Here is a 136,171-nt window from a genome sequence, read left to right as displayed (position 1 = left end):
CACCCCCCCCCCCCCCCCCCCCCCCCCCCAATAAGGCAGAGGGTACAGCCACAACTCTGGGCCCCTCTCACTCCCTCCACATGGGAGTGGGGACAGAAGGAGAAGGAGGAGGGGGGAGAGCTGGATGCGTTTGCTTTTCAGGAGCATCATGAGATCTCTCTCTCTCCCTCTCTCTCGCTCTGGGAGACCGATGATCCCACAGCCAAGAGCCGTCGTTGTTATCGACTACATTCTCCCAACCCGATCTGATGGTTTATTTTGGCTTAAACAGATGAGACAGTAACTCCCCCCCCCCCTCCCCCCCCCCCCCCCCCCACTCCCCCCCCAACCCACCCACATGCCTTTTACTTGCTATAAACGTATAACTGAGTATCTTACAACAAAGTGGTCACCTGTCTCAGATTGCTTCTCCTCAGGTGACGTGGCCAAGGTTACTGGGGAGGGGGGGGGGCTGAGATGGGGGAGCTTCAGGTGCAGTAGGTTCACATCTTCCTGCTCCCTTCGAGACCCCGGCCTCTTACTCAGCCTTCGGAGATAGATTCCAGCAAGATCCTGCCGACTACTCCAATGTTAACTCCAACCCTGTGTCTTCACACTAAACCCCGTGCCTCTAGACATAGAAACATCGAAACATAAAAAACAGGTGCAGGAGTAGGCCATTCAGCCCTTCGAGCCTGCAACGCCATTCAATAATGATCATGGCTGATCATCCAACTCAGTATCCTGTACCTGCCTTCTCTCCATACCCTCTGATCCCCTTAGCCACAAGGGCCACATCTAACTCCCTCTTAAATATAGCAAATGAACTGGCCTCAACTACCTTCTGTGGCAGAGAATTCCACAGATTCACCACTCTGTGTGAAAAATGTTTTTCTCATCTCGGTTTTAAAGGATTTCCCCTCTATCCTTAAGCTGTGACCCCTTGTCCTGGACTTCCCCAACATCGGGAATAATCATCCTGCATCTAGCCTGTCCAACCCTTTAAGAATTTTGAAAGTTTCTATAAGATCCCCCCTCAATCTCCTAAATTCTAGAGAGTATAAACCAAGTCTATCTCTCTATTCAAATATAGCCAATGAACTGGCCTCAACTACCCTCTATGGCAGAGAATTCCACAGATTCACAACTCTGGGTGAGAACGTTTTTCCTCATCTCCGTTCTAAATGGCCTCCCCCTTATTCTTAAACTGTGACCCCTGGTTCTGGTCTCCCCCCAACATCGGGAACTCTAGACTCGAGATTCTCTTTAGCGTCGTTCAGCTTGGTTAGTACGGGTGTCTGGGGTTATGGGGAGAAGTCAGGAGAATGGGGTTAGGAGGGAGAGATAGATCAGCCATCATTGAATGGTGGAGTAAACATGATGGGCCGAATGGCCTAATTCTACTCCGATTCCTTATGAAAAAAAATCGATCACCGCTCTTCACAAAAAAAATTCAACGTCAAACCTCGGGTAGAGAAGTGGACAGGTGAGAGGGAGGGGGGGGGGGAGGGGAGGGGGTGGTGGGTTGAGGGGGTTAGCTCCTACACCTGGGAAGCAGGTCCAATGGTGGTGGAACGACTCAAATACTAACGTTTCAATGAGTGCTGGAGTAACTCAGCGGGTCAGGCAGCATCTGTGGAGAACGTGGATAGGTGACGTTTCACAGAGTGCTGGAGTAACTCAGCGGGTCAGGCAGCATCTGTGGAGAACACGGATAGGTGACGTTTCACAGAGTGCTGGGGAAGTCCAGGACAAGGGGTCACAGTTTAAGGATAAGGGGAAAGTCTTTTAGGACCGAGATGAGAAAAACATTTTTCACACAGAGAGTGGTGAATCTGTGGAATTGTCTGCCACAGAAGGTAGTTGAGGCCAGTTCATTAACTATATTTAAGAGGGAGTTAGATGTGGCCCTTGTGGCTAAAGGGATCAGGGGGTATGGAGAGAAGGCAGGTACAGGATATTGAGTTGGATGATCAGCCATGATCATATTGAATGGCGGTGCAGGCTCGAAGGGCCGAATGGCCTACTCCTGCACCTATTTTCTATGTTTCTATGTTTCTATCATTGAAGAACATGAACTTGAGTTAGACTTGGGAGAGATAGATCAGCCATGATTGACCTGATCAGCAGAGTAGACTCGATGGGCCGAATGGCCTGATTCTGCTCCTATCATTGATGAAAATGAACGAGTTAGACTTGGGCGAGTTATCTGGTTTACATTCTCCTCACACTCTCTTCACACAAAGGGCGATGATGGACTTTATTCCTTGGAGCACAGGAGGCTGAGGGGTGACCATATAGCGGTGTATAAAATCACTTCCCAGACGGAAGTGAATTACAAACTGGAAGACATAGGTTTAAGGTGAGAGGGGAAAGATTTAATAGAAGGGTTTCGACCTGAAACGTTGCCTATTTCCTTCGCTCCATAGATGCTGCTGCACTTGCTGAGTTTCTCCAGCACTTTTGTCTACCTTAAATTTAATAGGAACCTAAGGGGTAACTTTTAGACAATAGACAATAGGTGCAGGAGTAGGCCATTCGGCCCTTCGAGCCAGCACTGCCATTCAATGTGATCATGGCTGATCATCCACAATCAGTACCCCGTTCCTGCCTTCTCCCCATATCCCCTGACTCTGCTATCTTCAAGAGCCCTATCTAACTCTCTCTTGAAAGCATCCAGAGAACCTGCCTCCACCGCCCTCTGAGGCAGAGAATTCCACAGACTCACAACTCTCTGGGTGGATAAATGTTTCCTCGTCTCCGTTCTAAATGGCTTACCTCTTATTCTTTTTTTTTTTAAAGGGTGGTGGGTGTATGGAACGAGCTGCCAGAGGAGGTAGTTGAGGCAGATACTATAAGAGCATTTAAAAGATACTTGGACAGGTACATGTTTAGGAAGGAACTGCAGATGCTGGTTAAAACCAAAGATAGACACAAAGTGCTGGAGTAACTCAGCGGGACAGGCAGCATCTGTGGAGAGAAGGAATGGGTGCCAGAGGGAGGGAGAGATAGATCAGCCACGATTGAATGGTGGAGTAGACTTGACGGGCCGAATGGCCTAATTCTTCCTATCACAATAGACAATAGGTGCTGGAGTAGGCCATTCGGCCCTTCGAGCCAGCACCGCCATTCAATGTGATCATGGCTGATCATCCCCAATCAGTACCCCGTTCCTGCCTTCTCCCCATATCCCCTGACTCCACTATTTTTAAGAGCCCTATCCAGCTCTCTCTCAGAGAACCTGCCTCCGCCGCCCTCTGAGGCAGAGAATTCCACACTTATCACTTATGACCTTAAGAACTCAGCGGGTCAGGCAGCATCTGTGGAGAGAAGGAATAGGTGTCGTTTCGGGTCGAGACCCTTCTTCAGACTGAGGGTCAGGGGAGAGGGGGACTAGAGGTGTGAAAAGGAACATGGGACAAATGAAAGGCAGCAATGATGATCAAGGAAAGATGGAGCCCACAATGGTCCGTTGTTGGTTGTGGAGAAGGATACAGACAGTGAAACTTAGCAGGACGACAGTGAAACTAGTGCCACGACTAGTGTGGGGGAGGGGACAGAGGGAGAGGGGATGCAAGGGTTACTTGGAGTTAGAGAAACCAATGTTCATCCCACAGGCTTGTAAACTGCAGTTCAGTTTATTGTCACGTGTACCAAGGTACAGTACAAAACATCTATGTTTCGTGCTACCCAGTCAGCGGGAAAGACTACATGATTACAATCGAGCGGCCCACAGTGTACATAGAGGCAGGATAAAGGGAATAATGTTCAAGAAGGAACTGCAGATGCTGGAGAATCGAAGGTAGACAAAAGTGCTGGAGAAACTCAGCGGGTGAGGCAGCATCTATGGAGCGAAGGAATAGGCGACGTTTCGGGTCGAGACCCTTCGTCAGACTGAACGTTTAGTGCAATATAAAATCCAGCAAAGTCCGATTAAAGATAGTCCGAGGGTCTCCAATGAGGTGGATGGGAGGTCAGGACCGCTCTCTAGTTGGTGAGAGGACGGTTCAGTTGCCTGATAACAGCCGGGAAGAAACTGTCCCTGAATCTGGAGGTGTGTGTGCGTTGGTTTTCACACTTCTGTACCTCTTGCCCGATGGGGGAGGGGAGAAGAGGGAGTGACCGGGGCGGGGATGAGACTGGTCCTTGGTGATGCTGCTGGCCTTGCCGAGGCAGCGTGAGGTGTAGATGGGAGTCGACGGGAGGGAGGTTGCGGTTCGTGTGACGGTCTAGGCTGTGTCCACAGCTGTCCGCAACTCCTCCAACCCTCGGACGTGGATCGAGTATCGTCACCAGTGAGCGGTCGCTGTTAGTCACGTGTTTACGTGTGGACGCGTCTCACAGGGCGTGAAACCGCGCACGCGGGCTCAATACCCCAACCCTGAATACCCTCTCCGCCGGATGCATTCAAGTATTTTTACAGTCCTTTCCCCAACCTCTGCTCATTCGATGAGTGCCGGGATATTGTGTATACGCGCGTACATTGATAAATTATTTTATTGAGAATAGATGTGAGAATTTAAAAAAAGAAGCTACACGTGGAAGGTTTGCGATAATTAATGACTGACTGACCTCCCGGCATTTGTCCCGTGAAAACCAAGATGTGTTTGTACAAACACTTGTATTTTTGTGCCAATGATTTTTCAGACTGTCTTTCCTTCGGTGTTGTCACCCATGCCCGAACAGAAACCTCTTTAATAAAACCTCGTGTGTTCTACTCACTGAGTCTCCTGTCGTATGTTCCCTGCGGATAAGGTCAGGGGATGTTTCGAGCAACATCTTCATTGTAAATAGAAAATGGGACGCCAAGTGCTGGAGTAATAAATATGCTCCGAACTACATAGACTTGGGGGGCATTAGTTTTATCTTTATACACTACTAGACTAAGTGGGACCCGTTGGGTCCCATGTTCACACGGGAGGGCTGGTCCCCCGATGCAATATTCCACCTCTCCGCCAATTCTAATATTGGTGGCCAGTTGGGGGGCTTTCTGGAGCGCTGGTATGGGTTCTTGGGGTGGCAGCTCAGTCCCTCAAGCATGATCTGCTGGCAGCTCACTCACTCACGGCTTGTGGGCTGGCAGTTGACATGGCTAATCCTTGAAATTCCATTTCAAGCAGGGTGCAAGGCCACCAAATTCAAATCCATTTTCCTACCATTTCAAGCAGGGTGCAAGGCCACCGAATTCAAATGCAGTTTCATTCCATTTCAAGCAGGGTGCAAGGCCACCGAATTCAAGTGCAGTTTCATTCCATTTCAAGCAGGGTGCAAGGCCACCAAATTCAAATGCAGTTTTGTACCATTTCACGCAGGGTGAAACCACCATAAAACCACACAAAACACCAAACTCACAGTTCATTAGACATTCAGTGTGTTCAGTTGATTCACAGCTCAGACAGAGTTGTGACCTCTGCCTCCCCCATCATGCAGAGACTGAGCCATATCCACACTTCCAGGTTTTATGACCCCTCCCCCTCCCACTGGAAAAGGTGTGGCCTTCATGGCGTGATTGACAGGAGAGAGATTCTCAACATTTTTTAGCACTAATAACACTTTTATTTTTCATTGATGGGAAGAATTCTCTGCACCTGCTGAGCGGAGTGGGACTGAGTAAGATGGCCAAAAATCACAGCTGTAAGTGGTAGCGTTTTATCTAAAATCAATATACAGTGCAAACAGGAAGTTACCCAAAGCACCCAAATCACCATTTGCAGTAATGCCTTTTAACTTCAAGCCAAAGCACCCAAACAACCATTTGCAAGCAGTGCCTTTTAATTTTAAACCAATCATATTTTCATTTTCAAACCACATTGTTGGGACTCACAGTTGAGTAGACATGTGTTCAGTGTTATTCAGAGCTCAGAGAGATGTGACCCTCTGGCTCCCTCCATCTTGCAGAGACTGAGTGAGGCACACCACCTCCGGGTTTTATAGTCCCTCCCCCTCCCACCAGCAGGGGCAGCAGAGAGAATGGCAAATTGTTTAAAAACATTAACATCTCTCTGATTTTGCATCGAGTTAGACTGTCCTCTCATGGAAGACGCCTGTGCGTGACTTTGTTTAACGTGGGGAGACTGGTGCACAGACAGCCTCCCCACGTGGGGTCCTTGACAGATCTGGGTCAGGATCCAGTGGCATGGAGTCCAAGACGACCGGAGACCCTTTTCTGCCGCAGCCTTCATCCGCCTTCCCAGCCGTTGTGACGTTAGCTCCACTAAGGTCAGCCATCGTCCTCCGCCTGTTCCACCGTTGAGGTCTTGGTTGGATCGCTCTTTGTCAGAGACCTCCCCCTCGACCTTACCGCCATGGGTGGCCCTACCAGGAGCACAGCTCCAGACGGCATCGCTCTCAGGATCTCAGGGGGGGGGGGGGGGGGGGGGGGTGTGTGTGTGTGTGTGTGTGTGTGTGTGTGTGTGTGTGTGTGTGTGTGTGTGTGTGTGTGTGTGTGTGTGTGTGTGTGTCAGCAGCATCTCTGGAGAGAAGGAATGGGTGACGTTTTGGGTTGAGTCTGAAGAAGGCTCACGACTTGAAACGTGACCCATTCCTTCTCTCCAGAGATGCTGCCTGTCCCGCTGAGTTACCCCAGCATGTTGTCTCTATCTTTTTTTATATATTATGGAAACAAGGAACTGCAGATGCTGGTTAACATAAAAACGAATCAATGTGCTGGAGTTCGTAAGCCATGGAGGGAGAATTAGGCCATTCGTCCCATCGAATCTACCCCGACATTCAGTCATGGCTGATCTCTATTTCCCTCTCAACCCCATTCTCCTGCCTTCTCCCCAAAACTCAGTGAGTCGGGTGCTGAGTGTGCTGTGTGCTGAGCCCCCTCCCTCCTCTACTCCCTCTACACCTGTGACTGTGACACCTACACCGACCCACAGCACGAACACCATCAATAAATTTGCAGACGACACAAGAGTGGCGGGGCTGATCACTGAGGGCGATGAGTCAGCTTACAGGGAGGAGGTACAGAGAACTGATGCTCAGAGAACAACTTAGCACTCAATACCAAGAAAACAAAAGAGCTTTCCAGGTGCGGCAGAGGTTCACATCTGTGCAAAGAAACAGTATACATACATTTCTCAAGTTTCCCAAGTTTCATTTTTCTTTTTTTTGGTCCGCAATAAACCAACCTGATCTCCCGGTGGCTCAGCACTTCAACTCCCCCTCCCATTCCCAATCCGACCCTATCTGTCCTGGGCCTCCTCCGTGGCCAGAGTGAGCAACACCGGAAATTGGAGGAACCTCGTGCTGTTATTGCCTCATATTGTGTTTTGTATTGAATTCTGTCTTTACTTTGTGTACTAGTCATGTCTCCTGGCTCCTGCCATAAATCCTGGCATCACATCACTCCAGTCCTCAAACAACTTCACTGGTTTCCCATCTCCCACAGGATCACCTACAAAATCCTGGTCCTCACCTACAAAGCCCTCCACCATCTGGCCCCCCCCATATCTCACTGACCTCCTCTCCCCTACCAACCCTCACGGTCCCTCAGATCCACATCAGCCGGTCTCCTCTCCATCCACAAGTCCAACCTCTGCAGTTTTGGGGACAGAGCCTTCTCCAGGGCAGCTCCCAGGCTCTGGAACTCCCTCCCCAACTGATCCGCAATTCCGTGTCCCTCACCATCTTCCAGTCCCGCCTCAAGACCCATCTCTTCACCTCTGCCTATCCTTAGCCCCACGTCCCCCTCCCTTTTCATCTGTGCTTGAATTGCCTCATATTGTGTTTTGGATTGAATTCTGTCTTTAATTTGTGTACTAGTCATGTCTCTACTATTTATTTCATTCCGCTTACATGTTTTTCCTCTACCTGCTAAATTTTTGTAAGGTGTCCTTGAGACTCTTGAAAGGCGCCCATAAATAAAATGTATTATTATTATTATTATTATTATTATTATTATTATTTGTCGTTATTATTTAACTGTTACGTTGGAGCCCCACTCGGGCAGCGCGCCTGGAATGTTGTATGTATTTACAATGATGAGAAAGTTCAAGTTCGAGTTCAGGTTCACATTTATTGCCACACGCACCACTTAAGGTACAGTGGAATTTGATTTACCATACAAACAAAATGGCACAATACACAATACCATTCGCCATGAACATCCACCACAGTGGAATCAACATTCTTCCCTGTGGTGGAAGGCAACAAGGTTCAGCCAGTCCTCCTCCTTTGTTCATCCGTGGTCGGGGCCATGAACCCTCCGTAGTGGCTGCTACAGACGGCCCGATGTACAGGCCCTCTCGTTGGGATGCTCGGACAGATGGACACTCCGCGGCTTCGAGGTCCCGAATCGGCCGCTTCCTACCGGTGACCGGGGCTTTTCGATGTTATAGGCCGCAGTAATGAAGTGTATTATTATTATTATTATTAATATTATTATATACAATAAACAATTGGTGCAGGAGTAGGCCATTCGGCCCTTCGAGCCAGCACCGCCATTCAATATGATCATGGCTGATCATCCCCAATCAGTACCCCGTTCCTGCCTTCTCCCCATATCCCCTGACTCCGCTATCTTTAAGAGCCCTATCTAGCTCTCTCTTGAAAGCATCCAGAGAACCGGCCTCCACCGCCCTCTGAGGCAGAGAATTCCACAGACTCACAACTCTCTGTGAGAAAAAGTGTTTCCTCGTCTCCGTTCTAAATGGCTTACCCCTTATTCCTAAACTGTGTGGCCCCTGGTTCTGGACTCCCCCAACATCAGGAACATGTTTCCTGCCTATAGTGTGTCCAAGCCCTTAACAATCTTATATGTTTCAAAGCAAACAGAGATAAAAATGTATAGGTAGGAACTGCAGATGCTGGTTTAAACCCATCATTTAAGACTGATGAAGTCTGAAGAAGGGTCTCGACCCGAAACGTCGCCCACTCCTTCTCTCCAGAGATGCTGCCTGTCCCGCTGAGTTACTCCAGCATTTTGTGTCTACCTTCAAGAGTCAAGTTTTATTGTCCTATTTAGAAACATAGAAACATAGAAATTAGGTGCAGGAGTAGGCCATTCGGCCCTTCGAGCCAGCACCGCCATTCAATGTGATCATGGCTGATCATCCACAATCAGTACCCCGTTCCTGCCTTCTCCCCATATCCCCTGACTCCGCTATCTTTAAGAGCCCTATCTAGCTCTCTCTTGAAAGCATCCAGAGAACCTGCCTCCACCGCCCTCTGAGGCAGAGAATTACACAGACTCACCACTCTCTGTGAGAAAAATTGTTTCCTCGTCTCCATTCTAAATGGCTTACCGCTTATTCTTAAACTGTGGCCCCTGGTTCTGGACTCCCCCAACATCGGAAACATGTTTCCTGCCTCTAGCGTGTCCAAACCCTTAATAATCTTATATGTTTCAATAAGATACCCTCTCATCCTTCTAAACTCCAGAGTGTACAAGCCCAGCCGCTCCATTCTCTCAGCATATGACAGTCCCGCCATCCCGGGAATTAACCTTGTAAACCTACGCTGCACTCCCTCAATAGCAAGAATGTCCTTCCTCAAATTTGGAGACCAAAACTGCACACAATACTCCAGGTGTGGTCTCACTAGGGCTATGTACAACTGCAGAAGGACCTCTTTGCTCCTATATTCGACTCCTCTTGTTATAAAGGCCAGCATTTCCTGGGAGCTGCGGCCTCGGGCCCGGGAGTTACCGGAGATGACGGAAGTCTACAGGCCGGATGATTTCGGGTTATGGGCCGCATTCGGCCCTGGGACCGTAGGTTGCCAACCACTGGTTTACAGAGCACTATGTTTGCATACTGTATTCTGTTGCAAGGAAGTTTAGTTTAGGTTGCAGCACAGAAACGGGCCCCTCAGCACACCGAGTCCATGCTGACCAGCGATCCCCGCACACTAACACTATCCCACACACACTTGGGACAATTTTTACATTTACACCAAGCCAATTAGCCTACAGAACATGGACGTCTTTATAGTGTGGGAGGAAACCGAAGATAGAAACATAGAAACATAGACAATAGGTGCAGGAGTAGGCCATTCGGCCCTTCGAGCCTGCACCGCCATTCAATATGATCATGGCTGATCATCCAACTCAGTATCCTGTACCTGCCTTCTCTCCATACCCCCTGATCCCTTTAGCCACAAGGGCCACATCTAATTCCCTCTTAAATATAGGCAATGAACTGTGGCCTCAACTACCTTCTGTGGCAGAGAATTCCACAGATTCACCACTCTCTGTGTGAAAAATGTTTTCCTTATCTCGGTCCTAAAAGATTTCCCCCTTATCCTTAAACTGTGATGCATTTCGTTGTCTCTGTACTGTACACTGACAATGACAATTAAAATTGAATCTGAATCTGAATCTGAATCTGACCCCTTGTCCTGGACTTCCCCAACATCGGGAACAATCTTCCTGCATCTAGCCTGTCCAACCCCTTAAGAATTTTGTAAGTTTCTATAAGATCCCCCCTCAATCTTCTAAATTCTAGAGAGTATAAACCAAGTATAAACTTGACTTGACTTAGAATGTAGAATATTAAAAGTACAGCACTGAAACAGGCCCTTCGGCCCACAATGTCTGTGCTGTACATGATGCCAAGTTAAACTTATCTCTTCTGCCCGCATGTGATCCATATCCCTCCATTTCCTGAATATCTGTCGGATCTGCTGAATCCCCCGACAGGAAGCAAAGAACAAGCGACACTTAGCGGAGCCAGACGCCACGTGTCTCGTTTATTCCAGAAGCCTCTTTCACCTACATTCTCACCAATCTTAATCTGTGTGTAGATAAGGCCAATGAGTGCGTCTGACCTTGGAGTTGTTATTGTTCAAGAAGGAACTGCAGATGCGGGAAAAATCGACGGTAGACAAAAAATGCTGGAGGAACTCAGCGGGTGAGGTGGCATTTATCGAGCGAAGGAATAGGCGACGTTTCGGTTCGAGACCCTTCTTCAGACTGATGTGGGGGGGCGGGGGTTGGGGGGGGACGGGAAGAAGAAAGGAAGAGGCGGAGACAGTGGGCTGTGGGAGAGCTGGGGAAGGGAGGGGAAGGAGGGAGACAGCAGGGACTACCTGAAAGGCAGCACCTCATATTCCGCTTGGGCAGTTTACACCCCAGCGGTGTGAACATTGACTTCTCCAAGTTCAGGTAGTCCCTGCTTTCTCCCTTTTGGGGCCACTTGAGAGATTGAATCTTCATTTAGACCAGGGGTCAGCAACTACCGCCCACGGGCCGAATCCGGCCCGTAACCCAAGATCATCCGGCCCGCAGACCCATTTTGTTCAATTAATCCCGGGGTTCGCAGGCTACCTGGGTAATGCAGAAAACTAATTGAAAAACAGGTGGAAAATAATGTGAAAAACATCACCGTGTCACACTGGTTAGTATGTATTATTACTAATGTATGTATTATTACCAATGTATGTATTATTACTAATGTATGTATTATTACTAATGTATGTATTATTACCAATGTATGTATTATTACCAATGTATGTATTATTACTAATGTATGTATTATTACCAATGTATGTATTAATAATAATAATAATGGATGGGATTTATGTAGCGCCTTTCTAATACTCAAGGCGCTTTACATCGCATTATTCATTCACTCCTCAGTCACACTCGGTGGTGGTAAGCTACTTCTGTAGCCACAGCTGCCCTGGGGCAGACTGACGGAAGCGTGGCTGCCAATCTGCGCCTACGGCCCCTCCGACCACCACCAATCACTCACACACATTCACACACAGGCAAAGGTGGGTGAAGTGTCTTGCCCAAGGACACAACGACAGTATGCACTCCAAGCGGGATTCGAACCGGCTACCTTCCGGTTGCCAGCCGAACACTTAGCCCATTGTGCCATCTGTCGTCCCAATTATTATTACCAATGTATGTATTATTACTAATGTATGTATTATTACCAATGTATGTATTATTAGTATGTATTATTACCAATGTATGTATTATTACTAATTACTAATTTAGTTATTATGTATTATTATTATTATTACCTACATTTATTAACTATGGCGATAGATGTGGTCCGCCATCTGCTCACAGGTCACGGGTCACGGGTCACGGGTCACGGGTCACGGGTCACGGGTCACGGGTCACGGGTCACGGGTCACGGGTCACGGGTCACGGGTCATATGCAGATCAAGGTTGCCGACCCCTGATTTAGACCCAGTTCCTCTGCATTTGGTTTGAGGAAAACCAATTAGAGGTTAAATAGGGACAATTAATTGTCACGTGTATTGTGTGATCAACACACATTTTTCTGATTGTCTTAATTGCTGTTTGTTGATTAGTGTGGGGCTTAAAACCAGCCTCCAGTGTGTGTAGGGGCTATTGGAGTGAGAGCTGCCTGCAGTTGGTTCTAGTTTGGAGCAAGGTGTGAAGTCTGGTCAACCATGAAGTCAGGTGTTCAACGCCAGCGGTCTTGCGTACTGATCTCGAAGAGGACAACCATCCTCAAGCCCAAGGGCTGCTACTCCTCGTACATCTACAAGAAGCTGAAGCAGGTGGGGACCTCCTGTTGACGTAGTCTGGGGTGTGCAGTCTGTATTCAGCTTGTGGCCCAGTGGTATTTTACTTGATTGTTGTCTCGTTCAGTCTCATTGTCTATCTTGTAAGCCATTTAGAACGGAGACGAGGAAACACTTTTTCACACAGAGTGGTGAGTCTGGAATTCTCTGCCTCTGAGGGCGGTGGAGGCAGGTTCTCTGGATACTTTCAAGAATATGCCAGATAGAGCTCTTAAAGATAGCGGAGTCGGGGGATATGGGGAGCAGGCAGGAACGGGGTACTGATTGGGGATGACCAGCCATGATCACATTGAATGATGGTGCTGGCTCGAAGGGCTGAATGGCCTCCTCCTGCACCTATTGTTTATACTTGGACTGCAGCTAACAATGGCCTGTCTCCTTTATCATAACTTTTTTGCATATTCCCCCCCGACTGTCTGCAGAAGGGTCTCGACCTGAAACTTTGCCTATTTCCTTCGCTCCATAGATGCTGCCTCACCCGCTGAGTTCCTCCAGCATTTTTATCTACCTTCGATTGTCCAGCATCTGCAGTTCTTTCTTGAACTTGACTCCAAACATCACCCCTTTTCTCCAGAGAAGCTGTCTGACCCGCTGAATTACTCCAGCTCTTTGTCTCTATCTTTGGCATAAATATTGATTTCTCTAACTTTGTAACCCTTGCTTTCCCTCCCCCACCCCCTTCCCCCCCCCCCCCCACCCTAGTTTGAGTTTCACTGTCCTGCTAATGAATATTTCTGGTTGTATGCCTCCCTGTCCCCTCCCCCATACTTAACAACAAACCGCCCTACATTTCTTTATTGTCTGATCTGTTCCACATCTTGTCCTTCCATATCTCTAGACCCCCTCTCCCCTGACTCTCAGTCTGAGGAAGGGTCTTGACCTGAAACGTCACTCATTCCTTCTTTCCAGTGATGCTGCCCGTCCTTCTGAATTACTCCAGCTTTTTGTGTCTATCTTTAGTAACTATGTTCAACTCCTCTTGTTCTGAAGGCCAACATGCCATTGGCTTTCTTCACTGCCTGCTGTACCTGCATGCTTACTTTCAGTGCACCTGTCTTATCCATGTACCTGTCTAACTGTTTCTCAAATGTTGCGATAGTCCCGGCCTCGACTGCCTCCTCCGGCAGCTCGTTCCATACACGTGTGTGCATGCGTGCGTGTGTGTAGGTTGCTCCTCTGGTTGCTCTAAAGTGTTTTTCTCTGGTTCTGCAGGTGAACCCAGACCGTGGGTGTGTTGAGGTTGTGCGGAGGAGCTCGTCCCTTGAGCTGATAGCGACGGAGGCTGCCAGGTTGTCCCTCTACAACAAGAGACGCACCATCACCAGTGACGAAGTCTGCAATGCTCTCCGCCGTTCTGCCCCAGCGCAGTGACACTACTGCCATTGTTCCCCTTCAAACTCCAGCCTGACGCGTCTCATTGCATTTATTTTTCTTCAATAAAGTTTGCTTTTAATACACACTGAGTGACTTGTGTGTCTGTCCATCGCTGAATGTCCTCTAACGTGGACAGTCTCGACTACTCTTGCTGCATTGAAAGATGGAGACCCTGATTGGGAGCATTGTGTCCCCGGTCAGTCGCAAGAGGCTTGTCCTTGAGAAACAAAGCCTTGGAGATAAGTTCAGAAGTGATGGGAGCAGAATTAGGCCATTCGGCCCATCGAGTCTACTCCGCCATTCAATCGCGGCTGATCTAACTCTCCCTCTCAACCCATTCTCCTGCCTTCTCCCCATAGAAACATAGAAAATAGGTGCAGGAGTAGGCCATTCGGCCCATCGAGCCTGCACCGCCATTCAATATGATCATGGCTGATCATCCAACTCAGTATCCTGTACCTGCCTTCTCTCCATACCCCGATCCCTTTAGCCACAAGGGCCACATCTAACTCCCTCTTAAATATAGCCAATGAACTGGCCTTAACTACCTTCTGTGGCAGAGAATTCCACAGATTCACCACTCTCTGTGTGAAAAATGATTTTCTCATCTCGGTCCTAAAAGATTTCCCCCTTATCCTTAAACTGTGACCCCTTGTTCTGGACTTCCCCAACATCGGGAACAATCTTCCTGCATCTAGCCTGTCCAACCCCTTAAGAATTTTGTAAGTTTCTATAAGAACTTAAAACTCATCTCTACTCCCAAACCTGCCTCAACCACTTCTTCTGGCAGCTCGTTCTGTAGACATCCCACCCTCAATGTGAACATTTTATCCCTGAGGGTTTTGTTAAATATTTTCCCTCTCGTCTTAAACCAATGCCCTCTAGTTCTGGATTTCTCTTCCCCGAGAAAAAGCTGTATTCACCCTATGTTCCTCATATTTTTTCCACCTCCAAGATCACCTCTCAGTGTCCGAGGCTACAAGAAATAAAGACATAGCCTGCCCAACCTCTCTAGAATGCACTTCCTCGAGTCCGTTCTGCATTCTTTCTAGTTTAATGGCACACTTCCTGCAGCAGTCTGACTAAAACTGAACACGATACTCCAAATGTAGAAACATAGAAAATAGGTGCAGGAGTAGGCCATGCGGCCCTTCGAGCCTGCACCGCCATTCAATATGATCATGGCTGATCATCCAACTCAGTATCCTGTACCTGCCTTCTCTCCATACCCCCTGATCCCTTTAGCCACAAGGGCCACATCTAACTCCCTCTTAAATATAGCCAATGAACTGGCCTCAACTACCTTCTGTGGCAGAGAATTCCAGAGATTCACCACTCTCTGTGTGAAAAATGTTTTTCTCATCTCGGTCCTAAAAGATTTCCCCCTTATCCTTAAACTGTGACCCCTTGTTCTGGACTTCCCCAACATCGGGAACAATCTTCCTGCATCTAGCCTGTCCAACCCCTTAAGAATTTTGTAAGTTTCTATAACATCCCCCCCCCCCTCCCTCAATCTTCTAAATTCTAGCGAGTACAAGCCGAGTCTTAATACTTGACACGCTGGTGTCATAGCGAGAAGGCAGGAGAATGAGATAGATCAGCCGTGATTGAATGGCGGAGTAGACTCGATGGGCCGAATGGCCTAATTCTTCTCCTATCACTTATGATTCCTAAAGCGGTGATAGCAGCATAGGTATAAAACTGGGTGCCAGCATCAAAAGACTGTAGAGATGAAATGTAGGTGTAAAGTTGTCCCTTGTTTAAAAAGGACTGCACAGTGGCACAGCAGTAGTGTTGCTGCCTCACAGCACCAGAGACCCAGGTTCGATCCTCACCTCTGCTGTGTGTGTGGAGTTTGCATGTTCTCCCTGTGACCACATTGGTCTCATCCAGGTGCTCTGGTTTCCTCCCGCATCCCAAAGATGAGCAGCCATGATCACATTGAATGGCGGTGCTGTCTCGAAGGGCCCAATGGCCTACTCCTGCATCTATTGTCTAAGATGTCCCCATGTGGGTTTGTAAGTTTAGTTGGCCCTCTGCAAATTGCTCCGTAAAATGTTTAGGAACTGCAGATGCTGGTTTGAACCAAAGAGACACAAAATGCTGGAGTACCTCAGTGGGACAGGCAGCATCTCTGGAGAGAAGGAATGGGTGACGCTTTGGGTTTAGAGTCTAGAATGGTATTGACCAGAAACGTCACCCACTCCTTTTAGACAATAGACGCAGGAGTAGGCCATTCGGCCCTTCGAGCCAGCACCGCCATTCAATGTGATCATGGCTGATCATCCCCAATCAGTACCCCGTTCCTGCCTTCTCCCCATATCCCCTGCCTCCGCTATCTTTAAGAGCTCTATCTAACTCTCTTGAAAGTATCCAGAAAACTGCACTCTGAGGCAAAAATTCCACAGACTCACCACTCTCTGTGTGAAGAAGTGTTTCCTCATCTCTGTTCTAAATGGCTTGCTCCTTATTCTTAAACTGTGTGGCCCCTGGTTCTGGATTCCCGCAACATCGGGAACATGTTTCCTGCCTCTAGCGTGACCAAACCCATAATCTTGTGTGTTTCAATAAGATCCCCTCATCCTTCTGAACACCAGAGTGTACAAGCCCAGCCGCTCCATACTCTCAGCATACGACAGTCCCGCCATCCCGGGAATTAACCTTGTAAACCTACGCTGCCCTCCCTCAATAGCAAGAATGTCCTTCCTCAAATTAGGGGCCCAAAACTGCACACAATTCTCTCCAGAGAAGCTGCCTGTCCCACTGAGTTATTCTGTAGAATGTAATGGGATAACCAGTGTCAACGAATGATCGATGGTTAGTGTGGACCCGATGGGCCGAAGGGCTTGTTTCCATGCTGTATCTCTGAACTCCCACACCATTCCCTTTGTTCATCCAGCTTCAGCTGTGCCCAGGAAGATTGTGGGTTGGGTTTTGGCCTCTGGTTTTACACGACAATGCAGTCGTTGTCCCAGAGTATAGAAATCACAAACCTGGGGACATGGGTTTAAGGTGAGAGGGGGACGATTTAAGAGGAACTCCAAGGGGCATCTTTTGTAAACTGTCCCAAGTGTGTGTACGATAGTGTTAGTTTTATTTTAGTTTAGAGATACAGCGCTGAAACAGGCCCTTCGGCCCACCGAGTCCATGCTGATCAGCGATCCCCTGCACACTAACACTATCCAACAAACTAGGGACAATTGAACCCAAAATCATTTGGCTCATAGGCGGGTTTCTTTTCCCGTAACCATCCGTCCCGCCGAGCTCTGCCCGTACCACATCCTGCGCAAAGCTGGAAAAATCGAAGGTGGACAAAAAATGCTGGAGAAACTCAGCGGGTGAGACATGCGAGGATTGCACGAGGCTGCCTCACCCGCTGAGTTTCTCCAGCATTTTTATCTACTTTCTGTGAGCACGTGATTTGATGCCTGTCATCCGGGGCGGGATCCACGTGTACACGTGATAGATGTGGCCCGCCATCCACTCACAGACATGTGTCCAGGCCCCTATGCAGAACAAGGTTGCCCACCCCTGGTTTACACTTATACCAAGCCAATGAACCTACCAACAATAGGTGCAGGAGTAGGCCATTCAGCCCCTCGAGCCAGCACCGCCATTCAATGTGACCGTGGCTGATCATTCCCAATCAGTACCCCGTTCCTGCCTTCTCCCCATATCCCCGGACTCCGCTATCCCGCTAACACGTACGTCTTTGGAGAGTGGGAGGAAACGGATCTCCGAAAACCCACGCAGGTCATGCGGAGAACGTGCAAACTCCGCACAGACAGCACCGGTGGTCAGGATGGAACCAGAGTCTCAAGTGCTGTCAGGCAGCAACTCTACCACCATTCCACCTTAAGCTAGTGTAACGGGATGATTGCTGGATGGCATAGACTCAGTGCTTCCGCGCTGTACCTCTTTTTATTAAATGTTTTCTAAAATCCCAGAGTGGTTACAGAAGCAAGGTTGACAATAGTTGCTTGTTACACATTTAAACGTTTATTGAATTCAGACTTAAGTTTCTCTGAAGGGGCTTTTCCTGTTGGAGGAGAGGAAGGGCGATTGTTCGGCCTGGAAGGCGGAGAAGGAGGAGAAGTATTCGGCAGCGAAGGTGACGACATCTTGCGGTTTGCGGAGGAGTAGGAACTCCAGGAAGTCGGCCATGATACACTTCAGTTCTGGGTGGTGCCTGACGTAGCTGTTGTACTCCGCCTTCAGTTCTTCCTACAAGACCACACACCCCATAATATCACAGTCACATAGTGTTAATCAATCATTTTTTAAAACAAGGATGCAGAAAAGATTCAAATGTTCACAACATGAGGATTTCAGTATAGGAGTAAAGAGGTTCTACTGCAGATGTATAGGGCTCTGGTGAGACCACATCTGAAGTATTGTGTACAGTTTTGGTCTCCTAATTTGAGGAAGGACATCACGAGATTGATCCCTGGGATGGCGGGACTGTCATGTGAGGAAAGATTGAAAAGACTAGGCTTGTATTCACTGGAGTTTAGAAGGATGAGGGGGATCTTATAGAAACATATAAAATTATAAAAGGACTGGACAAGCTAGATGCAGGAAAAATGTTCCCGATGTTGGGCGAGTCCAGAGCCAGGGGCCACAGTCTTAGAATAAAGGGGAGGCCATTTAAGACTGAGGTGAGAAAAAACTTTTTCACCCAGAGAGTTGTGAATTTGTGGAATTCCCTGCCACAGAGGGCAGTGGAGGCCAAGTCACTGGATGGATTTAACAGAGAGTTAGATAGAGCTCTAGGGGTAAATGGAGTCAAGGGATATGGGGGGAAAGGCAGGCACGGGTTATTGCTAGGGGATGATCAGCCATAATCACAATGAATGGCGGTGCTGGCTCAAAGGGCCGAATGGCCTCCTCCTGCACCTATTGTCTATAGGTATACAAAAATGCTGGAGAAACTCAGCGGGTGAAGCAGCATCTATGGAGCGAAGGAATAGGTGATTATTTTGGGTGGAAAGTGGAGACAATAGACAATTGTTCCTGCCTTCTCCCCATATCCCCTGACTCCACTATCTTTAAGAGCCCTATCTAGCTCTCTCTTGAAAGCATCCAGAGAACCTGCCTCCACCGCCCTCTGAGGCAGAGATGGAGAAAAGTAATGGATTTTGGGAATCTTAAATCCGGTGCGAATGTCGGCCTGGTTATAAAAATAGGAACTGGTACCGTTTTGTCGATGAATTTGAAGTAGAGTTGCATATCATCCTCCCAGTCCAGGGGCTTCTTCTCAAAGACTGGTTTGGGGTCGATGACATCTGTGGGAGTTGAGAAACACAACACTTTGTCCGCGGGTGATCACGAGAGCCTCGTACAATGACGCGATGTAGGATGGATGGATCGGCCCAAAATGCACCAGATGTTGAGCTAATCAACTGTATACTTGACTTCTGATGGGTAAACCCATAAAAGGGACCACATCACCCCGATTCTGTCCTCTCCCCACTGACTCCCAGTACGGTACACAATCAACTTCAAGCTCCTCTAATTCGTATACAAAGCATTCAAGAGAGAGCTAGATGGGGCTCTTAAAAATAGCGGAGTCCAGGGGATATGGGGAGAAGGCAGGAACGGGGTACTGATTGGGGATGATCAGCCATGATCACATTGAATGGCGGTGCTGGCTCGAAGGGCCGAATGGCCCACTGTCTATTGTCAAAGTCCGATCTGGGAGGGTCACCAATGAGGTAGATAGTAGTCCAGGACTGCTCTGACCAGCTGTCCGCGCAGACCAGCAATCACCCCATACACTAGAAACATAGAAACATAGAAAATAGGTGCATTCGGCCCTTCGAGCCTGCACCGCCATTCATTGTGATCATGGCTGATCGTCCCCTATCAATAACCTATGCCTGCCTTCTCCCCATATCCCTTGACTCCACTAGCCCCTAGAGCTCTATCTAACTCTCTCTTAAATCCTAACTAGCACTATCCTACTTTACTTTACGTGCAACTTAACTTCAGTGCCCTTGACGTGGCCACTATTCGCATACCTTGCGTATACAAGCAAAGAATTTCACTGTGACTTGTCACATGTGACAATAAAGTCATTCATTCGGGGTCGATGGCTCTGCTACGGGTGCCGTCTCTCTCAGGAGGCACTAGCCTCTCCAATGGGTTGTTTCATCTCTCGGGGTCGGCACCTCTAACAAGGGCGGGGTCTCTCTCTCTCTCTCTCTGAAGGGTGAGTTCGTTCACTGGGACAATAAATGATTCAATTCACTTTGATTCAGTGACGGTACCTGTCTCTCTGATGTGAGGCAGTTGCTGCAGCTTCATTGTGATGGGGGACCCGACCTGCACCCTGCTTGTTAGATGCCTGGAAGAGGAAGAGATGGCACAGAGATGTCAGTGGAGAACGAGCACAAGCAACGTCAAACAAATGAGAAACACACGCTAAGAAACACAAAGACACAAAGCACTGGAGGCAACTGGATTATCCATTTTGGTGGCAAAAACAGGAAAGCAGACTATTATCTAAATGGTGGCCGACTAGGAAAAGGGGAGATGCAGCGAGATCTGGGTGTCATGGTACACCAGTCATTGAAAGTAGGCATGCAGGTGCAGCAGGCAGTGAAGAAAGCGAATGGTATGTTAGCTTTCATAGCAAAAGGATTTGAGTATAGGAGCAGGGAGGTTCTACTGCAGTTGTACAGGGTCTTGGTGAGACCACACCTGGAGTATTGCGTACAGTTTTGGTCTCCAAATCTGAGGAAGGACATTATTGCCATAGAGGGAGTACAGAGAAGGTTCACCAGACTGATTCCTGGGATGTCAGGACTGTCTTATGAAGAAAGACTGGATAGACTTGGTTTATACTCTCTAGAATTTAGGAGATTGAGAGGGGATCTTATAGAAACTTACAAAATTCTTAAGGGGTTGGACAGGCTAGATGTAGGAAGATTGCTCCCGATGTTGGGGAAGTCCAGGACAAGGGGTCACAGCTTAAGGATAAGGGGGAAATCCTTTAAAACCGAGATGAGAAGAACTTTTTTCACACAGAGAGTGGTGAATCTCTGGAACTCTCTGCCACAGAGGGTAGTCGAGGCCAGTTCATTGGCTATATTTAAGAGGGAGTTAGATGTGGCCCTTGTGGCTAAGGGGATCAGAGGGTATGGAGAGAAGGCAGGTACGGGATACTGAGTTGGATGATCAGCCATGATCATATTGAATGGCGGTGCAGGCTCGAAGGGCCGAATGGCCTACTCCTGCACCTAATTTCTATGTTTCTATGTTTCTATGTCTATACCACCAACTGCAGAGCAATCCTGAACTACTATCGACATCATTTCTTGATCAGCACGGGTGTCAGGGGTTACGGGGAGAAGGCAGGAGAATGGGGTTATGAGGGAGAGATAGATGAGGTGGGGAGATTGCAACCTTCACGTGGGTCCGCCCTGTTTCGACGAATGCAATCAACCCGGCGTTCACAATCAAATAAGATCAAATAGAACAAGTTGTCCTACAACTTTAGGCTGTGCACGCCATACGCAAAAAAAAGAAGAAGGGAGAGATAGATCAGCCATGATTGAATGGTGGAGTAAACTTGATGGAACGAATGGCCTAATTCTACTCCCATCACTTATGATCATTAGTAGGATCCTTGGACTATCCTCGATCAGACTTTGCTGCTTTGCTGCCTTGCACTAAACGTTATTCCCTTATCATGTATCTATACACTGCAATTGGCTCCATGGTAATCATGTATTGTCTTTCTGCTGACTGGATAGCGCGCAACAAAAGCTGCAACACTGTACCTCGGTACACGTGACAATGAACCAAACTGAAAGTGAAACTGAATAAACTTAACTGGAGTAACCTGGACAATAGGTGCAGGAGTAGGCCATTCGCCCCTTCGAGCCAGCACCGCCATTCAATGTGATCGTGGCTGATCATCCCCAATCTGTACCCCGTTCCTGCCTTCTCCCCATATCCCCTGACCCCGCTATTTTTAAGAGCCCTATCTCTGGCTCTCTCTTGAAAGCATCCAGAGAACCTGCCTCCACCGCCCTCTGAGGCAGAGAATTCCACAGACCTAGCAGGTCAGGCAGCATCTCTGGAGAATGTGGATAGGTAAAATTTCAGTTTCTTGACCCGAAACGTCGCCTTAGCTCCTTAGATGCTGCCTCACCCACTGAGTTTCTCCAGCTTTTTTGTCCACATAGACAATTATTGTTATTATTGCACTATTATTGTTTGTTTGAGTGCATGTGTATATCTATATATGTGTGTATGTACACACGCTGAACTTATGTTCTCGTTTATTATATTGTTTACGGTGTACTGTGTTTACATATTCTGTTGTGCTGCTTCAAGTGAGAATGTCATTGTTCTAACTGGGAAATAGGACAATAAAACTTGACTCTTGAAGGTAGACACAAAATGCTGGAGTAACTCAGCGGGACAGGCAGCATCTCTGGAGAGAAGGAGTGGGCGACGTTTCGGGTCGAGACCCTTCTTCAGACTTCATCAGTCTTAAATGTTGGGTTTAAACCAGCATCTGCAGTTCCTACCTATACATTTTTATCTCTGTTTGCTTTGAAACATATAAGACTGTTAAGGGCTTGGACACACTAGAGGCAGGAAACATGTTCCCGATGTTGGGGGAGTCCAGAACCAGGGGCCACACAGTTTAAGAGTAAGGAGTAAGCCATTTAGAAGGGAGACGAGGAAACACTTTTTCTCACAGAGAGTGGTGAGTCTGTGGAATTCTCTGCCTCGGAGGGCGGTGGAAGCCGGTTCTCTGGATGCTTTCAAGAGAGAGCTAGATAGGGCTTTTAAAAAATAGCGGAGTCAGGGGATATGGGGAGAAGGCAGGAATGGGGTACTGATTGGGGATGATCAGCCATGATCACATTGAATGGCGTTGCTGGCTCAAAGGGCCGAATGGCCTACTCCTGCACCTATTGTCTATTGCTTTGTTGTCAACTCCTCCTAGATAACAATGGCCCCGCAGCAGAATCGTCCACGCCTCGGGGGGGGGGGGGGGGGGGGGGGGCTGGAAACTGGAAGTGTCCTGAGCTAATTCTGCTACCACCATCATCTACTGCGACAAGTGATGGCTTCCCACTAATTGTCGCCGGAGGCTGGTGTCCTTTTCAGGACGGACGATGACAGCGAGGTCAACATTTGAAACATGGAAGATGGACACAAAAGAAGAAGAAGCTAACAATGATTTATTCTACATTTTCCTTGTCCTGTATCTCTTTTGATCTCCTTTTGACACCTTCCCCTTCCTTATCTCTGTGTCTCCCCTTCCCCTGACATCAGTCTGAAGAAGGGTCTCGACCTGAAATGTCACCCAGAGATGCTGCCTGACCCGCTGAGTTGCTCCAGCACTCTGTGAAACGTCACCTATCCACGTTCTCCACAGATGCTGCCTGACCCGCTGAGTTGCTCCAGCACTCTGTGAAACGTCACCTATCCACGTTCTCCACAGATGCTGCCTGACCCGCTGAGTTACTCCAGCACTCTGTGAAACGTCACCTATCCACGTTCTCCACAGATGCTGCCTGACCCGCTGAGTTACTCCAGCATTTTGTGTCTATCATCATAATGAACCAGCATCGTATCGGGCCAAAACTCTTTTGGAAATAGGCAACGTTTCGGGCTGAAACCCTTCCGGGTTTCGGCCCGAAACGTTGCCTATTTCCTTCACTCCACAGATGCTGCCTGACCCGCTGAGTTACTGCAGCACTCTGTGAAACGTCACCTATCCATGTTCTCCACAGATGCTGCCTGACCCGCTGTTACTCCAGCACTCTTTGAAACGTCACCTATCCATGTTCTCCACAGATGCTGCCTGACCCGCTGAGTTACTCCAGCACTCTGTGAGACGTCACCTGTCCATGTTCTCCACAGATGCTGCATGCCTGACCCGCTGAGTTACTCCAGCACTCTGTGTCACTCTTGACTCACCCGTCGGGGAGGAAGCTACACTGCCAGCTCATGGGGCTGTTGATGTCCGAGTGAATCGTTCTCTGGATGCTGCGAACCTCAACCTCACTTTTCCCAACAGTCAGCATTTTGGGTCCCAGGTTCAGCTGTTCAAAACAAAAAGGAGACAGCACAGAGACATTTAGAATGACATTACACTGAACATTATCCGCTTCACCCTGTATCCATACAGTGTGCATGCTTGATTGTAATCATGCACAGTCTTTCCTCTGCCTGGATAGCACACGGCAAACGTGGCGCAGCGGTAGAGTTGCTGCCTCACAGCGCCAGAGATCCTGACTACGGGTGCTCTCTGTACGGAGTTTTCACGTTCTCCCTGTGACTGCGTGGGTTTTCTCCAGGAGCTCCGGTTTCTTCCCACAATTCCAACAAAGTACAGGTTTGGAGGTTAATTGGCTTTGGTAAAAATGTAGGAAAGTGCGAATGCGCGGGGAGATCGCATCGCTGGTCAGCATGGACATGGTGGGCCGAAGGGCCTGTTTCTTCGCTGTATCTCTAAAGCTTAAAGTTAAGGAAAGGCTTAGAGGAATATGGGCTAAATGGGACTAGCTCAGATGGGGCACCCTGGATGGCATAGGCGAGTTGGGCCGAAGGGCCTGATTCCCTGGAGGATAGTTCTAATGTACGGGGTGATCTCTGGTCGGCGCGGACTTGGTGGGCCGAAGGGCCTGTTTCCATGCTGTGTCTCTAAACTAAAGACGTACATCTGGTAAATGTAGAGTCTTTCACCCAGAGTAACGGAATCAGGAACCGGAGGACATGGGTTTGCGAGGGGAATGTTGCAAATTGTTCCCAGCGTGGAGGATAATGCTATGGAACGAGGTGATCGCTGGTCGGCACAGACTCGGTGGGCCTGTTTCCGCATCTGCATCTCCACGTGTAGGAAGGAACTGCAGTTGCTGGTTTAAACCGAAGATAGACACAAAAATCTGAAGTAACTCACAGGGTTAGACAGCCTCTCTGGAGAGAAGGAATAGGTGAACCTTTTTCAGACTGAGTCAAAGGGAAAGGGGACAAAGAGATATAGATGGTGATCGCAACTTCTACTGAAGTGTGGATGGCCGTCGGCTCGATAGGAGCTCATCCGCCCTTTGACGGGTCTTGTTTTTGGTCCTGCTGGGGGTCCACAACCCCCCTCCTCACCTGGCAAACCAGGTGGGGGAGACAGACTATCCGGCCATGGAGCAGGTAGCACGGGATTACATGGTACCCGTGGCGGGGGGAACTCCCCCCACACCCCACACCTGACCCTGCATATAATGAAAGATATGCAAAATAGTAACAATGATAGAGGCGACAGGCCATTGTTAGCTAGTGTGGGCTAGGTGAAAACCAGTTACAGACAATGACATTCAACAAGTTGATCAAAGATGGTGACAGACTTGACACGAGATGCCCCACCCACCTCTCACCTGCAGTTCTGGTTGCAATCATTATCTCGGTACTTACGTATGTGGAGGTGGACAGTTGCATTTCCGTGTCGAAGGCCAGAAAGACCATGTTGTCGGGGACATGGTTCCGCTGTGCCATGATCCGCAGAAGCACCAGATTACTTGCTTCCGACACAAAACCTTTCATGTCTTCCAGGCTGAAGTTCATAGTCTCAGACTTCACACTCTGTTCCAACACAAGCAAAGTGAACAGGGTGACAATGGGACACAAACCAACTGGCTGACTTTACATTGAATCGGCAGCATCTGGAGAGGGGATCTTATTGAAACATATTAGATTATTAAGGGGTTTGGACACGCTAGAGGCAGGAAACATGTTCCCCATGTTGGGGGAGTCCAGAACCAGGGGACTATTTATGAATAAGGGGTAAACCATTTAGAACTGAGACAAGGAAACACTTTTTCTCACAGAGAGTTGTGAGTCTGTGGAATTCTCTGCCTCAGAGGGCGGTGGAGGCCGGTTCTCTGGATACTTTCAAGAGAGAGCTAGATAGGGCTCTTAAAGTCAGGGGATATGGGGAGAAGGCAAGAACGGGGTATTGATTGGGGATGATCAGCCATGATCACATTGAATGGCGGCGCTGGCTCGAAGGGCCGAATGGCCTACTCCTGCACCTATTGTCTATTGTAACAATCCTAATCAAGGACAAATCGCACATGGTCACTCCCTCTTCTCCCCTCTCCCATCGAGCAAGAAGTACAGAAGTGTGAAAACGAACGCACACACACCTCCGGATTCAGGGACAGTTTCTTCCCAGCTGTTATCAAGCAACTGAACCATCCTCTCACCAACTAGAGAGCGGTCCTGACTTCCCATCTACCTCATTGGAGACCCTCGGACTATCTTTGATCAGACTTTACTGGTTTTATCCTGGACTAAACATTATACATGTTATTCCCTTTATCCTGTATCTGTAAACTGTGGATGGCTCAATTACAATGGGGTATTGTCTTTCCGATGACTGGTTAGCACGCAACAAAAGCATTTCACTGTACCTCGGTACACGTGACAATGAGCTAAAGTAAACCCACATGCCTCCGCACTTTGGGACCTTGTATCCACAGAATCATGAGAGTCAAGACACAAGATACATTTATTTGATACAAGATACATTTCTCATTGAGTGGAGAAACTAGCCCTTCTGTACCTCTTGCCTGATGGGAGAGGGGAGAAGGGCGAGTGACCGAGGTGAGAATGGTCCTTGATTATAAACAATAGACAATAATTGCAGGAGCAGGCCATTCGGCCCTTCGAGCCAACACCGCCATTCAATGTAGTCATGGCTGATCATCCCCAATCAGTACCCCGTTCCTGCCTTCTCCTCGTGTGAGAGGAGGTTAAGAAGATCATAGTTATGATGATGCTGCTGGCCTTGCGAGGCAGCGTGACGTGTAGATGGGGTCAGTGGAAGGGGAGGTTGGTTTGTGTGATGGTCTGGGCTGCGTCCGCAATTCTCTGCAATTTATTGCGGTTTTGAATGAAGCTGATCCCAAACCAAGCGGTGATGCATAATATGGTAATATGTGATAACATGCTTTTTACGGCCTCATCTGGTGGGAGTTGTTGCGGGCATGCCAAATTTCATACCATGCGTGTGTGTGCGCGTGTGTGTGCGTACGCGTGTGTGTGTGTGCGCCGTGTGTGTGTGTGCGCGCGTGTGTGTGTGTGTGTGTGTGTGCGTGCATGTGTGAGCACGTGTGTATATATTCATGTTGTGTATATGTGTGTGAATATGTAGCAATGTTACAAAATTTTGAGATTTTAAAAATCAAGTCTGCAATTTATCCCATCAGATAAAGCATAAAAATAAGTTTAATTTAACACCTAATTCACTTTCATATCTCAAGTATTTAATAAGTTATGGCCATTTTCATACTCGGAAATGAGCATCTTGTTCCCTATTGATTTTCTATGGACATAACAAAAAAGCTGTGATCGTGAACAGTTAAAAGCCCATAACTTTCTTAAAAATTAAGAGAACTGAATGAAATTTTCAGTTATCATAGATTGAAGCATTCTGAAACAAATATAAAATAATCTTACTTGGATGACCTGAAATTAAAGCATATAATTAGTTAGTTACCTAATTGTAGCTAATTTCAGACTTCAATTACTAGATCTAAACATCTATCCATTTCTTAATAAATGATTAACATTTTTAAATAGCCTAAATGTCCAAATAATATTCACAAATAATTCACAATAAAACATGATTTTTAAATCTCATTTACATTAATTTATAGACCAAATGGAAGGAATTTAGTGTTCAATTGCTGTAAATAAATGCCCATTTAAATCAGCTTTCCAGTGGGTCCCTGTGGAACGCGCTGGTTTAGAACGTTCACATTGCGGTAGATTTGTGCCCCCAAATGCCCAGAAAAATACTGCGGGATATAATGGGCCCAAAATGAGCTACTCGCAATATTAAACTTTGTATAAAGGGATCTTAAGAAGCCTTTTTTAATGTAAAAATATACAGCCTAACTTCAGTTGTTTGCTTTATGAGACCCTGCGGTTGCTGGTGGTCGCGGGTTTAGAGATTGATTTTTAAACTACTATAACTATTATACGAGGCCTTTAAAACTAATAATAGCTTTTGCGACGGGGACTTCCATCGATTTTTCGTTAATAATTAACTAGGCTGAACATCTTCGATTTGAACAGCCTAGAGAAAATCGCGTTTTAAACCCGCCCCCCTCAAAACGGCGCCAAAATCGCGCACACCCGCAGCGACAGATTTTCAGCGACGCTTCAGGTAGGCTTTGCAACATACCTAGAATATGTGGTTGTGTTTACATCTTCGCAAAAACACTACGCGGTAACGAATACATTTTTACATATTCTGATTGACATTTTCCCCCTCGAGGTCGAGAACACCTTCACTGAACATTTTATGCTTTATTTCTCAACTTATTACTGATTAAAAATAAGTAAGACGTTTAAAAACATCAAAAGACTTTGAATTTAAAACAACCAGCTTTCACTGATGACGTCACAATGGCTCGACTAGCAGTGATCAGCTTCACTGAAGATTTCATCCTACATTTCACGTTATTTGTGAATAAAGCTTTAAAAATGCCAACTTTCACAAGATGTTTACATATTCTGATTCACATTTTTCCCCTCAAGGCCGAGAGCACCTTCACTGAACATTTTATGCTTTATTTCTCGAGCCGAGAAGGTGATATATTCTCAACTCAATACTGGTTACAAGTTTTAAAAAAACAGAAGACTTTAAATTTAAAGCGACCAGCTTCAACTGATGACGTCACAATGGCTCGGCTAGCAGTGATCAGCTTCACTGAAGATTTCATCCTATATTTGACGTTATTCGCTATTAAAGCTTTAAAAATGCCAACTTTCACAAGATTTTTACTGTTAAAATCATTCCTGCCAGCTTCCAACACACTTCGATACAATGTTGCGATACAGGAACACTCCGACCTTTTCACCTCACAAGAGGGGAGGGTGAATTGCTATTGCAATATGCAGGGGAAGTGCAAATGTAATTTTTTTAAAACCCACTGCTGAGGGAGGCAGGGCAGTGCTGGAATCATACACTCGGGAACGGCTTGATTTGGAGGACCACGCCTCCTATGGGGGCTACGGGTAGGGAACGGGTGCGTTGGGGGAGCAGCCCCAACAGGTCTGCACTCGGTCTAGTACGTATATAAAACTTCAAATAACGCCTGCTTTCCTTCCCTCTCCATCGACTCCCCCTTCCCAGTTCTCCCACCAGTCTTACTGTTCCGACTACATTCTATCTCTGTCCTGCCCACTGCCCTGACATCAGTCTGAAGAAGGATCTCAGCCCGAAACCTCGGCCATTCCTTCTCACCAGAGATGCTGCCTGTCCCGCTGAGTTACTCCAGCATTTTGTGTCTATTTTATATATACATGTGTGTGTATGTATATATTTATATACACAGTATATCTAGACGTGTGTATATATATATATAATAAATAAATACACACACACATCTATATATATATATATATATATACACGAGACCAACTGCAGACCTGTTGGGTCTTCTCCCCCAACGCAAGATTCCACCACTCACCCATTCCCCCAACGCAAGCCGTTTCCCCAACACAATATTGCACCACTCAAGCATAGCCCCAAACTGCGCAGGAACGGCTCATTTCTCCTCATCCCCCAGCACTCCCTCCTCTTCCTCTTCACCCTCCCTCTTCAATACCTAGAGAGGGAGGGGGGGTAGAGAGGGAGGGGTGGTAGAGAGGGAGGGGGGCAGAGAAGCAGGGGGGCAGAGAGGGAGGGGGGTAGAGAGGGAGAGGGATGGGGTAGAGAGGGAGAGGGATGGGGTAGAGAGGGAGGGGGTAGAGAGGGAGGGGTAGAGATGGTGGGAGTGAAGGTAGATAGGGAGGGGCCATCTCCCTCCTCCACCCCTCCCCATCTCCCTCCTCCACACACCACCGCGCCATCTCCCTCTACCACCCCACTCCCCACCCCATCTCCCTCCTCCTCATTTCCCTCATCCTCCTCCCCTCAGTCCCATTCCCTGACCCAGGTGGAACTCGGCCTCTATCTCGTGCTCGGCCCGGTCCTGGCTGTACAATCCAGCCGTCAGCTCGGCCGCCGCTTGGGTTCCACTGCAGGCCCCGATATCATCTCCGGGCTTGTCCCTGACTCCGGACCCGGGCTCGTCCTTGGTTCCAGCGGCAGCTTCTTTCTCGGCCCCGGTCACGGCACCATCCCAAGCCCCGGGCTCGGCCCTCACTCCAGCACCAGCACCAGGCTCAGCTCCAGCCAGTGCCCGCGGCACCACCCTCGCCACCGAGCGCCGGCAGCTGCCACACAAGCGCTGGAGTTCCCCCCCCCCTCCCTCCTGCCTTGCGAGGCCATTGTGACGTCACTCGGGGTTCTTGGGCTGTTTTTAAAACTAATAAACGATTACAAACTTCAGAAATGTAGGTGGGAATGCGACGGGAAGATATTTATCGCCTCGACGGGAAAAATGTGAGTAGAATGTGTGAAAATGGGAAGGCTGTGGCCTAGCGTTTGGAAGAAAATAGGAATTAAACACACACACACACACACACAAACACACACACACACACACACACACACACACACACACACACACAAACACACACACACACACACACCCACACACACACACACACACACACACACACACAAGATGAAGAGTTTTAGTATTATAGAGATATATAGTCTGTGGAAGACCAGCAACATCACCGATATATATATAATGTGTGTGTGTGTGTGTGTGTGTGTGTGTGTGTGTGTGTGTGTGTGTGTGTGTGTGTGTGTGTGTGTGTGTGTGTGTGTGTGTGTGGATGTGTGTATAGATCATGTCTCTAACCCTCGGTAGACAAAAGTGCTGGTGAAACTCAGTGGGTGCAGCAGCATCTATGGAGCGAAGGAAATAGGCAAGGTTTCGGGCCGAGACCCTTCTTCAGACTGTTGTAGGGTGGGGGGGGGGGGGGGGGGGGGGGTGGGCGGGAGGAAGAAAGGAAGAGGAGGAGCCCGAGGGCTGAGGGAGAGCTGAGAAGGGCAAGGGCTAGGAGACAGCAAGGGCTACCGGAAATTGGAGAAGTGAATGTTTATGCCGCTGGGGTGCAGACTGCCCAAGCGGAATATGAGGCGCTGCTCCTCCGGTGGTGCTCACTCTGGCCGTCACTAACCCTCTTATCAATGCATAGAAAGTGTTGGAGCTGCCCCTTACAATGTCTTACCTCACCCATGGTGACTTCCCTTGTCATGATGTATCCATCGCGTCCCTTTTTCATGACTGTTTTCTTGGCCAGAGAATGTTCCTTCAGCTGCGACCCAGACAACCAAAAAAAAACGGACGAGAGAATTGCTGTCAGCGTGTACAGTATATCCCATTGAAACATATAATCAAACAACACAGTAATGTGTCCTTTCCACCCACCCTGTCCTTGGTTATCCTATCAAGCAAGGAGGTACAGAAGTTTAACTCAGATCTAGTTTAATTCAGTTCAGAGATACAGCACGGAAACAGGCCCACCGAGTCCGCCCCGCACACTAACACTCCCCTACACACACTGGGGACAATTTACACTTATACCGAAGCCAATTAACCTCCAAACCTGTACGTCTTTGGAGTGTGGGAGGAAACCGAAGATCTCGAAGAACCGAAGATCTCAGAGCCCTAGTGAGACCACACCTGGAGTATTGTGTGTAGTTTTGGTCACCTAATTTGAGGAAGGACATTCTTGCTATTGAGGGAGTGCAGCGTAGGTTTACAAGGTTAATTCCCGGGATGGCGGGACTGTCATATGCTGAGAGAATGGAGCAGCTGGGCTTGTGCACTCTGGAGTTTAGAAGGATGAGAGGGCAGTGGAGGCAGGTTCTCTGGATGCTTTCAAGAGAGAGCTAGATAGGGCTCTTAAAAATAGCAGAGTCAGGGGGATATGGGGAGAAGGCAGGAACGGGGTACTGATTGGGGATGATCAGCCATGATCACATTGAATGGCGGTGCTGGCTCGAAGGGCCGAATGGCCTACTCCTGCACCTATTGTCTATCTCGGAGAAAACCCACGCAGGTCTCGGGGAGAATGTACAAACTCCGTACAGACAGAACCCGTGGTTGGGATGCGTGAAAAAGCTACCCCTCAGATTCCTATTAAATCTTTCCCCCCCCTCACCTTAAAACTATGTCCTCTGGATCATGATTCCTCTACTCTGGGCAAGAGACTCTGTGCGTCTACCCGATCTATTCCTCTCAATATGTTGTACACCTCTATAAGATCACCCCTTATCATCCTGCGCTCCAGGGAATAGAATCCTAGTCTGCTCAACCTCTCCCCATAGCTCAGGCCCTCGAATCCTGGCAACATCGACATCAAGGTGGCACAGCGGTAGAGTTTCTGCCTTACAGCGCCAGAGACCCGGGTTCGATCCTGACTACGGGTGCTATCTGTACGGAGTTTGTACATTCTCTCCCGGACATACGTGGGTTTTCTCCAAGATCAATAGACAATAGGTGCAGGAGTAGGCCATTTGGCCCTTCGAGCCAGCACCGCCATTCAATGTGATCATGGCTGATCATCCCCAATCAGTACCCCGTTCCTGCCTTCTCCCCATATCCCCTGACTACACTATTTTTAAGAGCCCTATCTAGCTCTCTCTTGAAAGCATCCAGAGAACCTGCCTCCACCGCCCTCTGAGGCAGAGAATTCCACAGACTCACCACTCTCTGTGAGAAAAAGGGTTTCCATTTCCCAGTTCTAAATGGCTTACTCCTTATTCTTAAACTGTGGCCCCTGCTTCTGGACTCCCCCAACATCGGGAACATGTTTCCTGCCTCTAGTGTGTCCAAGCCCTTAACAATCTTATATGTTTCAATGAGATTCCCTCTCATCCTTACAAACTCCAGAGTGTACAAGCCCAGCTGCTCCATTCTCTCAGCATATGACAGTCCCGCCATCCCGGGAATTAACCTTGCAAACATACGCATGCGGATCCGGATTCGCCCCCACTCCTACTCCCAGAGCGGGGCCAAGAAAATTGAAGATAGACACAAAATGCAGGAGTAACTCAGTGGGACCGGTAGCATCTCTGGAGAAAAGCAATAGGTGACGTTTCGGGACGAGACCCTTATTCAGACTGATGACGAGTCTCGACCCGAAATATCATGCATTCCTTCTCTCCAGAGATGCTGCCGGTCCCACTGAGTTACTCCTGCATTTTGTGTCTATCTTCAAATGACGTCACGTGCTCCAGGCGGCTGTGCGGGCGCATGATGACACACGTCAGTCACTACCAGCCTGTCACGTAAATGACGGCCAAGTGGGACAGGCCCTTTATTGTGCGGGGAGCGCTGGTCGGTGCGCACCCGGTGGGCCGAAGGGCCTGTTTCCGCGCTGCATCTCTAAACTAAACTAAAAAACATCAACGTTACATAGAAACATAGAAAATAGGTGTAGGAGTAGGCCATTCGGCCCTTCGAGCCTGCACCGCCATTCAATATGATCATGGCTGATCATCCAACTCAGTATCCTGTACCTGCCTTCTCTCCATACCCCCTGATCCCTTTAGCCACAAGGGCCACATCTAAATCCCTCTTAAATATAGCCAATGAACTGGCCTCAACTACCTTCTGTGGCAGAGAATTCCACAGATTCACCACTCTCTGTGTAAAAAATGGTTTTCTCATCTCGGTCCTAAAAGATTTCCCCCTTATTGGGTTACTGCCAACCATTTTAAATTTATAATCCTTATTTTGATCTCAGACATGGACAGAAACATTCAGTGATAAAGCAGTAAATGACCTTGATATATTCTTGGTGTTGAAGCTCCGCTGTTGCAAGAGTGCCTGAGATGCGAGCTGGAAAAGAAAGCTGCCATTTAGAAGTTCATTATTGATACTATATTATCACATATCTTTAGTCAGAGGATAGTTAGTCTGAGGATCTCATTGCCATAGAGGGCTGCGGAGGCCAGTTCAGTGGATATTTTTAAGGAAGAGATAGACAAATTCTTGATTAGAATGGGCGTCAGGGGTTGTGGGGCAGAAGGCTGGAAAATGGGATTAGGAGGCAGGGATCAGCCATGACTGAATGGCGGAGTGGACTCGATGGGCTGAAAGGTCTAATTCTACACACGCGCCAACCAGCGATCTCCGCACACTAACACTGTCCTACACACACTAGGGACAATTTATAATTTACAGAAGCCAATTAACCTACAAACCTGCACACCTTTGGCAGTGTGGGAGGAATCTGGAGCACCCGGAGAAAACCCACGCAGGTCACGGGGAGAACGTACAAACTCTGTGCCTGTGTGTGTGTGTGTGTGTGTGTGTGTGTGTGTGTGTGTGTGTGTGTGTGTGTGTGTGTGTGTGTGTGTGTGTGTGTGTGTGTGTGTGTGTGTGCCTCTGCGCGTGTGTGTGTATGTGTGTGCGTGTGTGCCTCTGCGCTTGTGTGTGCCTGTGTGTGTGTATGTGTGTATGTGTGTGTGAGTGCCTCTGTGCGTGTGTGTGTGTGTGTTTATGTGTGTGTATGTGTGTGTGTAGGATAGTGTGTGTGTGTGTGTGTGTGTGTGTGTAGGATAGTGTGTGTGTGTGTGTGTGTGTGTGTGTGTGTGTGTAGGATAGTGTGTGTGTGTGTAGGATAGTGTGTGTGTGTGTGTGTGTGTGTGTGTTTATGAGTGTGTGTGTGTGTGTGTGTGTGTGTGTGTGTGTGTGTGTGTTTCACGTGTATTATACTGTTTACAATGTACAAAGTTTACATATTCTGCTGCAAGTAATAGTGTCATTGTTCCATATGACAATAAAACACTCTTGACACTTGCGCCCGTATGTACCTGTGTGCGTGCGTGTAACAGCTGGGGATGGCAGAGATGGACAATTGCCGTTCCTCGGACGGGGGGGGGGGGGGGGGGAGGGGACAAAGGTGACCTACCTGAGATGGAGGTGCCGCAGGGGATGCTGTCGATGGAGCCATGGCTGTTGGCAGTCACTCCGACGCCGGGCAATCCCTCACAGATGATGGGATGGAAGGAGATGGTAAATTCACCCAGCTCTTTGCCCGTGTCCGAAATCGTCACCAGGGAATCGGTGAAGTGGATCAACGCCAGTTCGTCCGTAGCTGAAATGGACAATTTAAAAGGGTCATACAGCATGGAGACAGGCCCTTCAGTCCGACTTCAGTCCCGGATGGGAGAGGGGAGAAGAGGGAGTGACCGGGGGTGAGACTAGTCTAAAGGTCCCGTCCCACTTCTGCGATTTTTTCGGTGACTTGCCGGCACCAGTCACGGTCGTAGCAGGTCGCCGAAATTTTTCAACGTGTTGAAAATCCAGCGATGACCAGAAAAAGGTACGACTCTTTGGGCGACTACTCACTACCAAACAGGCGGAGAGATGGACAATTGTCGTTCCTCGGACGGGGGGGCGGGGGGGGGGGTGGGCAGGGACAGGACAAAGGTGACCTACCTGGAATGGACGCTGCGATTTCGGACTGTCAGATTTTCGGAGCCCCGCGCGATCTCGGGACCAGCCCCGCACAACTCCGCGCTTCTAAGTGGGACCGGCCCCGCGCGGCCTATACGGTGCCCGTACGCCTCAAGCGACCATATTTGGTCGCGCCAAACGCATGCAAGTGGGACAGGCCCTATACTTACTGATGGAAGCCAGGAAATCGATGGCCTCTGGACTGGCCTTGGGCAAGGATGGCGGAGGAGGTGGTGGTGGTGGTGGTGTCGTCTCTGCAGGATGACGCGGGGACTTCTGCTCTTGCTCCGTCGCCAGGCTGACTGGTTGCCCCTCAGACGTGTTCTGCTCCGAGACATCCATGGGCGATCTCCCTTTCGGGCCGGCTGCCTTCCCCGGGGGGGTGGTGGCTCGGAGGGACGATGGCATCGGGGTCGTGGTCCCCTCTGCCGCATCTCTAGGGGTTTCCAGCTAATAAGTCATGGGAGCACAATTAGGCCATTCATAGAAACATAGAAAATAGGTGCAGGAGTAGGCCATTCGGCCCTTCGAGCCAGCACCGCCATTCAATATGATCATGGCTGATCATCCAACTCAGTATCCCGTATCTGCCTTCTCTCCATACCCCCTGATCCCTTTAGCCACAAGGGCCACATCTAACTCCCTCTTAAACATAGCCAATGAACTGACCTCAACTACCTTCCGTGGCAGAGAGTTCCACAGATTCACCACTCTCTGTGTGAAAAATGTTTTCCTCATCTCGGTCCTAAAAGATTTCCCCCTTATCCTTAAACTGTGACCCCTTGTTCTGGACTTCCCCAACATCGGGAACAATCTTCCTGCATCTAGCCTGTCCAACCCCTTAAGAATTTTGTAAGTTTCTATAAGATCCCCCCTCAATCTTCAAAATTCTAGCGAGTACAAGCCGAGTCTATCCAGTATTTCTTCATATGAAAGTCCTGACATCCCAGGAATCAGTCTGGTGAACCTTCTCTGTACTACCTCTATGGCAAGAATGTCTTTCCTCAGATTAGGAAACCAAAACTGTACGCAATACTCCAGATGTGGTCTCACCAAGGCCCTGTACAACTGCAGTAGAACCTCCCTGCTCCTATACTCAAATCCTTTTGCTATGAATGCTAACATACCATTCGCTTTCTTCACTGCCTGCTGCACCTGCATGCATTCTTTCAATGACTGGCCTGTCGAGTCTACGGGGTACTGATTGGGGATGATCAGCCATGATCACATTGAATGGCGGTGCTGGCTCGAAGGGCCGAATGGCCTCCTCCTGCACCCATTTTCTATTGTCTATTATCTATCCTCACCCTCTCAGAGAAACATAGAAAATAGGCGCAGGAGTTGGCCATTCGGCCGTTCGAGCCAGCACCGCCATTCAATGTGATCATGGCTGATCATCCTCAATTAGTACCCCGTTCCTGCCTTCTCCCCAAATCCCCTGGACTCCGCTATCTTTAAGAGCCCTATCTAGCTCTCTCTTGAAAGTATCTAGAGAACCGGCCTCCACCGCCCTCTGAGGCAGAGAATTCCACAGACTTACAACTCTCTGTGTGAAAAAGTGTTTCCTCATCTTCGTTCTATTGGGCTTACCCCTTATTCTTAAGGGGTAATTAGGCCATTCGGCCCATTGAGTCGACTGCCATTCCATCCCGACTCATCTATCTTCTCACCCTCCCGGAGAAACATAGAAAATAGGTGCAAGAGTAGGCCATTCAGCCCTTCGAGCCAGCACCGCCATTCAATATGATCATGGCTGATCATCCAGAATCAGTGCCCCGTTCCTGCTTTTTCCCCCATATCCCATGATTCCGTTAGCCCGAAGAGCTAAAACGAATTCAACCCCATTATCCTGCCTTCTCCCCACAACAAAAGTTCCTAAGTTCGAGGAGCAGAACTAGGGCATTCGGTCTTTTTGGTCTACTCCGCCATTCAATCAGAGTTGATCTATCTTCCCCTCTCAACCCCCATTCTGTCTATCTCCGCTTTAAGGATATCCAATGACATGGGCTTCACGGACGTCTGTGGTGATGTCTGCTGTATGATTTGAGCGGGTTATACACACGAAACAAAGCATCGCGCTGCCCCTAAGTACACGTGACAATAATGTATCAATGAATCACTGGCCTCCTTTACCTCATCCGCGAACTTTGTCTCTCTGAAGGCCACCGGTTCTCTCGGAGATGCTGCCCGTCCTGTTGCGTCTGTCGGGGTTGTCACCTAATGTTCGTAAGTGATAGGATCAGAATTCGGCCACTCGCCCCCATCAAGTCTACTCCGCCATTCAATTACGGCTGAACTATCTCTCCCTCTCAACCGCATTCTCCTGCCTTCCCTCCATAACCCCTAACACCCGGACTAATCAAGAATCTGTCAATTTCCACATTAGGAATACCCACCAACTTGGACTCCACAGTGAATTGGAGGCTAATGAATTCCACAGATTCACCACCCTCTGGCTGAAGAAATTCCTCCTCATCTCCTTCCCAAAGGTACATCCTTTTATTCTGAGGCTGTGCCCTCTGGTCCTGGACTCTCCCACCTAGTGGAAACATCCTCTCCACATCCACTCTATCCAGGCCTTTCACTATTCGGTAAGTTTCAATGAGGTACCCCCTCATTCTTCTACACTACTCACCCAAAGTAGGGGAATTGAGAACCAGAGGACATACAGTGGCTTGCAAAAGTTTTCATACCCCTTGAACTTTTCCACATTTTGTCACGTTACAACCACAAACGTAAATGTATTTTATTGGGATTTTATGTGATAGACCAACACAAAGTGGTGCATAATTGTGAAGTGGAAGGAAAATTATACATGGTTTTCAAATATTTTTACAAATAAAAAACGGAAAAGTGTGGCGTGCAAAAGTATTCAGCCCCCCTGAGTCAATACTTTGTAGAACCACCTTTCGCTGCAATTACAGCTGCAAGTCTTTTGGGGTATGTCTCTACCAGCTTTGCACATCTAGAGACTGAAATTTTTGCCCATTCTTCTTTGCAAAATAGCTCAAGCTCAGTCAGATTGGATGAAGAGTGTCTGTGAACAGCAATTTTCAAGTCTTGCCAGAGATTCTCAATTGGATTTAGATCTGGACTTTGACTGGGTCATTCTAACACATGAATATGTTTTGATCTAAACCATTCCATTGTAGCTCTGGCTGTATGTTTAGGGTCGTTGTCCTGCTAGAAGGTGAACCTCCGCCCCAGTCTCAAGTCTTTTGCAGGCTCTAACAGGTTTTCTTCCAAGATTGCCCTGTATTTGGCTCCATCCATCTTCCCATCAACTCTGACCAGCTTCCCTGTCCCTGCTGAAGAAAAGCATCCCCACAGCATGATGCTGCCACCACCATGTTTCACAGTGGGGATGGTGTGTTCAGGGTGATGTGCAGTGTTAGTTTTCCGCCACACATAGCGTTTTACATTTAGGCCAAAAACTTCAATTTTGGTCTCATCTGACCAGAGCACCTTCCTCCACATGTTTGCTGTGTCCCCCACATGGCTTATGGCAAACTGCAAACGGGACTTCTTATGGCTTTTTTTCAACAATGGCTTTCTTCTTGCCACTCTTCCATAAAGGCCCGATTTGTGGAGTGCACGACTAATAGTTGTCCTGTGGACAGATTCTCCCACCTGAGCTGTGGATCTCTGCAGCTCCTCCAGAGTTACCATGGGCCTCTTGGCTGCTTCTCTGATCAATGCTCTCCTTGCCCGGCCTGTCAGTTTAGGTGGACGGCCATGTCTTGGTAGGTTTGCAGTTGTGCCATACTCTTTCCATTTTCGGATGATGGATTGAACAGTGCTCCGTTAGATGTTCAAAGCTTGGGATATTTTTTTATAACCTAACCCTGCTTTAAACTTCTCCACAACTTTATCCCTGACCTGTCTGGTGTGTTCCTTGGGCTTCATGATGCTGTTTGTTCACTAATGTTCTCTAACAAACCTCTGAGGCCTTCACAGAACAGCTGTATTTATACTGAGATTAGATTACACACAGGTGGACTCTATTTACTAATTAGGTGACTTCTGAAGGCAATTGGTTGCATTGGATTTTATTTAGGGGTATCAGAGTAAAGGGGGCTGAATACTTTTGCACGCCACACTTTTCAGTTTTTTATCTGTAAAAAAATTTGAAAACCATGTATCATTTTCCTTCCACTTCACAATTGTGCACCACTTTGTGTTGGTCTATCACATAAAATCCCAATAAAATACATTTACGTTTGTGGTTGTAACGTGACAAAATGTGGAAAAGTTCAAGGGGTATGAAAACTTTTGCAAGCCACTGTAGGTTTAAGGTGAGGGGGATTTAACAGGAACCTGATGGGTAACTTTCTCACCCAAAGGGTGGGTGGGTGCATGGAAGGAGCTGCCGGGGAAGGTAGTTGACAATAGACAATAGACAATAGGTGTAGGAGTAGGCCATTCGGCCCTTCGAGCCAGCACCGCCATTCAATGTGATCATGGCTGATCATCCACAATCAGTACCCTGTTCACGCCTTCTCCCCATATCCTCTGACTCCGCTATCTTTAAGAGCCCTATCTAGCTCTCTCTTGAAAGTATCTAGAGAACCGGCCTCCACCGCCCTCTGAGGCAGAGAATTCCACAGACTCACAACTCTCTGTGCGAAAAAGTGTTTCCTCATCTTCGTTCTATATGGCTTACCCCTTATTCTTAAGGGGTAATTAGGCCATTCAGCCCATCGAGTCGACTCTGTCATTCCATCCCGACTCATCTATCTTTTCACCCTCTCGGAGAAACACAGAAAATAGGTGCAAGAGTAGGCCATTCAGCCCTTCGAGCCATTCAATATGATCATGGCTGATCATCCAGAATCAGTGCCCCGTTCCTGCTTTTTCCCCCATATCCCATGATTCCGTTAGCCCGAAGAGCTAAATCTAATTCAACCCCATTCTCCTGCCTTCTCCCCACAACAAAAGTTCCTAAGTTCGAGGAGCATACTAGGGCATTCGGCCTTATAGGTATTCTCCGCCATTCAATCAGAGTTGATCTATCTACCCCTCTCAACCCCCATTCTGTCAATCTCCGCTTTAAGAATATCCAATGACATGGGCTTCACGGACGTCTGTGGTGATGTCTGCTGTATGATTTGAGCGGGTTGTACACACGAAACAAAGCATCGCACTGTCCCTAAGTACACGTGACAATAATGTATCATTGAGTCATTGGCCTCCTTTACCTCATCCGCGAACTTTGTCTCTCTGAAGGCCACCGGTTCTCTCGGAGATGCTGCCCGTCCTGTTGCGTCTGTCGGGGTTGTCACCTAATGTTCGTAAGTGATAGGATCAGAATTCGGCCACTCGCCCCATCAAGTCTACTCCGCCATTCAATTACGGCTGATCTATTTCTCCCTCTCAACCGCATTCTCCTGCCTTCCCTCCATAACCCCTGACACCCGGACTAATCAAGAATCTGTCAATTTCCACATTAGGAATACCCACCGACTTGGACTCCACAGTGAATTGGAGGCTAATGAATTCCACAGATTCACCACCCTCTGGCTGAAGAAATTCCTCCTCATCTCCTTCCCAAAGGTACATCCTTTTATTCTGAGGCTGTGCCCTCTGGTCCTTGACACCCCACCTAGTGGAAACATTCTCTCCACATCCACTCTATCCAGGCCTTTCACTAATCGGTAAGTTTCAATGAGGTGCCCCCTCATCCTTCTAAACTCCAGCGAGCACAGGCCCAGTGCCGTCAAACGCTCGTCATACATAGAAACATAGAAACATAGAAATTAGGTGCAGGAGTAGGCCATTCGGCCCTTCGAGCCTGCACCGCCATTCAATATGATCATGGCTGATCATCCAACTCAGTATCCCATACCTGCCTTCTCTCCATACCCTCTGATCCCCTTAGCCACAAGGGCCACATCTAACTCCCTCTTAAATATAGCCAATGAACTGGCCTCGACTACCCTCTGTGGCAGGGAGTTCCAGAGATTCACCACTCTCTGTGTGAAAAAAGTTCTTCTCATCTCGGTTTTAAAGGATTTCCCCCTTATCCTTAAGCTGTGACCCCTTGTCCTGGACTTCCCCAACATCGGGAGCAATCTTCCTGCATCTAGCCTGTCCAACCCAACCATTCTCTGGATAATTATCGTAAACATCGTCTGAGCCCAGGCCTCCACACAGGTAGACGCACAGAGTCTCTCACCCAAAGTAGGGGAATTGAGAACCAGAGGACATAGGTTTAAGGTGAGGGGGATTTAACAGGAACCTGAGGAGTAACTTTCTCACCCAAAGGGTGGGTGGGTGCATGGAAGGAGCTGCCGGGGGAGGTAGTTGAGGCAGGTACTATTGCAACGTTTAAGAAACATTTGGACAGGTACATGGATAGGACAGGTTTAGAGGGATATGGGCCAAACGCAGGCAGGTGGGACTAGTGTGGATGGGACAGATTGGTCGGTGTGGGCAATTTGGGCCGAAGGGCCTGGCTGTTTCCACTCTGTCGGAGAGCAAGGTGGGCCGGTGGTGAGTCGCTGAGCGGGCCGTGAGGTGGAGAGGGCCGGTGAGCTTTTGTTACATTGTTGGCGCTAAAACGTGGTGATACCTGCCCAGGTGAGGTCCGCTGTATGATTTGACCGGGTTGGACACCAAACAAAGCATTTCACTGTACCTAGGTACACGTGACAATAACATTTCATTGAATCACTGGCCTCCTTTACCTCATCCGCGAACTTTGTCTCTCTGATGGACACTGGTTCTCTCGGAGATGCTGCCCGTCCTGTCGCATCTGCCGGGGTTGTCACCTGTTAAGTTCATAAGTCACAGGAGCAGAATTAGGCCAATTGGTCCATCGAGTCTACTCCGCCATTCAATCACGGCTGATCTATCTTTCCCTCTCAACCCCGTAGGGCTGAACGGCCTGTTTCCACGCCATTGGTGAGAAAGGAGAGCCGTCGGATACAGGCCACGTGTAGGCAGGTGGGATTAGTGTTGATGAGACAAGTTGGTTGGTGTGGCCAAGTTGGGCAGAAGGGTCTATTTCCACGCTGTCGGATAGCGAGGGGGGCCGTTGGTGAGCGAAGGGGGGATAAGTGGCGGGGGGGGGGGGGGGCTGTTGCCACACGCGGCATCAGGCTGAAGATAGGACTGTTCGTCCTAAATTCATGTGATAGGGGAAGAATTAGGCCATTCGTCCCATTAGGTCTATTCCACCATTCAATCATGGCTGATCTATCTCTCCCTCCCAACCCCATTCTCCTGCCTTCTTCCCATAACCCCTGACACCCGTACTAATCAAGAATCTATCTATCTCTGCTTTAAAAATATCCATTGACTTGTGGCCTTTACAGCCTTCAGTGGCAAAGAATTCCACAGATTCACCACCTTCTGACTAAAGAAATTCCTTCTCATCTCCTTCCTAAAGGAACGTCCTTTAATTCTGAGGCTACGACCTCGAGTCCTTGACTCTCCACATCCCCTTCCACTATTCCACTTTCAATGAGGCCCCACCTCCATCTTCTAAACTCCGTGCAGACAGCACCCGTAGTCAGGATCGAACCCGGGTCTCTGGTGCTGCAAGCACTGTAAAGCAGAACCTCTACTGCTGCCCCACCATGGCCGCCCCAGGTCTGCTGTATGATTTAACCGGATTGTATATAACTCAAAGTATTTCACACACGACAATAACGTATCATTAAATCATTGGCCTCCTTTACCTCATCCGCGAACTTTGTCTCTCTGAAGGACACTGGTTCTTTCGGAGATGCTGCCCGTCCTGTTGCATCTGCCGGGGTTGTCACCTAATGAGTTCATAAGTCGTAGGAGCAGAATTAGGCCATTTGGCACATCGAGTCCATTCAATCACTGCTGATCTAACTTTCCCTCCCAACCCCGACATGTTTGTCGGTGTGGGCAAGTTGGGCTGAAGGGCCTGTTTCCATTCCGTCGGATAACAAGGAGGGTCACTGCATATGGGCCAAATACAGGCAGGTGGGACTAGTAAACTGAATGTAAGCATGCAGGTACAGCAGGCAGTGAAGAAAGCCAATGGCCTGTTGTCCTTCAAACCAAGAGGAGTTGAGTACGGGAGCAAAGAGGTCCTTCTGCAGTTGTACAGGGCCCTGGTGAGACCACACCTGGAGTATTGTGTGCAGTTTTGGTCTCCAAATTTGAGGAAGGATATTCTTGCTGTTGAGGGAGTGCAGCGTAGGTTCACCAGGTTAATTCCCGGGATGGCAGGACTGTCATATGTTGAAGGAATGGAGCGACTGGGCTTGTATACACTGGAATTTAGAAGGATGAGAGGGATTCTTATTGAAACAAATAAGAATATTAAGGGATTGGACACGCTAGATGCAGGAACATGTTCCCGATGTTGGGGGTGTCCACAACCAGGGGCCACAGTTTAAGAATAAGGGGTAGGCCATTAAAACAGAGATGTGGACCATATTTTTTCGCCCATAGAGCTGTGAATCTGTGGAATTCTCTGCCTCAGAGGGCAGTGGAGGCCGATTCTCTGGATGCTTTCAAGAGAGTTAGATCGAGCTCTTAAAGATAGGGATGTGGGGAGAAGGCAGGAACGGGAGACTGATTGGGGATGATCAGCCATGATCACAGTGAATGGCCTAGCTGGTTCGAAGGGCCCAATGGCCTACTCCTGCACCTATTGTCTATAGTGTAGATGAGACATGTGGTCGGTGTGGGCAAGTTGGGCTGAAGGGCCTGTTTCCACCGTGTCAGAGAGTGAGGAGGTCGTCAGAAAGCGAGGGGGGCCATCGGTTAGTGAAGGGGGCCATCGGTGGGCGTGGGGGGCCATCGGTGAAAGAGGGGGGCCGTCAGAGAGAGGAGGGCCATTGGTGAGAGAGAGGGGCCGTTGGTGAGAGAGGGGGGGGGGGCTGTCGGTGAGAGAGGGGGGGGGGGCTTTCGGAGGGAGAGGGGGGCCATCAGAGAGGGGTGGGGCATCGGTGAGAGAGGAGGGCTGACGGAGAGCGTGGATGGCCGTCGGTGAGCCGCCGAGAACAATGTGAGAACCGGTGGAGCATTTGGCCACTGAGAACTAAGGGGGGAACCCTGCGGGTGGTGAGGGTCTAGAACAAAGGGGGACCCGGCGTAGGGAGGAGGGGGGGGTGGTAAGGAGTGGTGGAGTTAGGGTGAGGACTGTTCGGTGAGCTTTTGCTACTGTCGGTACCAAAACGTGGTGACACCTGGTGAGGCTTGACCGGGTTGGATACAAAACAAAGCACCTCACTGCACCAAGGGACACGTGACAACAACCTTTTATTGAATCATCGGCCTCCTTTACCTCATCCGCAAACTTTGTCCCTCTGAAGGACACTGGTTCTCTCGGAGATGTTGCCCGTCCTGTTGCATCTGCCGGGGTTGCCTCCTGATAAATTCAAAAAGTCACAGGGGCAGAATTAGGCCAATTTGCCCATCGAGTCTATCTTTCCCTGTCAACCCCGACAGGTTGGTCGGTGTGGGCAACACGTCGTCGGAGAATGAGGAGGGCTGTGGGAGAGCGAGGTGGGCTGCCAAGAACGAAGGGGGTCCCGGCGGGGAGGGTTGGGGGAGTATGGAGGCGCGGGGGGGGGGGCTAATGCCACGTGCGTGGGCAGGCAGGATTGTTCGGTGAACCTTTGTAACTTTGCCAGAGCCAAAACGTGGCGACACTTGCGTATCCACCCAGGTAAAGCCTGCTGTGTGATTTTGACCGTATCGCATACAAAATAAAGCATTTTGATAAGGTTCACTACTTAATCAACAGACAACTCACAAGAACCAACTCAAGCTTTACTGATCATCTGCTGACGGAAGTGATGGGGATACACCAGTCAAGTAAGCAACACCGAGACTTGACTTCCCCCCTAGTATAGATGGGTCATGCTGATCGGTGTGGACAAGCTGGGCCGAAGGGCCTGTTTCCACATCATTGGAGAGGGAGGAGGACCGCATTTCACTGTACCTCGGTACACGTGACAAAAACGTATCATTAAATCACTGGCCTCCTTTACCTCATCCGCAAACTTTGTTGTTCTGAAGGTCACTGGTTCTCTCGGAGATGTTGCCCGTCCTGTCGCATCTGTCGGGGTTGTCTCCTAATACATAGAAACATAGAAAATAGGTGCAGGAGGAGGCAAGTCGGCCCTTCGAGCCAGCACCGCCATTCATTGTGATCATGGCGGATCGTCCCCTATCAATAACCCGTGCCTGCCTTCTCCCCATATCCCTTGATTCCATTAGCCCCTAGAGCTCTATCTAACTCTCTCTTAAATCCATCCAGTGACTTGGCCTCCACTGCCCTCTGTGGCAGGGAATTCCACAAATTCACAACTCTCTGGGTTATCTCCTGGTAAAATCATGTCAGAGGTGCAGAATTAGGCCAATTGGCCCATCAAGTCTCCTCCGCCATTCAATTAGGAGCAGACGAGGGCATTCGATCCAATTTGTGATCCCAGCTACAAAGACACATGTGTACAGCAATTCGTTCTTCCCCCGCACAATTAAAGCATGGAATAATCTCCACCCAACTATAGTTACCCAACCAGATGCAACAAAATTTAAAGTAGCTCTTTCTTCCCAATAACCCTTTCTGGCTTAAGCCCTCCCTTCACCACCAGTTTAAATTCCATTTGGAATATTTTGGAGGGCCAAGAAACCAAGAACCAATCACGGCTGATCGACCTTTCGCTCTCAACCCCGGCGTGTTGGTCGATGTGGGCAAGTTTGGGGCTGAAGGGCCTATTTACACGTCGTGGGAGAGCCGTCGGAGAACAAGGAGGGCCGTCGGATATGGGCCAAATACGGGCAGCCGGGGCTAGTGTAGATGAGACATGTTGGCCTGTGTGGGCAAGTTGGGCCGAAGGGCCTGTATCCACACCGTGAGGAAGGGCCATCGGAGAACGAGATCAACCGCGGCCAATCTATCGTTCCCTCTCAACCCCGACGTATGGTTGATCGGTGTGGGCAAGTTGGGCTGAAGGGCTTGTTTCCACGCCATCAGAGAGTGAGGGTGGGAGGGGTCGTGGGAGAGGGAGGAGGGCAGCCGAGAACGAAGGGGGAACCGGAGGGGGAGTTGGGGGGGGGGGGGGGGAGTATGGAGGGGGAGGGGGCTGCCGACACGTGCAGCGGCAGGCAGAAGATAGGACTGTCCGGTGAGCTTTTGTAACATAGGCGAAGTCTGCTGTATGAATTGACCGAGCTGTACAAAAAAAAAGCATCTCCCTGTACCCAGGTCCACGTGACAATAAACTATCAATGATTCATTGACCTACTTTACCTCATCCGCAAACTTTGTTGCTCTGAAGGACACTGGTTCTCTCGGAGATGTTGCCCGACCTGTCGCATCTCCTGGGGTTGGCACCTGATAAATGCGTAAGTCATAGGAGCAGAATTAGGCCATTTGGCCCATCGAGTATACCCAGCCATTCAAACATGGCTGATCTCTATTTCCCTCCTAACCCCATTCTCCTGCCTTCTCCCCATAACCCCTGACACCCGTACTAATCAAGCATCTGTCAATCTCGGCTTTAAGAATACCCATTGAATTGGCTTCCACCGCCAGCTGTGGAAATGAATTCCACAGATTCATCACAGAGGGTGAGATTTAAAGAGATTCCTCCTCATCTCCTTTCCAAATGTACGTCCTTTTATTCTGAGGCTGTGCCCTCTGGTCCTAGACTCTCCCACTAGTGGAAATATCCTCTCCACATCCACTCTATCCAGGCCTTTCACTATTCGGTAAGTTTCAATGAGGTCCCCCCCCCCTCCTCCCTCATCCTTCTAAACTCCAGTGAGCACAGGCCCAGTGCCGTCAGAAGCTCATCATACGTTAACCCACTCATTCCTGGGCTCATTCTCGTAAACCTCCTCTGAACCCTGGACTGGTCAGGTAGATGCACCGAGTCTCTCACCCAAAGTAGGGGATTCGAGAACCAGAGGACATAGGTCTAAGGGGTGGAAAGATTTAATAGGAACCCGAGGGGTGACTTTTTCACACAAAGGGTGGTGGGTGTATATGGTAGACAAAAATGCTGGAGAAACTCAGCGGGTGAGGCAGCATCTATGGAGCGAAGGAAATAGGCAACGAATAGGCTTCTTCAGGGTGTATAATATATTTTATTGTCATTTCACATGTGCAACGAGATTGGGTATGCAGCTTCCAACCGATGTCATAACATAAATAACCAATAACATTTGGATTTAGATACCCCGAGAACATGGTTTGTACAAAGAACAGTAAAACAGACTAAAGTGCAGATGTGTCTGGGCGACGTGACCATCCGAGGGAGACAGTCCAGGGGGGGGGGGGGGGGGGGGGCACAAAGCAGGGCCGTTTCAGAACCGCTATAGCTCTGGGAATGAAGCTGTTCCTGAGTCTGGAGGTTCGGGCGTGGAAGGAATGAGTTGTTAGAGGATGTAGTTGAGGCAGGTTGTATCGCATCGTTTAAGAAACAATTAGACAGGTACATGGATGGATAGGATAGGTTTAGAGGGATATTGGGCCTAATGTAGGCAGGTGGAACTAGGGTAGATGGGTCATGCTGGTTGGTGTGGACAAGTTGGGCCGAAGGGCCCGTTTCCACGCCATTGGAGACTGGGGAGGGCCGTCGGAGAGCGAGGAGGGCTGCATTTCACTGTACCTCGGTACATGTGACAATAACGTATCATTAAATCATTAACCTCCTTTACCTCATCCGCAAACCTTGTCGCTCCGAAGGACACTGGTTCTCTCGGAGATGCTGCCCGTCCTGTTGCATCTGGCGGGGTTGCCTCCTGGTAAATTCAAAAAGTCATAGGAGGAGAATCAGGCCCAGGTACAAATGGCCTATCGAGTCTACTCTGCCATTCAATCACGGCTGATCTGTCTTTCCCTCTCAATCCTGACATGTTGGTCGGTGTGGGGAGGTTGGGCTGAAGGGCCTGTCTCCACGCCGTTGGTGAATGAGGGGGGCCGTCGGAGAGCTGGCGAGAACGAGGGGGAGGGGGGGGGGGTGCCCCGTACATGGACAGGAAGAAGATAGGACTGTCCAGTGAGCTGTTGTAACATTGTTGGCGCTAAAATGTGGAGACACATGTACCACCTAGGTGAGGTCTGTGGTCTGATTCTACTGGGTTGTGTACAAATCAAAGCATTTCACTGTACATAGGTACACGAGGCGATAAAAGTATCATTGATTCATTGACCTCCTTTACTTCATCTGCGAACTTGGTCTCTGAAGGACACTGGTTCTCTCGGAGATGTGGCATCTGGGTGGCAGGGTGAACTGTCAGGAGGATGCTATGAGGATGCAGGGTGACTTGGACAGGTTGGGTGAGTGGGCAGATGCATGGCAGATGCAGTTTAATGTGGATAAATGTGAGGTTATCCACTTTGGTAGCAAAAACAGAAGGCAGATTATTATCTAAATGGTGTCAAGTTGGGAAAAGGGGAAGTACAACGGGATCTGGGGATCCTTGTTCATCAGTCAATGAAAGTAAGCATGCAGGTACAGCAGGCAGTGAAGAAAGCGAATGGCATGTTGGCCTTCATAACAAGTGGAGTTGAGTATAGGAGCAAAGAGGTCCTTCTGCAGTTGTACAGGGCTCTAGTGAGACTACACCTGGAATATTGTGTGCAGCTTTGGTCCCCTAATTTGAGGAAGGACATTCTTGCTATTGAGGGAGTGCAGTGTAGGTTTACAAGGTTAATTCCAAGGATGGCGGGACTATCATATGCTGAGAGAATGGAGTGGCTTGGTTTGTATACTCTGGAGTTTAGAAGGATGAGAGGATATCTTATTGAAACATATAAGATTATTAAGGATTTGGACACGCTAGAGGCAGGAAACATGTTCCCGATGTTGGGGGAGTCCAGAACCAGGGGCCACAGTTTAAGAATAAGTGGTAAGCCATTTAGAGGAAACACTTCTTCTCACAGAGAGTTGGGAGAAGGCAGGAACGGGGTACTGATTGGGGATGATCAGCCATGATCACATTGAATGGTGGTGCTGGCTCGAAGGGCTGAATGGCCTACTCCTGCATCTATTGGAGACCAAAGCTGCACACAATACTCCAGGTGTGGTCTCACTAGAGCTCTGTACAACTGCAGAAGGACCTCTTTGGGGTCGTTACCTCTTCCATGGGCGAGGTCTCCCTGGATGGAGTCTTCTCTATCGGGGTCTTTCCCCCCGCCGGGGTGGACTCTCCCGTGACTGCCTCATCACTCAGGGACGGCTGCAGCGAGAAGGTCGCCGCCTTGACGGGCTTCTCCTCAGGCGGGGTCGTCACCTCTTGGGATGAACCTTTACTGGGAGATAGCCCCCCGCTTTGGGATTTCCCCTCGCTCAGGGACAATTCCTCTCCCTCGTCCAACGGAGGGTCGTGTGGTCCTGGGGATGATGACATTCTTCTATCTGCTGCTCTGGAAAAGAGGTGAGACATTTCAGTAAAGCTTCTCGTTGGACCCCCCCCCACTCCATGATGCCCAGAACAACCTTGGATAGGTACATGGATAATAGACGCAAAATGCTGGAGTTTATGGATTTAAGAGAGTTAGATAGTGCTCTAGGGGCTAGTGGAGTCAAGGGATATGGGGAGAAGGCAGGCACGGGTTATTGATAGGGGATGATCAGCCATGATCACAATGAATGGCGGTGCTGGCTCGAAGGGCCGAATGGCCTCCTCCTGCACCTATTTTCTATGTTTCTGTGTTAACTCAGCGGGTCCAGCAGCATCTCTGGGGAATAGGCATAGGTGACGCTTTGGGTCTCGACCAACTCCTTTATATCAAGTGGAGTTGAGTATAGGAGCAAAGAGGTCCTTCTGCAGTTGTACAGGGCCCTAGTGAGACCACACCTGGAGTATGGTGTCCCCTAACTTGAGGAAGGACATTCTTGTTTTTGAGTTGGGGTGCAGCATAGGTTTACAAGGTTAATTCCCGGGCTGGCGGGACTGTCATATGCTGAGAGAATGGAGCGGCTGGGCTTGTATACTCTGGAGTTTAGAAAGATGAGAGGGTTTCTTATTGAAACATATAAGATTATTAAGGGTTTGGACATGCTAGAGGCAGGAAACATGTTCCCGATGTTGGGGGAGTCCAGATCCAGGGGCCACAGTTTAAGAATAAGGGGTATGCCATTTAGAACGGAGACGAGGAAACACTTTTTCACACAGAGAGTTGTGAGTCTGTGGAATTCTCTGCCTCAGAGGGCGGTGGAGGCCGGTTCTTTGGATACTTTCAAGAGAGAGCTAGATAGGGCTCTTAAAGATGGCGGAGTCAGGGGATATGGGGAGAAGGCAGGAACGGGGCACTGATTGGGGATGATCAGCCATGATCATATTTAATGGCAGTGCTGGCTCTTAGGGCCGAATGGCCTACTCTTGCACCTATTGTCTATTGTCTATAATATCCCAACTTCTATACTCAATAGGTCTGAAGAAAGGTCCAGGCCCAAAATGTCAATAGACAATAGACAACAGACAATAGGTGCAGGAGTAGGCCATTCGGCTCTTCGAGCCAGCACCGCCATTCAATGTGATCATAGCTGATCAGTCACCTATAGTCTATTGTCTCGACCCGAAAAGTAACCTATTTCTTGTCTCCAGAAATGCTGTCTGACCGTTGAGTTACTCCAGCACTTTGTGTCCATCTTCTCCAGAGATGCTGCATGACCCGCTGAGTTACTCCAGCACTTTGTGTCCTTTTTTCAAAAGTATGGTGTTAGGAAATGTAGTTGCTGCCGCAGTCAATGTGCACGTGGTGAGGTTCCACAGACGTCATTGGGACAATGACAAGACAATCTATATCAGTGAGGTTGACTGAGGGGTCAATATTGACCTTGTCGGTGGTGGGCCTTCCCTGATCTTCTTCAAAGTAGCATCATAGCTACTTTCACATCTACCCGAGGGGCAGGTTAACCTCAGACTGACATTTCATCAAATACACAGCACCATAGCTTTCCCCCACTGCTGTCAATAGACAATAGACAATAGGTGCAGCAGTAGTCCATTTGGCCCTTCGAGCCAGCACCACCATTCAATGTGATCATGGCTGATCATCCCCAATCAGTACCCCGTTCCTGCCTTCTCCCCATATCCCCTGACTCCGCTATATTTAAGAGCCCTATCCAGCTCTCTCTTGAAAGCATCCAGAGAACCGGCCTCCACCGCCCTCTGAGGCAGAGAATTCCACCACTCACCACTCGTCTCCGTTCTAAATGTCTTACTCCTTATTCTTATACTGTGGCCCCTGCTTCTGGACTCCCCCAACATCGGGAACATGTTTCCTGCCTCTAGCTTGTCCAAGCCCTTAACTGTCCTAAGTTCATGAGTCATCGGAGCAGAATTAGTGTAGGAAGGAACTGCGGATAGACACAAAATTCTGGAGTAACTCAACGGGACAGGCAGCCTCTAGATAGAAGGAGTCGATGATGTCTCGGGTCGTGACCCTTCTTCATACTCCAGGCTCTCCAGAACTACAGATGTTGGTTTAAACCAAAGATAGACGCAAATAGCTGGAGTAACTCAGCAGGTTAGATGGCATCTCTGGACAAAGGGAATAGTTTAACCCGATTCCTTTTCTCCAGAGCTGTCTGACCCGCTGAGTTACTCCAACTCTTTGTGTCTATCTTCGAAACAGAATTCAGACATTCACCCCCTTGTGTCCACTCCGCCTTTGCTCCACTTGTTATACTGCGTGAAAGCATTTATCAGGATGCATCACGGCTTGGTTTGGGAACAGCTCCCTCCAAGACCGCAAGAAATTGTAGCAAATTGCGGACGCAGCCCAGACGCAGGGCTGCCAACTCTCACGCTTTGAGCGTGAGAATCACGCCCTCAGGCAAACTCTCACGCCCTCACGCTGATCAGAAATTTCTCACACTCTGTGAAACTCAGATAAACTGCATGGTCCGCGGGTGTTGGAGAGCCGGGGCTGAGGGAGGAATGGAAGCAGCGAGCGGGGACAGATACGGGGAGCCGGCGCTGGCGAGTGTTTGCGGGGCTGACGAGCCGCTCGCTGCAGCTCCGGCCATAGAGCAATGCAAGAGTCCCCGGGCCGTCGGAGGCGTCGGAAGCGCTGCGCCGCTGCTGCTGCCGCTGCCGCGAGAGTCTCTGTGCCGAAGGGACAGACTCTCAAAGGGAGGTGGAGCAAGAAAGAGAGAGGGGAAGGAGACAGGGAGACAGTGGGGAGAGAGAGAGGGGTGAGAGGAGAGAGAGGGGAGTGACAGAGGGGGCGTGAATGGAGTTAGAGAAGAGGGAAAGGGGGGGGGAGGGGGGTGAGAGGGAAGAAAGAGGGAAGAGAGAGAGGGGGTGGGGAGGGAGGAGAGGGTAGGAGAGAATGGGAGAGAGAGGGGGAAGAGAGAGGGGTGGTAAAAGAGAGAGGGGGAAGAGGGAGAGGGGGAAAGAGAAATGGGGGAAAGAGAGAGAGATAGGGGGGCAAAGAGAAAGAGGAGAAAGAGAGAGAGCAAGGGGGAGAGGGAGGGAGAAATGGGGGAGAGAGAGGAGAGAGAGAGAGAGGAGAGAGAGGATGTGAGGAGAGGTGGGAGAGAGAGGGGAGGGAGAGAGTGGGAGGGAGAAATGGGGGAGAGGGAGAAATGGGGGAGAGATGGAGAGAGGGGGGAGAGAGGAGGAGAGGAGGGAGAGAGAGAGAGAGAGGGAGGGAGAGAGAGGGGGGGAGAGAGAGGGGGGAGAGAGAGAAGGGGATAGAGAGGCAGGGCTGCCAGCTCCAATGCATTGAGCGTGAGAATCACGCATTTCGCCAAATTCTCACGCTGATCACAAACTTCTCTCGCTCTGTTGTGAGAAATTCTGTGATCAACGAAAATTTCAAAACTCATATCAACTGCATGGGCCACGGGTGTTGGAAGCAGAAGCAGCGACTGGGACGGATGCGGACGGGGAGCGGGGCTGGCGAGTGTTTGCCGGGCTGGTGAGTCGCTCACTGCAGCTCCAGCCATGGAGCAGTCTCAGTGCAAGGCGCCGAAAGCGTTGCGCCGCTGCCGTGAGAGTCTCTGTGCCAAATTCGCCCAGGTGACCGGCATGGATCAGGCTGCGTCTCAATGCATCCTGGAGGACAACCAGTGGCTGCTGGAGTTAAGTACCAAGCACTGGGTAGAAACGGTGGAAGATAGTGGACTTCAAATGGGGGTGGTTGGAGAAAGCATCCTGCTTGCCTACTAGATTTTCACTTACTGTAACTGCAGGAAAAATGTTTCCGATGTTGGAGTTCAGAACCAGGTGTCACAGTTTAAGAATAAAGGGGGGGTGGGGGCAGTTAGGACTGAGATGAGGACAAACTTTCTTCACACAGAGAGTTGTGAACCTGTGGAATTCTCTGCCACAGAAGGCAGTGCAGGCCAATTCACTGGATGTTTTCAAGAGAGAGTTACATTTAGTTCTTGGGGCTAATGAAATCAAGGGATATGGGGAAAAAACAGGAAAGAGGTACAGATTTTAGATGAATAGCCATGATCATATTGAATGGCAGTGCTGGCTTGAAGGGCCGATGGCCTATTCCTGCACCTATTTTCTATGCTTGAGTATATGGCAATAAAACTCGATCACTTGATTTTGAAGCATTCATGCATGGTGGAGTTATAATGTAGTCACAGAGTGATACAGTGTTAAAACAGGCCCTTCGGCACAACTTGCCCACACCTGCCAACATGTCCCAGCTACACTACCTGCTTTTGGTCCATACCTCCAAACTTGTCCTATCCATGTATCAGTCTAAGTTTTTCTTAAATGTCGGGATCCTTGCCTCAACTACCTCCTCTGGCAGCTTGTTCCATACACCCACCACCCTTTGTGTGGATAAAGTTACCCCTTAAAAAATTACCTCTTAAAAATACTTCATATAAAAACATTGAAATCATACTTCGACAATGCACTAAAACATGATTTTAATACATCAAATTTCAAAAAGTTCCTACCCTGCGAGGGGGGACACCCTTCTTCCACACCCTCTCCCCACTCGGTTGCTCCACTCCCTCACCGGGTACCCCCAAGGCCAGTGATCAGTGATTGCTCAGCCTCCCCCCTTTCAAAAACGCTCCACGGAGAACACTGCCAGATGTGAGCGGGGAACTGAGGCCAGTTGTCCGTGATGTCTGGATCCCAATGCTCAGCGCTTCATGTTTCGGAGTTGGATAACGTTATTGATTGTAATTAGCCTGATTTGTAATTAGTTGAGAAAACTTTAATTGATTAATCCGAAATATCCAGGGGGATGGGATAAATGTAATATTATATGACATGAAAGGTGTCAGGCTGTCTGTCACAACATACAGCTTTGATAACCCATTATTTCCTTCAGTTAAATATTGGGAAGGTAGCACTATTGTCATTTGCCACTCAATTATTATGTTTGTTTACCTCACTGACTATTTCTAACCCCCTCCCAATTCCTTTGACAGGTTGAATAGAAATGTCCCCAATCTCGTTGTTTTATTAATTGAACACGTAGATGAACATCCTCAAGGAGTGTAATCAGATGGAAACTGATTCAGATGCGATGTTTAAGAGCTTGTTCAAAGGGGGCATATTTTAAAGGAATGACGGAGATACTTGCAGGGGAATGTGTGAGGAGGTTATTATTTGTCTTTAGTTTTAGCTTGAACCAGGACATCTGAAGATTCAAAGTTTAATATAGTAATTGTGCTGATACTGACCCCAACCAACCACGTAATGAATATCATCCATTCCGGAGGTTTTACTTTTATGATGCCATTTAAACTTCACTTGGATTTCAATCACTTCAATGTAGAAGTAATTGGGAATGGGGAGCATTGGAACAAAACTTTACCCTTGGTAAATATTAACTGTAATGTAATAATGTATGCATGTTGGTAGGTGCAATCAAAACAAAGATCTTTTTATCATTGTTGTGTTATGAATACCACAGAAAATAAGGAAAATAAAACCTCCGGAATGGATGATATTCATTACATGGTTGGTTGGAGTCAGTATCAGCACAATTACTATATTAAACTTTGAATCTTCAGATGTCCTGGTTCAAGCCAAAACTAAACACAAATAATAACCTCCTCACACATTCCCCTGCAAGTATCTCTGTCACTCCTTTAAAATATGCCCCTTCTTTGAACAAGCTCTTAAACATCGCATCTGAATCAGTTTCCATCTGATTGCACTCCTTGAGAATGTTCATCTACGTGTTCAATTAATAAAACAATGAGATTAGGGACATTTCTATTCAACCTGTCAAAGGAATTGGGGGGGGGGTTTAGAAATAGTAGGTGAGGTAAATAAACATAATAGTTGAGTGCAAATGACAATAGTGCTACCTTCCCAATATTTAATTGAAGGAAATAATGGGTTATCGGGCTTGTATGTTGTGACAGCCTGACACCTTGCATGTCATTTTAATATTACACTTATCCCATCCCCCTGCATATTCCAGATTAATAAATTAAGGTTTTGTCAACTAATTACAAATCAGGCTAATTACAAATCAATAACATTAGCCAACTCCAAAACACGAAGCACTCAGCATTGGGATCTGGACATCATGGACAACTGGCCTCAGTTCCCCGCTCACATCTGACAGTGCTCTTCATCTGAACCAGGGGCTGCGGAGCGGTTTTGAAAGTGGGAGGGCTGAGCGATCACTGATCACTGGCCTTGGAGATAGTGTCCCCCCTCCCACGGTAGGGACTTTTTGAAATTTGATGTATTAAAATCATGTTTTAGTGCATTGTAGAAGTGTGATTTCAATGTTTTCTGTTTGAAGTATTTTAAGAGGTAACTTTTTAAGGGGTAGCTTTTTCCACACAAAGGGTGGTGGGTGTATGGAACAAGCTGCCAGAGAAGGTAGTTGAGGCAGGGACTATCTCAACATTTGAGAAACAGTTTGACTGATACATGGATAGGACAGGATCTTATAGAAACTTACAAAATTCTTAAGGGGTTGGACAGGCTAGATGCAGGAAGATTGTTCCCGATGTTGGGGAAGTCCAGAACAAGGGGTCACAGTTTAAGGATAAGGGGGAAATCTTTTAGGACCGAGATGAGAAAATCATTTTTCACACAGAGAGTGGTGAATCTCTGGAATTCTCTGCCACAGAAGGTAGTTGAGGCCAGTTCATTGGATATATTTAAGAGGGAGTTAGATGTGGCCCTTGTGGCTAAAGGGATGGAGAGAAGGCAGGTACAGGATACTGAGTTGGATGATCAGCCATGATCATATTGAATGGCGGTGCAGGCTCAAAGGGCCGAATGGCCTACTCCTGCACCTATTTTCTATGTTTGGAGGGATATGGACCAAAAGCAGGTAGTATAGCTGGGACAAGTTGGCGGGTGTGGGCAAGTTGGGCCGAAGGGCCTGTTTTCACATTGTATCACTCTATGACTACATTATACCTCCACCATGCATGAATACTTCAATATCAAGTGGTCCAGGTTTATTGCTATATACTCAAGTATAGAAACATAGAAGATGGGTGCAGGAATATGCCATTCGGCCCTTCGAGCCAGCACTGCCATTCAATATGATCATGGCTGTTCATCTAAAATCAGTACCTCTTTCCTGTTTTTTCCCCATATCCCTTGATTTCTCTAACCTCAGGAGCTAAATGTAACTCTCTCTTGAAAACATCCAGTGAATTGGCCTCCACTGCCTATGGCAGAGAATTCCACAGACTCACAACTTTCTGGGTGAAGAAAGTTTGTCCTCTTCTCAGTCCTAAATGGACTACCCCTTATTCTTAAACTGCGTGCCCCCTGGTTCTGAATTTCCCCAACATCAGGAACATTTTTCCTGCAGTTACAGTAAGTGGAAATCTAGCAGGCAAGCAGGATGCTTTCACCAACCACCCCCATTTGAAGGCCACTATCTTCCACTGCTTCTACCCAGTGCTTGGTACCGACTTCCAGCAGCCACTGGTTGTCCTCCAGGATGCACTGAGCCACAGCCTGGTCCATGCCGATCACCAGGGCGAATTCGGTACAGATACTCTCACGGCAGCTTCCGACGGCCCGATGCTCTTGCACTGAGGCTGTTCCATGGCTGGAGCTGCAGTGAGCGATTCGCCAGCCCGGCAAACACTCGCCAGCTTCTGCGGCGAGGAAGAGACTGTGTTCCACGTGTATACGGAGCGTGAGAGGTTGCAGCCCCCTGTACGAGTATCTGAAGGGGCTGCTCCTCAAGTTTTGGTTGCATTTTAGTCCCACCATTCTGGTATTTGGGCACAAGGCAGGAGGTGGGGAGGGTCATAACTTCATAAGTGATAGGAGTAGAATTAGGCCATTCGGCCCATCAAGTCTACTCTGCCATTCAATCATCGCTGATCTATCTCTCCCTCCTAACCCCATTCTCCTGCCTTCTCCCCATAACCTCGGACTCCCGTACTAATCATAAATCTATCTATCTCTGCCTTAAAAATATCCATTGGCTTGTGGCCTCCACAGCCGTCTGTGGCAAAGAATCCCACATATTCACTGACCTTTGACTAAATTCCTCCTGATCTCCTTCCTAAAAGAACATCCTTTAATTCTATGGCTCTGACCTCCAGTCCTAGACTCTCCCACTAATGGAAACATGCTCCCCACATCTACTCTATCCAAGTGTTTCACTATTCAGTTCAGTTCAGGGTGGGACCTCCCTGTTGGTTTGGCCAAGATGGCCGTTCGCGGGTCCAGGCAGCGGGCGGTCGATGGTCACACCAGAGTCGGCTGCCTGCGTCCTATGTCCGTGCTCGCGTGTCCCTGGAGAGGGAACACGCAGTGTCCACGGGGACTCTAGCGGCCTTCCGTCAACGCTGGCCGCCGCGGTGGAGGGGTCGAGAGCATTGCAGATAGAGAAGCCACTATTGTATTATAATGATTGCAATGTATAAACATAGAAACATATAAAATTATAAATGGACTCGACAAGCTAGATGCAGGAAAGATGTTCCCAATGTTGGGCGAGTCCAGAACCAGGGGCTAAAGTCTTTGAATAAAGGGGAGGCCATTTAAAACTGAGGTGAGAAAAAACCTTTTCACCCAGAGAGTTGTGAATTTGTGGAATTCCCTGCCACAGAGGGAATTCACTAGATGGATTTAAGAGAGAGTTAGATAGAGCTCTAGGGGCTAGTGGTATCAAGGGATATGGGGAGAAGGCAGGCACGGGTTATTGATTGGGGACAATCAGCCATGATCACAATGAATGGCGGTACAGGCTCGAAGGGCCGAATGGCCTCCTCCTGCACCTATTTTCTATGTTTCTATGTAACGTGACATTTGAACAGTTGTGTACCTTCTGGTACATTGTAATATGCAATTATTGAATAAAGTCCTTGGAAGGAATAAAAATAAATAGGGATCCTGCAGCAACCAGTAAGCAAGGTGGTGTAGGAAGGCACTGCAGATGCTGGTTTACACCAGAGATAGACACAGAGAGAGAGAGTGCTGGAGTTACTCAGCGGGTCGGGCAGCATCTGTGGAGAAGGAAGGGGTGATGTTTCGTGTCCAGACCCTTCTTCAGCCAATGGTTGTGTGTTACTCCCTCACCGCGGCGCTCCCTCACTGCCCCGCGGCGCTCCCTCACTGCCCCGCGGCGCTCCCTCACTCACCCCGCGGCGCTCCCTCACTCCCCGCGGCGGCGCTCCCTCCCTCACCCCGCGGCGCTCCCTCACTGCCCCGCGGCGCTCCCTCACTGCCTCGGGTCGAACCTTCACCGGCCGCGGCGCTCCCTCACTCCCCGCGGCGGCGCTCCCTCCCTCACCCCGCGGCGCTCCCTCACTGCCCCGCGGCGCTCCCTCACTCACCCCGCGGCGCTCCCTCACTCACCCCGCGGCGCTCCCTCACTCACCCCGCGGCGCTCCCTCACTGCCTCGGGTCGAACCTTCACCGGCCGCGGCGCTCCCTCACTCCCCGTGGCGGCGCTCCCTCACTCACCCCGCGGCGCTCCCTCCCTGCCTTGGGTCGAACCTTCACCGGCCGCGGCGCTCCCTCACTGCCCGCGGCGCTCCCTCACTCACCCCACTGCGGCGCTCCCTCACCCACCACGCGGCGCTCCTTCACTCACCCCGCGGCGCTCCCTCACTCACCCCGCGGCGCTCCTTCACTCACCCGGCGGCGATCCCTCACTGCCTCGGGTCGAACCTTCACCGACCGCGGCGCTCCCTCACTCACTGCCCGCGGCGCTCCCTCCCTCACCCCGCGGCGCTCCCTCACTCACTGCCCGCGGCGCTCCCTCCCTCACTGCCCGCGGCGCTCCCTCCCTCACTCACCAGCAAGATGGCGGCGCCCAGCGTCGCTCAAGACCCCGTCGCCAAGGCAACCAACCCCCGGCACCCCAGAGATGTCCTGGCCGCGCCTGCCGTCTCCACGGCAACGGTCCCTCCCTCCCCTGACCCACCCACACTGCCACCTCTTGGCATCATTGCCCAGCTTTGGCCCAGCCAAGCTCAACAGGTGCTTCCATTCCACACAGTGGTTCCACACTGTGGATGTTTAAACAGGCCCTTCGGCCCATCTTGCCCACACCGACCCAACATGTCCCATGCAGAGAAACATAAAAACATAGACAATAGGTGCAGGAGGAGGCCATTCGGCCCTTCGAGCCAGCACCACCATTCAGTGTGATCATGGCTGATCATCCCCAATCAATAACCCGTGCCTGCCTTCTCCCCATATCCCTTGACTCCACTAGCCCCTAGAGCTCTATCTAACTCTCTCTTAAATCCATCCAGTGACTTGGCCTCCACTGCCCTCTGTGGCAGGGAATTCCACAAATTCACAACTCTCTGGGTGAAAACGTTTTTTCTCACCTCAGTCATAAATGGCCTCCCCTTTATTCTAAGACTGTGGCCCCTGGTTTTATGGGGTAAGGGCGCTAGCCGTACGCCCAACCCTCCTCCTTTCTCTGGGCTTGAGACCGGCACTGGCTTCATCGACGACAGATGGCACAATGGGCTAAGTGTTCGGCTGGCAACCGGAAGGCAGCCGGTTCGAATCCCGCTTGGAGTGCATACTGTCGTTGTGTCCTTGGGCAAGACACTTCACCCACCTTTACCTGTGTGTGAATGTGTGTGAGTGATTGGTGGTGGTCGGAGGGGCCGTAGGCGCAGATTGGCAGCCACGCTTCCGTCAGTCTGCCCCAGGGCAGCTGTGGCTACAGAAGTAGCTTACCACCACCGAGTGTGACTGAGGAGTGAATGAATAATGCGATGTAAAGCCCCTTGAGTATTAGAAAGGCGCTATATAAATCCCATCCATTATTATTATTATTATTATCGACGGTCACTCGAAACGAGTATGACACGCATGTGCGTGACTTTGTTTAACGTGGGGAGACTGGTGCACAGACCCTTTTCTGCTGCAGCTATCTTTAAGAGCCCTATCTAGCTCTCTCTTGAAAGCATCCAGAGAATCTGCCTCCACCGCCCTCTGAGACGAAGAATTCCACAGACTCACCACTCTCTGTGAGAAAAAGTGTTTCCTCGTCTCCGTTCAAGTTAAGTTCAAGTTCAAGTGAGTTTATTGTCATGTGTCCCTGATCGGATAATGAAATTCTTGCTTTGCTTCAGCACAACAGAACATAATAGGCATTTTTTTTTTTTTTTTTTTTTTTAATTTGTTTATAGGGACAGTGCATATTAATGAACATTTGCATGTAAATATGCGAGATTGTAGCCAATCAGTAGCTAATTTCCGTCTCTAGTCCCAGGCAAAGGTAGGTGAAGTGTCTTGCCCAAGGACACAACGACAGTACACACTCCAAGCAGGATTCGAACCGGCCACCTTCAGGTTGCCAGCCGAACACTTAGCCCATTGTGCCATCTGTCGTCCATTGACTACAAAACACATGAATATATAAACTGATAAAGTGCAAATAACAGATAATGGGTTATTAATGTTCAGAGTTTTGTCCGAGCCAGGTTTAATAGCCTGATGGCTGTGGGGAAGTAGCTATTCCTGAACCTGGTCGTTGCAGTCTTCAGGCTCCTGTACCTTCTACCTGAAGGTAGCAGGGAGATGAGTGTGTGGCCAGGATGGTGTGGGTCTTTGATGATACTTTGATGATAGTTAGTACATTGTAGTTAGATTTTTACAAAATAATGTACATTTTGAAGTACATCTCATTGATGTTTCTTGGGTGCGGCCTTATTAGATTACAGCTAACCTAATGCGGCATTCCAACATGAAAAGGTTCCCCACCCCTGGTTCAATACAACTTAATCTTTATTAACGCTCGAGTAACTTTAAACATGCATGCAAACAACTGACTTCTAATACTTCTCATTTACTGCAGTAGCCATTTTAGCTTAACTCAGTGTGTTATATCTATAACCAGTTACCTTTAAATTATGTCTGCCTGTAATTATGTGGGTGGGATTTATAAGTAGTCTGAGGCCTGTTTGCGGCTGGGATTCTGGCGCAGATGCCCTAGTAGTTTTTAGTTTAGTTTGAAGAAGCATGGGGGAGAGGTCACAGCTTTCGTCCATGCATCAGTTTGACCAAAATGTAAGATCAAAATGTACTTAACCAAGAAGAAGTTTGGATGAATATCTTGTTTAAGAAGGAACTGCAGATGCTGGAAAATCGAAGGTAGACAAAAATGCTGGAGAAACTCAGCGGGTGAGGCAGCATCTATTGAGCGAAGAAAATAGGCGACGTTTCGGGCCAAAACCCTTCAGGGTTACATCAGTTAGATGCTGCCTCACCCGCTGAGTTTCTCCAGCATTTTTGTCTTCCTTGGATGAATATCTTACTGTTTTTACTACTACAATAAAGAAGCTACTAATTAAGAGACTGTGTTTGGAAGATTTAAGCCCCTGTCCCACTGTACGAGGTAATTCAAGAGTTCTTCTGTGTATTCCGCTAATCCGGAGAATGTCCGTAGGAGTTCGTGGATGTCTCGTAGCGGCTCGTAATGCTAACGGTAGGTATTCGGGACATCCGGTAAACTCGTGACGTTTTTTTCATCCCTGCAGAAAATGTCCACGAGTAATAAAAATACTCGTACGAGCCGCTAGGAGACATCCACGAACTCCTACGGACCCGCTACGGACAGGGGAAAACTCGGGAGATCTCTTGAATTACCTCGTACAGTGGGGCAGGGACTTTATCTTTCGACGGCTTTGAATGTCTCGCGGAGAACTCGTGAGTGCGTTGCGATTATCTCCTGAACCCGTCTTCAATCATAGTGACTATGGGAGGAATCCTTGTACCGATATAAAAATCTGTCATTGTATCTACTTTACTATTTCAACTTCTTCTGCAGTTGTATAGAGCTCTGGTAAGACCATATCTGGAGTATTGTGTAGTTTTGGTCTAATTTGAGGAAGGACATCCTTGTGATTGAGGCAGTGCAGCGTAGGTTCACGAGATTGATCCCTGGGATCGCGGGACTGTCATATGAGGAAAGATTGAAAAGACTAGGCTTGTATTCACTGGAGTTTAGAAGGATGGGGGGGGGGGGGGGATCTTATAGAAACATATAAAATTATAAAAGGACTGGAAAAGCTAGATGTAGGAAAAATGTTCCCAATGTTGGGCGAGTCCAGAACCAGGGGGCCAGAGTCTTAGAATAAAGGGGCCATTTAAGACTGAGGTGAGAAAAAACGTTTTCACCCAGAGAGTTGTGAATTTGTGGAATTCCCTGCCACAGAGGGCAGTGGAGGCCAAATCACGGGATGGATTTAAGAGAGTAAAGGGCCTGTCCCACTTACGTGTCCTTGGCATGCAAATTACGCGACCCCGTGGTCGCGTTGAGGCGCACGGGCACCGTATGGCCGTGCGGGGCCGGTCCCACTGAGAAGCTCGGAGGGGTATGTAGTTGTCCGCAACATCGCGCGGGGCTCCGAAATTTTTGTAGCGAATGAAATCTTCGTGCGCCAACGGCCTGTCGTGTAACTGACGGCCAAAGTGGGACAGGCCCAAGACCCTGGCGCGACGCAACGTCTCACCTCCAACTGCAGCAGAAGCAGGCAAACGATCGCCGAGCTTGGCCTGGGGCTCACGGCCGTTGCGGTCCGGATCCGCCCCCACTTCTACTTCCAGAGCGGGGCCAAGAAAATTGAAGATAGACACAAAATGCAGGAGTAACTCAGTGGGACCGGCAGCATCTCTGGATGACGTTTCGGGTCAAGACCCTTCTTTCAGACTGAAGAGATTCTCGACACGAAACGCCACCCATTCCTTCTCTCCAGAGATGCTGCCGGTCCTGCTGAGTTACTCCAGCATTTTGTGTTTATCTTCAAATGACGTCACGCGCTCCAGACGGCTGTACGGGCGCATGCAATCGCGCGGGACCACGAGGTCGCATAATTAGCGTGCCAAAGACACGTAAGTGGGACAAGGGCTTAAGATAGAGCTCTATGGGCTAGTGGGATCAAGGGATATGGGGAGAAGGCAGACACGGGTTATTGATTGGGGACGATCAGCCATGATCACAATGAATGGCGGTGCTGCTCTCCTGCACCTATTTTCTATGTTCCTATGTTTCATCACTTCTTAAACTAAATCACAAAACTCATGAGTTGGAGTCAGTTATAACCCCTATGAATGAAATGGCCAGATTCACTCTGTTGGTATGGGGGTAGTCATCTCTGAGCTTCAGACCCAGGTCCCTCCATCTAGCGATTGTTGTTCCCATGTTGTCGCTGCCGATGTCTCCGACCGCCCATCTTTTCCACTAACTTTCCTTCAATCTCCTAAAGGAAGCCTCTGTTCTAACCCAAGGCCTAGTGGCTTTATAGTCGATCATTTCAAGCTGTCCCTCCTCCAAGGGCTGAATAAACAAAACACATCTTCATTCCTTATCAGGCTAGGGAGTTTCTTAATTATAGGTACACAAAAATGCTGGAGAAACTCAGCGCGTGCAGCAGCATCTATGGAGCGAGGGAAATAGGCAACGTTTTGGGCCGAAACCCTTCTTCAGACTGATGGGGGGTGGGGGGAGAAGAAAGGAAAAAGGAGGAGGAGCCCAAGGGCTGAGGGAGAGATGGGAAGGGGAGGAGACAGCAAGGGCTAACAAAATTGGGAGAATTCAATGTTCATGCCCCCAGGATGCAGACTCCCCAAGTGGAATATGAGGTGCTGTTCCTCCAATTTCCGGTGGTGCTCGCTCTGGCCATGGATATTTATGTTGCCTGTTCCTATCTCCTTCTCATTGTAGAGTTATTTTGCAATATGTCCGTTCCGGGCACTTTATCTCATCAAGGCCGTACTGCCTTGGCCGTGAAGTTACCTTCAGCTCTGCCCCACCGGATGTCAATGACCTGACCGCTTTCATTGTGCCCCTTTGTTCTTCTGGCTCCAGCATTTTGCTCTGTCCGTCTGTAGCTAGTAGCATCCTCGCAAAGCCTGTCGGGATACTTGATATCCAGTCCCAGGCTATAATATGATCATGGCTGATTATCCAAAATCAGTACCCCGTTCCTGCTTTCTCCCCATATCCCTTGATTCCGTTAGCCCAAAGAGCGATATCGGTCTCTTGAGATCATCCACTGCCTTCTGTGGCGGAGAATTCCACAGATTCACAACTCTCTGGGTGAAATCAACCATTTTGACTTCCCCAGACCCATTACCCACTCCAACCTCACACCCTAGGCTCTGAACGCACAGCCCTCTGCTCTATCAACAACAATCCTAAAAGCCGTCCCACTGTACGAGTTCATTCAGGAGCTCTCCCGAGTTTAAAAAAAAAAATCAAACTCGTGGAAGCACGTAGAATGTACGTAGCGGGTACGTCGGAGCTCTGAGGATGTCGCTTAGTGGCTCGTAACGCTAACGTTCTCCCCGTGACCTGCGTGGGTTTTCTCCGAGATCTCCGGTTTCCTCCCACACTCCAAAGACGTGCAGGTTTGCAGCTTAATTGGCTAGGTATAAATGTCAATTATCCCGTGTGTAGGATAGTGTCAAGTGTGTGTGTGGGATAGTGTGTGTGTGTAGGATAGTGTGAGTGAGAGTGAGTGTGTGTGTGTGTGTGTGTGTGTGTGTGTGTGTGTGTGTGTGTGTGTGTGTGATGGTGATGGTGATGGTGATGGTGATGGTGATGGTGATGGTGATGGTGATGGTGATGGTGAGTGGAATCACTCTTCTCCGTGGATTGTCACCTTGTCGTGGTGGAGAAGCTTGTGTGGACCTGAGATGCCGTCTGGAGCTGTGCTCCTGGTAGGGCCACCCATGGCGGTAAGGTCGAGGGGGAGGTCTCTGACAAAGAGCAATCCAACCAAGCCCTCAACGGTGGAACAGGCGGAGGACGATGGCTGACTTTAGTGGAACTTTAGTGGGAGTTAGATGTGGCCCTTGTGGCTAAGGGGATCAGAGGGTATGGAGAGAAGGCAGGTACGGGATACTGAGTTGGATGATCAGCCATGATCATATTGAATGGCGGTGCAGGCTCGAAGGGCCGAATGTCCTACTCCTGCACCTAATTTCTATGTTTCTATGGAACGTCACAACGGCTGGGAAGGCGGATGAAGGCTGCAGCAGAAAAGGGTCTCCGGTCGTCTTGGACTCCATGCCACTGGATCCTGACCCAGATCTGTCAAGGACCCCACGTGGGGTGGCTGTCTGTGCACCAGTCTCCCCACGTTAAACACAGTCACGCACAGGCGTCCTCCATGAGAGGACAGTCATATTCGTTTCGAGTGACCGCTGATGGTGGGGATCGCTGGTCGGCACAGACTCGGTGGGCTGAAGGGCCTGTTTCCACGATATGTATCTCTAAATTAAACTTAAAGGAAAGAACGCCCCAACAATTTTACACGCGGCCTTCACCGCAAGTTCTCTACATTTTGTGGGTGTTAATATTTACCTCAGTTTCGTCGTTTTGCCGATGACACAAAGCTGGGTGGCAGTGTGAACTGTGAGGAGGATGCTACGAGAATGCAGGGTGACTTGGACAGGTTGGGTGAGTGGGCAGATGCATGGCAGATGCAGTTTAATGTGGATAAATGTGAGGTTATCCACCTTGGTGGCAAGAACAGGAAGATTATTATCTAAATGGTGTCAAGTTGGGAAAAGGGGAAGTACAACGGGATCTGGGGGTCCTTGTTCATCAGTCAATTAAAGTAAGTATGCAGGTACAGCAGGCAGTGAAGAAAGCGAATGGCATGTTGGCCTTCATAACAAGAGGAGTTGAGTATAGGTGCAAAGAGGTCCTTCTGCAGTTGTAGAGGGTCCTAATGAGACCACACCTGGAGTATTGTGTGCAGTTTTGGTCCCCTAATTTGAGGAAGGAAATTCTTGCTATTGAGGGAGTACAGCGTAGGTTCACCAGGTTAATTCCCGGGATGGCGGGCCTGTCATTTGCTGAGAGAATGGAGCAGCTGGGCTTGTACACTCTGGAGTTTAGAAGAATGAGAGGGGATCTTATTGAAACATATAAGATTATTTAGGGTTTGGACACGCTAGAGGCAGGAAACATGTTCCCGATGTTGGGGGAGTCCAGAACCAGGGGCCACAATTTAAGAATAAGGGGTAAGCCATTTAGAACGGAGATGAGGAAACACTGTGAGCCTGTGGAATTCACAGTGGAGGCCAGTTCTCTGGATACTTTCAAGAGAGAGCTAGATAGGGCTCTTAAAGATAGCAGAGTCAGGGGATTATGGGGAGAAGGCAGGAACGGGGTACTGATTGTGGATGATCAGCCATGATCACATTGAATGGTGGTGCTAGCTCGAAGGGTTGAATGGCCTACTCCTACACCTGTTGTCTATTGATTCTCTGTATCTCTAAACTAAAGAACGGTGGAGTAGCCACAATGGGCCGAATGGCCTTATTCTGGTCCTGTAATTCAGTTTATTGTCATGTGTACCGAGGTACAGTGTTTGTGTTAATTGTGGCGTGCTCATGTTAATATTATTCATCTTCAAAGCAAACGACAACTCCATGAACATTGGTGCGCTTCTTGTATTTGAACTTTTAGTGGTAACAGCATCATTTACAATATATTCCTCGTGACTTCACGCAGATATGTTTGTTTTTCATGATCTATAAATAAAGGGAGAGCATCTTACACACGCGGCCCACGAGGTTTTGTGAAAAATACATTGAGCAGCAACTCGTAAGGTCCATATCTTATTCAGGCGCACTCGGTTTCCAAACACACATTTTTCAGTCATTACAGTACCAAGATCTGTTGGAATATTTCCACTCGGGGGAACTATACAGCTGCAAAAAGATTTCCCATTCAAACAAACGCCAGTGCCAACATTGTGAAAAGATAGAATGTCTTGAAGTTTCCATGCAAAAGTACCGGAATGTTCTTCCCCTCACGTCCCCCCCCCCCACCCCACCGATCGGTTGCATGTTGCAAAACTAATTACGTTTCTGGATTAGTGCGGGTACCAGGGGGTTATGGGGAGAAGGCAGGAGAATGGGGTCAGGAGGGAGAGAGATGGATAGATCAGCCACGATTGAATGGCGGAGTAGACTTGATGGGCTGAATGGCCTAATTCTGTTCCGAGAACTTATGGCCTGATGAACATCTCGTGTACAGAGGGAGGGAGGGCAAGTGTATGGGGGGGGGGGGGGGGGGGTGTAACGAGGGCAGGAGAGGTGGAGGGAAGGCAGAGAAGAGCCCGTTTCTCCGGGAAGGTTTGGAACGCTATCTACAATTGAAAATCTCTTTACGCTTCCGGACCTCTTGCAGAACGCGTGACCTGAAGAGCGTCAAGTCTTCGCTGGGCTCCCGCTCCACCCCGAGAGCGTCGTGCAGGATGGTGGAGTGGGTCCGCAGGAACGGGTTGTATTCTTTCTCCTCGCCGATCGTCGATGGGCACTGGAATAAACGACAGGCCGGGGCTTAGAGACAACAAACATAGAAACATAGAAAATAGGTGCAGGAGTAGGCCATTCGGCCCATCGAGCCTGCACCGCCATTCAATATGATCATGGCTGATCATCCAACTCAGTATCCTGCACCTGCCTTCTCTCCATACCCCCTGATCCCTTTAGCCACAAGGGCCACATCTAACTCCCTCTTAAATATAGCCAATGAACTGTGGCCTCAACTACTTTCTGTGGCAGAGAATTCCACAGATTGACCACTCTCTGTGTAAAAAAAACTAAACATGTGATTTCTGGTCTCAATTCTCCACGCCCCGAGCGGCGGAGGTGAGCAGACCACACGCCATCTTTGCGACAGGAAGACGACCACACACACACACACACACACACACACACACACACACACAGGGAGGCAGAGTCGTACTCACCGTGCATTGGTTCAGGTGCCTCTGCTGCAGAACCCATTCCAGCTTTGTGAAGATGGCAGAGTTGTTCGGTTCCACGGAAGCTGCAAACATCAGATTATCCTGGGCATACTCGTGTCCTGCGGGACAAATCACACACGCACACGCACGGTCAAAGCACCCTTCAACTTCAAATTACAGGACCAGAATAAGGCCACGCAGCCCATTGTGACTGCTCCACCATTCTTTAGTTTACAGATACAGAGTTACAATAGACAATAGGTGCAGGAGTAGAGGCCATTCGGCCCTTCGAGCCAGCACCGCCATTCAATATGATCATGGCTGATCATCCCCAATCAGTAACCCGTTCCTGCCTTCTCCCCATATCCCCTGGCTCCGCTGTCTTTAAGAGCCCTATGGGGTGGGAGACTGCAATCTTCACGTGGTCCACCCTGTTTCAACCCGACGTGCACAAAGATAAAATAGAGCAAGTTGACCTACAACTTTAGGCTGTGCACGCCATACGCAAGAAGAAGAAGAAGAAGAGCCCTATCTAACTCTCTCTTGAAAGTATCCAGAGAACCGGCCTCCACCGCCCTCTGAGGCAGAGAATTCCACAGACTCACCACTCTCTGTGTGAAGAAGTGTTTCCTCGTCTCCGTTCTAAATGGCTTACCCCTTATTCTTAAACTGTGGACCTTGGTTCTGGATTCCCCCAACATCGGGAACATGTTTCCTGCCTCTAGCATGTCCAAACTCTTAATGATCTTGCATATTTCGATAAGATAAGTTTAAGATAAGATAAGACCAGTTTACAGCGCAGAAGCAGGCCCAAGCCAATTAACCTACAAACCTATGCGCCTTTGGAGTGTGGGAGGAAACCGAAGATCGCGGAGAAAACCCACCCAGGCTACGGGGGGAACGTGCAAACTTCGTAGAGACAGCACCCGTAGTCAGGATCGAACCCGGGTCTCCTGGCACTGTGAGGCAGCGATTCTACCACTGCGCCCACCGTTGCCGCCCTATCACCTGATCTTATTGAAACATATAAAATTATCAAAGGACTGGACAGGCTAGATGCAGGAAACATGTTCCCAATGTTGGGCGAGTCAAGAACCTGCAGTTGGTCTGCTGGACCGCGGGAGAAGAACAAAGAGAAGAGATAAGACTTTGCCTTCCATCACAGTGAGGAGATGTTGGAGATCCACTCTGATGGATGTTTATGTAAACTGTGTTAAGTGTGTGTCTTGGGTTTTTATGTAATGTAAGTAGGTATGTTACAAAACTTACCTTCAGTGGCGCTGCAATTCTGCCACTGGCCGTGTGTGCGATTTTGGCGCGTTTGGGGGGGGGGTTAAAAAGGTTTTTTTTCCCAACCTGGTCCTGAATTATATTTTGTTGGAGTGCAAGATGTTGCTAAAGAATTGTTCCTACGGCCGTTCTGTCGTGTTTTTTTTTTTAATTCACCCGACAAGTTAATCGCTGGAATGATTTTAAAATCAGCTTCTGAAGCCGTCAACGCCGACAACGGGGACGGATTTTATGTAGGGGACAGGTAAAATAAAGTAGTTTATTTTTATGTATAAAAGTGTTTCTTAAGATGTATTTAATTCACATTTTAAGTTGCGAAACGGTGATTTTTCCCCCCGAAGAACCGACAGTGTATTTGCTGCCGATATAGGAACTAAATTCACCGCATCTGAACGTTCTAAATGGTCCCCTTCCAGAAAATCCCACTCGCAAGCTGATTTAAATGGCCATTAATTTACAGGTATTAAACATTAAATTCCTTCCATTTGGCCTATAAACCCATGACAATGAGATTTAAAAATTATGTTATATTGTGAATTCTTGTGTGAATGTTATTGGGGCACTTAGGCTATTTAAAAATGTTAATCTATTCTTAAGAAATGGATAGATGGTTAGATCTAGTAATTGAATTTTGTAATTAGCTACAATTAGGTAACTAACTAACTAACTAACTATATGCTTTAATTTCAAGTCATCTAAGTAAGATTGTTTCATATTTGTTTCAGAATGCTTCAATCTACAATAACTGAAAATTTCTTTCAGTTCTTTTAAATTTTAAGAAAGTTATCGGCTTTTAAATGTTCTCGATCACAGCTTTTGTGTTAAGTCAATGAAAAATCAATAGGGAACAAGATGCCAATTTCCGAGTATGAAAATGGCCATAACTTTTTTAATACTGAAGATATGAAAGTGAATTAGGTGTCAAATTAAACTTCTTTTTATGCTTTATCTGATAAATGGGATAAATTGCAGACTTGATTTTTTAAATCTCAAAATTTTGTAACATTGCTAATGTAAGACTGTAGGGCGATGTCACACAGACCATGGAGGAGGAGCCATCTTGGTGAACGGCTGCTAGCAGCAGCCGTCCGTCTTAAATTCGTTTTTTTTTTAGTTTTTAGTGAGTCCTGTTTTTTTGTTTGTAGGGGATATGGTCTTTTAATGTGGGGGGGTAGGTGTTACTTTATTTATAGGTCCCTACCTGGTCGGTGTGGCAGCCTTTTTTCCGGGCTGCCCGTCGACCCGTCGTCGTGGCCTACCAGCGGGCTTGGAGCGCCGTTTCTTGGCGGGAACCACCCAGCACCTCGGCCTGCGTGGCGGCACTGCATTGGAGCGCTGGAGCGCTGGAGCGGAGCGGGCGATGCCTTGCCTGGGTCGCCGCGCTGGAGCTCTGGCGAGCTGGACTGCCGTGAGCAACATCTCCGGGCTGCGGGTTTGCGGAGCGGAGAGGCGGCGTGCGGAGAGACGGCGTGCGTAGATGCGGCAAGGCGGCAGTGAGGAGAGCGGGCGCCGACTTTTTCATCTGGAGCCTAGGAGCGCCAAACCGACGCGGCCTTGTCGGCTTCGGCAGCCGCGGGCTCCAACCAAGAAGCGGCCGTTCCAGGTGGCCCAGCCGCCGAAAGGACTCTCCCGACGCCGGGGCAAGACCACCCGGTGAGAACGGCCAGGGACATCGGGCCTCCGTAGAGGCAACTGCGGTGGCCCCAATAGGCCTGACTTTGGGGTGAACATGGGGTGGGGACTGGACATTGTGCCTTCCTCCACAGTGCTATCCACTGTGGGGGGATGATTTTTTTTGTCTAACTGTAGTCTTGTAGGTCTGTGTCCAAGATGGCTGCCGTGAAGAGAGAGTGGACGCTGGCACGATTTGGTTGCCGCTGCTCTCTCTTCACACTGTGTTTTTGATTTTCTGTTTTTGGATTGAATTCTGTTTTTAATTTGTGTCATTGTGATGTCTTTAATTACTTGTTTTACTCCGATTATATGTTTTTATTCCGATTACTATGTAAGGTGTCCTTGAGATTTTGTATGAAAGGCGCCCATTAAATAAAATTTATTATTATTATTATCACACTCGCCCCTCTTTTACCTGGCCAGAGCAATGTCTCGTCCCCCAAGGTGCCCACGACATCCAGCGACGACAGCATCAGCGACGCGCTGCCTTCGAAGATCCGACCTGAGGGGGTGGGGGGGGGGGGGGACACAAAACCAAGAGACTAGTGACGTTGGAGAACATGGCGCACTGTAGGCACAAGGGTACGTCTCAGTGGGAAATCCATGCGCTCTCTTCACAGCAGTTTACTGTTGCATGTACTGAGTTACAGTGTTACGTGCTATCCAGTCAGCAGACTGGGCGATCGTTTCGCTGAACGCCACCGCTCAGTCCGCCTGGACCTACCTGATCTCCCGGTTGCCAAACACTTTAACTCCCCCTCCCATTCCCACACGGACCTTTCTGTCCTGGGCCTCCTTCAATGACAGAGTGAGGCCCAGCGCAAATTGGAGGAACAGGCATCTCATATTTCGCTTGGGTAGTATTATACACCCCAGCGGTATGAACATTGACTTCTCTAACTTCAAATAGCCCTTGCTTTCCCTCTCCCACCAGTCTTACTGTCTCCGACTACATTCCATCTGTCCCGCCCCCTCCCCTGACATCAGTCTGAAGAAGGGTCACGACCCAAAACGTCGCCCATTCCTTCTCTCCAGAGATGTTGCTTGACCCGCTGAGTTACTCCAGCATTTTGTGTCTACCTTAGCTTACCCCCCAGCGGTATGAACATTGACTTCTCTAACTGCAAGTAACCCCTGCATTCCCTCTCTCTCCGTCCCACCCGCACCCCCTCCCCCCCCAGTCGCACTAGCTTCATGTTCTCACCCAACAAACAGCTAACAATGGCCTGATTAAAAAGGAACTTTCTTAAAGCTTTAAAAAAAAAATGAAGCGGTACAAAAAATGTATTAAGATATATGTGTTGTGTGTTATTGTAATTTACCGTACTTCTAATAAAAATAATTTTTAAAAAAAATTTTAAAAAAAGGAACTGCAGATGCTGGAAAATCAAAGGTAGACAAAATTGCTGGAGAAACTCAGCGGGTGAGGCAGCATCTATGGAGGGAAGGAAATAGGCGACATTTCTGGTTGAGACATCTCTCATTTCCCTTTTCCCTAACTAGTCTGAAGAAGGGTCTCGACCCGAAACGCACCCATTCCTACACTCCAGAGATGCTGCCTGTCCCGCTGAATTAGAAACATAGAAAATAGGTGCAGGAGTAGGCCATTCGGCCCTTCGAGCCTGCACCGCCATTCAATATGATCATGGCTGATCATCCAACTCAGTATCCTGTACCTGCCTTCTCTCCATACCCCCTGATCCCTTTAGCCACAAGGGCCACATCTAACTCCCTCTTAAATATAGCCAATGAACTGGCCTCAACTACCTTCTGTGGCAGAGAATTCCACAGATTCACCACTCTCTGTGTGAAAAATGATTTTCTCATCTCGGTCCTAAAAGATTTCCCCTTTATCCTTAAACTGTGACCCCTTGTTCTGGACTTCCCCAACATCGGGAAAATCTTCCTGCATCAAACCTGTCCAACCCCTTAAGACAGCTTTTGTGTCTATATTCGGTTTAAACCAGCATCTGCACTTCCTTCCTACACATAATGACTAACCAGCCTGACCCACTGAGTTCCTCCAGCACTTTGTGCTTTTTAGGCACGCAGCATAGGAACAGGCCCTTCGGCCCATCTTACCCATGCCAACCAATTTGTCCCACCATCACCTACCTGCCGCCTATCCCGCCTGCCTGCGTTTGGCCCATTTCTTTTCTGTAAATTTCTATCCATGTGCCTTGTTATAGACACAAAATGCTGGAGTAACTCAGCGAGACAGGCAGCATCTCTGGGGAGAAGGAATGGGTGACGTTTCGGGTCGAGACCCTTCTTCAGTGGAAGCCCACGCGGTCACAGGGAAATGGTACAAACTCACAAATCGCACCAGAGGTCAGGATCGAACCAAGGTCTCTGGCGCGATGAAGCAGCTGCGCCACTGTACAGCAGTGGTCGGGAACGGAATTCCCAGACAAGCAATCGTCACGGCGGTTCTCAAGGCACGTCGGAGAGGAGAGTGTATAAAATCACGTGGCTAGATGCACAGAGTCTCTTGCCCAGAGTGGGGGAATTGAGGACCAGAGGACATAGCTTCAAGGTGAAGGGTGAAAGATTTAATAGGAATCTGAGAGGTAACTTTTTCACACAGAGGGTGGTGGGTGTATGGAACGAGCTGCCAGAGGAGGTAGTTGAGGCTGGGACTGTCCCAACATTTCAGAAGCAGTTCGACAGGTACATGGATAGGACAGGTTGGACCAAGGGATATGGACCAAACACAGGGAGGTGAGACTAGTGCAGCTGGGACATGTCTTCCACAGAGATTTGTGAGTCTGTGGAATTCTCTGCCTCAGAGGGTGGTGGAGGCCGGTTCTCTGGATGCTTTCAAGAGAGAGCTAGATAGGGCTCTTAAAGATAGCGGAGTCAGGGGATATGTGGAGAAGGCAGGAACGGGGAACTGATTGGGGATGATCAGCCATGATCACATTGAATGGCGGTGCTGGCTCGAAGGGCCTACTCCTGCACCTGTTGTCTATTGTCTATTTATAAAAACACCCAATGACTTGGCCTCCACAGCTGTCTGTGGAGGCCCAGTCCTGCACCTATTGTCTATTGTCGGTGTGGGCAAGAAGGGCCCGTTTCCTGACATTGTGGCACTACAGCACTCACCACAGCCGGAGAGGAAGACCAGATCTCCGGAGAAGAGGCAGGCGGGACTGTTGTACGGCTCCCCGTCCAGGACGTAGATCATGTGACCCACGGTGTGGCCGGGCGTGAAGAGAGCCTGAAACCGCAGGTTGCCCACTTCAATCGTCTCCTTGTCCATAATGGGGCTGAGGAGAAAACCACCATTACTCAACGCGGGCCACGGCAACAAACTCATTCATTCATCATCACAAACAATGTGGGGCGCCGTCGAGTATAGCTGCCCAGCCTGCAGCTGTTCGTCCTTTCACCCTTTTAAAAAAATGTTTAGTGTGTTGAAAGTTTTGTTTTGGAGGTCTTCTAGTCTTTTTATGTGGGGGCTGGGAGGGGGTGGGGCAAACTGTATTTCTCAGTCCCTACCTAGTCGGAGATGAGTCTTTCCTCCGAGCCGCATCTTCACCCCTTCCTCGCAGCGTACCAACTGGGCTAGAGCAGCGTTTCCTGCCGGAGGCGGCACAGTGCTGAAGCAGCATCGCGGAGCGGGCGATGCCTTACCCGGGTTGCCGTGCGGTAAGCTTCGGAGTGTTGAGCCCACAGACTCCTACATCGCGGAGCTGTGCTTGCGGAGCGTCCAGCCGCGGGCGGCGCTGACTTTGAAAACCGCGGAGCCTGGGATCTTTCGCCGAGATCGCCAGAGTCGGAGCTCCGACCAGCGCAGCGTGTGGACTTCGGGAGCCGCGGCCGTTCCAGACAATCCAAGCCGCTGAGTCTTCCTCCGACGCCGGAGCTCCATCATCCGGTGAGAGGGTCTGAAACATCGGGCCGCCGTCGCGGCGACTGCGGAGGCCTCGAATAGGCCCCGACTACGGGTGAACATAGAGGAAGAGGACAGGACTTTACTGCCTTCCCTCACAGTGGGAACCTTTGTGGGGGGATGTTATGTTTAATGTTAAATTCTTTAATGTTGTGTTTTATTTTAATTGGTGTGCTGCAATAGCAACTCATATTACACACCAATTGGTGTACGTGACAATAAATGTCCTTTGTATCGTTGAGAACATTAGCGACGCAGTGTTGCTGGTTCCCGACGGGAACGGTGACGGACGCACCACACATCTCTGTCCTCCAGTTCCTGCGGACTTCCGCCGCTGGAAGTCTAGGAGTTTGCTGGTGTGTGTGTATGTGTGTGTGTGTGTGTGTGTGTGTGTGTGTGTGTGTGTGTGTGTGCGCGCGCGCTTTATCATCATTCCTTACAATGCTACGTACAACAGTGATCGCAACTTCTACTGAAGTGTGGATGGCCATCGGCTCGCTAGGAGCTCATCCGCTCTTTGACAGGTCTTATTTTTTGGTTCACAGCCCCCTCCTCACCTGGCATACCAGGTGAGGGATACGGTTTAGTCGCAGACTATCCGACTAAACTCACCCCTGCCCCCCCCTCCAATCATTGCCATCTCCAGTTAGGAGAAACTTCAGAAATGGGCATAAAAGGGGGAGAGGGAGAGGGAGAGGGAGAGAGATGAAAGAAATATGAGGAAAGATTGCAAAGACTAGGCTTGTATTCAAATTATAAAAGGACTGGACAAGCTAGATGCAGGAAAAATGTTCCCAATGTTGGACGAGTCCAGAACAAGGGGCCACAGTCTTAGAATAAAGGGGAGGTCATTTAAGACTGAGGTGAAAAAAAACATTTTCACCCAGAGAGTTGTGAATTTGTGGAATTCCCTGCCACAGAGGGCAGTGGAGGCCAAATCACTGGATGGATTTAAGAGAGTTAGATAGAGCTCTAGGGGCTAGTGGAGTCAAGGGATATGGGGAGAAGGCAGGCACGGGTTATTGATTGGGGACGATCAGCCATGATCACAATGAATGGCGGTGCTGGCTCGAAGGGCCGAATGGCCTCCTCCTGCACCTATTTTCTATGTCTGTCTACGTCTATGAAGAACAAGGTTGCCCACCCCTGCACTAGACTTTGACATTTCCGCCCTGGTGAAACATAGAAACATAGATAATAGGTGCAGGAGTAGGCCATTCGGCCCTTCAAGCCTGCACTGCCATTCAATATGATCATGGCTGATCATCCAACTCAGTATCCTGTACCTGCCTTCTCTCCATACCCCCTGATCCCTTTAACCACAAGGGCCACATCTAACTCCCTCTTAAATATAGCCAATGAACTGTGGCCTCAACTACCTTCTGTGGCAGAGAATTCCACAGATTCACCACTCTCTGTGTGAAAAGATCCTTAATGTTTGAAGTGATCCATTTTCCAGAACCAAGGCCTTTCAAATTGATTTTTTTGTTGTTGCATTGATTATAAGTAAAAGTATGACAAGGTTTAGATTAGTTAAGTTTAGTGATGGAAACAGGCCCTTCGGCCCACCGAGTCTCTGGCTCTACCGCTACGCCACAGTGCAGCCCTCAACCAAATTCTGCCATCTGCAAGCAAATTCAAGAGGTCGGGGGAAGTTGCAGACGAAAGCAGCAACTGCCGGCTGCCGATTATGAAAGAGGACGTCTTTGGCCAGCCGTCGCTGGTTAGCAGTCTTGCTCCCACTCTCTCTGGGCCCCACTCGGGGTTTGCTAAGCCAACAGCATCTCTTGCTGCACAGTGTGACCCATGGTCTCGCAGGGCTCCAGCTTTTACTAGCTGTTCACTGCAGGCTGCTGGCTCGGAGGAATGTAATTAAAGCCAGATGCTGCCCGCTTCCCTGCATTCAATTCAACCAAGCTTAATGAGGCAGCAAGGCAGGGGGGCTGGGGGGAGGGGGAGGGGGAGGGGGAGGAAGAGACACTGAGGCTAGTTTAGTTTAGTTTGGAGATTACGTTGTTTTTAAGTTTAAGTTTATTGGCCAAGTATACACATACAAGGAATTTGCCTTGATGTTCATTTTCAATTAGTTTTCTGCTGTTCCCAGGGGGGATCTTATAGAAACTTACAAAACTCTTAAGGGGTTGGACAGGCTAGATGCAGGAAGATTGTTCCCGATGTTGGGGAAGTCCAGAACAAGGGGGTCACAGTTTAAGGATAAGGGGGAAGTCTTTTAGGACCGAAATGAGAAAAACATTTTTCACACAGAGAGTGGTGAATCTGTGGAATTCTCTGCCACAGAAGGTAGTTGAGGCCACAGTTCATTGGCTATATTTAAGAGGGAGTTAGATGTGGCTAAAGGGATCAGGGGGCATGGAGAGGAGGCAGGTACAGGATACTGAGTTGGATGATCAGCCATGATCATATTGAATGGCGGTGCAGGCTCGAAGGGCCGAATGGCCTACTCCTGCACCTATTTACTATGTTTCTAAGTGAAAACTATGTATTATTAGTATGTATTATTACTAATTTATGTATTATCAGTATGTATTATTACTAAATACTAATTTAGTTATTATGTATTATTATGACCTCAATTTATTAACTATGGCGATAATTCATTTCACTGCACCTTCGGGTGTTTGTGAGGAATAAAATTCACAATGACAAATTGACATTGAGATTTGGCCCACCATCCGTTCACAAACATGGGTCCTGGCCCCTAAGCTGACCCCTGCCTTAAGCTAACCTCCCCCTTCCATTCCACAGGACGTTCCATCTCCCACACTTACTCTGTGAGGGCAGGGATGTTATCTGTGGTGGAACCATAAATTCTGCAGGTTTTGTGGATTTTCTTCAGTACTTTGTTTCCACCACTATGATCCCTGCAAAGTATTAAAGAAAAAACAGATTAAAAAAAAGAGAAAAATAAGAAAGTTCCTCGTGATGTTCACAAAACAGCACCACTGGGTTCACTTTATCCAACAGGAAAAGGGGAGGGGAGAGAGGAGAGAGAGTAGAGAGAGTAGAGAGAGAGAGGAGAAAGTGGAGAGAGAGGAGAGAGAGAGAAAGAGGAGAGAGGAGAAAGAAAGCTTAGAGAGCGATGGAGGGAAAGGACGTCGAACTCTTTTACTTTGCGTTTAGCTCGCCTCTCGCTCTCTACACGTGTTGCTCGCCCCCTTTTTTCTCTCGCCCGTTTTCTCTCTACCTCTCTTTTATTCCCTCCTGCTCTCCCTTTTTCTCCCTTCCCATTTGTTCTCTCCTTTTTTCTCTCTTCGTTTTTTCTCTTTCTTGTTTCTCTCTGGTTTTTCTCTAGACGTGTCTTTGCTCTCGCTTTCTTTCTCTTTTTCTCCTTCTTTTTTCTACTTTGTCTTTTCTCTCTTTCTTTTTTGCTATTCTTTTCGTCTCCCCTGTTTTCTCTCCCTTTTTGTCCTCTCCTTTCTTCTCTCCTCCTTTTTCTCTCCTTTTTTCTCTGCTCCTTTTCTTCTTTTTCTCTCTCTCTTCTCTCCATCTTCCCTCCCCCCTTCTCTTCCGAGAGAGTAGAGAATGAGACAGACAAATATAAACTAAAAGAAGCGGAAGCTCCTCACTACTCACCAGTGCTTGTGCGTTGTGAGAATTGCTGCCAAAGATGCTCCCTCTTCCTCGAGACATGACTGAAAAACATGGAGGAAGAATAACATAGACAAGGAACTACAGATGCTGTTTAAGGGCAGTCACGGTGGCGCAGCGGTAGTGTTGCTGCCTCACAGCGAATGCAGCGCCGGAGACCCGGGTTCGATCCCGACTACGGGTGCTGTCTGTGCGGAGTTTGCACGTTCTCCCCGTGACCTGCGTGGGTTTTCTCCGAGATCTTCGGTTTCCTCCCACACTCCAAAGACGTGCAGGTTTGTAGGTTAATTGGCTTGGTGTAAATGTAAAATTGTCCCTAGTGTGTGTGTAGGGTAGTGTTAGTGTGCGGGGATCGCTGGTCGGCGCGGACCTAATACAGAAAAGGACACACACGCACACACGTAGACGAGCCGATCATTTGGCCAGACACTTGCACTCTGTCTGCCAAAGACATGGTAGATCACCTGCGGTAAGGGAACAGCCGTGTTAAATCCACACGGGCGCACAGGGTGCAGCTGATGAGGCCGCTGCCTCACAGCGCTAGAGACCCGGGTTCGATCCCGGCCTGGGTGCTGTCTGTGTGAAGTTTGCAGGTTCTCCCCGTGACCGCGTAGGTTTCTGCCCACGCCCCCAACACGTGCGGGCTTGTAGGTTACTTGATTTCCCTAGTGTGTAGAACTAGCGTGAATGCAACTGAACCATCCCACCTCACTGGAGGCCCTCGGACTATCTTTAATCAGAATTTACCTTGCACTATTACATCATTTCCTTTATCATGTGTCTGTACGCTGTAAATGACTTGCTATTGAGCGAGTGCAGCGTAGGTTCACCAGGTTAATTCCCGGGATGGTGGGTCTGTCATATGTTGATAAGACAGGTGCGGCTGGGCTTGTGTACTCTGGAATTTAGAAGGATCAGATTGGGAATGTGAGGCGGAGTTAAAGTTCTGAGCACTTTACAGGTACAGCAGGCAGTGAAGAAAGCGAATGGCATGTTTTGGCCTTCATAACAAGAGGAGTTGAGTATAGGAGCAAAGAGATCCTTCTGCAGTTGTACAGGGCCCTAGTGAGACCACACCTGGAGTATTGTGTGCAGTTTTGGTCTCCAAATTTGAGGAAGGACATTCTTGCTATTGGGGGAGTGCAGCGTAGGTTCACAAGGTTAATTCCCGGGATGGCGGGACTGTCATATGCTGAGAGAATGGAACGGCTGGGCTTGTACACTCTGGAGTTTAGAAGAGTGAGAGGGGATCTCATTGAAACATACAAGATCATTAAGGGCTTGGACACGCTAGAGGCAGGAAACATGTTCCCGATGTTGGGGGAGTCCAGAACCAGGGGCCACAGTTTAAGAATAAGGAGTAAGCCATTTAGAACGGAGACGAGGAAACACTTTTTCTCACAGAGAGTGGTGAGTGTGGAATTCACTGCCTCAGAGGGCAGTGGAGGCAGGTTCTCTGGATGCTTTCAAGAGAGAGCTAGATAGGGCTCTTAAAGATAGCGGAGTCAGGGGATATGGGGAGAAGGCAGGAACGGGGTACTGATTGGGGATGATCAGCCATGATCACATTGAATGGCGGTGCTGGCTCGAAGGCGGTGCTGACACTCCTGCACCTATTGTCTATGGACTCGACTGTAATCATGTATTGTCTTTCTACTGACTGGTTAGCTCGCTTTTCACTGTACCTCGGTACACGCGACAATGAACTAAACTGACGGTCGGTCTGTATTCGTGGCTAGAATATCCTGTTGTGCTGAAGCAAAGCAAGAATTTCATTGTCCTATCTGGGACCCATGACAATAAACTCTCTTGAATCTTGACTTGCGCAAGAAGGAACTGCAGACGCTGGTTCAAACTGAAGCTAGACACAAGAAGCTGGAGTAACTCAGCGGGACAGGCAGCATCCCTGGAGAGAAGGAATGGGTGAGGTTTCGGTAAGAGACCCTTCTTCAGACTGGACTTGGTGGGCTGAAGGGGCTGTTTCCGTGCTGTGTCTCTGTACCAAACTAAACACCCAGACAGACGCACATTTGCTCACCTGGATGACTTCTGGATCTGCAGGGTCAATGGCGACAGCAAGGCTTGAGGCCACATCTATGATCAGGTAGCTGTAATTGTCAGACAGAATCGGGACTGGAAGGATTTTCAAACCTGCATGTTAAAAAAAATGAAGGGATGGGTACACAGGGGAAGAAAGTTCAGGCTTGTTGTTGTCACATGTACCGAGGTACAGTCAAACGCTTCGTAGAGTTGCTGCCTTACAGCGAATGCAGTGCCGGAGACCCGGGTTCGATCCCGACTACGGGTGCTGTCTGTACGGAGTTTGTACATTCTCCCCATGAGCTGCATGGGTTTTCTCCAAGTTCCTCCCACACCACAAAAACAAACAAGTTTGTAGTTTAATTGGCTTGGTAAATGTAAAAATTGTGCCTAGTGGGTGTAGGATAGCGTTGATGTGCGGGGATCGCTAGTCGGCGCGGACCTGGTGGGCCGAAGGGCCTGTTTCCGCACTGTATCTAAACTAAACATCATGCCACAAGATGGTTTCAAGAGAGCTAGATAGGGCTCTTAAAGATAGCGGAGTCAGGGGATATGGGGAGAAGGCAGGAACGGGGTACTGATTGTGGATGATCAGCCATGATCACATTGAATGGCAGTGCTGGCTCGAAGGGCTGAATGGCCTACTCCTGCACCTATTGTCTAGTGTCACACATTAATACAATCAAGCCAAACTCAAGTACAGCAGGTGGAGCAAAGGGGAAGACACAGAGTGCAGAATATAGTTCCCAGCATTGTAGCGCACCAGTTCCAGAGACAAAAGTCCAATGTCCGCAATGGGGTTGAGGACATTAAGGGCGGCACGGTGGCACAGTGGAGCTGCTGCCTCACAGCACCAGAGCCCCAGGCTTGTATGTTCTACTTGTGACCATGTGGGTTCCCCCGCGTGCCTTGCACACTCCAAAGACGGACAAGTTGTATAGTTCTGCAGTTGTATAGGGCTCTGGTAAAGACCACATCTGGAGTATTGTGTACAGTTTTGGTCTGCTAATTTGAGGAAGGACATCCTTGTGATTGAGGCAGTACAGCGTAGGTTCACGAGATTGATCCCTGGGATGGCGGGACTGTCATATGAGGAAAGATTGAAAAGACTGGAGTTTAGAAGGATGAGGGGATATCTTATAGAAATGTATTAAATTATAAAAGGACTGGACAAGCTAGATGCAGGAAAAATGTTCCCAATGTTGGGCGTGTACAGAACCAGGGGCCACACTTAGAATAAAGGGGAGGTCATTTAAGACTGAGGTGAGAAGAAAAAAAATTTCACCCAGAGAGTTGTGAATTTGTGGAATTCCCTGCCACAGAAGGCAGTGGAGGCCAAGTCACTGGATGGATTTAAGAGAGAGCACTTCTCCACTGTATGTAGCTCTACTGTATTTGACTCATCTATTATATGTGACTTTCCAGCTACCTCTACATGTAGAAGCTCTATTTCTTTTCAAAAAATAAAACCTGTTGAATTAAAGGATGATTGTGGATCTGGACCAGCTGGTATTGAGACTAAATTCATTAAGTTAGGAGCTAATATTCTAATGTACCCACTATGCGACCTGTTTAATTTGTCCTTCTCAACTTGTACCCTCCCTTCCGCATGGAAGTGTGCCAATGTTACTCCACTGCATAAGGGAGGCGACCCACACGATATTAACAATTACCGCCCCATCTCAATTATCAACTTGGTGGCTAAAATCCTCGAGAAACTAGTGTTCAACCAGCTATCACATTACGTCTCAACTTTCAACATTCTATCTCCATGCCAGTCTGGGTTCAGACCTAATCACTCCACAACTACAGCTCTGTTAAAACTCACCAGCTCTGTTAAAACTTCACTGCTTCTGAGGATGGTAAACTCACCGGTGCCATCTTTCTTGATCTAACCAAGGCCTTTGATGTTGTTGACCACTACCTACTGCTTGATAAACTTTACTCTATTGGTCTTTCTCAAAACAATCTACTGTGGTTTAACTCATACCTTCATAACAGACGCCAATGTGTCACCTTTAATGGAAGTCAATCCAATTCCTTAATTGTTGAGAAGGGGGTCCCGCAAGGTTCGTCTTTGGGACCACTCCTTTTCTCTATTTTCATAAACGACCTCCCTAATATCTGTTCTGACTGTCAAACACAACTATATGCCGATGATGCAGTGCTATTTACATCTAGTACTAACAAGTCTGAAATTGAAAGATCCCTTCAATCAGATCTTACTTTTGTTCAGAAATGGCTATTATTTAACAAATTAATTTTAAATAAAAATAAATCATGCAGTATGTTATTTGGTACCAGACAAGGCCTTGGTAATTCTGTAGATCTGACTATATCATTTAATGAAGGATCACCATTAGAACAAGTATTGAACTTCAAATATCTTGGTGTTTGGCTCGACCCAACGCTTTCATTTACGCAGCATAGTGAGACGATTACTAAACTCAGCTGTAATCTAGCTATTCTTTACCGCCATATAAATTGTTTCACCTTTCAGATGAGAAAAATAATTGTCTCTCAACTACTACTACCAACACTGGATTATGCTGATATTGTCTATCAGAATACATTTGATACACATCTTCAACCCCTCAATGTAGTTTATAATAGTCTTTGCAGATTTATTTTAAGGTGTCCATATATAACTCACCACTGTTCTATGTACGAAACTTTAAACTGGTTATCCCCCCACGCTCGAAGATGCTACCACTGGTTCCAGTTCATCTTTAAATGCATCTATCTCAATTACCCTTCTTATTTAAAACAAGACCTATTACCATACACACCCTCATATTCACTAAGACATATTCAGCAACCCTTCGAAAACGAGATGACTGTCCATCTCAAGGGGTTATCCATGAATAAACTTGTTTCAAATATGGGGAGAAGGCAGGCATGGGTTATTGATAGGGGACGATCAGCCATGATCACAATGAATGGCGGTGCTGGCTCGAAGGGCCGAATGGCCTCCTCCTGCACCTATTTTTATGTTTCTATGTAAGTTTGTAGGTTAATTCGCTTTGGTAAAAACTGTAAATTGTTCCTATTGTGTAGGATAATGCCAGTAAATCGGGGAATCGCTGGCCAGCCCGGACTCGGTGGGCCGAAGGGCTTGTTTCCATGTTTAAGAAGGAACTGCAGATGCTGGAAATCAAAGGTAGACAAAAGTGCTGGAGAAACTCAGCGGGCGAGGCAGCATCTATGGAGCGAAGGAAATAGGTGACGTTTCGGACCGAAACCCTTCTTCAGACTGATGTGAGGGGGGGGGCGGGAAGAAGAAAGGAAGAGGTGGACACAGTGGGCTGAGGGAGAGCTGAGAAGGGGAGGAGAAAGTAAGGACTACCTGAAGTTAGAGAAGTCAATGTTCATACCGCTGGGGTGCAAACTGCCCAAGCGAAATATGAGGTGCTGCTCCTCCATGCTGTGTTAAGGTTCATTTCTTAAAACAGACAACTCACAATAGGTTAGGTAAACCAACACAAGCTTTACTGATCATCAGCCGGCGAGAGTGCCAGGGATACAAAGTCAAGTATGCAACAGACACTTAACTCTCCCTGAGCCACCACTCTAATGAATGAAGACATACAGCATCTTGTTTATAGTATTTTGGAAAGGTAGTCACATGTTTATACAGAGTTGCAGCAATGATGTTTAATACAAACCAATCACAGACTCTACCCATTCAAAGTATACTTGTCACTAATACAATACTTGTCATCTATGGTTATATCAAATCACAAACTGTTGATCACAAAACCTAAACAACAGGAACTTAGTCAAAAGCCCAACATTTGCAATTCCGTCTTAATCAATGAAAGGATCTTTATCAACAACAGCCAGAAGATTTCTGATTATAGAAACTACCAATTCCCCAGGAAACACAGCGTCTCCCACTGTTGTTAATGGCCTTTAGCTTGGGCATAACAGGAAGCACTATCACATGCTTGAATGCAGGCTTCTAACTTCCCGATTCCCACAGCTTCTCTAGCATATTACAGAATAATAAAACTTCAGTTTATTCACAACCCAAAAAAGTCAAGCTAACCTTTTACTTAATAAAATATTTTACATTATAATTTATTATATAACTAGGATATTCTCAGCTGTGTCTCTGAAGCCGAAAGGGCCAGTCCCACACTTGGCCGTCATTTGCGCCTCATTTACGCGTTATATGTAAATTAGGTGGACGCTTCGTGTGCGCATGCGTTGCGCATGGTGAGGCGTGGAATCGTATGCGGTATTGCATGGATTTAGTACAGGGACGAATTCCTTGTGCGTTGCCTGCGTGACGTATCACTGACGCATTTGGTACGCACGCTGACGCATTGACGTCGTACGCTGGCATTCCCAACGTCTCTCGTGTATCGCGTGGTGACGCACGATAACGTCACCCTGCCCGTCCGTACGCCCTTGCGTTTACGTCCTGCGGGGTATTCTAATGACGTCACGTGCACCAGGCGGCTGTGCTGACGTGCGATTTGCGCGCGACGTGGCGCATCACGACGCGTGGACCTATTTTACATATGACGCGTAAATGAGGCGGGAATGACGGCCAAGTGTGGGATAGGCCCTTAAAGGACAATACTGAGCTGCTGCTTCAGCCAGATCATTAAAAAGCAAGCTGGCTGCTCGGGGAAAAGCTACTCCTGCACAAGCAGCAGCCAGCATGCAGCAGCGCTTACAGAAAGACTCGCACTGAATCAGAATCTTCCCCCCCAAGGTCCCGGGGCACTGCCTAATTAAGCACATTTCCAGTGTTGGTTTACAAACACTGTTACAGCAGAGGCCCACAAGCTGCAAGGAGACTCCGCTGGGAATTTCCTGCAGCTCGGCATTCACAACTGCACGGTGGCGCAGCAGTAGAGCTGCTGTCTTCCAGCGCCAGAGACCCGGGTTCGATCCTGACTACGGGTGCAGTCTGTACAGAGTTAAGGCGATCTCCCTGTGACAGTGTGGGTTTTCTCCGGGTGCTCTGGTTTCCACCCACACCCCAAAGACACACGGATTTGTAGTTTATTTGGCATAGGTAAAATTGTAAACTGTAAACATGTAAGATTGTTAAGGGCTTGGACACGCTAGAGGCAGGAACATGTTCCCGATGTTGGGGGAGTCCAGAACCAGGGGCCACACAGTTCAAGAATAAGGGGTAAGCCATTTAGAACGGAGACGAGGAAACACTTTTTCTCACAGAGAGTGGTGAGTCTGTGGAATTCTCTGCCTCAAAGGGCGGTGGAGGCCGGTTCTCTGGATGCTTTCAAGAGAGAGCTAGATAGGGCTCTTAAAAATAGTGGAGTCAGGGGATATGGGGAGAAGGCAGGAACGGGGTACTGATTGGGGATGATCAGCCATGATCACATTGAATGGCGGTGCTGGCTCGAAGGGCCGAATGGCCTACTCCTGCACCTATTGTCTATTGTCCCTAGTGTGTAGGATAGTGCAGGGTGATCGCTGGCCGACACAGACTCGGTGGGGCCTTTTTCCATGCTGCATCTCTAAACTAAATCTTTAAAAACTCTCTCTCTCCGCATATGCTGCCTCACCTGCTGTGTATTTCCTGCATTTATCTCAAATTTCCAACATTCAACATTTTCATCGCTTGCTTGACTGCCACTTGTTGAATAAGAACAGCGTGGAAAAGGTCAGTTTCCGCACTGTATCTCTGAACTAAACCTTTAAAGACTCTGAGACACGAAACGCTGGAGAAATTCAGCGGGTCAGGCAGCATCTCTGGAGAAAAGGAATAGGTGACGTTTCAGGTCGAGACACTTCTTCAGACTGAGAGCCAGCGGAAAGGGAAACGAGAGATATAGATGGTGACGTGGAGAATAAATGAATGAAAGATGTGCAAAAAGTAACGATTATATAGGTAACCATATCTCTCTCGCTGTCTGTCTCGCTGCCTCTGTCTCTGTCTCGCTGCCTCTGTCTCTGTCTCGCTGCCTCTGTCTCTGTCTCGCTGCCTCTGTCTCTGTCTCGCTGCCTCTGTCTCTGTCTCGCTGCCTCTGTCTGTCTCGCTGCCTCTGTCTCTGTCTCGCTGCCTCTGTCTCTGTCTCGCTGCCTCTGTCTCTGTCTCGCTGCCTCTGTCTGTCTCGCTGCCTCTGTCTGTCTCGCTGCCTCTGTCTCTGTCTCGCTGCCTCTGTCTCTGTCTCGCTGCCTCTGTCTCTGTCTCGCTGCCTCTGTCTGTCTCGCTGCCTCTGTCTGTCTCGCTGCCTCTGTCTGTCTCGCTGCCTCTGTCTCTGTCTCGCTGCCTCTGTCTGTCTCGCTGCCTCTGTCTCTGTCTCGCTGCCTCTGTCTGTCTCGCTGCCTCTGTCTGTCTCGCTGCCTCTGTCTCTGTCTCGCTGCCTCTGTCTGTCTCGCTGCCTCTGTCTGTCTCGCTGCCTCTGTCTCTGTCTCGCTGCCTCTGTCTGTCTCGCTGCCTCTGTCTGTCTCGCTGCCTCTGTCTCTGTCTCGCTGCCTCTGTCTGTCTCGCTGCCTCCGTCTGTCTCGCTGCCTCCGTCTGTCTCGCTGCCTCCGTCTGTCTCGCTGCCTCCGTCTGTCTCGCTGCCTCTGTCTCTGTCTCGCTGCCTCTGTCTGTCTCGCTGCCTCCGTCTGTCTCGCTGCCTCTGTCTCTGTCTCGCTGCCTCTGTCTGTCTCGCTGCCTCTGTCTGTCTCGCTGCCTCTGTCTGTCTCGCTGCCTCTGTCTGTCTCGCTGCCTCTGTCTGTCTCTCTCGCTGTCTGCCTCTGTCTGTCTGTCTCGCTCACCACAGGTGCTACCTGAGCCGCTGCGTATTTCCCGTCTTTAATCTCAGATTTCCAATATTTGCATATTCTTTGCTTGTTGAATTCCACAACCAACCTCAATTGTTTCCATTCTTCCCCACGCCCAGGGTCTTCCTGCTTGTCCCAACACGTCAGCCTGTTCTCGGCAAGCAGAGACACCCATTAATTCACAAACTGGTTTTTCTCACCTGCATCGCGTTACAAGGGCTCGAGGCACCAATGTGTAGGAAGGAACTGCAGATGCCGGCTTACACCTAAACGCTGGAGGAACTCAGCGGGGTCGGGCAGCATCTCTGAAGAGAAGGAATGGGTGATGTTTCAGCTCGAGACCCTTCTCCCGAGATAGCAGCTCCCTATCACTTACATCGATTGGCAAGAAAAGACCGCATGTAGACTTTAGAGATACAGCGTGGAAAAAGACCGTTCGGCCCACCGAGTCAATGCTGACCAGCGATCACCCCGTATACTGGCACTATCTTATATATTAGGGACAATTTACAATCTAAAAGCCCTGTCCCACGGTACGAGTTCATTCCAAGAGCTCTCCCGAGTTTAAAAAAAAAATCAAACTCGTGGTAAGCACGGAGAATGAACGTAGCGGGTACGTCGGAGCTCGGGGACGCCTCTTAGCGGCTTGTAACGCTAACGGCAGGTACTCGGGAAGACTCGCTAATGGCAGGTAAGCTCGGGAAGTCTCGTGAAGATTTTTCAACATGTTGAAAAATGTCCACGAGAGCCCCGAGTGGCCATTACCCGTAAATGTCCGAGTTCGAATCAGGGCAAACTCGGGAGAGCTCTTGGAATGAACTCGCACCGTGGGACAGGGCTATTACCAAATCCAATTAGCCTACAAAACCTGAGTGCGAGAAGAAAGCAGAGCACACGGAGAAAACGCACGCCGGTCACGGGGAGAACATATAAACTGTACAGACAGCACCCAGTGGTCAGGATCGAACCCTGGTCTCTGGCGCTGCAAGGGAGCAGCTCCACCGCAAATGTCTAATGCGCCTGTCCCACTTGCATGCAATAGCATGCGTTTGGCTCGACCAAACGGAAGCTGAGTTCATGCGAAGTTCGCGCTAGACGTCATTAGCGTCATACTTACCAATCAGCTGGGCAGGAGGCGGGCCGACTGAATTTGGGCGTCGCAGCCCGTCGGGCGGTGAAGTCATCTCGCAACGCCACGCGCTAGGCGTATGCCGTCAAGACGCTGCGTACGACCGCAATGCACATGCGTGCCGACAGGCGCGTGAAGATTTCAGACACTAGCAGTTTTTTAGAGCCCCGCGCGATGTCGGGACCAGCCCCGCACAACTCCGCGCTTCTAAGTGGGACCGGCCCCGCGCGGCCATACGGTGCCCGTACGCCTCAAGCGACCACGTTTGGTCGCGTCAAACGCATGCAATCGCATGCAAGTGGGACAGGCCCTTTAGGCTCACAACGTATCCCAGAAGCCACAAATCTAGGGGGGAGCTCACTTGGTTCTCCCCCACTGACGGTGCATGGGGAGTGGGGGGAGATGGGGGTCACACAGAGGGAGGGATCTCCTCGTCAACGTGTTGTAGTGCCTGACCAAGATGGCCATTCACGGTCCACGGCCCCAGGCAGCCAAGAGCTCCGTCCGAGCCCACTGCCTACCCCTCTCTGGGATTACCCGCGTGCCTGGGTGCCCCTGGAGAGGGAGCTTGCGGTGTCCACGGTCAATTCAGGGGACCGCTGGGCACTACGGGGACCCGAGTGAGAACCAGAGGGCATAGACTCAGAAGAAAAAGGACGACCTTCAGAATGGAGATGATGTTTGTTTCGCTAGAGGGTGGTGAGTCTGTAGAGTTCATTACCACAGACAGCTGTGGAGGCCAAGTCATTCAGTGTTTTTATAAATAGACAATAGGTGCAGGAGTAGGCCATTCGGCCCTTCGAGCCAGCACCGCCATTCAATGTGATCATGGCTGATCATCCCCAATCAGTACCCCGTTCATGCCTTCTCCCCATATCCCCTGACTCCGCTATCTTCAAGAGCCCTATCTAGCTCTCTCTTGAAAGTATCCAGAGAACCTGCCTCCACCGCGCTCTGAGGCAGAGAATTCCAGACTCACAACCCTGTGTGAAAAAGTGTTTCCTCGTCTCCGTTCTAAATGGCTTACCCCTTATTCTTAAACTTTGGCCCAGGTTCTGGACTCACCCAACATCGGGAACATGTTTCCTGCCTCTAGCATGTCAAAACACTTAATAAACTTATAAATAAACATGTTTCAATAAGATCGCCTCTCATCTTTCTAGATTCCTGAGTATACAAGCTCAGCCAGTCCATTCTGACAGTCCCGCCATCCCGGGAATTAACCTGGTGAACCTACGCTGCACTCCCTCAATAGCAAGAATGTCCTTCCTCAAATTATGGGATCAAAACTGCACACAGTACTCTAGGTGTGGTCTCACTAGGGCCCTGTACAACTGCAGAAGGACCTCTTTGCTCCTATACTCAACTCCTCTTGTTATGAAGGCCAACATGCCATTCGCTTTCTTCAGTGCCTGCTAAAAGCAGAGATTGAAATATTTTTTTTTAGTTAGTTAGTTAAGGTTACACAGAGAAGGCAGGCGAATGAGGTTGGGGGGAAAATTTAGATCAGCCGTAATCGAATGGCGGAATAGATTTGATAGGCCGAATGGCCTAATTCCACTCATACGTCTTATGAACTTACGAGTGCATTTTAAATAAGAATGTTAACATTTTGCCATTATACATACATACACATACGTATGTGTAGGTATGTATTATGTCGAAAAGTTAACATTTATATATAACTATATATTTCATCTTAGGCCCCCCTCGATCGTGGCTGACCATGGGTGTCTCCAGGGTGCTATTCCCTACATGGAGGACGCCTGTGCGTGACTTTGTTTAACGTGGGGAGACTGGTGCACAGACAGCCACCCCACGTGAGGTCCTTGACAGATCTGGGTCAGGATCCAGTGGCATGGAGTCCAAGACGACTGGAGACCCTTTTCTGCCGCAGCCTTCATCCGCCTTCCCAGCCATTGTGACGTTAGCTCCACTAAGGTCAGCCATCGTCCTCCGCCTGTTCCACCGTTGAGGTCTTGGTTGGATTGCTCTTTGTCAGAGACCTCCCCCCCCCCTCAACCTTACCGCCATGGGTGGCCCTACCAGGAGCATAGATCCAGACGGCATCGCTCTCAGGATCTCAGGTCCACACAAGCTTCTCCACCACGACAAGGTGACAATCCATGGAGATATATAGTTATATTATAGATATATATATATATGGATTAACGCTTTCTGAGAATAGCTTTGTAGCCGTCACTTTTGTAAAGCGAAACAACAACAAAAAAACCATTGTCAGCGTTGGTTGAAACTATGGGCGTTGGTTTGCTCTGGAGCAGGGCGTGATCTTCGGATTCCAAAGACTTGGTTCAGTGTTAGAAAAATTGTTTATAAATCTAAGATAAAAACAGAAAGAGCTGGAAATTCTTAACATCTGCGGAGAGAACAGCAGATTATGTTTCCCTGACCTTGGAACCAGAACTGGAACATCAACTGTGTTTCTCGTTCCACAGATATTGCTTAATCTTGATGAGGAATACGCACATTCTTGCCTTATTAAGTTTATAGTTTCAACATCTGTAGATTTTTTTTTTTGCCTTCCCATTCCAATTGGAATCTGAAGTTGACAGATTTAGAGTTTATTTCCAGCAATATACACAAAATGCTGGAGTAACTCAACTGGGCAGGCAGTTGACACAGCGGGGAAACAGGCCCTTCAGCCAGCCGAGTCCACATCGACCAGCGACCCCTGTACACGAGCACTATCCTACACACTAGGGACAATTTACAATTTTAAATAAACTTCAATTAACCCTTGCTTTCCCTCTCTATCCTTCCCCCATCCTAGTTCTACGACCAGTCTGACTGCCCCCCTGATTAAATGTTATCTGTATGCTTCATTGTCACCTTCTTCCCCTTTGATGTCTCGCTTTCACACCTTACACTTCCTTATCTCCGAGTCTCCATCTCCCCCGACTCCCAGTCTGAAAAAAGGGGCACGACCCAAAATGTCACCCGTTCGTTCTATCCAGAAATGCCGCCTGTACCGCTGAGTTACTCCAGCGTTTTGTGTCTGTCACAAACCAGCACCTGCAGTTCCTTCCTGCACCCTTCACACCTAATGTCCAAGACACCTCACCGGGCCTTCGACTCTTTAATAACTTTTGGTTTCCAGGCTCTCGTTCCCTCCTCTTTATTACGGACGTTCAGTCTGAAGAAGAGTTTCGGCCCGAAACGTTGCCTATTTCCTTCGCTCCATAGATGCTGCCGCACCTCCTGAGTTTCTCCAGCATTTGTGTCTACCTTCGATTTTCCAGCATCTGCAGTTCCTTCTTGAACAGTTCTACAAAACATTCTCTCACTGCTCCCCCTCTGTTGATTCCTACTTATTTCCAGCAATCACACCTTCCGGCAATCAGACTGCAAATGTCAACCTAGATTACAAAACCTACACCAAACCCAAACCAATTAGGAGCAGACGAGGGCATTCGATCCAATTTCAGATTCCAGCTACCAAGACATATGTGTACAGCAATTCATTCTTCCCCCACACAATTAAAGCAGGAATAGTCTCCACCCTACCATAGTCCAGAACAAGGCGACACAGTTTAAGGATAAGAGGGAAGTCTTTTAGGACCGAGATGAGAAAATCATTTTTCACACAGAGAGTGGTGAATCTGTAGAATTCTCTGCCACAGAAGGTAGTTGAGGTCAGTTCATTGGCTATATTTAAGAGGAAGTTCGATGTGGCCCTTGTGGCTAAAGGGATCAGGGGGTATGAAGAGAAGGCAGGTACAGGATACTGAGTTGGATGATCAGCCATCTTGAATGGCAGTGCAGGCTCGAAGGGTCGAATGACCTACTCCTGCACCTATTTTCTATGTTTCTATAGTTACCCAACCAGATGCAACTACATTTAAGGTAGCTCTTTCTTCCCAAAAACCCTTTCTGGCTTAAGTCCTCCCTCCACCACCTCCAGTTTAAATTCCATTTGGAATATTTTAGAGGACCAAGAAACCAAATGGCAACGTTTTAAATAAGGCATGAAAGGAAAGCCTGGATGTGGAGAGAATGTTTCCACTAGTGAGAGAGTCTAAGATCAGAGGGCACACCCTCAGAATTAAAGGACATTCCTTTAGGAAGGAGATGAGGAGGAATTTCTTTAGTCAGAGGACGGTGAATCTGTGGAATTCATTGTCACAGAAGGTTGTGGAGGCCAAGTCAATGGATATTGTTAATAGACAATAGACAATAGGTGCAGGAGTAGGCCATTCAGCCCTTCAAGCCAGCACCGCCATTCGATGTGATCATGGCTGATCATCCCCAATCAGTACCCCGTTCCTGCCTTCTCCCCATATACCCCGACTCCGCTATCTTTAAGAGCCCTATCTAGCTCTCTCTTGAAAGTATCCAGAGAACCGGCCTCCATCGTCCTCTGAGGCAGAGAATTCCACAGATTCACCACTCTCTGTGTGAAAAAGTGTTTTCTCGTCTCTGTTCTAAATGGCTTACTCCTTATTCTTAAACTGTGGCCCCTGGTTCTGGACTGCCCTAACATCGGGAACATGTTTCCTGCCTCTAGCGTGTCCAAGCCTTTAGTAATCTTATATGTTTCAATAAGATGCCCTCTCATCCTTCTAAATTCCAATAAGGTGGAGATTGTAAGATTCTTGATTAGTATGGGTGTCAGCAGTTATTGGGAGAAGGCAGGTTGAATGGGGTTAGGAGGGAGAGATAGATCAGCCACGATTGTATGGCAGAGTTGACTTGAATGGCCGAATTCTGCTCCTATCATGTCTGGCCTAGGTTAATATAGATAAATGTGAGGTTATCCACTTTGGCGGCAAAAACAAGGGGGCAGATTATTTTCTCAATGGGGTTAGGTTAGGTAAGGGGGGCGTGGAGCGAGACCTGGGTGTCCTTGTACACCGGTCACTGAAAGTTGGCGTGCAGGTACAGCAGGCAGTGAAGAAAGCTAATGGAATGTTGGCCTTCATAACAAGAGGATTTCAGTATAGGAGTAAAGAGGTTCTTCCGCAGCTGTATAGGGCTCTGGTGAGACCACATCTGGAGTATTGTGTACAGTTTTGGTCTCCTAATTTGAGGAAGGACATCCTTGTGATTGAGGCAGTGCAGCGTAGGTTCACGAGATTGATCCCTGGGATGGCGGGACTGTCATATGAGGAAAGATTGAAAAGACTAGGCTTGTATTCACAGTTTAGAAGGATGAGGGGAATCTTATAGAAACATATAAAATTATAAAGGGACTGGACAAGCTAGATGCAGGAAAAATGTTCCCAATGTTGGGCGAGTCCAGAACCAGGGGCCACAGTCTTAGAATAAAGGGGAAGCCATTTAAGACTGAGGTGAGAAAAAACTTTTTCACCCAGAGAGTTGTGAATTTGTGGAATTCCCTGCCACAGAGGGCAGTGGAGGCCAAATCACTGGATGGATTTAAGAGAGAGTTAGATAGAGCTCTAGGGGCTAGTGGAATCAAGGGATATGGGGAGAAGGCAGGCACGGGTTATTGATTGGGGACGATCAGCCATGATCACAATGAATGGCGGTGCTGGCTCGAAGGGCTGAATGGCCTCCTCCTGTACCTAGTTTCCATGTTTCTATGACCTCATGAAGTGGTGTGGAGAGGCGGGGCAAGGCCCCAGATAGTTGCAACTTACCATTAATGATCATAGGACACACGATCGAGTGGCCTGTGGGATAAAGCTCTCTGGTCCGCTTCAACAGCTTTTTGTGAAATAGGTAGCCCAGTCTGGTCTTTGCGTATAGCGAGTATCTGCAACAGAGCATTGAACGTTAGCACAAAGAGAGGGATGGGAGGTTGTGGTGGGGGGGGTGAAAACTCACGGGGCGGGGGAAAGAGAGGGGGTTATGTTAAAGGATTATCTTTACACATCTTGCCTGGGGGACACTAGATTAGCCTTTCCTACTACTGATTCAACTTGCAGATCAACATTTTGGGAGTCCTGCACTTTTTGGGAGTCCAGCAGTCCCGAGCACCAAGATGAGGGTGAAGCAGTTTAAGAAGGAACTGCAGATGCTGGAAAATCGAAAGTAGACAAAGGTGCTGGAGAAACTCAGAGGGTGCAGGAGCGAAGGAAATAGGCAACGTTTCGGGCCGAAACCCTGGATGCCCCTTGCCCAACTGCTGGAGTACCTCAGCGGGACAGGCAGCATATCCGGAGAGAAGGAACGGGTGACGTTTTGGGTCGAGACCCTTCTTCAGACAGAGAGTCAAGGGAGACTCAATATGTGGAGGGGGTAAGGTGTGAAAACGACAGATCAAAGCAGACGATGATCAAGGAAATGTGGAGGAAGGAACTGCAGATGCTGGTTCACACCGCAGACACAAAATGCTGGAGTAACTCAGCGGGACAGGCAGCATCCCTGGATAGAAGGAATGGGTGACGTTTCGGGTCGAGACCCTTCTTCAGACTGAGAGTCAGGGCAGAGGGAGACACAGATATGGAAGGGCAGGGTGTGAAAATGAGCCAAAGGGGATGAGTCAAAAAAGCTCATCAGCGCCTCTACTTCCTGAGAAGATTACGGAGAAGCGGATTGTCAAGGAAGACTCTCTCTAACTTCTACAGGTGCACAGTAGAGCATGCTGACCGGTTGCATCGTGGCTTGGTTCGGCAATTTGAGCGCCCTGGAGAGGAAAAGACTACAAAAAGTAGTAAACACTGCCCAGTCCATCATCGGCTCTGACCTTCCTTCCACCGAGGGGATTTATCGCAGTCGCTGCCTCAAAAAGGCTGGCAGTATCATCAAAGACCCACACCATCCTGGCCACACACTCATCTCCCTGCTACCTTCAGGTAGAAGGTACAGGAGCCTGAAGACTGCAACAACCAGGTTCAGGAATAGCTACTTCCCCTCAGCTATCAGGCTATTAAACCTGGCTCGGACAAAACTCTGATTATTAGCAACCACTTTCTGGTATTTGCACTACCAGTTTATTTATTCATGTGTGTATATATTTATATCATGGTATATGGACACATTTATCTCTTTTGTAGTAAATGCCTACTATTTTCTGTGTGCTTAAGCAAAGCAAGAATTTCATTGTCCTATACAGGGACACATGACAATAAACTCACTTGAACTTGAACTTGAAGATTCAGAGGAAATGTCGAATAGACCATTGTTCACTGGGAGAAGGTGAGAAGGCAGACAAAGATTAAAATGTAATCTGGAGAACAGTTAGACTGGTCAGTGAACGAGGAAGAGATGGAGAGAGAGAGAGGGAAAGCAGGGATTACTTGAAGTTAGAGAAGTCAATGTTCATACCACTGGGATGTAAGCAGCCCAAGCGAAATATGAGGTGCTGTTCCTCCAATTTGCGCTGGGCCTCACTCTGACAATGGAGGAGGCCCAGGACAGAAAGGTCAGTGTGTGAATGGGAGGGGGAGTTATCACGGGGATGGTACCAGTGTCTGCAATGTCTTATTATTGACATTTTGGGCATAGTGTCTTCCAGCTTCACCATGCCTCAGAAACAATGCACAACTCCCTAAGTACTGTCAACGCAACACACATCAACCCCACTCCAAGGTAGACAAAAATGCTGGAGAAACTCAGCGGGTGAGGCAAGCATCTATGGAGCGAAGGAATAGGTGACGTTTTAGGTCGAGACCCTTCTTCAGACTTGAGGCAGCAAGGGTCGGCGGTCCCAGTGAGGCAGCGATGGTCGGCGTCATCGGTAAGTCGGTGAAGGTCGGCGGCAGTGGCCACGTGGGGGTCGGAGACGGCAGTGTCTTCGGTGTCTGAAGAAGGGTCTCGACCCGAAACGTCGCCTATTCCTTCTCTCCATAGATGCTGCCTCACCCGCTGAGTTTCTCCAGCATTTTTATCTACCTTTGATTTTCCCAGCATCTGCAGTTCTTTCTTAAACATCGACTCCACTCCAAGTACTTGTCACCTCACATCTGCGTGCGGCCCGATCCAGGAAACACCAACAGGGATCAAGTATAGACACAAAATGCTGGAGTAACTCAGCGAGTCATGCGGCATCTGTGGAGAACACAGATAAGTGTAGTTTCGGGTTGGGACCCTTCCTCAGATTGAAAGGTCCCAAACTGAAAGGTCGCCTATCGATTTCGACTTGATACAGCACAGAAACAGACCCGAGTCAGCGCTGAGCAGCAATCACCACAGACATTAGCACTATCTGACACACGAGGGACAATTTACAATTTTACCAAAGCCAACTAACCTGCAAACCTGTTGTCTTGGGAGTGTGGGAGGACAATAGACAATAGGTGCAGGAATAGGCCATTCGGCCCTTCAAGCCTGCACCGCCATTCAATGTGATCATGCCTGATCATCCCCAATCAGTACCCCGTTCCTACCTTCTCCCCATATCCCCTGACTCCGCTATCTTCAGAGCACTGTCTAGCTCCCGCTTGAAAGTTTCCAGAGAACTGGCCTCCACCGCAGAGAATTCCACAGACTCACAACTTTCTGTGTGAAAAAGTGTTTCCTCATCTCCGTTCTAAATGGCTTACCCCTTATTCTTAAACTGTGTGTGGCCCCTGGTTCTGGACTCCCCCAACATCGGGAACATGTTTCCTGCCTCTAGCGTGTCCAAACCAGATTGTGCGGAGAAAACCGGCGTGGTGATAGGGAGAACATGCAAACTCCACACAGACAGCTCCAGTGGTTAGGATCAAACCCGGCTTCTGGCGTTATGAGCCAGCAGTTCTACCAACTGTGCAAATGTCTAACATAAAAGGCATTCCTTTCACATCAACCTAATGATTTTTGTGGTCTCCTTGCTGAGACCAGCTCTTAATTTCAGATTTAATTAAATGAGTTTAAATTTGCCACTATTGCGGTCGGAATCCAACTATAGTCATACAGCATGGACAATCCCTTCAGCCTAACCAGCCAACAATGTCCCAGCTACCCTAGTCCCACTTGCCCGCGTTTGGCCCGTACCTCTCCAAACCTGTCCTATCCATGTACCTGTCTAATTGATTCTTAAACGTTGGGATAGTCCCAGCCTCTACTATCTCCTCTGGCAGATCGTTCCATACACCCACCACCCTTTGTGAGAAAAAGTTACCCCTCAGATTCCTTTTAAGTCTTTTCCCCTTCACCTTAACCCTATGTCCTCTGGTCCTCGATTCACCTACTCTGGGCAAGAGGCTCTGTGCATCTAAGGGACTTTGTGCATTGTATCTTGGGATTTTTCATCCAAACCTCCATGTGACCATGGAGGTCACGGTGGCGCAGCGGTAGTTGCTGCCTCACAGCGCCTCAGACCCGGGTTCGATCCTGACTACGGGTGCTTGTCTGTACGGACTTTGTACGTCCTCCCCGTGACCCGTGTGGGTTTTCTCCGAGATCTTCGGTTTCCTCCCACACTCCAAAGACGTACAGGTTCGTGGGTTAATTGGCTTGGTGTAAATGTAAAAATTGGCCCCAGTAGGATAGTGTTAATGTGCGGGGATCGCTGGTCGATGCGGACCTTGTGGGGCGAAAGGGCCTGTTTCCGGGCTGTATCTGTAAACTAAACTAAAATGTAACACAACCGTACTCCAATTACGTGCAGTCCATGCCAAACACACATCCTTGTTCTCAGCACACACTGTGACTGGAACCTTGTAGAAAATGTCCGAGTGACAATGACAACCTTGGACTTGTGTACATAACTACCACCTTGAAAGACCAGAGTCAGGAACTGCTTCCCCTCTGGTGTCAGACGACTGAATAATCCTCCCACAAGCTAGGTTGTAGTCTGGATCTTCCAACCTACCTCATTGCAGGCATTGAACTTTTTCCTCTGTAATTGCCAACACTATAATCTGCACTCTAGTGGTTTTCTCTTCGCACTACCCGTTGGACGTGTACAGCTTGACTATTCCAGTGTAATCCGACTTAATTGGATAGCATGCAAATAATTACACTATCTTGGTACACGTGGTACACACTAATAAACAAAACCCTAATTAAGTATACCGCAAATATTATACTTCTCCGTGGATTGTCACCTTGTCGTGGTGGAGAAGCTTGTGTGGTCCTGAGACCCTGAGAGCGATGCCGTCTGGAGCGATGCTCCTGGTAGGGCCACCCATGGCAGTAAGGTCGAGGGGGAGGTCTCTGACAAACAGCGATCCAACCAAGACCTCAACGGTGGAACAGGCGGAGGACGATGGCTGACCTTAGTGGAGCTAACGTCACAACGGCTGGGAAGGCGGATGAAGGCTGCAGCAGAAAAGGGTCTCCGGTCGTCTTGGACTCCATGCCACTGGATCCTGACCCAGATCTGTCAAGGACCCCACGTGGGGTGGCTGTCTGTGCACCAGTCTCCCCACGTTAAACAAAGTCACGCACAGGCGTCCTCCATATAGGGAATAGCACCCTGGAGACACCCATGGTCAGCCATGACTGAAGGGGGTCTAAGAAATACTATAATGGAAATGTCCAGAGATTTGAACAAACTTCAAATTTAAATTTGATGTCAGCCAGGCACAGCAGTAGAGTTGCTGCCTTACAGCACCACAGACGCGGGTTCAATCCTGACTGCGAGTGTTTTGTCTATATGGAGTTTGTACATTCTCCTGTGACACCGAACCATTGCGTATGGGATAGTGCTAGTGTACAGGGACTTGGTGGACCGAAGGGTCCGGTTCCTTACATAGAAACATAAAAAATAGGTGCAGGAGTAGGCCATTCGGCCCTTCGAGCCTGCACCGCCATTCAATATGATCATGGCTGATCATCCAACTCAGTATCCTGTACCTGCCTTCTCTCCATACCCCCTGATCCCTTTAGGCATAAGGTCCACATCTAACTGCCTCTTAAATATAGCCAATGAACTGGCCTCAACTACCTTCTGTGGCAGAGAATTCCACAAATTCACCACTCTCTGTGTGAAAATTTTTTTTCTCATCTCGGTCCTAAAAGGCTTCCCCCTTATCCTTAAACTGTGACCTCTTGTTCTGGACTTCCCCAACATCGGGAACAATCTTCCTGCATCTAGCCTGTCCAACCCCGTAAGAATTTTTAAAGTTTCTATAAGATCCCCCCCTCAATCTTCTAAATTCTAACGAGTACAAGCCGAGTCTATCCAGTCTTTCTTCATATGAAAGTCCTGCCATCCCAGGAAACAGTCTGGTGAACCTTCTCTGTACTCCCTCCATGGCAAGAATGTCTTTCCTCAGATTAGGAGACCAAAACTGTACACAATACTCCAGGTGTGGTCTCACCAAGACCCTGTACAACTGCAGTAGAACCTCCCTGCTTCCTTGCTGTGCCTCTAAGGATAGAACAGGTTTGGAGGGATATGGAACAAAGATAGGCAGGAGGGACTGTAACTGGGATATTGTGGTCGGTGGGGGCAAGTTGGGTGAAGAGGGCACATGGACAGCAGGGTCATGAACGTCTGGTGGGCCTGGTTGCTAATGCAGTCTGCCAGAAAGGAAGCGAGCAAATGGGACGAGTGTGGTCAGGCATCTTGGTCAGCAGGGAAAATTTGGGCCGAAGAGCCACAGTTCTCCTGAAGATCAGATTCAGATTCAGATTCAACTTTATTGTCATTGTGCAGTGTACAGTACAGAGGCAACGAAATGCAGTTAGCATCTCCCTAGAAGAGCGACATAAATATGAGCATGCTGAAAACATCCTCTCTACATTCACAGGGTCAGCAAAACCACCTTCATTCATTCATTCATTCATCACCGTTGAAAACATTAGCGACGCAGTGTTGCTGGTTTCCGACAGGAACGGTGACGGACGCACCACACATCTCTGTCCTCCAGTTCCTGCGGACATCCGCCGTTGGAAGTACAGGATTTTGGTGTGTGTGTGTGTGTGTGTGCTTTATGATCGTTCCTTACAATGCAGGTGGGCGAGACGGTTTAGTTGCCGACTATCCGACCATGGAGCGGGATGAATGTACCCGTAGCGGGGGGGGGGGGGGGAACTCCCCCCCAACCTAACCTGAAAAACCACCTTCAACATCTTCGAAAATATATGATCAGTACTGGGGAATAGATACTGCAACACCTACCCTGCACGATCCAACACATTCAACTGTTTAGTTTCAGCATTGTAACTAGCCCAAATGGTTTCAAGAGGACTAGAATCCAAAAACAGGGATGTAATGCCGAGGCTCTACAAGGCACTGGACAGACGGGGGTTATGGGTTATGGGGAGAAGGCAGGAGAATGGGGTTAGGAGGGAGAGATAGATCAGCCACGATTAAATGGCAGAGTACACTTGATGGGCCGAATGGCCTAATTCTGCTGCTATCACTTACAACATCCCTCCCTCCCCCCTTCTCCGACCAGTCTGACTGTCCCCGATTACACTGGCTGCTTTATTGTCACCTTCTCCTAGCCAACAATAATCCATTCTACATTTCCCTTGAGCCTCATTTTCACACCCATCCCTTCCTTATCTCTGTGTCTCCCGCTCCCCTGACTCCCAGTCTGAAGAAGGGTCTCAACCCATAACGTCACCCATTCCTTCTATCCAGAGATGCAGCCTGTCCCGCTGAGTTACTCCAGCATTTTGTGTCTATCTTCGGTGTAAACCAGCATCTGCAATTTCTTCCTACACATTTTGTCTTCTCCACTGCAAAATCTCAAGGTGTGCCTACTTTGAAGAGGTTCTGATTTGTCCTGTACCTTTCCATACCTCTAATTTGCAGGGAGCGGATGAGAAAGTGAGATAACATAGAACTAATGTGAACAGGCACACACAATGGTCGGTGTGGACTTGTTTAAGAAAGAACTACAGATGCTGGAGAAAATCGAAGGTAGACAAAAAAGCTGGAGAAACTCAGCGGGTGAGGCAGCATCTATGGAGCAAAGGAATAGGCGACATTTCGGGTCGAGACCCCTCTTCAGACTTGAGGAAGCGAGGGTCGGCGGTCCCGGTGAGGCGGCGTTAGTCCACAGTCCCGGTGAGGCGGCGAGGTTCAGCGTCATCGGTGAGTAGGTGAAGGTCGGCGGCAGCGGCCACGTGGAGGTCAACAACAGCGGCGTCTTCTGTGTCGCCCGAAACGTCGCCTATTCCTTCTCTCCATAGATGCTGCCTCACCCACTGAGTTTCTCCAGCTTTTTTCGTCTACCGTCGGTGTGGACCTGATGCGGCAAAGAGCCTATTTCCATGCTGTATTTTTCAACCTTTCCTGAGAAAGCAGCCCCAACCCGCTTACAAACCAGATGCAACTAAATTTAAGGTAGCTCTTTCTTCCCAAAAAGCCTTTCTAGCTTAAGTCCTCCCTCCACCACCTCCAGTTTAAATTTCATTTGGAATATTTTGGAGGACCAAGAAACCTATATCCCAGAAATTAGCCGAGTGGATTGCCTCCTAAGTAAACATACCCTTTCTTAAATAAAGGAGTCCAAAAATGCACAGTGCTCCAGGTGTGGTCACACCCAAACCCTGTACAACTGGAGTAGAATTCTCTAACTTCTGTACGTCAGCAAATGCCATTTGCCTTTCTAATTACCTGCTGCACTGCTTGTTAAACTTGTATTTCAAATGTAAGATTCCTTTGTTCCACTGCATTCTGTCTTTCTATAATTAAGAACAGAGAATGTTCTAAACACCCAGCATTCAGGCAGCTTCTGGTAAAGTGCCGACATGGATAGAAAATTGGTTGTCAGACAGGAAACAAAGAGTAGGGATTAACGGGTCCCTTTCAGAATGGCAGGCAGTGACTAGTGGGGTACCGCAAGGCTCGGTGCTGGGACCGCAGCTATTTACAATATACATCAATGATTTAGATGAAGGGATCAAAGTAACATTAGCAAATTTGCAGATGACATGAAACATAGAAACATAGAAAATAGGTGCAGGAGTAGGCCATTCTGCCCTTCGAGCCTGCACCACCATTCAATATGATCATGGCTGATCATCCAACTCAGTATCCTGTACATACCTTCTCTCCATACCCCCTGATCCCTTTAGCCACAAGGGGCACATCTAACTCCCTCTTAAATATAGCCAATGAACTGGCTTCAACTACCTTCTGTGGCAGAGAGTTCCAGAGATTCACCACTCTCTGTGTGAAAAATGTTTTTCTCATCTCGGTCCTAAAGGATTTCCCCTTTATCCTTAAACTGTGACCCCTTGTCCTGGACTTCCCCAACATCAGGAACAATCTTCCTGCATCTAGCCTGTCCAACCCCATGTAGCTGGGTGGCTGTGTGAACTGTGAGGACGATGCTATGAGAATGCAGGGTGACTGGTTGGGTGAGTGGGCAGATGCAGTTTAATGTGGATAAATGTGAGGTTATCCACTTTAGCAAAAACAGGAAGGCAGATTACTATCTAAATGGTGTCAAGTTGGGAAAAGGGGAAGTACAACGGGATCTGCGGGTCCTTGTTCATCAGTCTATGAAAGTAAGCATGCAGGTACAGCAGGCAGTGAAGAAAGCAAATGGCATGTTCAGCATGTCCCTCAATAACTCTCATCGAGTTCAACGGATGCGCCGTAGAAAGCATTTTATCAAGATGCACCAGAGCATGGTTTGGGAAAAGCTACATCCTAGACTGCAAGAAATTGAGGACACGGCCCAGACCAACACACAAACCAACCTCCCTTCCATTGATGCTGCCTCAGCAAAGCTAGCAGTAATAATCAAGGACCAGCCTCACCCCAGACACTCCCTCTTCTCCCCTCTCAAAAGGTACAGAAGAGGTACAGAAGTTTGAACATGCAACCTCCAGATTCGGGGGCAGTTTCTTCCCAAGATAGACATAAAAAGCTGGAGTAACTCAACCGGACAGGCAGCATCTCTGGAGAGAAGGAATGGGTGACATTTTGGATCTTCAGACCCAACCCGAAACATCACCCATTCCTTCTTTCCAGAGATGCTGCCTGTCCCGCTGAGTTACTCCAGCTTTTTGTGTCTATCTTCAGTTTAAATCAGCATCTGCAGTTCGTTCTTAGTTTCTTCCCAGCTGTTTCAGGCAAATCAACCTTCCTATCAACAACTCGAGAGCATCACCATCCTATCACCAACTCCTGACCTAACATTTACCTCACTGCAAACCCTTGGATTATCTTTAATCCGACTTTATCCGGCACTAAACATTATTCCCATTATCCCTTATCTGTACACTGTGGACGGCTCGATTGTAATCATGCAGTCTTTCACTGACTGGATAGCACGCAACAAAAAAAGCTTTTCACTGTATCTTGGTACACGTGACAATAAACTAAACTAAAGAATGGTCACGGACTTTAAACATTAACAGTTCTCCTACCACAGGTGCTGCATGACCTGCCAAGTTGTCCACCATTTTCTGTTACACCCCAGATATCCATCAATTTGTTTTGTTTTTAGATTTCTGCACTTTTGTATTCTCTCTACTGCGTGGATAACCACATTTCACCACAAAGACCGCTAATGAACTGTCTACAAGGAGACTCATGACACCATCCCCAGTAACATATCTCACCTCATTCAATTCAATACCCAGAAATCTGCAAGACAGTCCTCTAGACAATAGACAATAGGTGCAGGAGTAGGCCATTCGGCCCTTCGAGCCCGTACCGCCATTCAATGTGATCATGGCTGATCATCCACAATCAGTACCCCGTTCCTGCCTTCTCCCCATATCCCCATGACTCCGCTATCTTCAAGAGCCCTATCTAGCTCTTGAAAGTATCCAGAGAACCGGCCACCACTACCCTCTGAGGCAGAGAACTCCACAGGCTCGCCACTCTCTTTATTTATATCAGAATTAGAGCAAACAAATATAGCTATCTACAGTCACTATATCCATGGACTATCCCGGAATGGAACATCCTTCCGGACACCACCAGATGTGCACCAACCTTGTCACTCTTCAAGCACAGCTCGACAACTTGGACATATATCATCTCACCAAACTTGCCCATATAAAAATCTAGATAACCCTTTAGCGACCAGTGCCCATGTGAGGGTGACCTGCACGAGATAGCCCAGCTGTTAACGGTTGTGCAGTGGCAAGAAAATAAAAACAAATAAGTAAATAAAATAAACCCCCATCTCTTGAATTCCTCCCCCCCCCCCCCCCCAAACTAGCTTTTGGTGTTGGTATATTATGGTCAGGTGCCAATAGACAATAGGTGCAGGAGTAGGCCATTCGGCCCTACGAGCCAGCACCGCCATTCAATGTGATCATGGCTGATCATCCCCAATCAGTACCCCGTTCCTGCCTTCTCCCCATATCCCCTGACTCCGCTATTTTTAAAAGCCCTATCTAGCTCTCTCTTGAACGTATCCAGAGACATGGCTTCCACTGCCCTCCGAGGCAGAGAATTCCACAGACTCACAACTCTCCGTGAGAAAAAGAGTTTCCTCATCTCCGTTCTAAATGGCTTACCCCTTATTCTTAAACTGTGACCCCTGGTTCTGGACTCCCCCAACATCGGGAACATGTTTCCTTCCTCTAGCGTGTCCAAACCCTTAATAATCTTATATGTTTCAATGAGATATCCTCTCATCCTTCTAAAATCCAGAGTGTACAAGCCCAGCCGCCCCATTCTCTCAGCATATGACAGTCCCGCCATCCCGGGAATTAACCTTGTAAACCTACGCTGCACTCCCTCAATAGCAAGAATGTCCGTCCTCAAATTAGGGAACCAAAACTGCACACAATACTCCAGGTGTGGTCTCACTATGGCCCCTGTACAACTGCAGAAGGACCTCTTTGCTGCTAAACTCAACTCCTCTTTTTATGAGGGCCTACATGCCATTCGCTTTCCTCAGTGCCTGCTAAAAGCGGAGATTGAAAGATAGAAGGCAGGAGAATGGGGTCGAGAGGGAATAATAGATCAGACATGATTGAATGGCGGAGTAGACTTGATGGCTGAATGGTCTAATCCGGCTCCCATGAGTCGGGAGGGGGAGGTGGAATGAGGAATAAGGCTATTAAATTACCGTGTAAATAATTAAGTGTTTAAGAAAGAACTGCAGATGCTGGAAAAATCGAAGGTAGACAAAAAAGCTGGAGAAACTCAGCGGGTGAGGCGGCGTCTATGGAGCGAAGGAATAGGCGACGTTTCGGGTCGAGACCCTTCTTCATACACCCAAGACGGCGTCATCGTCGACCTCCACGTGGCCGCTGCCGCCGACCCTCGCCGATGACGCCGACCCTCGCTGCCTCAAGTCTGAAGAAAGGTCTCGACCTGAAAAGTCACCTATTCCTTCGCTCCACAGATGCTGCCTCACCCGCTGAGTTTCTACAGCTTTTTTGTCTCCCTTGTAAATAATTAAGTATTGATCACCGCAGGACACACAAGTTACAGCAGCCATTTGTAACTGGCCTATTTATCCCTGCTCTCTATTAACCATTCTCTATCCATGCTCGTTATATTCCCTTCAACATTATGCTAGCTTAATGGAAGCTTAGACCACCTAGCTCGTAGTGCCAGAAAAAAATACTTCATTAGCTTTGGAACATCCAGCAAAGAAAAGGCATTGTGTCATTGTATTTCTTTGTTTCACTGCATTCCAGCTCAATTATTCTTTAATGTTGGTTCCAAGCATTGCACAACCCAAATGAGACTTGGATGGGTTGGTCACGGAGATATGCATCACATGGAGCGACCAAGTGTTCACTGTGGCCAAGCTGGAAACACTACTTTGTGAGATCAGATGCTCCAAATTCTTGTACACAAAATTAGCTGTGCCGGTCGCTGAGTAAGAGCTGTAGTGGTGGGGTTGACTTCTTTCATATGAGAAGCCAACATGAGTTTCTGGACACACAGGAGACTGCAGATAGTCTTACTGCTTGGAAACAGGCCCTTCAGTCCAACTTGCCCACACCGGCCAACATGTCCTATCCATACTAGTCCCACTTCCCTGCATTTGTCCCATATCCTTCTCAACCTATCCTATCCATGTATTTGTCCTGTGTGGACCTGAGATCCTGAGAGCGATGCTCCTGGTAGGGCCACCCATCGCAGTAAGGTCGAGGGGGAGGTCTCTGACAAAGAGCGATCCAACCAAAACCTCAACGGTAGAACAGGCGGAGGACGATGGCTGACCTTAGTGGAGCGTCACAACGGCTGGGAAGGCGGATGAAGGCTGCAGCAGAAAAGGGTCTCTGGTCGTCTTGGACTCAATGCCACTGGATCCTGACCCAGATCTGTCAAGGATCCCACGTGGGGTGGCTGTCTGTGCACCAGTCTCCCCACGTTAAACAAAGTCACGCACAGGCGTCCTCCATATAGGGAATAGCACCCTGGAGACACTCATGGTCAGCCATGACTGAAGGGGGTCTAAGAAGACCTGTCCAAATGCTGCAATCTTGAGGAAAAACCAGGGGCAACTCAGCGGATTAGACAAAATCTTCAGGCTGTATTTTCAGCATATTGGCCTTCATCAGTCAGAGTATTGAGTAGAGAATTTGGGAGATCATGTTACACATTGGAGGCCACATTTAGAGCGGTGTGTTCAGTTTTGGTCACCATGTTATAGACAATACGTGCAGGAGTAGGCCATTCGGCCCTTCGAGCCAGCACCGCCATTCAATGTGATCATGGTTGATCATCCCCAATCAGTACCCCGTTCCTGCCTTCTCCCCATATCCCCTGACCCCGCTATCTTTAAGAGCCCTATCTAGCTCTCTCTTGAAAGTATCTAGAGAACCTGCCTCCACCGCCCTCTGAGGCAGAGAATTCCACAGACTCACCACTCTCTGTGTGAAAAAGTGTTTCCTCATCTCCGTTACAAGGGGTAACTTTTTTTTTTACACAAAGGTTGGTGGGTGTATAGAACAAGCTGCCAGAGCAGGTAATTGAGGCAGGTACTATCGCAACATTAGACATATACATTGATAGGACAGGTTTAGAGAGATATGGGCCAGACGCAGGCAGGTGGGACTGGTGTAGGTGAGGCATGTTGGTCCGTGTGAGTAGGTTGGGCTGAAGGGCCCGTTTCCACGCTGTATGACTATCTGTGGAGGAAATTGATAGGCGGCGGATGTGGTCACTGGGGTTCTAACCCAAAATGTCATCTATCCATTTTAGAAAACATAGAAAAATAGGTGGAGTAGGCCATTCGGCCCTTCGAGCCAGCACCACCATTCAATATGATCATGGCTGATCATCCCCAATCAGTACTCCGTTCCTGCTTTTCCCCCATATTGCTTGATCCCTTTAGCTCCAAGAGCTAAATCTAACTCTTGACACAGATTTTCTTGGCACAGATACTGCCTAATCACCTTGACATGACATTCTGTCTCCAGTGACTCCTGCAAATTTATGTAGATGCACCATGGATAACATAATGTTGGGATGCATCACACCTTGGTTTGGGAACAGCTCTGCCCAAAACCGCGAGATATTCGAGAGAGTCGAGGATGTAGCCCAGTCCATCACACAGACCACACTCCCCACCATTGTAGATGTAGCCCAGTCCATCACACACACCACACTCCCCCCACCATTGTAGATGTAGCCCAGTCCATCACACAGACCACACTCCCCCCACCATTGTAGATGTAGCCCAGTCCATCACACACACCACACTCCCCACCATCGACTCCATCTACACTTCACGCTGCCTCGGGAAAGCAGCCGACATAATCAAAGGCGTGTCCATGTCCCACCCCGGTCATTCCATCTTCTCCCCGCTCCCGTCCAGCAGAAGGTACAGAAGCTTGAAAGCGCGCACCACCAAACTCAGGAACAGTTTCTTCCCCTCTGTTATCAGGCTTCTGAACGGTTCCATCCATAAGCTAGGGTACTGTCCGATTCACCTCGACACCATTGCGGACATTTGTCCAAGGAACTGATGCGCTACAATGCTTGAACTGTATTCTGCACTCTGTATCTTCCCTTTCGTTCATTCTATTGTGCTTGGGGTGGAACTGATTGTATCTATGCATGGGATCTATGTAGGAAGGAACTGCAGATGCTGGGTCTATTCTGCAACTTGCTGCAGCCTCTGCAATGGAGCCCCGCAGCCCACAAATAATGGGCTCCCGAGGATGCGAACAGCGCCAAAGAAATGCAGCCTCCTCCACACACTCTGCACTAGAAACTCACAAACCACAATTGAAGGGTCATCCACAATCAGTAAATCAGTCTGAAGAAGGGTCTCGACCCGAAACATCACCTATTCCTTCGCTCCATAGATGCTGCCTCACCCGCTGAGTTTCTCCAGCATTTTTGGTTACCATCCAATCAGTACCCCGTTCCTGCCTTCTCCCCATATCCCTGGACTCCGCTATCTTTAAGAGCTCTTGAAAGCATCCAGAGAATTGGCCTCCACTGCCCTCTGAGGCAGAGAATTCCACAGATTCACAACTCTGTGTGTGAAAAAGTTTTTCCCCATCTCCGTTCTAAATGGCTTACCCCTTATTCTTAAACTGTGGCCCCTGGTTCTGGACTCCCCCAACATCAGGAACTTGTTTCCTGCCTCTAGTGTGTCCAATCCCTTAATAATCTGATACGTTTCAATAAGATCCCCTCTCATCCTACTAAATTCAAGTGTATACAAGCCCAGTCGCTCCATTCTTTCAACATATGACAGTCCCGTCATCCCGGGAATTAACCCCGTGAACCTACACTGCACTCCCTCAAATGAAGGGCTGCCGAGGATCTGAAAGGCGCTTAACGAATGCAGCCTTTCCAGGACGCTTTGCACCAAGAAGCTCGCGGTCCACATAAAATGCTCCCGAGGGCGTGAATGGCGCTAAAGCCACCCAACTTTTTCTGCAAGTTGATGCAGCCTCTGCATTAGATGCCCGGGACCCATAAACCGAGGGCTACGGAGGACACGAAAGGCGCTAAAGAAATGCAACCTCTTCTGCAACTTGTTTAAGAAGGAACTGCAGCTGCTGGAAAATCGAAGGTACACAAAAAAAAAGCTGGAGAAACTCAGCGGGTGCAGCAGCATCTATGGAGCGAAGGAAATAATTCCCTCGCTCCATAGATGCTGTTGCACCCGCTGAGTTTCTCCAACTTTTTTTGTGTACCCTCTTCTGCAACTTGCTGCATCCTCTGCATTAGATGCCCGCAGCCCATAAACAGAGGGCTACGGAGGACGTGAAAGGCGCTTAAGAAACGCAACCTCTTCTGCAACTTGTTTAAGGAGGAACTGCAGATGCTGGAAAATCGAAGGTACACAAAAAGGCTGGAGAAACTCAGCGGGTGCAGCAGCATCTATGGAGCGAAGGAGATAGGTAACGTTTCGGGCGAAAACCCTTCTTCAGACCAAAGATGATAGAGATCTATAATCTTTGCTTCTGTCTGAAGAAGGGTTTCCGCCCAAAAACGTTACCTATTTCCTTCGCTCCAGAGATGCTGCTGCACCCGCTGAGTTACTCCAGCCTTTTTTTTGTACCTCTTCTGCAACTTGTTGCAGCCTCTGCATTACATGCCCGCAGCCCATAAAGAGAGGGCTACGGAGGACGTGAAAGGCGCTAAAGAAACGCAACCTCTTCTGCAACTTGCTGCAGCCTCTGCATTACCTGCCCGCAGCCCATAAAGAGAGGGCTACGGAGGACGCGAAAGAAACGCAACCTCTTCTGCAACTTGCTGCAGCCTCTGCATTAGATGCCCGCAGCCCATAAAGAGAGGGCTACGGAGGACGCGAAAGGCGCTAAAGAAACGCAACCTCTTCTGCAACTTGCTGCAGCCTCTGCATTAGATGCCCGCAGCCCATAAAGAGAGGGCTACGGAGGACGTGAAAGGCGCTAAAGAAACGCAACCTGACTTCTGCAACTTGCTGCAGCCTCTGCATTAGATGCCCGCAGCCCATAAAGAGAGGGCTACGGAGGACGCGAAAGGCGCTAAAGAAACGCAACCTCTTCTGCAACTTGTTTAAGAAGGAACTGCAGATGCTGGAAAATCGAAGGTACACACCCGCTGAGATTCTTCAGCCTTTTTGTGTACCTCTTCTGCAACTTGCTGCAGCCTCTGCATTACCTGCCCGCAGCCCATAAACAGAGGGCTACGAAGGACGTGAAAGGTGCTAAGGGAATGCAACCGTACACCGGGGCGCTTTGCAGCATAATCTTTGCTTTGCAGCTCGCGACCCCCGCCCCGGGGACCAGGGGTTTGATTGACAGTATGATCCCCCGGGGGCGGCCAACGCATGCGTGGTTCGGTTCGGTTCGCGCGCCCTCCACCCCCCCCCCGGGCGGAGCGGCCTCGACACTTACGCGATCCTGAAGAGCGGCTTCTCGGTCCGAGCCATGAAGCGGCTGCGAGCGGCGGACCAGCGGCGGAGCCCCCAGCGCGGGCAGCCCAAGACGAGCAAGGTGAGCGCACCGAGAGCCAACGCCGCCAGGCCGCAAGCGACGGCCAGGCCTAGCATCACAACCCAACGCCGGGGGAGGGGGGAGGGGACGAGGGGAGGCGTCGCCGCCATCACACACACACACACACACCCCCCCCCCTAGCAACGGTCCGGCCCCGCCCACACCGCTCCTTGTATGGTGATGGCGGGGCGGGGCAAGCCCGTGACTGACACTGGCGTCCGCCAATCACAGGCTTCGTCCCGCCCCCATCCCGCTCCTTGTATGGTGATGGGCGGGGCAATGCCGTGACTGACACGGGCGCCCGCCAATCACAGGCCTCGTTCCGCCCCCATCCGGCTTCTTGCATAGTGATGGGCGGGGCAATGCCGGGACTGACACGGGCGCCCGCCAATCACAAGCTTCGTCCCGCCCCCACCCCGATCCTTGTATGGTGGTGGGCGGGACATAGTCCTGACAGACAGGGGCGTCAGTCACATGTGCTTTAAACTAAGCATGCAGGTACAATACAATACAATACAATACAATTTATTTGTCATTTGGACCCCTTGAGGTCCAAACGAAATGATGAAATGATGAAAGTAAGCATAGAAACATAGACAATAGGTGCAGGAGTAGGCCATTCGGCCCTTCGAGCCTGCACCACCATTCAATGTGATCATCCAACTCAGTATCCTGTACCTGCCTTCTCTCCATACCCCCTGATCCCTTTAGCCACAAGGGCCACATCTAACTCCCTCTTAAATATAGCCGATGAACTGGCCTCAACTACCTTCTGTGGCAGAGAATTCCACAGATTCACCACTCTCTGTGTGAAAAATGATTTTATCATCTCGGTCCTAAAACTGGTCCAGAACGCAGCCGCCCGACTCATCACCCACACCAAATCCTGGCATCACATCACTCCAGTCTTCAAACAACTTCACTGGCTTCCCATTTCCCACCGGATCACCTACAAAATCCTGGTCCTCACCTACAAAGCCCTCCACCATCTGGCCCCCCCATATCTCACTGACCTCCTCTCCCCCTACCAACCCTCACGGTCCCTCAGATCCACATCAGCCGGTCTCCTCTCCATCCACAAGTCCAACCTCCGCAGTTTACGGGACAGAGCCTTCTCCAGGGCAGCTCCCAGGCTCTGGATCTCCCTCCCCCAACTGATCCGCAATACCGTGTCCCTCACCATCTTCCAGTCCCGCCTCAAGACCCATCTCTTCACCTCTGCCTATCCTTAGTCCCCCTCCCTTTTCATCTGTGCATTAATTGCCTCATATTGTGTTTTGTATTGAATTCTGTCTTTACTTTGTGTACTAGTCATGTCTCTACTATTTATTTCATTCCCCTTACATGTTTTTCCTCTACCTGCTAAATTTTTGTATGGTGTCCTTGAGACTCTTGAAAGGCGCCCATAAATAAAATTTATTATTATTATTATTAAAAGACTTCCCTCTTATACTTAAACTGTGACCCCTTGTTCTGGACTTCCCCAACATCGGGAATAATCTTCCTGCATCTAGCCTGTCCAACCCCTTAAGAATTTTGTAAGTTTCTATAAGATCCCCCCTCAATCCTCTAAATTCTAGCGAGTACAAGGCGAGTCTATCCAGTCTTTCTTCATATGAAAGTCCTGCCATCCCAGGAATCAGTCTGGTGAACCTTCTCTGTACTCCCTCTATGGCAAGAATGTCTTTCCTCAGATTAGGAAAGTATTCATGCAGAAAGCATGCAGGTACAGAAAGTAAACATGCAGGTACTGAAGGTAGACAAAAATGCTGGAGAAACTCAGCGGGTGAGGCAGCATCTATGGAGCGAAGGAATAGGCGATGTTTTGGGTCGAGACCCTTCTTCAGACAGGTCGTCGTGGCTATCGCTCGAGGTCAAAGATACAAGATACATTTATTTGTCACATGTGCCAGTTGGAACAGTGAAATGTGATCGCCATACAATAAAATAAAGAACATAACACACAATAGAGTTCAACATAAAACATTCCCACACAGCAGAATCAAAAGTTTCCGACTGTGAGGGAAGGCACCAAAGTCAGTCATCTTCCTCTGATGTTCACCCGTGGTCGGGGCCTCCGGAGCTCTCCGCAGTCGCCGCTACGGGCAGCCCGCCGCTCAGGCCCACTCGCCGGGATGTTGGAACTCCGACGTCGGAACGGGAGGCCAACCTCAGCGGCTTAGACCTCCAAATCGGCAAATCGGCCGCTTCCCACCGGAGTCCGCAGCTCCCGACGTCCCCAGGCCGCTCTGGGCGGTGATGCAACGCTGGCAGCCCTCGGCATAGGGCCCCAGGACTCCGCGATGTCGGTCAGCGCCCCCCGCGCTGGGAGCTCCGCGGCCCACAGCCCCGCGATGTTGGAGCAGCAGGCCCAACGGCAATCCAGGCGCCGCCGCTGCCGAAGCTCTGGTCCAGTCTCCGGTAGGAAAGGCCGCTCCGATCCAGTGGTAGGCCGCAAGGAGGGGGGCGAGGACGCGACTTGGAGAAATAGTCGCATCCTCGCCAGGAAGCGACTGGGAAGCGGTTTCCCCCTTACCCTACCCCTCTCCCCCACATAGAAAAGGCAAAGAACCCCCGAAACAAAACTGTTTAGATGATGGTCTACATTCTGTTGTTTTTATGGACTCTCAGGTGGCTGATGAGTCCAATCCTGGCTTTGCAGCTCACAGAACGAAAGACGCCTGGGCATGTGTTTGATTAACGTGTACTTGATGTTGCACTCCAAGAAGCACACAAATCAATCAACTAATTCCAATGGCAAGGGAACCAAGACAATTGGAGCTGATAGATCTGTTGCAGCCTTTATCCGCCTTCACAGCCGTTGAGTTCAAGATGACCTTGTCCACCTGGTCCGCCGTTGAAGTCTTGTAGGTTGAATCTACAAGACAGGTACTGAAAGTAAGCATGCAGGTACTGAAAGTAAGTGAATTGGGCGCATGTGCGAGGCTCTTCTAGAGTGTGCGCATGTGCGGGGCCTTTTCCAGAGTGTGCGCATGTGCGGAGATTACGGGCGGGAAAGGCCTACGGAATCAGCCATGTTTGCCAGACGTTTCTGAGTTTATGTATTAAAGAAATAAGTTGCTTAAAGCTTAAATAAAGTTAAGTAAATTACGAGTAATGAAAGTTTCATTTGCCTGACTACTGTAAACATGCAGGTACTAAAAGTAAGCATTATTTAAGTAAGAACTGCAGGTGCTGGAACAATCGAAGGTAGACATAAAATGCTATAGAAACTCAGCGGGTGAGGCAGCATCTATGGAGAGAAGGAATAGGCGATGTTTCAGGTTGAGACGGGAGTCAGTCACTGAGAGGACACATGCAGGTACTGAAAGTCGGGTCGATGTACTGGAGCAGTTCCCGTGAACCAATGTCCCTCTTCACTCCTCTCCTCGCCCGGCCATCTTTGTGTCCCGGGTTCACCCATTTACCTCCTTAGGAGCAGCACGGTGGCGCAGCGGTGGTGTTGCTGCCTCACAGCACCAGAGACCCGGGTTCGATCCTGACAATGGGTGCTGTTTGTACAGAGGTTGTACATTCTCTCCGTGACATGCGTGGACTTTCTCTGAGATCTTTGGTTTCCCCCCTCACACTCCAATGACGTGCATCTCTGTTTGTTAATTGGCCTGGTATAAATGTAAATTGTCCCTAGTGTGAGTAGGATAGTGTTACTGTGCGAGGATCGCTGGTTGGAGTGATCTTGCAAAAGCCACACGACGTTCGACTAGCCCCGACCCGGGAGAGATTGAACTTTCTTTTCGCCTTCCAATGCAGTGAGGAATGCGGAGGAGTCACTGTGGATGTTTATGTTAAGATGTATTTTGTGTGTTGTGTTGCTTTTTATTGGTATGACTATGGCAAATGAGATTCCTCGTATGTTGCAAAACATACTTGGCTAATAAAATATGATTATGATTATCCCTTCTGGTCTGGCGCACGCCGGGCAGGTTACCCGTCCTGCTGTCGATGAAACCGCCGTGACTCTGAACACGGCCCGTACACGGACTCCGTAACGATCTTCCTCGTGGGTGTATAAGGAGTAAAGAAGGGGGCTGAGAATGCATCCTTGCAGAGCAATGGTGTTGAGGATTAGCATCGTGGATGATTTATGCCCCCTATCCTCACTGATTGGGGTTTAGTTTAGAGATACAGCGTGGAAACAGGCCCACCGAGTCCGCAGCGGCCAGCGATCCCCACACACTAACACAATCCTACACACACGAGGGGCAATTTACACATACACCAAGCCAATTAACCTACAAACCCGCACGTCTTTGGAGTGTGGGAGGAAACCGAAGATCTCGGTGAAAATCCCACGCGGTCACGGGGAGAACGTACAAACTCCGTACAGACAGCACCCATAGTCGGGATGGAACCCGGGTCTCCGGCGTTGCAAGAGCTGTAAGGCAACAACTCTACCGCTGCGCCACCATGAAGTTGCAGAGATGTGTTCTGACTCCATGAAGATAGACGCAAAATGCTGGAGTAACTCAGCGGGACAGGCAGCATCTCTGGAGAGAAGGAATGGGTGACGTTTCGGGTCGAGACCCTTTTTCAGACTGAGACAGGGGAGAGGGAGACTAGAGATATGGACGGGTGAGGTGTGAAAACGACAGAATCACAGAGCGGGGGGAGCTGCGAGAGAGGATGATGCAGAACTCTGGTCGGAGAGAGGAGAACTTCTTCAGAGTTGGCGTATTTCCAGCACTTTGGCTGCACAGTCGTGGGTGTACAAGGAGTAACGAAGGGAGACACTAAAAGTGGAGTAACTCAGTGAGAGTCTCTCTGGAGAAAAGGAATAGGTAACATTTCGGGTCAAGACCCTTCTTCAGAAGGCGGCTGAGAACGCATTGCTGAACACGCTGGGAATAGACAATAGACAATAGGTGCAGGAGTAGGACATTCGGCCCCGAGCCAGCATTGCCATTCAATGTGATCATGGCTGATCATCCCCAATCAGTACCCCGTTCCTGCCTCCTCCCCATATCCCCTGACTCTGCTATCTTTAAGAGCCCTATGTAGCTCTCTCTTGAAAGCATCTCTTGAGAACCTGCCCCACCGCCCTCTGAGGCAGAGAATTCCACAGACTCATCACTCTCTGTGAGAAAAAGTGTTTCCTCATGTTTTTACATGTTTTTCCTCAAGTGTTTACTGATTTTACCTTGCACTAAACGTTATTCCCTTATCATGTGTAGGAAGAAACTATAGATGCTGGTTGAAACCGTAGATAGACACAAAAAGCCGGAGTAACTCAGCGGGACAAGCAGCATATCTGGAGCGAAGGAATGGGTGACGTTTCAGGTCGAGACACTTCTTCAGACTGAAAAAAGGTCTCGTCCTGAAACGTCACCCTTTTCTCATGCTGTCTGACCTGCTGAGTTACTCCAGCTTTTTGTATCATCATCATCCTTTATTGTCATCATGCAAAGCAACAATTTGTACAGTGCAAAATGAGAAGACGTTTCTCAGGGAATACCGGAGCATCGCACATAAAAACCTAAACATTTCACACATAAATAAAAACAATCCAGTTCCTGATAAAAACAGTACGAATAGTTTAAAAAAAGTGCAGGTAAAAAAGCAACATTAAAATACAATTAAAAAAAAGTAAAATGTCCAGGGCAGCTGATTTAAGTGGCCTGAGCCAGTGCCAGAGTTATTACTCAATGCCAGTTATTAAATTGTCAGTGCAAAAGCAGCAGAATCAGGTGGAGTGACTGTTTAGCAGCCTCACAACCTGTGGCAGGAAGCTGTTTAGCAGTCTGGTTGTCCGGGCTTTGATGCTACGGTATCTCTTGCCTGATGGCAGGAGACCCAGGTGTGTTTGGAGGGGGTGCAGTTTGTGCTCAGTGCTTTTTTCAGGCAGCGGCTCTGGAACAGTTCTTGTACCGAGGGTAGCGAGACGCCAATGATCCTCTCTGCTCCCCTCACTACCCTCTGCAGAGCCTTCCTGTCTGAGCAGTTACAGTTGGAGTACCACATGTTCATGCAGTACGTGAGTACAGACTCCACTGTGCCCCGGTAAAATGTCCTGAGGATGTTGGTGGGCAGTGAGACCTGTTTGAGTTTCCTCAGGTAGTGCAGTCGCTGATGGGCCCGTTTGACAATACCAGCGGTGTTCCTGTACCAGATGAGACTGTCTGTAATTTGCACTCCGAGGAACTTTATGCTCTCCACACTCTCCACTATGGTGCCACTGATGTGTGTTTATCTTCCATTATCACGTATATCTGTACACTGTAAACGGCTCAATTGTAATCATATATTGTCTTTCCGCTGACTGGTGAGCAAGCAACAAAAGCTTTTCACTGTACCTCGGTACACGTGACAAGGAAATAAACTCAATAAACTCCTAGCGGAGCATTAATGTTGAGGATTGTCGTAGAGAATGATTTGGCCTCTATCCTCACTGATGGTTTGTTGGGCAGGAAGTCGAGGATCCAGTTGCAGAGATTAGTGCTGATTCCAAGTTCCATGAAGAGAGATACAAACTGCTGGGTAGATAAAAATGCTGGGGAAACTGACCACACAGAGGGTGAGATAAGCCTGGACTCTCCCCAAAAACATGACATTCTGAGAAGTACTTGGCGTTTGGCCCAGGAGTTCGCTCCAGCATTGTGCAGGGTCAGGGCCAGTGATTTTAGCTGACTCGTCCAAACAAGGGTCTCGACCCGAAACGTCACCAATTCCTTCTCTCCAGAAATGCTGCCTGTCCCGCTGAGTCACTCCAGCATTTTTTGTGTCTCTCATCGGTTTTAAAGCAGCATCTGCAGTTCCTTCCTACGCATTTCATCCGCTGGAGGAGGTGGTTGTGGCAGGTAGTAGGAACATTTAAAAGATATTTGTTTAAGAAGGAACTGCAGATGCTGGAAAAATCGAAGGAAGACAAAAATGCTGGAGAAACTCAGCGGGTGAGGCGGCGTCTATGGAGCGAAGGAATAGGCGACGTTTCGGGTCGAGACCCTTCTTCAGACTGACGTGGGGGTGGGGGGGGGGGGCGGGAAGAAGAAAGGAAGGAGGTGGAGACAGTGGGCTGTGGGAGAGCTGGGAAGGGGAGGGGAAAGAGGGAGAAAGCAGGGACTACCTGAAATTGGGGAAGTCAATGTTCATACCGCTGGGGTGTAAACTACCCAAGTGAAATATGAGGTGCTGCTCCTCCTCCAATTTACAGTGGGACTCACTCTGGCCATGGAGGAGGCCCAGGACAGAAATGTCGGATTCAGAATGGGAAGGGGAGTTGAAGTGCTGAGCCACCGGGAGATCAGGTTGGTTATTGCGGACTGAGCGGAGGTGTTGGGCAAAGCGATCGCCAAGCCTGCGCTTGGTCTCACCGATGTAGAGCAGCTGACACCTAGAACAGCGGATGCAATAGATGAGGTTGGAGGAGGTGCAGGTGAACCTCTGCCTCACCTGGAAAGACTGCTTGGGTCCTTTGATGGCGTCGAGGGGGGAGGTAAAGCGACAATGCTGGAGTGACTCAGCGAGTCAGTCAACATCTCTGCAGAAAAGGAATAGGCGACGTTTCGGGTCGGGAACCTTCTTCAGACTCCGAGACAGGGGAGAGGGAAACTAGAGGTGTGAAAATGTACAGAAGAAATTGGAGCCTATAATGGTCCATTGTTAGCTGTGGAAGAGGTGATAACAAAGGGATATGCACAGTGAAACTAGCAGGACCCACAGGAGATGCAACACCTGTCCCTTTACCTTCCCCCCCCCCCCTCCTCCGACTCAAAGACCCAAACAGTCTTTCCAGGTGAGGCCTGCACCTCCTCCAACCTCATCTAATGCATCCGCTGTTCCAGGTGTCAACATCCCTACATCGGCGAGACCAAGCGCAGGCTCGGCGATCGTTTCGCTGGACACCTCCACTCAGTCCGTCTTAACCTACCTGATCTCCCGGTGGCTCAGCACTTAACCATATAACCATATAACAATTACAGCACGGAAACAGGCCATCTCGGCCCTACAAGTCCATGCCGAACAACTTTTTTCCCTTAGTCCCACCTGCCTGCACTCATACCATAACCCTCCATTCCCTTCTCATCCATATGCCTATCCAATTTATTTTTAAATGATACCAACGAACCTGCCGCCACCACTTCCACTGGAAGCTCATTCCACACCGCTACCACTCTCTGAGTAAAGAAGTTCCCCCTCATGTTACCCCTAAACTTCTGTCCCTTAATTAATTCACTTCAACTCCCCCTCCCATTCCCAATCTGACCTTTCTGTCCTGGGTTTCCTCAGAGTGAGGCCCAGCGCAAATTGGAGGAACAGCACCTCATATTTCGCTTGGGTAGTTTGAACACCAAAGATATGAACGTTGACTTCTCTAACTTCAGGTAGCCCTTGCTTTCTCCTTCCATCCCCTCCCCCTTCCCAGTTCTCCCGCCAGTCTTACTGTCTCCGACAATATTCTTTCCTAGTCCCTGACATCAGTCTTCTACTTCTTCTTGTGTGTGGCGTGCACAGCCTAAAGTTGTAAGACAACTTGTTCTGTTTGATCTTCCATTTGTGCACGCCTGGTTGAAACAGGGTGGACCCACGTGAAGGTTGCAATCTCAGACATCAGTCTGAAGAAGGGTCACGAGCCGAAACGTCGCCAATTCCTTCTCTCCATAGATGCTGCCACACTCACTGAGTTACTCCAGGACCATGTGTCTACCTTCAATATCCATGCCGCTAGGTTGTCCATGAGTTTGGAGATGAGCTTGGATAGGATAAGGGTGTTTAACACGGAGCTGTAGTCTATGAATAGAAGTCTGACGTAGGTGTCTCTCTTGCCCAGGTTCTCCGGGGATGAGTGTAGGAGATTTCGTTTATAGACAACAGGTGCAGGAGTAGGCCATTCGGCCGTTCGAGCCAGCACCGCCATTCAATATGATCATGGCTGATCATCCAACTCAGTATCCTGTACCTGCCTTCTCCCCATATCCCCTGACTCCGCTATCTTTAAGAGCCCTATCTAACTCTCTCTTGAAAGTATCCAGAGAACCGGCCTCCACCCTCTGAGGCAGAGAATTCCACAGACTCACAACTCTCTGTGAGAAAAAGTGTTTCCTCGTCTCCGTTCTAAATGGCTTACTCCTTATTCCTAAACTGTGGCCCCTTGTTCTGGACTTTAATTTAGAGATACAACACGAAAACAGGCCCTTCAGCCCACCGAGGCTGTGCCGACCAGTGATCTCCGCACGCTTACACTATCCTAAACACACTAGGGACAATTGACAATTATACCAAGCCAATTAACCTACTAACCTGGACGTCTTTGGAGCGTGGGAGAAAACCGGAGATCCCGGAGAAAACCCACGCAGGTCACGGGGAGAACCATCTGAGTGAAAATGTTTTCCCCCTCATCTTGAACCTCTATCCTCTAATCGTGTCCATATTTAAATGACTCTTGGACAGCAACATGGATAGGAAAGTGTGGATGCATGCGTGCAAATGGGAGCAGCTAAGATGGGCCATCAGCATGGGCAAGTCGGGGCCAAAGGGGCTGTTTCATGCTGTATAACAGGACTGTCATATGCTGAGTGAATGGAGCGGCTGGGCTTGTATACTCGGGTTTAGAAGGATGAGAGGGTTTCTTATTGAAACATATTAGATTATTAAGGGTTTGGACACACTGGAGGCAGGAGGGGTTTTAAGGGGCTGGACAGGCTAGATGCAGGAAGATTGTTCCCGATGTTGGGGAAGTCCACGACAAGGGGTCACAGTTTAAGGATAAGGGGGAAATCCTTTAAGACGGAGATGAGAAAAACATTTTTCACACAGAGAGTGGTGAATCTCTGGAACTCTCTGCCACAGAGGGTAGTTGAGGCCAGTTCATTGGCTATATTTAAGAGGGAGTTAGATGTGGCCCTTGTGGCTAAAGGGATCAGGGGGTATGGAGAGAAGGCAGGTACGGGACACTGAGTTGGATGATCAGCCATGCTCACATTGAATGGCGGTGCTGGCTCGAAGCGCCGAATGGCCTCCTCCTGCACCTATTGTCTATTGTCTATTGAACATGACCATGACCCAACTAACTCAAGTGGATCTGATGGTTTGATAAAGATTTCTTGAAAGGCTTTCTGTTAAATTTTCTTTGATTGACCGACAATGATCTCAGATGAGTTCAGTTTGCTTTGTCTCAGAGCGTTGCTCAGACGATTCTAATGTTTCATGGACAACGTTTAAATTATTCAATCAATGTACCTTTTGTTTCAATATAGTTCGCAGTTCAGTTTAGTTTATGGATACCACGTTTAAACATGACATCGGAGATGTCCTCATCCTTTAGGGAATGGGGGTTCCCCATCTTCCATTATAGATGAGGCTCTCACTAAGGTCTCCTCGATATCCCGCAGCTCCGCTCTCACTCCCCCTCCCCCCATTCGTAACAAGGACCGAGTCCCCCTTGTCCTCACCTTCCACCCCATCAACCGTCGCCTACAGCATATAATCCTCCAACATTTTTGCCACCTCCAATGGGATCCCACCGCTGGCCACATCTTCCCATCTCCTCCTCTTTCTGCTTTCCGCAGAGACCGTTCCCTCCGAAACTCCCTGGTCAACTCGTCCCTTCCCACCCAAACCACCCCCTCTCCCCAGGTACTTTCCCCTGCAACCGCAGGAGATGCAACACCTGTCCCTTTACCTCCCCCCTCGATTCCATCCAAGGATCTGAACAGTCTTTCCAGGTGAGGCAGAGGTTCACTTGCACCTCCTGCAACCTCACCTCTACTGTGTCCACTCTTCCAGGTGTGAATATCTCTACATCGGCGAGACCAAGCGCAGGCTCGGCGATCGTTTCGCTGGACACCTCCGCTCAGTCCGTCTTAACCTACCTGATCTCCCGGTGGCTCAGCACTTCAACTCCCCCCCATTCCCAATCTGACCTTTCTGTCCTGGGCCTCCTCCATTGCCAGAGTGAGTCCCACCGCAAATTGGAGGAGCAGCGCCTCATATTTCGCTTGGGTAGTTTACACCCCAGCGGTATGAACATTAACTTCTCTAACTTAAGGTAGCCCTTGCTTTCCCTCTCTCTCCATCCCCTCCCCCTTCCCAGTTCTCCCTCCAGTCTTACTGTCTCCGACTACATTCTATCTTTGTCCCGCCCTCTCCCCTGACATCAATCTGAAGAAGAGTCTCGACCCGAAACGTCGCCCATTCCTTCTCTCCAGAGATGCTGCCTGTCCCGCTGAGCTAAATGTTTCCTCGTCTCCTGAGAAAGCCCACGTGGTCACGGGGAGAACGTGCAAACTCCGAACAGGCAGCACCCGTAGTCAGGATCGCACCTGGGTCTCTGGCAAGTCTGCTGCTGCGCCATCGTGCTCGCTGTTCCCTGTGTCTCCACAGGGTGGCGGCACCTGCTGTAAACGGCAGAGCTGTCCCCAATAGCTTAGAACACATGGCGGCAGAAACAGGAGCAAAGGAACACTCAGCTGGTCAGGCAGCGGATGTGGGGAGAGAGACAGAGTGTCTAGACTATAGCCAATAGGTGCAGGAGTAGGCCATTTGGCCCTTCGAGCCAGCACTGCCATTCAATGTGATCATGGCTGATCATCCCCAATCAGTACCCCGTTCCTGCCTTCTCCCCATATCCCCCTGACTACACTATCTTTAAGAGCCCTATCTAGCTCTCTCTTGAAGTTTACACTGCAGTTGTATAGGGTCCTGGTGAGACCACACCTGGAGTATTGCGTACAGTTTTGGTCTCCTAATCTGAGGAAAGACATTCTTGCCATAGAGGGAGTACAGAGAAGGTTCACCAGACTGATTCCTGGGATGTCAGGACTTTCATATGAAGAAAGACTTGATAGACTCGGCTTGTACTCGCTAGAATTTAGAAGATTGAGGGGGGATCTTATAGAAACTTACAAAATTCTTAAGGGGTTGGACAGGCTAGATGCAGGAAGATTGTTCCCGATGTTGGGGAAGTCCAGAACTAGGGGTCACAGTTTAAGGATAAGGGGGAAATCTTTTAGGACCGAGATGAAAACATTTTTCACACAGAGAGTGGTGAATCTCTGGAATTCTCTGCCACAGAGGGTAGTTGAGGCCAGTTCATTGGCTATATTTAAGAGGGAGTTAGATGTGGCCCTTGTGGCTAAAGGGATTAGGGGGTATGGAGAGAAGGCAGGTACAGGATACTGAGTTGGATGATCAGCCATGATCATATTGAATGGCGGTGCAGGCTCGAAGGGCCGAATGGCCTACTCCTGCACCTATTTTCTATGTAAACGGCTCGATTGTAATCATGTATAGTCTCTCCACTGAAGGGATTGCACGCAACAAGAGCTTTTCACTGTACCTCGGTACACGTGACAATAAACTAAACTATAAACTGTGTTCCCACACCGTTTGTCCCCAGAATGAAAACGGGATTTGCTTCAGACTTCAGACAAGACAGATCACGAACAGTCTGACCTGGTCACAAAACATCGCGTCACTGGTTAAGAGAGCGCAGCAGCGTTTGCACTTTCTGCGCCGGATGAGAAGAGGTCACCTCCCCCATCCCGTCCTCACCACTTTCTACAGGGGCACCATTGAGAGTATTCTGACCAGCTGCATCTCTGTCTGGTTTGGGGACTGTAAAGCCTCCGACTGGAAGTCCGTGCAGAGAGTAGTTAGGACGGCTGAAAAAATCATCGGGGCTTCTCTCCCTTCAATCCGGGACATTGCGTGCAAACGTTGCTTGCCCACAGCCAACAGCATTATAAAAGATCCCACACATCTCCATCATGGACTGTTCACTCTGCTGCCCACGGGCAAAAGGTATCATAGAAACATAGAAAATAGGTGCAGGAGTGGGCCATTAGGCCCTTCGAGCCGGCACCGCCATTCAATATGATCATGGCTGATCATCCAACTCAGTATCCCGTACCTGCCTTCTCTCCATCCCCCCTGATCCCTTTAGCCACAAGGGCCACATCTAACTCCCTCTTAAATATAGCCAACGAACTGTGGCCTCAACTACCTTCTGCGGCAGAGAATTTCACAGATTCACCACTCTCAGTGTGTGAAAAAAAATGTTTTTCTCATCTCGGTCCTAAAATATTTCCCCTTTATCCTTAAACTGTGTGACCCTTTGTTCTGGACTTCCCCAACATGGGGAACAATCTTCCTGCATCTAGCACTGTCGAAACCCTTAAGAATTTTGTAAGTTTCTATAAGCAGTATCGCAGAACGGCCAGGTTTTGCAACCGCTTCTTCCCCCGAGCCATCAGACTCTTGAATTCCATGTAATGTGCCGCCACTATTATCGATTTTATCATTTTATCCTTTCGTCATTTTATGTTGCACGGTGAACCAGATGCAACAAAATTTCCTTCAGGCTTGCATTTGCTGGTGTATTTTTGAATGACAATAGTCTTTGATCGATTGATTGATTGATTGGAGACGGCAGCAGAGGTCAGATAAATATTTAAGTCATTTTAAAACAAACACGCAGCTCACGTTTTGCACTATTTCCAACGTTTTGGCACATCCAAAAAAAGAAGAGTAAGGATTCGAAGACGGTTTGAAGGGAGGAGAGAGCGGAATGGCACGCCTCCGACACAAAACATGCTGCAATCAGAGTCACGGAGAGGTGGCAGCGGGCACTGGTCATGGCACGTGGCTGGGGCAGGGGTGGGGGGGTGGGGACAGAGTGGGGGGCTGGGGTGAGGGAGCGCGTACAGTGTAGGGACGCACACAGGAGCGGAGGCAGGCAGGTATACACACAGACACACACACTCGCCTTACACGCACACATACACACACACATCCATACACACACTCACCTTACATACACACATACACACACACACTCACCTTACACGCACACATACATACACACACCTTACACGCACACACACACATCCATACACACACTCACCTTACACGCACACATACACACACACATCCATACACACTCACCTTACACGCACACATCCATACACACACTCACCTTACATACACACACACACTCACCTTACATGCACACATACACACACACTCACCTTACACACATCCATACACACACTCACCTTACACACACATCCATACACACACTCACCTTACACGCACACATACACACACACATCCATACACACACTCACCTTACACACACACATCCATACACACTCACCATACACACACACATCCATACACACACTCACCTTACACACACATCCATACACACACTCACCTTACACACACACACCCATACACACTCACCTTACACACACACCCATACACACACTCACCTTACACGCACACATACACGCACACACTCACCTTACACACACACATCCATACGCACACTCACCTTACACACACACATCCATACGCACACTCACCTTACACGCACACATACACGCACTCACCTTACACGCACACATCCATACACACACTCACCTTACACGCACACACACACCTTACACACACACATCCATACACACTCACCTTACACGCACACATACATACACACATCCATACACACTCACCTTACACACACACATCCATACACACACTCACCTTACACACACACACTCACCTTACACGCACACATCCATACACACACTCACCTTACACGCACACACACACATCCATACACACACTCGCCTTACACGCACACATACATACACACACTCACCTTACACACACACACTCACCTTACACACACACATCCATACACACACTCACCTTACACGCACACATACATACACACACTCACCTTACACACACACATCCATACACACACTCACCTTACACGCACACATACACACACACACTCACCTTACACGCACACATACATACACACACTCACCGCACACATACACACTCACCTTACACACACACATCCATACACGCACTCACCTTACACGGACATACACACACATACTCTCACACACACTCACACACACACTCACTCATATACACACACATCCAAACACGCAATCACCTTACATGCGCACATACACACCCATACACACATATTCTCACACACGCACACATACTCATATACATACACACATCCATACAGGCACTCGCCTCACGCGCACATATACATACCCATACACATACTCACACACACATTCATACACACACATACTCATATGCACACTCATACACACATGCACTCGCCTTACATGCACACATATACACACATACCCACACACTTATATACACACACCCATACACACACACTCATACACACATATCCGCACAATCAGATATATATATATATAGACATATACACACACGCACACAGACATATGCATGCACACACTCACATAGACATCTGCACAAACACACACTCAGAACCAGAGGGACATACGCATAGACAGACACACAGATACACATGCACACAGACACACACTATGCAGAGGTCTGAAGAAGGGTTCGGACCCGAAATGTCACCTGTCCGGGTTCTCCAGAGATGCTGCCTGACCCGCTGAGTTACTCCAGCACTTTGTGTCTTTTCTACACACAGATAGACACACATACACACACACACATATATACAGACAAACACACAGCCAAACACTCACCCCTCTATGCACACATTCACTGATACATACACAGGCAGTCACACACACACACATGTGTAGACACGTGCACAGGCACACGTGTATACACACACAGGTACGCATATCAGCAGACGCACGCACATCTGTTTCAAATTCACGGGCAACAAGTGGATTCAGACCAACCCTTAAAGCAAAGGCATCAATCCACTGTAGTCACAACATCAACACACATACACCTACACATACAACCATTGGATGGTGACTCAATCGGGTGCGGGTACGGGTTCCAGGCGGTGGGTACGGTTGAGGATTCGCGGGTCTAGTTAGACTGTTATGGTTCTGGTTCGGAGATCCATGGTTCTGGTGATGGGATGGGATGGGGTGGGAGATTGCAACCTTCACATGGTCCGCCCCGTTTCGAAGAATGCAATCAACCCGGTGTGCGTAATCAAATAAGATCAAATGGAACAAGTTGTCTTACAACTTTAGGCTGTGCACGCCATACGCAAGAAGAAGAAGAAGAAGAATGTTCTGGGATCCATGGTTCTGGTTATGGGATCCATGGTTCTGGTTATGGGATCCATGGTTCTGGTTATGGGATCCATGGTTCTGGGATCTATGGTGATGGGATCCATGGTTAATGGATCCATGGTTCTGTTTATGGGATCCATGGTTCTGGGATCCATGGTTCTGGGATCTATGGAGATGGGATCCATGGTTAATGGATCCATGGTTCTGTTTAAGGGATCCATGGTGATGGGATCCATGGTTCTGGGATCTATGGTGATGGAATCCATGGTTAATGGATCCATGGTTCTGGGATCTATGGTGATGGGATCCATGGTTCTGGGATCCAAGGTTATGGTTATGGGATGAATGGTTCTGGTTATGGGATCTATGGTACTGGTGTAGGATTCTAAGGTTTTGGTTATGAGTTCAATGGTTCTGGCTGTGGATATCTAGAGTACTGGTTAGTGGTATCCAGAGTACTGGTTAGGGTTCTAGGGTTGTGGGTAGAGGATCTAGAATTCTGGTAAGAGAATCTATGGACCTGGTTAGGAGATCTATAGTTTTGGTTACGGGATCTATTGTTCTGGTTCGGGTTATAGGGTTGTGTTTGGAAGAATCAAGGGTTCTGGTGTAGGTTCTAGTTATGAGATCTCGAGTTCTGGTTGAGATATCTATGGTTCTGGTTAGGTGATCCGCTATTCTGGTTAGAGTGGGGTTCTAGGATTGTGGTGAGTGGGTCTAGGGTTCTGGTTAAGAGATCTAGGATTCTGTTTAGAGGATATAAGGTACTGGTTAGGGTTCCAAGGTTGTGGTTACGGGATCCATGTTTCTGGTGTGGGAGGTCCATGTTTCTGGTTGGGTGGTCTCAAGGGCCTGTCCCACTTACGCGACTTTTTCGGTCACTTGCCGGCACGCGTCCTTGGTCGTTGCAGGTTGCTGAAAATGTTCAACATGTTGAAAATCCAGCGGCGACCAGAACAAGGTACTACTCTTTGGTCGACTGCTCACGACCATACAGGCTTCACCCCGCGACATGTTGCCAGGGTGTCGTCTGTACGGTCGTGAGTCGTCTCCTTAGTCGCCCAAAGAGTCGTAGCGTCGTTCTGGTCACCGCTGAATTTTCAACATATCGAAAATTTCCAGTGACCTATGAGAGTAGGGAAGATTCAAACAACAGGACATGATTTGAGAATTAAGGGACAAAGGTTTAGGGGTAACATGAGGGGGAACTTCTTTACTCAGAGAGTGGTAGCTGCGTGGAATGAGCTTCCAGTGGAAGTAGTGGAGGCAGGTTGGATTTTATCATTTAAAAATAAATTGAATAGGTATATGGACGGGAAAGGAATGGAGGGTTTATGGTCTGAGTGCAGGTAGATGGGACTAGGTGAGAGTAAGTGTTCGGTACGGACTAGAAGGGACGAGATGGCCTGTTTCCGTGCTGTAATTGTTATATGGTTATAAAAAGTCGCGTAAGTGGGACAGGCCCTTCAGTTTCTGGTTGGGAGGTCTATGTTTCTGGTTGGGAGGTCTATGTTTCTGGTTGGGAGGTCTATGTTTCTGGTTGGGAGGTCTATGTTTCTCGTTGGGAGGTCTATGTTTCTGGTTGGGAGGCCTGTGTTTCTGGTTGGGAGGTCTCTGTTTCTGGCTGGGAGGTCTATGTTTCTGGCTGGGAGGTCTATGTTTCTGGCTGGGAGGTCTATGTTTCTGATTCAGCTTCTAATGTACACATTGGGTTCCTAAGGTTGTTAAGGGCTTGGACACGCTAGAGGCAGGAAACATGTTCCCGATGTTGGGGGGAGTCTAGAACCAGGGGCCACACAGTTTAAGAATAAGGAGTAAGCCATTTAGAACGGAGACGAGGAAACACTTTTTCTCTCAGAGAGTGGTGAGTCTGTGGAATTCTCTGCCTCAGAGGGTGGTGGAGGCCGGTTCTCTGGATGCTTTCAAGAGAGAGCTAGATAGGGCTCTTAAAAATAGTGGAGTCAGGGGATATGGGGAGAAGGCAGGAACGGGGTACTGATTGGGGATGATCAGCCATGATCACATTGAATGGCGGTGCTGGCTCGAAGGGCCAAATGGCCTACTCTTGCACCTATTGTCTAAGATTGGGTACTGGAGGGTTCTAGAGAGGGGATGATGGATTGAGTTTGATTTGGTTTGTGTTCGGGTTCTCAGATTCTCGTTAGGGTTCTGGTTGAAGGTCGGATTTGGGTTAGGAGTTTCAGAGTTTAGTTTCGAGGCACAGCGCGGAACCAGGCCCTTTGGCCCAACCGAGGCTGTGCCGACCAGCGATCTCCGTACACTTCTCACTTGTCCTCGCACGAATTGGTTTCTAGTTTGGGTTTCGGGCGGTCCTAGGGTGGTGACGATTGTTCCTGGGATTGGACTGGGGTTTCCGGTTAGGGTTTCGATTTGGGGTCGGGTTCCCCCCGGGGAGGGCCCTGTACCAGACCAGTGCCGGCACTAAAACGCAGATACATTCAGCAGTTTCTATGTGACGAGACGCACCAACCGGCGTGCACGTGCACACACACGCGCACACACACGCACACACACACAGCCCAGTAACATGCAGAATATTGGTCCCGGAAATATTGGTCCCAGCAATGCAGTCTCTTCAAGATGTCCCCTCCATGGGTCATTGGAGATGGGTTCACCGGCTGGGCGAAGCATCCTTCCCCAACCCAACCGAAGTCACGGAACTCCGTCGTCCCAGCGCAGCGTTGACGGCGGTCGTAACATCTTCCGCGATGGAAGCTGTTGGGTGGGTCGTTTGAGGAGATGGCGGGTTGAGGTCGAGAAGGTGCGAGAATGAATGTCCGTGGCACCTCTCTCTCCCTGTCCCTCGCCAACTCTCTCCCCAACTCCCTCGGTGGAGTTCGGCCCTCGTAGGCTCGTCCTTCAGGGTTTAACCTGCCCCTTGTGTGGCCGTGGGCAGGTCATGTCGGCCAAAGGCTCCTGCATCAGGTGCAGGTTGAGGGGAACGGGAGAGAGAGGACAGAGGGATGGACCATCCCAGATCCCGTTGACCCTTGGGTTGGGGTTGGGACAAGGGGCGAGGCGAATATTCAGTTCAGGCGAATATATTAACTCTGTTGTTGTCCACGCCAGTCCGCGGGGAGGGGGGGAAGATCCTCGAGACAGTCGCTGGGCATCCTCCGCCCTCTCCCCGGGGGGCCGCGCCCGCTGGTCATCTCCAGCCGCCTCTGCCCGCGGCCTCACACGCGGACCGCCGGAGCGGAGGAGGTGAGGGGCACGGTGGAGCCACAATCGTAGTCGACGTCCACCATGGTCTGGGCACCGCTGGGGGGGCAACCGGCCTGGCGGTCTCGGAAACTCTGAATGTAGCTCTGTGCGATGGAGGGAGAGAGAGAGAGAGAGAGAGAGAGAAGAGGCGTCAATTGTATTGTATTGTATTGTATTGTATTCAAATTTATTGTCATTGTCTCAGTTAGAGACAACGAAATGAATTTCCCTTACAGGCAGTATCATAAAAATAAAAATAAATAAATAATAATAAATAATAAAACATATTAAAAATAAAATAGAATTTAAAAAAAATTCAAGGAGGGGAGGTCATAAGTGATAGCAGCAGAATTAGGCCATTCGGCCCATCAAATCTACTCCGCCATTCAATCATGGCTGATCTACATTTCCCTCCTAACCCCATTCGCCCCGTAACCCCAAATAACGCCCGTACTAACCAAGAATCTATCTATCTCTGCCATCAAAAATATCCACAATAGACAATAGGAGCAGGAGTAGGCCATTCGGCCCTTCTAGCCAGCACCGTCATTCAATGTGATCATGGCTGATCATCCCCAATCAGTACCCCGTTCCTGCCTTCTCCCCGTATCCCCTGACTCCGCTATCTTTAAGAGCCCTATCCAGCTCTCTCTTGAAAGCATCCAGAGAACCGGCCTCCACCGCCCTCTGAGGAAGAGAATTCCACAGACTCACCACTCTCTGTGAGAAAACGTGTTTCCTCGTCTCCGTTCTAAATGGCTTACTCCTTATTCTTAAACTGTGTGGCCTCTGGTTCTGGACTCCCCCAACATCGGGAACATGTTTCCTGCCTCTAGCGTGTCCAAACCCTTAATAATCTTATATGTTTCTATGAGATCCCTCCCTCTCATCCTTCTAAACTCCAGAGTGTACAAGCCCCATGATGATCAGCCATGAACACATTGAATGGCGGTGCTGGCTCGAAGGGCCGAATGGCCTACTCCTGCACCTATTGTCTATTGTCTATTGAGAGGAAACTGACCGGAGAGAGGACATCGCCATCGTAGCGTCGCACAGGGTTGGGCTTCCTCCGGTAGGCCTGCTCCTGGTAGGAACGCCGCTGTCTCCGTTGTTTCCTCTTCGCCTCCCGTTGCCGAATGCGCATCAGCTGCACCCGCCGTCGCCTCCTGCTGATGATCACTGCAAGGACGGGCGTCGGGAGAAAGGAGGAGAGAGTGTGAGTTAGACTCTGGGGCGACTGGACCATCAAACCACAACCACGATGGCGCAGCGGTAGAGTTGCCGCCTTGCAGCGGATGCAGCGTCAGGAGACCCGGGTTCCATCCCCACTACGGGCGCTGCCTGTACGGAGTTTGTACGTTCTCCCCGTGACCTGCGTGGGCTTTCCCCGAGATCTTTGGTTTCCTCCCACACTTGGCTTGGTAAATGTAAAAATTGTCCCTGCCGTGTGTAGGATAGTGTTAGTGTGCGGTGATCGCTGGTCGGCGCGGACCCGGTGGGCCGAAGGGCCTGTTTCCGCGCTGTATCTCTAAACTAAACTAAAGTTTACCAGAGAGCAGTCCTGAACTACTATCTACTGAAGAAGGGTTTCGGCCCGAAACGATACCTATTTCCTTCGCTCCATAGATGCTGCTGCACCCGCTGAGTTTCTCCAGCACTTTTGTCTACCTTCGATTTTCCAGCCTCTGCAGTTCCTTCTTAAACTACTATCTACCTCATTGGGACTATCCTTGATCGGACTTTGCTGGCTTTACCTTGCACTAAATGTTATTCCCTTATCATGTATCTGTACACTGTTAATGGCTCGATTGCAATCATGTATTGTCTTTCTGCTGACTGGTTACCACGCAACAAAAGCTTTTCACTGTACCTCGGTACACGTGACAATAAACTAAACTGTAAACAATCTTCACCCTGGTATAGATATCGGTTTATTATTGTCACCTGTATTACAGGAGGAATGGATAGGATGAATGCCTTTTACCCAGAATAGTTTAGTTTTGTTTATAGTCATGGTCCTGGAGTCATGCTGACCGGTTGCATCGTGGCTTGGTTCGGCAACTTGAGCGCTCTGGAAAGGAAAAGACTACAAAAGTAGTAAACACTGCCCAGTCCATCATCGGCTCTGACCTCCCTACCATCGAGGGGATTTATCGCAGTTGCTGCCTCAAAAAGGCTGGCAGCATTATCAAGGACCCACACCATCCTGGCCACACACTCATCTCCCCGCTTCCTTCAGGTAGAAGGTACAGGAGCATGAAGACTGCAACGTCCAGGTTCAGGAATAGCTACTTCCCCACAGCTATCAGGCTAATAAACCTGGCTCGGCCAAAACTCTGATTATTAATAATCCATTATCTGTTATTTGCACTTTACCAGTTTATTTATTCATGTGTGTATATATTTATATTATGGTATATGGACACACTGATCTGTTTTGTAGTCATGCCTACTATGTTCTGTGTGCTGATGCAAAGCAAGAATCTCATTGTCCTATACAGGGACACATGACAATAAACTCACTTGAACTTGAACTTGAGTCATACAGTGTGGAAATTGACACTTCTGCCCAACTTGCCCACACTGGTCAACATGCCCCACCTACATTTGGCCCAATATCCCTCTAAACCTGTCCTATCCATTTACCTGTCGAAATGTTTCTTAAACATTGCTATACCTCCTGCCTCAATTACCTCCTCCTGCAGCTCATTCCACGCACCCACAACCCTTTGTGTGAAAAAGTTACCCCTCTGATTCCTATGTTTAAGAAGGAACTGCAGATGCTGGAAAAATCGTAGGTAGATAAAAATGCTGGAGAAACTCAGCGGGTGAGGCAGCATCTATGGAGCGAAGGAATAGGTGACGTTTCGGGTCGAGACCCTTCTTCAGACTCAATCAGAATCCTCATAATTTTCCTATTAAATCTTCCCCCTCCCCCCCTCACCTTGAACCTATGTTGTCTGGTCCTCGATTCCCCTATTCTGGGCAAGAGACTCTGTTTGACTACCTGATCTATTCCTCTCATGATTTTGAACACGATTTTAGTTTTGTTTTGTTTAGTTCAGTTTAATTTAGTTTAGATACAGCGCGGAATCAGGCCCTTCGGCCCACACCGACCAGCGATCATTCTGTACACGCTAGGGAATATTTTTTACCAAAGCCAATTAACCTGTACGTCTTTGGGATGTGGGTGGAAACCGGAGCACCCGGGGAAAACCCACGTGGTCCCAGGGAGAACGTACAAATTCCGTACAGACAGCGCCTGTATTCAGGATTGGAGAACGTACAAATTCCACACGGAGGTCAGGATCGAACCCGGGTCTCCGACGTTATGAGGCAGCAACTCTACCGCTGTGCCCCCGTGCCGCCCTGCGTTCGTTGCTGCCAAGCAAGCCAGGCTGAGGCGGCGTGACTAGGCCGGTTACCGGGGGCAACGGGGCCTACCTGTTTTCATTTCAATTTTTAGGCCTATTTTTAGATATGGTAATTTAAAAATTTTTTAAAGCTATATGTATTTATTCTGTTTTTATTAACCGCACTGATGGTAACTGATCGAGAAACATTTTTTTCGTTTCATCTATGTATGTAAATAGTTAAAATTACATTAAAGTAAATACTGAATACTGAAAGTGTTTAAGAAGGAACTGCAGATGCTGGAAAATCGATGGTACACAAAAATGCTGGAGAAACCCAGCGGGTGCAGCAGCATTTATGGAGCGAAGGAAATAGGCAACGTTTCGGGCCGAAACCTTTCTTCAGACTGAAGAAGGGTTTCGGCCCGAAACGTTGCCTTTTTCCTTCGCTCCATAGGTGCTGCTGCACCCACTGAATACTGAAATACTGAATACTACCTTCTGTGTGCGAGTAGCCTTCGGCCGTGATCTTGAACTGCACCAGCACTCCGAGGGCGGTGAGCACAGGCCAGATGCCCAGGATGACCCAGCTGTACCAGCACATGGGCTGCACGGGGGACACCTTGATCCGCTCGTAGACGTACTGCACCAGCAGGAAGATCTCGACGAAGTAGTCCACGGTGACGGTGATGATGGCCGCGCCGAAGACGGCGGTGGAGAGGACGGTGAAGAAGCGCTGCCACTGCAGGGTGAGCACGGCGAAGAACATTCCGGCACCCAGCAGCAGCCCGATGGGCACCCACATGGTGCGGGGGTGGTAGAACTGCTCCAGGACCAGCAGGGTCGACACGGCCACCAGCAGGCCCAGCAGCAGGCCCACCATGAACAGGCCCACGCTCCGCACCAGCATGGTGACCAGGCCGCAGAGGATGCCGATGCCCAGGCCGATTCCCACGCTGGCCTCCATGCTCAGCTGAGTGTCCAGCACCCTCTCCTTGTAGCACAGCATAAAGATGACAATGGAGCCAAACATCAGGCCCGTGAGGAACATGATGGCCTTGAAGCAGCGGTAGCCTGGGCCAAAGAGAGAGAGAGAGAGACAACACTCAGTGTTTAGACTCGCTACAACACACAGTGTTGTACTCGCTAGAATTTAGAAGATTGAGGGGGGATCTTATAGAAACTTACAAAATTCTTAAGGGGTTGGACAGGCTAGATGCAGGAAGATTGCTCCCGATATTGGGGAAGTCCAGAACTAGGGGTCACAGTTTAAGGATAAGAGGGAAATCTTTTAGGACCGAGATGAGGAAAACATTTTTCACACAGAGTGGTGAATCTCTGGAATTCTCTGCCACAGAAGGTAGTTGAGGCCAGTTCATTGGCTATATTTAAGAGGGAGTTAGATGTGGCCCTTGTGGCTAAAGGGATCAGGGGGTATGGAGAGAAGGCAGGTACAGGATACTGAGTTGGATGATCAGCCATGATCATATTGAATGGCGGTGCAGGCTCGAAGGGCCGAATGGCCTACTCCTGCACCTATTTTCTATGTTTCTATGACAATAGACAATATGTGCATGAGTTGGCCATTCGGCCCTTCGACCCAGCACTGCCATTCAATAGACAATAGGTGCAGGAGTAGGCCATTCGGCCCTTCGAGCCAGCACTGCCATTCAATGGACAATAGACAGTAGGTGCAGGAGTAGGCCATTCGGCCCTTCGAGCCAGCACCGCCATTCAAGGTGATCATGGCTGATCATCCCCAATCAGTACCCCGTTCCCGCCTTCTCCCCATATCACCCGACTCCGCTATCTTTAAGAGCCCTATCTAGCTCTCTCTTGAAAGTATCCAGAGAACCGGCCTCCACCGCCCTCTGAGGCAGAGAATTCCACAGGCTCACAACTCTCTGTGTGAAAAAGTGTTTCCTCGTCTCCGTTCTAAATGGCTTACCCCTTATTCTTAAACTGTGGCCCCTGGTTCTGGACTCCCCCAACATCGGGAACATGTTTCCTGCCGCTACCCTGTCCAAACCCTTAATAATCTTATATGTTTCAATAAGATCCCATCTCATCCTTCTAAATTCCAGAGTGTACAAGCCCAGCCGCTCCATTCTCTCAGCATATGACAGTCCGCCATCCCGAGAATTAACCTGGTGAACCTACGCTGCACTCCCTCAATAGCAAGAATGTCCTTCCTCAAATTAGGAGACCAAAACGGCACACAATGCTCCAGGTGTGGTCTCACTAGGGCCCTGTACAACTGCAGAAGGACCTCTTTGCTCCTACACCCAACTCTTCTTGTTATGAAGGCCATGTGGAAAGGATGTTTCCCATGTTTCCATTAAAGGACGCTCTTTTAGAAAGGAGGTGAGGAGGAACTTCTTCAGTCAGAGGGTAGTTAATCTGTGGAACTCATTGCCACAGAGGGCTGTGGAGGCCAAGTCAGTGGATATTTTTAGGGCAGAGATAGACAAATTCTTGATTAGTACGGGTGTCAAGGGTTATGGGGAGAAGGCAGGAAAATTAGATTAGGAGGCAGAGATCAGCCATGATTGAATGGCAGAGTAGACTCGATGGGCCGAATGGCCTAATTCTGCTCTTATAACTTGTGAAATTAAAGGGCGTGGACCC

General features: G+C 48.9%; 3 protein-coding genes and 1 long non-coding RNA gene across 7 annotated transcripts in view; 1 reads left to right on the top strand and 3 right to left on the bottom strand.

Annotated features, from left to right (window-relative positions):
- Positions 1 to 17,839: 17,839 nt before the first annotated feature.
- LOC116975610 (ciliogenesis associated TTC17 interacting protein) lies at positions 17,840 to 59,479 on the bottom strand. Of its 2 annotated transcripts, none has more exons than XM_033024920.1 (19): positions 59,435 to 59,479; positions 49,338 to 49,626; positions 47,916 to 47,999; positions 46,504 to 46,587; positions 45,239 to 45,322; positions 44,530 to 44,613; positions 42,944 to 43,027; positions 41,948 to 42,031; positions 40,460 to 40,543; positions 37,395 to 37,478; positions 35,432 to 35,711; positions 34,714 to 34,899; positions 33,583 to 33,638; positions 31,021 to 31,107; positions 25,297 to 25,464; positions 23,809 to 23,933; positions 20,133 to 20,209; positions 19,060 to 19,148; positions 17,840 to 18,087 (listed from the first exon to the last, which is right to left on the bottom strand). In XM_033024920.1, the coding sequence occupies exons 2-19, from the start codon at positions 49,608 to 49,610 to the stop codon at positions 17,878 to 17,880; spliced, it is 2,223 nt and encodes a 740-aa protein (XP_032880811.1). In that variant the 5' UTR covers positions 49,611 to 49,626; positions 59,435 to 59,479; the 3' UTR covers positions 17,840 to 17,877. The 2 variants fall into 2 exon arrangements, with proteins under 2 accessions (XP_032880811.1, XP_032880810.1); XM_033024919.1 differs by lacking the exon at positions 59,435 to 59,479 and adding an exon at positions 59,361 to 59,374 and having other exon boundaries at positions 37,386 to 37,478.
- On the top strand, positions 18,609 to 41,653 carry LOC116975611. The gene is made up of 3 exons (XR_004412673.1): positions 18,609 to 18,619; positions 29,580 to 29,583; positions 41,526 to 41,653. It is a non-coding gene; the product is annotated as an uncharacterized LOC116975611 (long non-coding RNA).
- A 7,570-nt stretch (positions 59,480 to 67,049) lies between the features above and the next one.
- On the bottom strand, positions 67,050 to 111,096 carry LOC116975609 (probable hydrolase PNKD). Of its 3 annotated transcripts, none has more exons than XM_033024916.1 (10): positions 110,842 to 111,069; positions 94,380 to 94,495; positions 80,878 to 80,990; positions 78,825 to 78,883; positions 78,020 to 78,112; positions 74,441 to 74,604; positions 71,751 to 71,837; positions 68,375 to 68,490; positions 67,801 to 67,938; positions 67,050 to 67,148 (listed from the first exon to the last, which is right to left on the bottom strand). In XM_033024916.1, exons 1-10 carry the CDS (start codon positions 111,048 to 111,050, stop codon positions 67,095 to 67,097), a joined length of 1,149 nt encoding a protein of 382 aa, XP_032880807.1. In that variant the 5' UTR covers positions 111,051 to 111,069; the 3' UTR covers positions 67,050 to 67,094. The 3 variants fall into 3 exon arrangements, with proteins under 3 accessions (XP_032880807.1, XP_032880809.1, XP_032880808.1); XM_033024918.1 differs by lacking the exon at positions 110,842 to 111,069 and adding an exon at positions 107,896 to 107,918; XM_033024917.1 differs by having other exon boundaries at positions 67,050 to 67,938; positions 110,842 to 111,096.
- Positions 111,097 to 130,022: 18,926 nt separating this feature from the next.
- The window catches only part of tmem198 (transmembrane protein 198), a 12,299-nt gene continuing 6,150 nt past the window's right edge, over positions 130,023 to 136,171 (bottom strand). The window contains exons 3-5 of the mRNA XM_033024914.1: positions 134,042 to 134,617; positions 131,212 to 131,369; positions 130,023 to 130,294 (exon numbers count right to left, since the gene is read on the bottom strand). Of these exons, the coding sequence (XP_032880805.1) occupies positions 130,163 to 130,294; positions 131,212 to 131,369; positions 134,042 to 134,617 (866 nt within the window). The 3' untranslated portion in view covers positions 130,023 to 130,162. The remainder of the gene's footprint in view (positions 130,295 to 131,211; positions 131,370 to 134,041; positions 134,618 to 136,171) is intronic.

Source organism: Amblyraja radiata, chromosome 7 (assembly GCF_010909765.2).
Source record: "Amblyraja radiata isolate CabotCenter1 chromosome 7, sAmbRad1.1.pri, whole genome shotgun sequence".
Classification (NCBI taxonomy): domain Eukaryota; kingdom Metazoa; phylum Chordata; class Chondrichthyes; order Rajiformes; family Rajidae; genus Amblyraja; species Amblyraja radiata.
The sequence above is the reverse complement of the archived record's forward strand: the minus strand, read 5'-3'. Positions and strand labels throughout refer to the sequence as shown.

Coding starts and splice junctions, on each gene's coding strand:
- LOC116975610 (XM_033024919.1), bottom strand. CDS start 49,610: ATGTCATCATCCCCAGGACCACACGACCCTCCGTTGGACGAGGGAGAG. Junction 20,210..23,808: donor TGTAGCTTCCTCCCCGACGG/GTGAGTCAAGAG, acceptor TTCCTCTTCCAG/GCATCTAACAAGCAGGGTGC. Junction 19,149..20,132: donor GCCTCACATCAGAGAGACAG/GTACCGTCACTG, acceptor CAACTCCCACAG/ATGTCATCGACCCCAAACCA.
- LOC116975609 (XM_033024916.1), bottom strand. CDS start 111,050: ATGGCGGCGACGCCTCCCCTCGTCCCCTCCCCCCTCCCCCGGCGTTGG. Junction 78,884..80,877: donor CAGATCCAGAAGTCATCCAG/GTGAGCAAATGT, acceptor CATGTTTTTCAG/TCATGTCTCGAGGAAGAGGG. Junction 71,838..74,440: donor GGTCTTCCTCTCCGGCTGTG/GTGAGTGCTGTA, acceptor CCACCCCCTCAG/GTCGGATCTTCGAAGGCAGC.